We start from the raw sequence: 144,179 nt of genomic DNA on the forward strand, positions 1-144,179 counted from the left end.
CAACATATTTCAGAACAACATTGAAACACTTACGTATCAATCGGGGACACAATCTTGCTTCCTCCGGGAAACCGTTCTTCCAGAAGTCGACTGAGACCAACAATAATAATTAAAACTCCCAAAAACTGAAATGAATCCAGATCAAATACGGAGCTTCCATAAAACCGTCCGACGGTCAGCTGGATGTAAGCGTAATCCTTAAGGGCGACTTTCCCTTACATATCCGTACATATGCGTCCTTATGGAAATCGGTAGTGTGGTCCGCGCGCGACATCTGTGGGGCGACTGTAGCGACACCTGGTGGCTGCTTTTCTGCTGTATGTGGGTATTGGGGTTTTGCCAGGAGGTAACCGGACAAAAGATCGTAAAGCAGAAGATCGTATGGCAGAAGATCGTAGGCAGTTGATCGTATGCAAAATATCGTAATGGATAAAGATCGTACGACATAATGCTCGTATGGACAAAAGATCGTATTCGCTAAAGATCGTCAAGGAAAATGATCGTATGCCAAAAAGTCGTAATGGATAAAGATCGTACGACATAATGATCGTATGGACAAAAGATCGTATTCGCTAAAGATCGTCAAGGAAAATGATCGTATGCCAAAAAGTCGTAATGGATAAAGATCGTACGACATAATGCTCGTATGGACAAAAGATCGTATTCGCTTAAGATCGTCAAGGAAAATGATCGTACGCCAAATGATCGTATGAGAATGATCGATCGTACAGTCAAAATATGGTATTCACATGGTGCAGCCAAACTCCAGCGCATACAAAGCTTATCAATTTCTGTGTTCGCGTAGTAAGTGGCCGTCGTAAGCTCGACCATACATTGATGTTATTTATTTCAGAGCTTAGTTGGCTCAATGACACCTAAAAGCAACGCGTTGTATATGTGCCGAACAAATGAATGTATGTGCTGGCGTTTTCATGTACCTATTTGAAGTGAATACAACTAAACCCATGTTCCCCCACCCCCAACCCCACCCCCACCGCCTGGAAGGCTAAAATGTTGCTTAAGCGGCTGAAGTAAACGGCGTTAAAAAATACTTTTTCCTTCGCACTGTTACATTTTCATATTGAATCGTCATCGCTTTACGAGTCATCAACAGATGTTTATCGCGCTATCACTATCGAGTATCGAAGTCGCAATTCTCCTAGTTACGGAGCGAGCGAAGCGAGCGTATATTAACGGAAATTTCTGAGTATGAGCGGCCGGCCGTGCGGACGCTTTTGCGAGGCTTATATCTCAGCAACCACTTGACCGATTTACACGGGGTAATTTTTGTAGGGTAGCTTCATTCCTTCTACCAAGTATTGGACTATTCCCGATGCATGTGGGTGACCCCTTATGCACGTGCCACACGCAAAACGAAGAGGTGTCAGTTTTGTAATTGTTGCAATATCTCGGTAACTACTTGGCCGATTGCACTGAAAGTTGGCATGTAGGTAGGCACCCACTAGGCACTGCATATCCATGTGCCAGAGTTGGGGTGCTGCTGCACGTGCGCACGTGCAGGGGTCGTTTCCAGATCTCGAGAACGGCTGGACCGATGACGCTCAAATTTGGTACACGGTTAGCGACCAGTTAGTAGGGTGCCGTGCACAAGTCAGTTGGGACCCATTCTGCACGTGCGCACGTGCAGGGTGCCGCTTCCAGATCTCGAGAACGGCTGGGCCGATTGTGCTTAAATTTGGCACATCGCTAGAGACCGGTTAGTAGGGTGCCGTGCACAAGTCAGTTGGAGGTACCCCCTCGAAATTTCGCACGTGCAAGGTCCACCCTCTCGCTCGCTCCGTTAGTCGCCCCAAAAGGCGCTATACTGGTTATAGGATCCTAGTTTCAATCCAATCCTAGTTATAGGAGTCATTGTTATCGAAGGCCGGTTAAAGATGTCAATCGTCCATCATTGGTTCGAAATCGCCCCAGTAATTAACGAGTTACTGAAATGGGAACAAATTTGGCACCTCTTCTTTTTGTATTTTGCACGTGCATTGGGGGTCACTCACATAGATCAAGGGTATCCGACCTTTGGTAGAAGGGATGCAGCTACCCTATAAAAATTACTGCAAGACAATCGCTCAAGCCACTGCTGAGATATGGGCCTCTCAAAATCATTACTTTTGCAAAACTGCTTGAACACCCTTGACTTCTCACGTGGCACGTGCCACGACGGCCACTGAGATGTATCAAAAGCAGTCAATTACGGGGAAGAAGGGATGGGGCTACCCAGCAAAAAAGACCGCAGGCCAATCGGTTCAGCGGTTGCTGAGATATAAGCCTCTCAAAAGCGTTACAGGCCGGGCCGGGCCGGGCCGGGCCGCTCATACTGAGATTTTTCCCGTTATATTCAAAAGACTTCGCTTCGCTCGCTGCGCTCGCTCGCTCGTAACAACACTATTCTATACGATTATTTGCGTTACAAACGTAACGTTACGATCTTTTGTCGAACGATCTTTTACAACATACGATCTTTATCTTACGATCATTTTCCTACGATCTTTTTTGTACGATCCATTGCTTTACGATATTTTGCTTACGATCCTTGGTCGTACGATCTTTTGTGACATACGATATTTATCTTACGATCATTTTCCTACGATCTTTTTCATACGATCAATTGCTTTACGATCTTTTGCTTACGATCTTTTTGTCGTACGATCTTTTACAACATACGATCTTTATCTTACGATCATTTTCGTACGATCTTTTGCATACGATCAATTGCTTTACGATATTTTGCTTACGATCTTTTTACCGTACGATCTTTTACAACATACGATCTTTATCTTACGATCATTTTCGTACGATCTTTTTCCATACGATCTCTTGTCTTACGATCTTTTGTCACGTAATCTTGCCAGGATATGATTCCTACTGCTACACCACTATGCTGACCCAATACTAGAAAGTTATTTTGCCCGTAAATGGCAAGAAAATTAAAGTATTTTTATAAAATTGCTGATAAATGATTACGAGATAATAATGAAGAAGTTTTGATCGATTTTTAAATATTCAACCGTGAAACTATATTCTGGTAGGTTTAGTAGAAATTAGTCCGTGCAACCTTGTATTTAGGGCCTTGGTCCTCGTCTTCGGCGGTAAGGGGCATAGCCCGGTTGGGACGGTTGCCTTTACCTGCAGCCTTTCCTACAGCTCCTTTGGCAGTGATTGTTGCACGAAGCTTCTCGAAGCACGGCGAGTTCAGGTCGTGATCTGGATATCCGATCTCTTTCAGATGCCGTTCGATCGAGTGCCGTATCCCCTTGTACGTTGAAGGCTCAAATGGTCTCCCATCCGGTTCGTTCAGTCATGAAAAACTCGCACAGATACGCATTCATCTGGACGGATGAAAGCGGTCCTAAAGGCAGCGGGTTTCTTTCTTTGACTGTAAAAAATTGCGAAACTTCTTCATGTCTGATGTCGCTGTCTGTTTTCTTTCTTGTATTTTTAGGCACTTGGTCGCTAATAAACTTGTTGGCATCGTCCATCACCTTGTCTACGTACAATGACATTGTCGAATTATCGTCAGCATCACCTTCATATCCGAAGTCGAAACCGAAATCAAAGTTAGGCCAAAGATCCGCACTACTCATAATTCAGGCTCAGTCAGGCAGCAGTCCTCAACGATACTCCTGCGAAGTGCGAGCTATATATATATATGGCCTTGAGCTATATACGGCCTTGTGCGCAACTTGTTGCGCTATTTTTTCACGTTACGGCGCGGGATAAAATAATTACACCACTCGCGAGTATAAATATGCGTTAATCGACTCGGCTTCGCCTCGTCGATTAACTGCATAGTGCATACATATTTATACTCGCTCGGGGTGTTACAGAATATAGAAATCTAAAATATATATAGAATATATATATAAATATATATAGAAATCGCTTGTCACCGTAGCAAAGCTGTCCATTAGCAAAGTTATGTCGAACATGAATACTTGATAAAAACATGCTTTAGTGCTATGAATGATTTTCCGATTTTGTCCGGCTTTGTCCACCGAATTCCAAAATGGACATTGGACAAAATCGGATTCTCAAAGATCGGAGGTCCGATCGGCATCTATATGAGTCCTATAGTCATTGGTTCCCAAACATTGTAGCGTCTTTCCTGGGCAGAGAAGCAGAGGAACGGAGCATGAACCAAGCGAGCTCAGCCTCACCAATGCATTGTCTTCAGCCGCGGGGTCGCCGGCGCTCGTGGCTGGTTCGTATGACGTCACAGTGACCGTGTATGACGTCACGGCGGCGCGCCGGGGCGGCGGAGGCGTCACGCGCCGCCGGCAGCCGACTCAGAATATACGGCGGCCGGCGGCGCCCAGTCGCCCCCTGCGAGTGTCGCGAGTGTGACTCCTCCGCCGCCGCCGCCGCCGCCGCCGCCGCCCACAGCCGCCCACAGCCGCGCCATGAGTCCGTCAGCCGCCGCCGCGCCCGCCCAGAGCCCGCCCCTGGTGCCCGTCACCGCCACCATGCAGGTCAGTCCTCAGTCTCACAGGTCAGCGGTCAGTCCTCACGGGTCAGCGGTCAGTCCTCACAGGTCAGCGGTCAGTCCTCACAGGTCAGTCCTCAGTCTCACAGGTCAGCGGTCAGTCCTCACAGGTCAGCCGTTATGGGGAACGGAGCGCGGGCGGCCGGAGGCTGACATTTCAAACGGGCGACAGAACGCTCTGGAAAGAAGGGGCCGGAACCGAACAGAGAATACTGATAGCTTCATATTGTCATGAGAATGGGTATTTCTGTGAAATTTGTATCATTTTTCAACCGAACTTTCCTAGGCATCTTTCTCACGGACTTGTTTCCTTCAAAGTTGGCGGACATCGATTGAACGTTGGATTTATGAGAGAACAGGCAGTCACGCGGAACGGCTCACGCTCAATGCTGTCTAGTGGAGTAGTGTCCACTGTCTAAGGCTACATTTTCGGCGACGTCCCCTGGGAGCCGACTCGGCTGCAGACGTCCGATGTCGAGCGGAAGTGGAGGGAGGGGCTGCGGACTCCGCCCGGCTGAGCGGACTCCCGAGCGGGACCGGCCGTCTCCCCCGTGCCCCGCCCGCCCGCAATCCCAGCTCACGGCGTCCGTTTGCACAGCGCCGGCCGGGGGCGGCGCCGCCGTCACGTGACCGGCCGGTAGTCAGCTGACGCGCCGTCCGCATCACATGACGGCCGTCACGTGGAGTCGGCCGGCCGCCGCCCCTGCAGTGTGGACGGCACGGGGAGGGTGACGGCCAGAGGCGCCCCCAGGCCGGGCAGGCCGCTCCCGCCCCCCCCCCCTCCCCGGCTTCCAGAACATTCTCATATTTCTCTGATTTTGAACGTGTGGGGGAGGGAGGGGAAGGGCTGGCTTTGTCGGTCTCTAAGGCCATTACAGAGCCCTTTGCTGCACAAAAATGTGAATAATTAGACCGTAGTCTGGTGCATGACGTGGGCCTTTTTGTTGCTTTGAGCTGTCAATGCCTCCTGATAACCATCGGCAGTCAACAACTTTGCTTTAAAACAAGAAAGAATAGCACTGAACATTGCACAATGGATCAGGATGGACATCCCCCCACCGCGCCGGTGGCAGCCGTAATGGCCGTGTCAGACGCTATGCTGCTGTGCTGACAGTGAAACAAGCTGAACTTAATCGTTCAGCCGGCCGGAAAATGACTCAGTCGCTGCCATGGCCGTGCTCCCGGGCCAGCACTGCGGCCGGCCGCGGTGCCGCCTGAGCTGCCGGGGCCCACCCCTGGCAGCCGTCCTCCCGGGCCGGACCAGGTGGAATAGCCGGGCGGTCGGCTGACGGGGCCCGGGATGACGCTGGAGCTGGGTGTCAGCAGCCGCAGCACCCCGTCTGTGACGCGGCGCGGTGTCCCCCTCAGTGACACAGTGCAGGGCGCGGTGTCCCCCTCAGTGACACAGTGCAGGGCGCCGTGTCCCCGTCTGTGACACAGTGCAGGGCGCCGTGTCCCCGTCTGTGACACAGTGCAGGGCGCCGTGTCCCCGTCTGTGACACGGCGCGGTGGGAACATGCCACCGGCCGCTGACTTGGGACGCTCAAGGCCTGCCCGGCCGGCCGGCGCCGGCCTGCCAAAACCCCACGCGTGCCAGCGGCGCCGCGCCGCGCTGGGTGGGTGCCAGCCCCCCCCTGCGCGGGCCTCGCGAGCCTGGTGGCGGCTCTTCCCGGGGCGGTCTGCCGTGCCCAGGGGGGTACGCTCCGGCTGTTAAGCATTATGAAAAATGGTGACAGACGTTTGTGGAGGATTGTCGACGAACTCTTGTTCCGTGAGCAGTACTTACACGCTAGCGGAAAATTCACCAATCAGCGCTCGGCGGTACTCGACGCTGATTGGTCCGACGCTCGTGACGAAATTGCGGGGGACCGCAGTTATTCTCTATGGACCCGAATAGGCTTTTGGATTTCGGAGGGGTTTCTTTAAAATTATATGCTGTTTCGAGCTGTTTTCGAGTTGAAATATATTTCTTATGACTGTTACCTATATAATGGCACCATAAAATCATGATTTTGATAAATATTACCGATGAAATATTGGCCGAAAAGACATGCTGTCATGGTACGGACTGCCCTGCGGCTGATGTGGGGTCCCTAATGCCAGCGTATGGTAATAATGGGGTGACGAAGGGTTATTGGAGACTCTTAGAGCCCCATCAGCATTCAGCATAGGGTCATCAGAGGCCGGGAACGTCCATCAGGGGTCTGAGTAGGCCTGTCATAGGGGCATACATGACACATCATGGCCCATGGGTCAATGTAGATCCATGGGGCCGTTGAAGGGCCAGCATTGTTCAGCGTGGGCTCGCAATTACCTCTGATGGGCATATGCCGTGCCCCGATGGACTAACGCTGGCCCCTGATGAACCATCACCAGCCCCTGATAGGTCTACAAAGCCCACTGCTGGGTCCGTAAATTGGTCACTGATATGCCCAAATGGGCCACTGAGAAACCCGTACAACATCCCCTGACTGCACCTGCTGGACCAGTGCCGTCCTCTCATGGGCCCACCACAGCTCTTGAATGACCTTTTCAAGTCCCTTGAAGTGCCTTTATTGGCCTAAATGGCCCCTGATTGGCTTATGTGGTCCCTATTGGTCCTATATGGCCCCCATGAGCCCTCAACGTCCCTAGACGGCCTTACATTATATGTCACTGGGCCCTGTTGGGTCAGCACCGGCCCCTGATAGGCTTGCACTGGACCCACCGGGCCTATACCGACCCATGAAGGGCCTATGTCGAGCCCTCATGGGCCTCCGATGACCACACGCCGGCATGTGTGGCCCCATCAGCAGTGGTCCGTCTATCCCATGTACTTACGGTCTTTTTGGTCGATGTGACACCGGTAGTATATAGAAATGTTATGATTAAATGTCGTTATTACACAGTCAAAAGTCACAGAAAGAATATCCAAGCTCAAAAATGGCCTCAAACCCAACAAAAACTGGTACAAATCCCCTTCAAAAGCCGTAAGTCTATTAAACGCCATAGGGGAATAGCTGCAGTCCCCCGCAATTTCGTCACGAGCATCGGGCCAATCAGCGTTGAGTATTGCCGAACGCCGATTGGTCGATTTCCGCTAGCCTGTAAATGCTGCTTGCGGATATAGTTTTGAACAAAAGAGGGTCGCGGCTACTAATCATCGCTTGTCACCACTTTTTCGTCGGGAGCGTTCTACCTGGTTTATATAGCCTTGGCCGTGCCCCAGGGTGGCACCCAGACAGCTCTGCCGGTGGCGGCGCCGACTGCCCGTTCTCCCAGCGTCGACCGGCCGCAGGGGACGCTTGCCCTCACCGGCTCGACCTACACTAGAATCTACTAACGAGTGGCCGAGGAGAATTAGAGCGCGTGTGAGGAGGCCGGCACGTTTCCTGATCTCCCCGGGCGCGGTGCCTGGGCGCGCCTCTGGCCGCCGGTCTGCCGTCCCCCACGAGTAGCTCCCCTCCCCTCCCCTCCCCTCCCCGCCTGCCACCGCGTGTCGCGAGGGGCGGCGCTCCGCCGCGCCCCGGCCGGCCGTCTCGATACTGATACTGAGCAGAGGCCTACTGAGGCGGCCGCATAGCAACAGCGGCCGGCCAGGGGCGGGCGGGCGGGGGGGGGGGGGGGGGGTCAGCTGACTGGCGACCGGCAGCCGCCGGAGGCTCCTCTGGGGGCGCCGGAGGTCCACCAGGGGCCCTCCTGGGGACGCCGGAGGCCTACTAGGACACCGGGGGCCCGCTGGGGGCGCCGGGGCCCTGCTGAGTGCTGGGGTCGCCGATCGTGCGCCGTGAGGACGTTGTTCCATATACCTACTCTGGTGACGAAGGCAGACGTCGTCACGGACCTGGCAGGCCGCTGTGGGTCCACCGACATTGGCAGACTCAGGCCCACTTACTGTTGGTTCAGCGGTGTGGCAGACTCAGGCCCACTCACTGTTGGTTCAGCGGTGTGCCGCAGACACGCCCAATGGCCTTACTGTATTAGCTAAATAACCAATTCAGGGTCTGGTCAGTTGGTGACACATGCAGTATGATAACAATTGCTCGAAAGATATAAGAAATGATGACTTGTTCATGAACGCTCATGAACGTTCACGAACTGTTCGTGAACAGAGAATCGTTGGTGAACATGTGACCTTGAATGCCAAAATTCGTAAACTGTCAAATAAACAAAAAAAAAAAAAAACATTGTTCACGAACTGTTCATGAGACATGAACAAATATACAAACACCAAACCCTGCCTGAGACCCCAATAACTCGGTCCGTCCGCTCACCAGTCGACCGTCTGACTGCTGACAGCCCTGTCCAGTGTCCACTTATCCGGCCCCGCCTATCTGAACAGTAAACACTCAACAGTACCGCCGGTGGCCACTACGGCCACTACGCAGCCGGTGGCCACTGCGCGGATATAACGACACCAGCGCGGCGGCCGCCAACACGTAGGTACGGCGTATATACGTGTATCAGAGAGGATTAACCGATTTCTGGGAATGTCAACATTAACCATCATGTGGATTGCTATAACTGAACAATGAACATAGCTAATATTGGAAAACAAACAAATTAATCCTTTTGTTTGTCTATGGGGCTTAAGGGCGCGGACTACAATGGTTAGTTTTCTTCCATAACGCTATGCTTCTTTTATCTAAAAAAAAGATTTAAGTTGCTCACAGATATAGGATGATAAGGTATCCCTGAATGTTAATGGCTACACGAGTAATATCCTCACTTACCACGGACCTTCAAACAATCGGCGCAAGGCACTCGGAAAGCCCCTAATAAACTCTGCCCTGGACCGCCCGCCCCCCCCCCCCCCCCTCCAGTAGCCCTCCGTCCCCCCATCCCCTGGAGCGGTCGCCGGTCCCCTCCCCTCCCTCTGCCCTGGAGCGGTCCCCAAGGGGTCACACGGCTGGAGCGGTGACCGGAGAGTTGTAGGCGGTCCCGCGGAGCCGCCGACCAGGGGGACTCAGGTCACACGTGGTGCTCAATCTCCCCAGCGGCCGGCGGCGGCGCCCCACACGGCGACTCTGGCAGGCCGCCAGCGCGGCGCCCCGCCACCGCGGCCTTAACGACAGCGGTCCACGCTGGTCACCTTGTGCTGACACCTTCTGACAAAGTGGCGAACTAGTAGTTAGGTGTACTGCCGCTGGTGGCGCTTCTGTGCGTTTATTGGCAGGCTTACCGGCTGGCTTGCGTTGAACCGCATTCAATGAATCCTCCAAAAGGCGAGAGGCTGCTTGAATTTAATTTCTGCTACCCAAGCTAGGGTCAATGGAGCTTCTATTTAGAAGTGACCTTAATACTCAGTTACAGCTCTACTGACACTGAGTCACTGAGCCGTGCCATGTTGACTCGGCCAGCCGCCTAGTGCGGGTCGAACTGTCAGTGTTGACTCCGGCCGACTCCGACTCCGACTCCGACTCCGACTCCGACTCCGACTCCACCGTCCAACAGAACTGGACAATGGACATTGGACATGCGACCAAGGGTCACCATTAGCAATCATCAGCAATCACTCATTACCTCTAGGTACATTCCCCACTTATATCGAGGTCGCCAATCACCGTACCGCGAGTTCTGATAACGATGCGCCGGTGATATTTTGGCGCTGGCGCTAGTGATTAAGGTCACAGGATAGCGCTGACAATATTATCCGCATGTCGTGGCTACCCTCATCGCTGGCTATTGCCGGCGCTGGAGGCCACGCTATTTTCCGAACCCATTTGTGTCTGCGATCGACATTCAGTGGGCATCTCGGGATCCTCGTCAAATCACTGCAGCAGTATCGAGTTCCCTGTTTCTAGATGGGTTTAAGAGAACTGCCCAGCTTCAACACAGTGATGTGTAGTGGGTTAGCCAAACTGACCACTGCACAGTGGGCGATCCGGCCGGTGTAGCCTCGCGAAACCTATCGGCATTCATAACATCCATGTTTTTGAAGCTAGATCCACAATATTTAGGAGCAAACTTCTTGAATATCCAATGAGCATATGTTTTAAATAAGGACTATCTCCTTTAGGATTTGTGCTCTGTGGTGAGCTTGCAATTTGCCTAATTGCCGCTCGAATAACGCATGAATACTTTTGAGGGTAGGTCGAAATTTATGACGATATGAGCTGGGTAGGATATTGAAATGGTGTGTCCCTCCGTGGAAAATTGCTTCCAAACCAACTTTTTATTCAAACGATTATGCCCTACCAATTTATACATATCATGAAACAGCGTAAATCTCGCCCGGCAAGGCCCCATTTCATAACGTGACCCAAGCAGCGGGTTTGGTTTTTGGTAAATAACTTCGCAAAAAATGGCCGCAGAACCACGATTTTGACATCGTCGTGTTCGCCTTGCTCAGGCGCGTCGAATGGTATACTTTTTGTTCAGGTGAGGCCACCGTAAGGTGTTGACCTCGAGTCAAGGTCAGGTCAGAGGTCTTCAATCACGAAGTTGGTCGAAGGAGGTCATATCGCATATCATTCGATTCGGCAGGTCTTCCGGAGTCCATTGGTGACCTTGTCGACTCTCTAGCTCAATTTGATCGGGAGTTATTGACGAAAAACTCGTATGACCCTAGTGACGTCATAAATGACGTCATGCAAGGTCAACAATGCAAAAATGCAGCATCAGGTCTTGCAAGGAGTGCATGAAGTAACGATTCCATGTACTTGAGACAATTGAATATCATTCCTGGCGCCAAAATAACAGTTTTCATATTTCCCCATTGACTTATAGGTGAGGTCACGTGACCAACCTGACTTAATGTGACATTTAGGAAAAATCTGAGATATAAAAGTTGTAACACCTCTAAAGGACAATAAGTCCTGCAAGTCTCACTTCCCTGTGAAAGTTACTCTGGCACTGAGAGCGCTGCAAGGTTGCGACATCTGAGGATCGTGCAGAGGTTCATTTATGACGTCATAGGTCAGTGACCTGACCTGACTTGAAAGTGCGGTTGGTGTCACAAGATTCGGCGTGCATCAAAGGTCAGGTATGCCAAGTTGCAGTTCTCTATTGCCTGGGTGTTTTGAGCTATCGCGAAAACACCCTTTGTGGCATTTACCACTTGTGTTCAAGTGCACCAAGCCACGGCCAACCCTTAGAAGAAAAAGGTGTCTGGATGCCAGGGCTGCAAGTGGCTGCAAATTTTCACTGGCTCCCCTAATAGATAGTGTCTTAGTGCATGCGATACAGCATTATTTTCAGTTCATCCTCTTAAAACTTTTTTTGCTGGGCTTGGTTAATTCAGTGAACGTAATGTTCAGTGGAAGAAAAAAAAATAAAAAAGTTAACCTAATTATAAGACATTTTGAACTGATTTTGTGTACTGGCTTTCTATGGCAGAATCGTCTAAACATCTAAATTTCACTTTCCATGCAAAATGGATGCTCAACACCTAGCAATTTCATCGTTCCGCAAAATATTCAAAGAGCGTAAAAATCGGCTGTGATTATCCCCCTTATGAAGTGTTACGGAACGCTGTCTTTAACGATACTTTTGTCGACGAAAAAATGTCTCCTGAGCCATGCAAATGCACTAATCGTAATCTTTGATGAATTTTCTGTCGACTAGTATGCGTTGTTTTCCAATTTTCGGAAAAAAGTGTCTTTGAGGTTTCGCGAGGCTAGACCGGCCCGATCGCCTACCGTGCACTGGCCACATCCGCGCCGTCTCCAAATGGTCTCCGATTTATTTCGCATATATCACGAAAAATGTTCCGAGCAAAAAAAAGATGTTCATATAGCACGGGACACGGGGCACTTATCCCACGGAGCACTCGTATTTGAATGCCCCATTGAACTGTCAGCTCAATTAGGTACGGCCAGAACTGTGATGTCAGTTCGACACTGTGCCGTCATCAGCTCGGCCCAGCGACTTTGTGACGCTTCAGTGTTCACATGTGGTTCTGATCCTCATATCCCGATGGTGATCGTGCCTTATACCGCTGCGAGGGTCACTCGGCTCTTACCGGGCTGCTGATCTGACGTTCGCTATAACCGCAGGCTGTTTGAAGAATAGGCAAACACTATTCGGTAGAATTGCGTTTTTCTATTAAAAAAATAACTAGCGCAGTTTGCATAGGGAAATGAAAGACTTTCAGACCCAGAAACTCCACCTCATGCATTAGGTAACGGTCTTTATAGTGATATGTTAACTGAGAGGTCGTCCATGGGTGCACGCCGCCCTGTTCCAGCAAGTGTCAGGAGGAATATTGATTGATATGTATTATATTTTTATTGCTGTGAAAATAGATAAATGAATAAATAAATAAATAGGTACTCGAAATGTCAGCGCGCGCTATTGGGAATACGGTCAAGTTTATTCGCTGGCGAATTATGGGCGACGAAGATAAGCATCCCCGCAACGCTCGAAATTAGTAAACAATTACCGCTAACCTCGCATGGAAAGAAAACTACAGTCGGATTAAAAAGAAAAACCTGTATTATCCAAGGCCCTAAAACATAGTCTTATCGTTTTTATTTAGGCGCTTTAGTGAAAAGCGCACGTGAAGTCTCGATTCCTTAACCCGCGCCCCAATGGGGTCTGCGTATAACACGCCCTACTGGGGGGGGGGGGGAGCTCTCCATAGCCCCCCTCCTAACTCCGAAACTACTGGGCCGATCGTCAAAATTCAAACGGCGTCTGATAGCCCCGGAAAAACTGTCGAACGAAACCTAATTTCATTGACCTCGAGGTCACCGATGACGTCACAGGTCAGGTCAAAGTAAAAATTATTAGCGTTTCGGCTTGTTCACATTTTGGGCTCTGGCCGCCGTCTTACAAGTCAGATCAGGCTTGTTTTTGGTTTACACACTCGTGAATAGATGCTCTAGATACCTTGAGGGTACCAAGCTTGTACTTTGATTTTCAGGTCAGGGTCAGGTCATCACAGTTCACGGAAATATTATATCATGCGTCGGTAACATGACACATGTTTTATGGTCCATTTAGGCCATAGATTTCGAATTTGATGTCATCTGTGTCATTCGAGGCCATTTTGAGTCGAATTTAGCTTAGGTCAGGCCACTTTCAGGTCAAAAAAGGTCAAATTTTGAAGTTCAAATTTTTCAACAAAAAAGGTATCTAATGGATGCAGTTTGAGCTCAGGAACACGATGGTGCCATTTATATTGGTGTACAATGTCAAATACGTACTGAAAAATTGATTTGAAAAATTAATAATTATGAATTTTTTGCATTAATGCGTATAACTTATCCATTTTTGAAGATATTTAGCTAAAACTTGCTAGAGTTAGTCATAAGCATACGTTCTGTCACACATTTTCCGTTTTTTTTTTTCGAAAAGTAAAAAAAATTGAAAAAATATAGAATATAAATTTTGAATATTATTATATACAATTTTCGAAATTTTCAAAAATTTTAAAATCCCAGATAGCAATTTGATAGCGCAGTCAATTCTAAGTCCTTTCATGCAAAGAAATTGGATCTAGCTTAAAAACTGAGCTTTTGGGAGCGATTGCCGTGCTTCAATGTTTTGCGTCGAAATCGGCCGAACATGACGTCACTCTGACGTCATTTTCGGCCGACCTATGGTAGCTACGAAGTTCAAATTTTAACACAAGGTGTCATATTGATGCAGCCAAAGGTACTGAAAGTTTGGCGTCGATACGTCAAGTGGTTTGGAAGTTTTTGCAGAAAAACGGGAGGGGGCTATGAATAGCCCCCCCCCCCAGTGGGGCGCGGGTTAAGGGTGCGTTTCACGCGACCTTTACACCACCTGGCGAGGATCTTGCCGACATAGAGATGCGTTTCTAGACCAGTAGATGGCCCTAGCGCTGAACGCCGGTTTGTTGTCATAGGACAAGTATCACATTTCCCCTGTCCATCCATCTGTTAGCGCAGAGGGGTTGGACTGCCGGGCCGCCCCTCTCCATCCGCGCCCCGCGAGTTCGGGGAGGATTGGCACGGGTCCGCCGCGCCGGTCAAGCCGGGCGGAAAGGACCAGATGTCATGCTCTCAGTCGAACCACATTGGGCCGAACCCGCGCCCGGACACACGGATAGGGAAAGACCGAAATAATGAAAAGGCTTACAGAATGAGGTACAGAAAAGCAGCTTCAGTCACATTCATAGCGTTTGCTTCATTAATCCTCGCTTGGGGAAGTGGGGCGTTTTTTATTATCAAAATTGCAATTTTTGCCCGGAAAAGCGCCGCGAAACTTGGCATAGCTTATCATACATCAATTTCTAATCGCGTGTGAAATTGTGGAACCCAGGTCTCAGAAGTTTAGGTCACCCAGTTCAGGTATATCCTAGATGCTCGAAACTCGGTTTATTGCATGAGCTATCAGCATGAGCTATACTGTATAGTGCCGGACTGTGTCGCATCAGAAGGCACAGAAGAATATGCATTATAAAACACTTTTTTGCAATTTTGTCACCGCTTCAGAGCCACAGTAGATGCCCGAGTCCTTTGAAAGTTGCAGTGCACGATGTAATAAGGCCATTGGTAGCTACCTACAACTTGTATGTCTCGGAATCTTATAAGTTCATCCGGACCTAAATCCACCAAGAAATCGTTTGGGTCGGAGCTTTCGAATTGTATCACAAAACTTCGTCAGCGTGTCGTAATCGGGTTCGGGGGTATCGGTCGCAAAATTGAGGACGTTTTGCGACCGACTGGATTCCTCGTGATGAGGTACATCGAAATAGGTACTATTTTTATGCAAAAGTATCAAGTTCGAAATTTGACCTTTTTACCAGACCTTGACCTAACCTCCACCAGAAAGTAACCTAAACCGTCCCTCATGGCCGTCTAACCAAAACCATTGAGTTGGAAATGAAAAATTGGCCGCAAAACATGCATCACACGGCCCTAGTAAAGTTGGGTTCATGTGTTGACCATTGGTGACCTGACCTCTAGGTTACCTGACCTGGTATCAGTGACGTCTTTTAGCAACATCCGTACTAGGCAACCAACGCTTTATCGATGATTTTCGATAAAATGCCTTTTAATCAATGTTATAACGCATTGTCCAAATTGCTTAAAAAATTACTACTAAAATGTTCGTAGGCCCGTGAACGGTGAAAATTTTAACTTTGACCCGACCTGTGACGTCATCAGTGATCCTGAGGTCAATGAAATTAATTTTCTCAAGGCAACAGGGCTATCGAACGCCGTTTGAGATTTGCGAATCCGTCCAATAGTTTCGGAGATACGGGGGGGGGGGGGGAAATAGCCCCACCAGTGTGCGTCTTAAGGTTTTGTGATCCGAGGTCAATCTTTGACCTTGACCTTTCAAAGTCAACACATATATGCTACGAGGCGAAATTACGAGAGGACTACGATGCTGCTAATTGCTATTATGCAGTTTTTGCCTAGCTTTATTACTTCAAAAGTGATACGTGAAAAACTATCTCTAGAGACGCTATTTTGACTGAAATTCAATCAATTACACATCATTTAGTTGCTAATTCGTTGAGAAACACGGTCATGAAGGTTTCATGTCGCTATCTTTCATAGATTCGCCAATATTGGCTAAGTAATTTGGATAATTGCAGCTTTCCCCGAAATTTGACCTTTGACCTGCCATAACTGGGTCAAATATTAAATTAGGGTTAAAAAAATATACCACCAATCGCGAGTAAGTACTCGTTGAGAGCAATCGACTGCTCTTTGTTGCGAAGCGAGCTACGAATGACGCTTAGTTTCGAAACGCCGGGGGAGGTGTATGAAAAATACCCTGCCAGGGCGAGGGTTTTGACATAACAGTCGAACTGATATTTGGTCTCACGTCACTCAGGGTCTATGTGTCCATGGAATTTGTAGGCATTGCTGGTTGTTTTCATTATTTATGTTCAGTACGGACTGCCCAGGTCAGGTCAAATACGGGCTAGTGACTGCCCAGGTCAGGTCAAATACCTATTGTCAAAAGGTAGGTACCTGTTCGCTGTTCGTAATACCACTCACACAAACTTGTGACATCTTTCAAAATTGTTAGTTTCTCACAAGCTCTTCCCGGCGTACTCCCGATCAAGAGTGAGGGGCGCGCGATAGGAGACGCCTGGCTGGGCGCCGCTCATGGATAGATCGTGGGATGAGTCTCCGACCCGTCTGGTCACAACGAAACTTAGCAGGGAGGGTTCAGAGCACCTCGACGGCGGCCGAACGCCAGCGGAGCGCCGTAACTAATGGGTGTGACACTGTGTCAACAAACGCCGCTGAGTGACGGGCGGAGGGGACCGTCGAAACGCGCGGGCCATACAGCCAGAGACATCTCTCGGCGATTTTATGAACTAGCTGTGCAATGACTTTCAAATGAATAGAACTGCATAGCGATGCATGCAATGATGATCCACTCTACAGGATTGTGTAGAGAATCGATGTCTTTATGATTCCTAGCAGCCACATTTTTGAAATTGTTGTCATGGCTTTCATGCAATGCACTGCAAGATGAAAATTGTATCATGCAAAACATAGTACAAAATTTGAAAAAAGGCTTGCTAGGAAATGTTTTCCTTAACTTCGTCAGTCCATAACTGCAAACATCACAGTCGTACGACAATCCGTTATTGAGTTCTATTCGTTTGAAATTTTGATTTTGCAATATGTTTGTCTAAATTGCTCAGTATATGTGGATTGCAGAACAACGGTAACCACTCTGTGATGACGAGGTTAACGTCCTTCATAACATATCCAAAAACGAAGGCAATCGAAGCAACGATGCTCTAGATATTTGCGAAAAACGTTTCTCATAGCGTTACGCGTGAAACGCACCCTTAAACGCTGACCCCTGACCAGCCGCAAATATCATCTACTCTTGACTGTACTTTTTAACTTTCTGTTCTCCCCTATTGCTCGTCTCGTGCCGTATTCATTTGTGCTCTTAAAACGATCGGGCTGTCTTAAAGAATCCTTATATATGCCTAGCTCATAAAAAACTGTTAAGGAATGGCTCAGCAACAGAGAGAGAAAAGAATCCAGGGCCCAATCTTATCAAATGCCGTGATTGCGTATTCACAGCATTTTGAACTTTGGTAGCATTCATAACTATTCCACGTTCATTTATTCATTCGTTCGGGCAACATTCATAGTCGTTCAAGCCATTTATCTCATTTGACGAGATAAGAAAATAAAAATAAACCGTTGATATTTATATTGCCGGTAAGTAGTAACACAGGTTAGTGCTGCCATATCCTGTTCACGGCACTGGTAAGATTCCCTAGATTCATATCGATCCCTGGGCCCAATCTTACCGATGCCGTAAGATTGCGCCAATGCCCAATCTTACCAATGCCCAATCTTACCAATTACCGGCAATAATATCAACAATAATATCAATTTTATTTACGCCCAGCTAATCTTGTCAAGTAAGTTAAATGACGTGATTATGAATGCTGCCTGAACGAATTAATAAGTGAATGTGGAATAGTTGTGAATGTTACCAAATGCCGTGAATGCGCATTCACGGCATTTGGTAAGATTGGGCCCTGGATCGATATGAAATTTGTTGAAGCCTTTGGGTTGATATTTTTTTTTACCCTCCTGTGTCGCACAATGCAGCCTTTTTCTATCTGCCAATGCTCGTCTCTGAAACAGATAGAGCTCCTCCCATTCGCCCCAAAATAGACACACGACCATACGGACCGGCGGCGATGACGTCAAACGTGTGACGACGTCATTGCGCGGCCGCCAGTGGTGTGACGTCACCCGCCTTCATCGATCGGCGGAAAGTTGGCGCCACCGTGCTGTAGGTCCCTCGCGCCGAAACGGAGCAGCCGGTCAGGGGTAAAGGGGGACTGTGCACTGTGTGTGCACTGGGTGCGGTCACTGGTCAACACGATATGACAGGGGGACCGCGGCAGTCAGCGGCGTTATACATCCTGTGACCGCGGCGGTCAGCGGCGGTATACGTCCTGGGACCGCGGCGGTACGTCCTGGTCCTGGACCGCGGTCAGTGGCCGGTCAGTGGCAGTCGATCGCATCCTTTGACCGCGGCGGGTCAGGTCCATTATGTTGTGCCCGTGACGCCGGGCGCTGGGAGGTCCGAAAGCGCGCTGGGCCTGGCACTGATGTTGACAGTAGGGGAGAGTGGGGCAAAGCGGCCACCCTAACGCTTCTCACGATGCCAGCGCTTGATTTTTAAACTTGGAAAGATTCTTTCTATACCAATGTGATCCCTATTAAGTTGCCTTTTACTTCAACTGCGTTTTATTTCCAAAGGCGTTTACATATGAAAGATATTGACAAAACTTAAAACCTATGCATATTGGCCACTTTGCCCCATACCCTGGGGCAAAGCGGCCACCGGCGTCTTCTCAAGTCCCGATATGAGAAACAAAATAGTTGCCTCGTGTACGACTAGGGTATTTGATGGTGACAAGGTTAAGCGAGGATGGATGTTTACTTTATTATCTCGTATCAAGCCGTAATCGCCACGCCATATGTGGAAGGCTTTTGGTGTCAATACATACATCATACATACATACATCTTCCACCTGTAGGTAAACAAAGAAAGGATTTTCATGGAAATAAACATTTAATTGCATTATTTGGTAACTCATGCAACTGAAAAGTGGCCAAGATGAATGCATGACGACACATTTGAATATAAATAATGTTTTTTATCCAGATGGAAGCAACTTATGGCCAATTGGGGGGTGGCCACTTTGCCCCGCGCATACCGTCCGACACAAAAATATTCCAGCTTAGCTATTAGTGCGGTAAAAAAACATTAAAATTGGTAGAATACATAACCATGCAATGCATGGACAAGAACGCTTATAAGAATTCCAAACGGTTATGGAATAACATAGCATTTTAAAAATTGTAAATATAGTTAGTAACCTGGCAAGAAATGCTTTTCCGTGTTTCACAGAACAATGGTGATGGGCCTGAAACCCCGGTCTGGCTCATTCGAACGACCGTGGAGAGAACATTTAAGAGAGTTTAGCGTAGTGAGGAAAATCATCATGATGATTATGAGCATATTTAATTGACCGAATCCTCAATGCCAGCTATGCCGATAGGATGCCAGCTATTAACGATAACAGCACCTCCTGGCAGCTACTTCCAAAGTAGGTTAGCATTTTTCAAGAGCTCACCACGTTAAAAAGTGATTGTGTAGATCGTTTTCATAGATGCTGTATGCGCCCTAACTTTGTCCAGGGTATGAGTAGTCATAGTATGATAATACGCTCATGTATGCTCATTTACGTATATAATGTTCATTTATGTATAATATGTGTTGCAAATATCCGCCGCGAAAGGTGCTGCAGGATTTTCTCTCGCGACGGACGCATAATTTATTAATTGTAAATCGACGCGACGGAAAAAGGGGGATTTTTGGGGGGAAGCGAAAAACCAGCTACGTACTAGTTTATGTGTGGTTATCTTGCTGCTATGAGTCTTCGATGTGAAAGCAATAAATGCTAACCTGTTTTTTGTAACAATTGGTGTCAGAAGTGGGATAAAAAAAAAATAGCGTAAGTCTGGGAGCTTAAGTTTAAAAACCACCGATAGACAAAAGTAGGTCAGTAGCGTAAAGTAGCGTAGTAGCTGATCATTCCCAGTAACTGACTTAACTAAGTGACTAAGAAACGATGTCTACAAGTGCAGAAAATGTCAGCTCTAGAACCCGATCGAAGAGTCGACGTCGAACCAACAAGTTCAATGATGCCCAAAACTCGGGAAATGCAGTGGTGGTCAATGTTCAGATGGCGGAACAACCGAGTAACGGCGAAGAGGAGACGTCATTAGACGACCTGGATCACTGGAGTGACGCTAGTGGTGAGATTGAAGCAGCTGCCATCGAAGGAAACGGAGAAGGAGACCTCATGAACGACTTGTCTGGAGAAACACCGGACGGGACACCGTCTGCGGCGGAGAGTCAGCAGACGCAGGACATGCTGCATACCATAGTCGGATTTATCGCACCGCTCGGCGAGAAAATGGATTTGGTTCGGCAGGAGGTATCGGACATGAAAACAGCCATTAGGAGGGAGTTCCAAAAGGAGATAGAGAAGATGCAGGATCAAATCAAGACTGTGAACGAAAGAATGGATGAATTCGATCGGCTTTTACATGACCAACCAGCGCAGACTCGTAGAACTGGCGACTCAACAGCTCTCTCCGTTGGAGCGCCACCGTTCGTACCAATGGAAACACCTGCACCGGTATCGGCTCATGAGCAAGTGAGGTACCCGCAGAAAGTACCCAGGTACGACGGTACTGCCGTCTGGGAAGCATATCTGGCCCAGTTTAACATCTTGGCACAGGGGAACAACTGGTCTAACGAGGAAAAGGCCTTCTTCTTGAGCACCAGTCTGGATGGGAAAGCGTTAACGGTGCTGGCGAACATGGCAGAACCGGATAGAGTGAGCTTCACTAAGCTTGTGGCTGCTCTGGAGGACCGTTTCGGTGCCCGCCATCAGCAGCAGCAGAGTAGAATGCTCCTCAGCACGAAGAAGAGGGACGCTGAGCCACTACAAGAGTTTGTGGAGAGTCTGAAGCGTCGTGTTATGTTGGCCTACCCATACGCCAGCAGCGAGATACAAGACGCCCTGGCACTGCACCACCTCACCACAGCAGTAGATGCACCAGTGCGAGCGGAAATCCTCAGGCAGAAGCCTAAAACGTTGCAGGAGGCGCTGGAGATCGTGGCAACTGAGGAGGCCATCAGAAGTTGCTGCGGCGGCGCCAACAGGACAGCTGCAAACGTACCAGTCCGCGCCATTCGAGAAGACACAACAGTTCTCCCAGAACCAGATACAACAGGAGCTTCCGAGCCAGGCGTTAGCCAGCTTGCAGGTGTAGTAAGTGAAGTAAAGGGAGTCCTGCAACTACTAAGGCAGCATCTTCCTCAAAACGACAGCCGATGTGGTGCTAAGCCATACAGATTCAGCGGATCCTGTTGGTACTGCCAGAAGCAGGGACACATGAAGCGAGACTGCCGTAAATGGCAGTCGGACACGCAAAAGGGAGCACGCCCCGGCCAGTCGGAGCAGGAACACGCGGAAAACTAGTGCAAGCCGAGTTCGGTGGGCGGAGCTCGGCTTCCATTAACGACAAAGCCTTTACTCTGCATTCTGTCAATGGTAGCGAAGATGGATTATTCGTTGACGGAAGAATCGATGGGATACCCGTGCACCTGCTTATTGACAGTGGCGCAGCGGTGTCTGTGATAAGTCCTGAAATTTGTTCAAAGATCACCAGAGCCACAGGTAAAAGCGTGAACCCCACGGAGTGGCAAGTGAGGTCCGCATCTGGTGATAAGCTGACCGTGCAGGGTCAGTTGCAAGTGAAACTGGCGGCTGCGCAGGATGAATGGCCACTCACAGCGCTTGTCGTGAACGTCAAGGAAGACGGAATCCTAGGAATGGATTTTTTGGGCGAGGCCACGATTGACTGTAAGAGGAGGACATTGAGACTGGAAGATAAAACGGTGCCACTCATCGGGAAAACAGCTGCTGACTCCCATAAAATCTGCTACAAACTTTATCTTGATGAAGGGCTGGAGCTACCTAAACACAGTGAGACGTTCGTGACTGCAAAAATCAATTGTGGTGTGAAAATGTCGGGACCAGTGCTGGTAGAACAAAGCACTTCCAAAGAGAAATTCATCATTGAAGACGCTGTGGCAGATCTAACCAGCGATGGAAAAACGACCATAAAACTGCTCAACTTGCAGGACCTGCCGCTGAAGTTGAAGAGGGGAGCACACGTGGGACAGTGTGAAAAGGTCGCTGATCCCGTGGTTGCAATAAACCTGCTGAAGACGACCAAGAACGGACAGAAGAGACTTCAAAATCACTTGAAAGAACTGATGGACAGAAGTACCGAATTCCTAGTGGAGAGCGAGACAGAGAAGGTGCACAAAGTGCTGCTGAAGTTCCAGCACATCTTCTCGGCCGGACCAAGCGATCTGGGCAGGACTCAGATTGTAAACCACAAAATCGACACCGGCGACGCACGTCCTGTGCGTATCCCTCTTCGGAGAATTCCATTGGCAAAGCAGACAGACGCAGCCCAATGCGTGGAAGAAATGCAAAAGCAGCGAATCATCGTGCCGTCAAACAGTCCGTGGTCAGCCCCCATAATCTTAGTCAAGAAAAAAGATAACACCACCCGTTTCTGCGTAGACTACAGAGGGCTAAATGAGGTGACCAAGAAGGATTCGTTTCCACTTCCAAGGATCGACACTGTGCTGGACTCGTTGGCTGGCTCCTCCTGGTTCAGCACTCTGGACTTGAAGAGTGGCTACTGGCAGGTCAGCATGGATCCCAAAGACCAGGAGAAGACGGCATTTTCGGCGCTCGATCAACTCTGGGAGTTCTCTGTGATGCCGTTTGGACTTTGCAATAGTCCGGCTACCTTCTCCAGACTGATGGAGCAGGTGCTGCGAGGGGTGCCCCCAACCGCCTGTCTCAAGTACCTGGACGACCTCATCGTTCACGGAAGCACATTTGAAGAGATGGTGAAGAATCTGGAGCAGGTGTTCAGGAAGTTGGAGAGTGCTGGGCTGAAGCTGAACCCTAAAAAGTGTAACTTGTTCCAGCGACAAGTCAGCTATCTCGGTCACACTGTGAGCGCGAAGGGCGTATCCACGGATCCAGCTAAGATCGAGGTGGTCACCCAATGGCCTCAGCCTCAGAACAAAAAAGTACGAAGCTTTTTAGGGCTGTGCTCTTACTACCGAAGATTCGTGCCAGCATTCGCAGATATTGCGCGCCCCCTGCACGAGCTGACAGAGGAGCGCTGTGCCTTCGTCTGGTCGCTGGAATGTCAACCAGTGCTGCCAGATTTGGAGGATTTCCGCAAATCTGGAGGATTTTGAACTCTATTTGCGGAAAAATTTCGCGTTTGGAGGATTTTTGATTCTGGAGGAAAATCTGGAGGATTTGTCGCCCGATTAACCCGCGCCCTGCTGGGGGGGGGGTGTTTGAACACCCCCCTTGTGGTTTTTCGCGAATATCTCAAAAACGGCGGCGCGGAGCGCCGCCGTTTTTAGTACACCTTATCATACATCAATTCTACACATGTTGTGAAAATTTCAGACCAAGGTCATTCAAGGTCAGGTCACCAGGTCACTTGAAGTGACCTCACCTCATAAAAAGTTTCAATGTCTGTCATAGCTACACCGAGTGACCGATCGCTTTGAAACTTTCAGCGATTGCTAAGAGCAATAGCATGTACAAAATGTATATCTCAGAATTTTGATATCGATGACCTAAGGTCAGGTCAATTTTACGACCTCCCCATTATAAGTCAATGGGAGAAAATTGAAATGCGCCTCTTTTGGACAAAAGACATTATAAACACTCCCAAACACCGAATTACAAGTGGTTTAGACACACTGAACATGAAACTGGTGTCCGTGACCCTTGTTTATGCCCTGAGGTCATCTTAGGTCACAAATGATGTCTAACAGTTTTTCGCAAATAACTTTTGATAGAGGCATGCTAGAGCGATGAAAACGCTCTAGATGTGTTCAGCTCGACGATACGGATCGACTGATATGCAACATGACCCTTTCCGGTCAGGTCATGACCTTGACCTGAGGTCAAATTTTCAAGTTGACCTTTCAAGGTCAAGTTATAGTTCATTCGATGCGTCTTGACAAGAGGAACACAATGCCGGTAAAAGTAAGCTCGTACAAGGCTTAGGTCAAAAGTTATTGCAGAAAAACTGTTTCCGAAAAAAATCGGCTATTTTTGCAGTTTTTGCCCCCTGCAGGCAAAACCGTTGACGTTAGGTCAAATCTGAGAGAATTACTCAGAAAGGGCTTTAATAGGGCTATCGAATGCGCTTTTCCGCGGCGCTGTAGCTCTATTGGTTCTCGAGTTATGCGTTGGCTTCTTGGAAATTTTCGACATTCGACCTGGAAATCGGCGAAATTTTGCCTTCAATGACCTCTGGTGACCTGACCTTTGACCTGACCAAAAAATTGACCGAAGTGATTCCGTCATTATTTTTGACGCTCTTTCGAACGCCGCGTTTTGCGTATCGCTACGTGGCCCAGGAGCCGAGTTACAAGGGGGGGGGGTGTTCAAACACCCCCCCCCCCCAGCAGGGCGTGGAAATCCAGGACCCCCAGCCGGGCGCGGGTTAATATATTCAATTTCATGGAAAAATATAACGCATTCAAGACTCAAAAGACATTTTCCTGCCCAGCTCCACCCTACCCGTTAGGATATATCACCGCCCTTTATCACCGTGAGACTGGAATGTCTCAGTCTGTATAGCTATATCCACGAATATCATGGTGACTATTTGTTCCTCCTATTTCGTGTACGATTGTACCATATGTTTTTGAGGGTACCGAACTACTGGCGGATCAAAGGGGGACATTTGGCGCAAATTCCCCCCCCCCTCCTGCAGCGTCCAAAATCGAAGAAAATTTTCGTTTTTTTCAAGGATAAAACGAAAACTAAACAACTTTTATTATAAAAAGTATCTTTTAAACGAAAGGAATCGAAATCCGATGAGTTTTTAGAATTTGGAGAAACCTTTTCGGAGATATGCCCTCCCGCAGCGTCCAAGACCGCCTTTCTGGATCCGCCAATGGGATTTGGAGGAATCTGGAGGATTTTTGTAACTGATCTGGAGGATTACAGCCTTCTCCATCTGGCAGCACTGATGTCAACAGGCCTTTGATGAGCTGAAGACCCGGCTCACCACTGCACCCATCCTGGCCCTACCGAACAATGAAGAGGATTTCATACTGGATACAGATGCCAGCGATGTCGGCGTCGGTGCAGTCCTGTCCCAGGTGACAGGCGGACAGGAGAGAGTCGTGGCTTACTACAGCCAGGCGCTCAGCAAGGCTGAGAAGAACTACTGCGTCACAAGACGAGAACTACTGGCAGTGGTAAAGGCCATAGGCCATTTTCACCATTATCTCTATGGACGGAAGTTCCTCGTGAGAGTAGACCATTCGGCGCTTCAATGGCTCATGAAATTTAAGAGCCCTGAAGGACAGATAGCCAGATGGATACAGATACTTCAGGAATACGACTTCCAGATCATCCACCGAGCAGGCCAGAAACACGGGAACGCCGATGCGATGTCGAGAAGGCCGTGTTCCGAAGACTGTAAACACTGCACTCGAGCCGAGAAGAGCCAGCCGTCGGATTCCGGCGTGGCTAAAAAGGAGCACCAACTAAGAAGAACGACACTGCGTCCAGACGGAAGCCAATCGACTCGCTCCCTGCATGAATTGAAAACACAACAGGAACGGGATCCAGCACTAAAAGTAATCATCGCCATAATGAAAGCAAGATCGGAACGTCCCGACTGGAAAGAGTTGGCGCCACAAAGTCTAGAAGTTAAAGGCTATTGGAGGCTGTTGAACTCTTTAAAAATGGAAGATGGTGTGCTATACTACAGGTGGGAGTCAGCAACCGGCAGCGACCCTGTCCTGCTCCGAGTTCTTCCCGAGGCGATGAGACGCGACGCGTGGGAACAGCTGCACGTGGACCATGGAGGCGGCCATATGGGGACACAGAAGACGATGGGCAAGCTCAGAGCGCGGTTCTTTTGGGTTGGACAGCGCCTGGATGTGAAAAAGTGGTGCGAGTCCTGTCACATCTGTCAGGCCAAGAAAGGTCCCTCCGTGAAGAGAAGAGCGCCAATGAAACAGTACAATGTTGGCTATCCAGGTGAAAGGGTAGCGATAGATGTATTGGGTCCTCTACCAGAATCTAGTGCAGGCAATCGATATCTACTAGTACTGATGGACTATTTCACCAAGTGGCCAGAGGCTTATGCTCTGCCCAATCAGGAGGCAACTACTGTGGCAACTGCGATGCTGCAAGGCTTTGTATCACGTTTTGGAATTCCCCATGAGCTGCATTCCGACCAGGGACGTAATTTTGAATCTGCCGTGTTCAAAGGAATGTGTGACATGCTCGGGGTCACAAAAACCAGAACAACTGCACTTCACCCCCAGTCAGATGGGATGGTGGAACGATACAACAGAACCATAGGGAATCAGCTGGCAATGTACACCGAGGAAAATCCATCTGAGTGGGACCAGCACGTGCCATTGCTGTTGCTGGCGTACCGGTCCGCCATGCACGAAGCAACTGGGGAAACACCGGCCAAACTGATGCTGGGGAGAGAGCTGACCCTCCCAATCGACTTCTTTTATGGACTGCCTCAAAGTCAAGGAAAAAAGCAGTCTGTTCCAGAGTACCTACGAACGCTGGAACAAACAATTCAGAAGGTGCACGAATTTGCCCGGCGTAACATTGAGAATCTGAGCAACAGGGCGAAGGCGCGGTATGACCTGCGAGCGTCAAACCAGCAGTATGACCCCGGGGATCTTGTCTGGCTGTACAACCCCCAGCGCAAGAAAGGGATCAGTCCGAAGCTCACCTGTCCATGGAAAGGACCGTACGTGATTACCACCCGCATTAACGATGTTGTGTATCGGGTGCAAGAGGGAGGCGGTGGTAAGCAGCTTGTTGTACATATGGACCGGTTAAAGCCATACCACGCGCCACGTTAGAGCTTTCTCCGGGACGGTTAGAAAGCTAAGAAGGGGGCAATGTTGCAAATATCCGCCGCGAAAGGTGCTGCAGGATTTTCTCTCGCGACGGACGCATAATTTATTAATTGTAAATCGACGCGACGGAAAAAGGGGGATTTTTGGGGGAAGCGAAAAACCAGCTACGTACTAGTTTATGTGTGGTTATCTTGCTGCTATGAGTCTTCGATGTGAAAGCAATAAATGCTAACCTGTTTTTTGTAACAATATGCTCATTTAATTGTTTCGCACAGTGTAAATGTTATATGTGCCCTAACTTTGTCCAGGGTAAGAGTGTAACTTGCTGCCCATTTAATTGATCCGCAAGTATTGTTTCATCTTAAATTCGTGTATGCTTAGGCACACACGCACTTTAATCTTGTGTATAGTTTTTTCCCTGTACATATTATGTTTGACTGCTGCGACCATAAATCTTTTCCCTGAGGACATATCTACTGTTGTGCATGTGTACTGAACAAAAAGTATTTTGATATCTACAATTGTGGCGCCTGCTGGTATCGGTTGACAAAGATCTGTGATCGAACATACCCGAATTTTTGCTATTTGTCATTTTATTCAGATTACATTGAGGATTCGGTCAATTAAATATGCTCATAATCATCATGACCGTGGAGAGAAGTATAACGGGTGTCCGCTTTGCCCCACTCTCCCCTATGTAGGGTTGGGAGTTGGGACTGAGGTGGACTGGAGGGACTGAGCGGTGGACTGCTCGGCTGGCAGATACCTCTCCGTTGCCGCCCACGCCCACCTGTTTAGGAGTTCGTAGGAGTTATATTTGCGTTCCTCCCGCCAGTTCGGCGCATTCAGCTGTCTGGATATGGAGACTTCAGTGCTGCGCGAGTTTGGGTGGGCTGGGCTTGCAGCTCTCTCTCTCTCTCTCTCTCTCTCTCTCTCTCTCTCTCTCTCTCTCTCTCTCTCTCTCTCTCTCTCTCTCTCTCTCTCTCTCTCTTTCTCTTTCTCTTTCTCTTTCTCTTTCTCTTTCTCTTTCTCTTTCTCTTTCTCTTTCTCTTTCTCTTTCTCTTTCTCTTTCTCTTTCTCTTTCTCTTTCTCTTTCTCTTTCTCTTTCTCTTTCTCTTTCTCTTTCTCTTTCTCTTTCTCTTTCTCTTTCTCTTTCTCTTTCTCTTTCTCTTTCTCTTTCTCTTTCTCTTTCTCTTTCTCTTTCTCTTTCTCTTTCTCTTTCTCTCTCTCTCTCTCTCTCTCTCTTCTCTCTCTCTCTCTCTCTCTCTCTCTCTCTCTCTCTCTCTCTCTCTCTCTCTCTCTCTCTCTCTCTCTCTCTCTCTCTCTCTCTCTCTCTCTCTCTCTCTCTCTCCCTCCCCCCCCCCGATCGGCAGTATCGAGCTGTTTACACCACCCGCCGAGCTATGACGTCACACCCGGTTTCGGTCCGTGTGACGTCACATCGATGTCTCGATCCGTGGGGCCCATGTGACGTCACTGTACTTCGGAGCCGGTTGGCGAGCTGAGAAATTACGACAGCCAACTAGCTAATTGTAGTACAGGTCTCGCGGGTTTTAACGGTAGGTTTTGCACCTAGAAAATTTAGTGTAGGGGAGAGTGGGGTAAGATGCCCAGGGTGGGAAAGACGCCCCACCCCCTCTAGCGGCGAAACAAAGAATCGAACCTGGAAATTAATGTTCTTAGCGTAAAGCGGAAGCCTGCCTTGTTAACTGCACAAAAATTTGCGAAGCTCAGTTGGGCAACGGCTGGCTGGTGATTGCATGTTTTTTATTTGCTGCTTTCAAAAAATATTTTGGTGTCAAAACATTATAAATATCAAAGAAGGTAGATAATTTTTGCGTCCCTTGCTATAGTCGTGATACATTAACATGCGTGTACTGTGTCCCAAACAGTTTGTTTCAAGGTGTAGTTTTATGGCTAACAAATTGTACTGATTTAATGTTACTTCGGTACCTTGGGGTAAGATGCCCCCTGTCCTGATGGGGAAAGACGCCCCCTAAATTCGTAGGCTGTCCTTCAAGCATCCCGTCAAATCATTTATTACATACTTGTGATTAGAGACAAAAGCCGATCTGGGACTATTGAGAGTCCAGTACGGTCGGGTGCTCCCATGCCGGTCTCTCGGCCCATACAGCGACTTTTTGGGCGGCATCTGACTCTGAGAGCCCTCACGACAGCCTCTGTGGGCCCCATTATTGGCTCCAGGGCCCCTCACGACATCCTTTGAGGGCTCCCACGTTGGCTCCACGGGCCGCGCTGGCATCTGAGGTCCCCACGATGGGCTCGAGGGCCCTCAAGCATCATGAAGACCTATAAGGGCCACACAGTGGTCTCCGAACGCCACCACGGAGGCTTGTTTGGCCGCGGTGGACTATGATGGCCCTAACGATGACCTCTGAAGCCCCTTACGACTACTTTTGAGGGCCTTACGATGACGTTTGGTGTCTACTGCAGGCTCGAAGGGACTGCTGATTCGTTCAGGCGATTCACGTGCCCATTTATGTCACTTATAGTGCAGGGGGGCATCTTACCCAACGCCAGGGGCGTCTTTCCCACCCTGTGGGGTAAGATGCCCCCTTTCACTTCTTCAGGGAAATGCTTAATAGCAAAAAAAGTTATCATATTTCAGGCACGAAAGTGTGATATTTTTGGAGAAAAATGATGTCGGCTTCCGTTGAAACTCCAAGTTTTTGCTTTCCGATCGTCATTTTCGAATAAAATCTGACATAGTAAAACCCTGGGCATCTTTCCCCACTCTCCCCTACTTCAGGTGATATCTTCGTCGTCTTAAGCTTTTAAGTGTTGAAGATGCGATCGACTTGTTGGTTCACAAGCCGGCCATGATCGGATTCATCGTAGATCGATTAGTTTCTGAGTTATAACCGGAAATGTAAAAGTGCAAAACCTACCGCTTAATCTCGCGAGAGCCGTACAACAGCGACTTTACGACAGCTAACTGTACAACGACTATACAACAGCTATAATAACTGTGCAACAGCGACTATACGACAGCTAACTGTACGACGACTATACGACAGCTAACTGTGCAACAGCGACTATACGACAGCTAACTGTACGACAGCAACTATACTACAGCTGTCAGGCTGCTGTCAGGGCTGACAGAGGACTGCTATCGCGGCTGACAGGGGATTGCTGTCGCGGCTGATAGGGGACTGCTGCTGACTGACTGGCTGCTGTCTCGGCTGACCGACAGGTCACAGGCCGCTGTCAGTGAGGTTCAGCTGTCTCGGCCGGCTCGCCCGCCGCCGGGAGCGGGTGACCGCCGGGCATAGGCGTCGCCAGAGATTTTCGGGTGGGGGGGGGGGGGCAAAATGAACTTTTGTGTTGAATCTTGCCTTTCCTCAGTCGATACTCACTCGTTTTACATTCATTCGACGCGCAATGGTGCGAGGAATCCGATTGTGACAAAGTTTTCCTTCTAGCAATGACATGTATTTTTTTTTTACAGAAAAAATCGAAATTTTGAAATTTCTGGACAAAAACGACCGGTATAATTACAGTGCCTGCGATTGCCGACGCACTGCAGAGGGCCCCTGTGCAGACTCTCGTCGCTCATTATCATCGCCCAGAAGAAAGGTGAAAAACGCTCCATTTAATCGGATCACCCTGCTAAAACCTCCATTCACGCATGCATGCAGAGGTTTTACGTGAAATGCATAGGGCTTTCCCAGCCACCGATTGTAGCTAAGTTGGGCATTCGGCGGAGACTGAGAGTGAATGTTGGAAGTGTGCATTGGAAGTAATTCGTCTTTTCTCCAGTGTTTTGTCCACTCGAGTGTGAACAAAAAGTTTCTCGTTTTTCGTGTGAAGGGAAGCGCTGCAAACGCGAACAAAAAAAATGTTTAACGGAACCAAAGGTTACGAACCCGAGGCGAGCCCAAGGTGGGGCCCTCAGAAGCCAGTGTTGGCGGCGGGCGCTAAGAGGCTAGGCTCAATGTGAGCCTGGAGCCCTCGGATAACAGTGTGAACCGTCGGGGTCTGTGTCGAATCTCTAAGGACCCCGCGTAGGGACATAAGAAACATGTGTTGCGGCCCTCAGAGGGACACGTCAGTTGTGACCCCTCAGATGCCGGCTTGGGGTTAGCAAAGTCTGTCGCCTCAAAAGTTCGGCTGAACTATCAGAGGCCAGTTAAAGTTCTCATAAATTTTCGAAGGCATCCTCAAGGATTCGTGTGGCCCTTCAGAGGTCTACGTATGTATAAGGTCCTCAAAGATGGGCTCTCAGAGAACATGGACACCAGTGGGATTCTCTGAGGCCGGTTTGGGCCTTCTGAAAGCTTCTTAGAGCTCAGTGGAGCTCCTTAGGAGCCTGCATGAAAAGCGAGCTCATGAGCCCTGCGGCACTTGAACGGTACTTGAGCCTGTCGCAGACATTTGACGGAAAGTTGAGAAAGGCCCCGAAGATTTCGTGTCACGCTTTGAACGAAAATTACCTATAAGGTTTGTTTTCAATAGTTAAAACACTGTTCTTTAGAATTGTGTTTTTCTATTGAAAAACAAATCTGAGTTCCCTGACAATTTGGCAAAAGCTGCCTGAGCTCAGTACAACTTGATGCTCGAGAAAACGGCTGCTCCAAAAATTCTGATTTTTTTTTTTCAGGATTTAATTCGGTGCACTACCCATGGGTATGTCGCCAAGTGGCCGGAAAAGTCCAGAACCACGTGCCACGTGCCGTTGAATGTGTATGTGTCAGCACTCCAAAACTTATGAAAATCAAATATAAAATGTAATTAACAACCAACTAGAAACATGGAATGAATCACAGCATTGACAATTCCGAGTTTGGAGTCGGAGTCTTGAAGGTATTGGCGACTGCAACTCTGACTCTGGTTTGAATTGCAATTTGCACGCTCCAACCAAATATGACCTCACAGACATTCTCAGAAAGGTACTCCCATTTTTCCCCGACTCCAAAATCTCATCGGATCTGTATCTATCTCAGGGAGTGCCCGGTCCGAGGTTGGGGGGGGGGGACAAGCTGTCCCGCTTGGCCCCCCCCCCCCGTGGCGACGCTAATGCCGCCGGGAGCGGGTGACTGCCGGCCCAGCTGAGGGACCGCCGCCGGCCGGCATAGGGCCGGCCGGTGACGCGCCCGGCGCGGCGCCTCTGCAGGCTCTGTTTCACGGCGCCAGCCGGGGACGCTTTTCACCAGGCACCGGACCAGCGCGGCGCGGCGGCACCTCTGGGCCAGCCCAGTACTGAGCCAGCGCTCTGATACAGTACTCGGAGCCAGATAATGAGCCAGTAATGAGCCAGTTCTCTGAGCCGTGCTGAGCCAGTGCTGAGCCAGTACTGAGCCAGCGCTCTGAGCCAGCCCAGTACTGAGTCATTGCTGAGCCAGCGCTCTGATACAGTACTCGGAGCCAGATAATGAGCCAGTAATGAGCCAGTTCTCTGAGCCGTGCTGAGCCAGCACTCTGAGCCAGTTTTTGAGCCAGTAACGGCCCGCCCCAGTGACCCCAGGCCAGTGCTGAGCCAGTGCTGATGACTGGTCTGCTGCATTGACTGAGGACCGGGCATTGACTGACACTGAGGACCGGGTATTGACTGAGGACTGGGTGTTGACTGAGGACTGGGTATTGACCGAGGACCGGGTATTGACTGAGGACCGGACATTGACTGAGGACTGGGTGTTGACTGAGGACCGGGTATTGACTGAGGACTGGGTATCGACTGAGGACCGGACCCGTGCCGCGGCTCCGAGTCTCTGACGGCCGAATTGATGAGGCCTGCTATCTGGCCGGGCCAGCCGCGCTGCAGTGGGATGGGGACGGGGAGGGGGGAGGGCGCCGCGCCGCCGCCGGGCGATGCACGTAACACGCCCCGGGGCCAAACGGGCCACCGAGGGGCACCGAGGGGCGGCCCAACAGCGCCAGGAGTTCCCGCTAACCTATCCAGCGCGGCAGGCGTGCCGACAGAGCCAAGACAGAGCTGTACATATGTATAACAGGAGTGAAACTATGGTGCAGGGAAGAGCGGGGCACTTTCTGCATGGGGCACATTCGTTTTCAGGCTTCAGCAGTTTATGGGAACACGAGTGACTGCACGAGCTCAAGGTCAATTATGAAAATATGAATTTCTATCATTATCGCCCCTTGTTCACTGTATGAAAGCAGCACTGTATCTGCGTCATGCTTGATAAAAATGCGAAGTTGTATTATTCGTACGCTTTCCAAACTTTTCACAGCATCCATTTTCGTGATCCTGACTCGGAAATGTGGTTCAGCTTTTCAAAATTGGCGACGGAGAAGCTGTTCACGGAAAAGATGTAAACTTGTTTTTTTGTGTCATTTTTTTTTTAACAAGAAATTTTGAAATATATTACAAATAACGTTGTGAGGCAGGTTCGTGTGCGTACTGTCTAGGGGCACATTTGTGTATAATTTTTTTCGTTCTTGCGATGTGACTTTATCTGTAGTAAGTTTCACTTATGACGCTCTCCTGAATGAGTCGTTGCTGCTTGCGACGTCGTGACAAGTAATTCACGCGACCTTGGCGAGGTCACGGAGGCGGGAGGCGGGCCGATGGCCGGCAGTTGGCACTTTCTTGTTAGCCAGCTCATTCTGTCTATATTTGTTGTGCAATGCATTCTTGTCGAAAGAAATCGAAATGCCCCCCCCCCCCCCCCGCCAATCTCTTTCGGTAAATTTCTGCTAATGCCCGGTAAGTTCTCGAAATTCGCAGGGTGCACGGAAGTGCCCCACCCCTTGCACGAAAGCGCTTCATACCTGGGGCAGTTTCGTGCAGACGTTCAGAGTTATCAAAAGTCTTTTTCTAATAAAAGCCATAATTTTAGAGCTTTTAAAAAGACAAAATATCTGCAATAGTTCCTTTCCATACTACAATCAACAATTTTACCATTTCACCAACCCAAGAGCAGACATATGGATTTATCTTTTTTTTTTGCACGAATGTGCCCCACTCTCCCTTATGTCAGCTTAAAGGTTGATGATCAATTATGCTGCGAAATGCATTTCGGACTAGACAATGCATAAACTCCTGCCTACAGGACAATATTCCAGCACTTCCAGCAAACGTTGCTCATTATGCCTGTAAATTTCGTACTTGTAGACTGTAGTTACGCTATACGGGAGTGCTCGACTTCCATTTTGTCGGCCATACAGTAAGTTCATTCACAAATACCTAATCCCCAGCCCCGAGTAGACATTTCATTTATCTGCTCAACTTCATCTGAAGTGAGTGACGATACGCGCGGCAGTATGGGCTCATTCGATTGTTTTCTGCGTAGTTTTCCCAGCATTAGCTTACCCGCACTGGGGCTTGTAAGAGCCTGGCAGCCACGCGGTATGAGTCTCCCGTTTTGGACGGGCGTCGCACGGGCGACACATTCGGCTTGTTACCGGTGACACCGAGCTCGGACCTTACCCCAGTCCGCTCTGAACTTTGCCCCAGTCCCGCTCTGAACTTTGCCCCAGTCCCGCTCTGAACTTTGCCCCAGTTCCGCTCTGAACTTTGTCTCAGTGCCGCTCTGAGTTTTACCCCAGTGCCGCTCAGAACCAAGGGCGGTCCCAAGGACCTTACCCCGTGCCGCCCTGAGCCTTAGCCCAGTCTGGCTGGCCGAGATTACTTTACTAAATGGCTGCCGGCGGGGACCTTATCCCGTTGCCGCCCTGAGTCTGAGCTTTGCTCCAGTTCCGCTCTGAGCCCTAACCCAGTCCGGCTCCGGACCTCACCCTAGTGCCGCTCCGGACAGGGGGGGGGGGGGACCTCACCCCAGCTCCGGACCGCGGGGGGACACGGACCTCACCCCAGTGCCGCTCCGGACCGCGGGGGGGGGGACCTCACCCCAGTGCCGCTCCGGACCGCGGGGGCGGCGCGCCGAGTGGCAGCCGCCGACGGTGGCCGGTCTATTCGTGGCGCGCCGCGACGTATTCGGCGCGCCGCTGGACGGCGGGACATGACGGCGTCACCGGGTGTCCGACCCCCCCCCCCCCCCGCCGCCGACTCCGGACCCGGGGCGCCGTGGAGCCCTGGACTGGGTCTCAGACCTGGCCGGTGACAGAGGCGGCCCTATTCCCGGCTCAGAGCACGGCCGTCCGCTCCTAGCAATATCGCAGTGACGAGCGGCTCCCGGCCGCCGGCCGTATGGCAGAGGTCTCCCCCCCCCCGGTCCGCCCACGTACCCTGTGGCCGGAACCTGCGCGAACCGCCCCCCCCCTCTCCTGTGCATCGATCGCGATGACGTCACGAATCAGCGCCGGCTGCCGGCGGCGGTGTACGCGTGACATTCTGGAACGATCGGGTGCGTCTATCAGCGGAGGGGGCGGGGGCGGGGGCGGGGGCGGCCGCGCGCGCGCCGACCTTGCCGCCGCCGGCGCTCCGCTCTGCTCAGTGTGTGACGTCACTCAGCTTAGGGTGTGACGTCACTCAGCGGCAGCGGGCGGCGCGGCGGCGGCGGCGGCGGAGCGGCAGGCGGCGGCAGTTGGTCGGGCGCTGCTGCTGAGGGAGGGTGTTCGGTACTGAAGCAGCGCGCGCGGTCAGTCTAGTTCAGACGGTGCAACACAACTGCTTCTCTCTGTCTGTCTGTAATTTGAGCGCACAAGCCGAGTCTCCGTTCCGGCGCTCACAGCGGTACCTATCGACTTGGTCTGCGCCTGAACTGGTGAGTGGCGGCGACGAGCAGTAACTGCTCCAGCTGTTAGCTACTGATGTAATAGAGTTACTGATGGCGGACTTCATCGGCCAGTTTTCATTTCATCTTTCCCCCAGTCTTCCATCAAAGAGTGGATCCATTGCCGTCTTCGCCGTGTCGATGTTGTTCTTCAGCGGCGCCGCACACAGGGTGCTGCTCCATAACACAATATTGAACGCCATATTTTGATCGAAGCCGAAAAAAATGCTACTGGCTGCATATATCTTACCGTCGTAAAACATTCCAAAGTTTTCAAAATAATGGTCCATTAAAGAGTCCACCTTTAAACTGAGGCATAAATTATTTTTGTCTTTGAAAACCCCTTTGTATAGGCGGCTGGGGCGTCCTAACACAGAAGTAGCTTCAGTTGCACGCTGCACAGGAAATGATTGGTGCGTTGTGTCATCCTTTTTCTCAGGCCCAGTGTGGCTTTACGGATATATTTCGCCGCATCCGGTACCCTGCATTAGTTTTGTAGGTCGTCTTCATATGGCTATTTGCTGACGTAAAATGTAAGTACATTATGTACTATGTAGTTCTGTCATACCTATGTATATTGTATATAGTTAGGTAATTATAAAGTTTTGTTGACCTAGGTGTCTGCCTGCAGTCTCCGAACTTTTTCGGCACCCGAGTCATGTTCCAGAGCAGGTTACCGAATACCGTTTCACCGATTCAGTTAACTGCGTCACGTTTTCCTGAGCTGGACGCTGGCGGCTGGCCTTGAATTGGCTAGCGCCGCATGCTCCATGAGCGTTTCAGGGCTGTGCGTGGCGGGGGAGGGGGTGGGGTCCGGCGGCGTCAGGTGGGGAGGAGTGCGGGGGGGGGGGGGGCTGACCAGCGTGGCGGCCCTGGCCCGCTGCCAACACCGACTCACGCCACGCCACGCCGGGCTGAGCTCAGTGTTCACCCAGCGCAGAACTTCAGTAACCCTTCGAGCATTCTTGACGCTTCTACGCTATATTTATTTTGCCGAGAGCGTGATCTTTTTTTTGTAAATTTTTGGTTTAACACATAATGACTCCCCTAAAGGAGATATCTTTCCTCAATGTACCAAACTACGCCTGTGGCCCGTCGCGCCAGGTCCACAGGGCTGGAGCCGCGCGTGGTGGCCGCAGCCGCCACCTCCGTCCCGTCGGCGCCGGGCCACCGGTATTTCGGTGTGACGGAGGCGCCGCGCCGTCGTGTCGGCGCCGACGGCAGCCCGCGGGGGCGGCCGTCGGACGGGGTGACCGGCCGCCCCCGCCCCCGCCCCCGGCCGGCCGCCCCCGCGAGCCGCGGCCGGAGCCGTCTCCTGTCTGACCCCGGGGAGGGAGGGGGAGGGAGAGGGGGAGCCGCCGGGCGGGCAGCTGAGGAGCGGTGGGCGCCAGGCTCAAAGTAGGACACCGGCGGGCCCTGAACCACTCGAACCAGAGGCTCCGGCACGCTGCGGGGCGCTCTTGGAACGCGGCCGGTGCGACACCGGCCCGGCTGGGCGGCAGCGGCCCGGCCCGGCCCGGACCGGACCGGACCGGACCGGACCGGACCGCAGCTCCCGGATCTCGCGGATCTGTCCGATGCCGCCTGGCGGGCCTCCTTTCTGCCCGATTGCGCAACCCATCTTAGCGCTGCCCGTCTGCCGAGTGCCGCGGAGGTACGGACGGGGAGGGGGAGGTGCCCCGCCGCGGCGCCCGCTCAAAACAACTCGGCTCCCGGATGCGGCTGCCGACTGCAGGGCGCGCGCAGCTCACGCGCCGGGACGCTCACCAGCTGTGGGCGCTGCTTCAAAGGGGGGGGGGGCGCCGGCCGGCCGGTGCGCCGATTCAGGCGGTGGTCCCCGGCGGGCGGCCCGAGCCGAGCACCGTCCCCGGCGGCGGCCCGATTCCCAGCCAGCTAACCGCGGCGGGGTAACCCGGTGCAGAGGAGAGGGGTGGCGGGCCGCCGACAGCGCCCAGCGCCGGCCGTGGGACGCTGCGCGGGGAGCTAACTGCTGTGCTGTCCCTATGGGAGGCCGCCGGCTACCGGGCCGATACCGGGCTCTTACCGGGCCGATACCGGGCTGTTACCGGGCCGATAACGGGCCGATACCCGACTTTTACCAGGCTGTAACCGGGCCAATTTCGGGCCGTTACCCGACTGTTACCAGGCTGTTACCGGGCCGGCTACCGGGCCAATTTCGGGCTGTTACCGGGCTGTTACCGGGCCAATACCGGGCTGTTACCAGGCTGTTACCGGGCCGGCTATCGGGCTGTTACTGGTCTGTTACCGGATTGCTATGGGACCAATATCGGGCTGTTGCCTGTCTGTTACCGGCCAATTACCGGGCCATTATAAGACTGTTTCTCGATTGTTACCGGGCTGTTACCGGGTAGAATGTGTGCCTCACGTGGTATCCGGGGGCGCCCCGGGTGTGTCAGCGGGCGCCGGCCGGGCAGACCCGGGATCAGCTGTCCCGGGAGAGTCTGTCAGCGGGCGCCGGCCGGGCAGACCCGGGATCAGCTGTCCCGGCCGAGTTACGGCAGTCTCGCCACATGTGGTTTCCCTCTCAGTATGATCCGAGTGCCGTGCCTTTATCCCGCACCTGAGCATAATCGCAGTCAGACCGGAGTCCAATCGGAGCTGCACACTGGCCCAGCGGCCGTGGAATGCCGTCAGTCCGATTTTCCTTCCCCACTCCACGGGGACGCCGGGCCGGCCGGCCGGCATGCCTCTCATGAGAGGCACTAACGGTCCCCGCAGACCTGTCGGGCGGGGGAGCTCACTCTGAAAGAGAAAGCAGCTGTGGTGCTCGGTGGAGCGTCCCGCCATCCGCTGGCGGCACTGGGCCAGCCGGCGGGGCGCCGCGGCTCCCACGGCGGCTCCCCGGCGCCCGGCCGACCATCGAAACACAGGCCCTCGATCGGGCGGGGAACTATTCATTCAGTTTGACGCCTTTAGGGCGAGCCGGAGGCTATTGGCTGACGCCATCGTGGCGTATATTGTTCGGCTGCTTTCGAAGATAATGTCAAGACTTGATCTGTGAGAATACACCCGCATATACGGGTTACCGTCGATGGACTGTTCTCGCTCCGTTCTCGGACGGTTCTCCGTACATGCTCGGGCCAATATACCCTGGCTCGGTCCGCTCCGTTCTGGCTCCGTTCTCGCTCCGTTCTCGATCTGTTCTCGATCTGTTCTCGATCTGTTTTCGGTCTGTTTTCGGTCTGTTTTCGGTCTGTTCTAGTTCCTTTCTCGGTCGGTTTTCGATCTGTTCTTGCTCTGTTCTAGTTCCTTTCTCGGTCTGTTCTCGCTCCATTCTCGCTCCGTTCTCGCTCCGTTCTAGTTCTGCTCTCGGTCGGCTCTCGGTCGGTGCGCGGGCACGCCGAGCTGTTATGCGTCCGCCGCTGTATGTACGGCGATGTTTTTTCTGGCGTCCGGCCCAGTGTCGCCGCCGCCGCGGCCGCCGCGTGGCCACGTGCCGGTGCGTTTCACTTTTGGCGTGGTGTCCGGCGCCGGCGGCGGTGCCGGCCAGACAGCCATTCATGGCGGCGCGCGCGGCGTGCGGCCGGGCCCGTCTGCCGGGCCGGCGAAAGCTGCGGCCGCCGCCGGCCGCCGGTCGCCGGTGAAAATAGCCGCGCACATTGCGATGCACGCTGCACGATGGATTAACATAATATATCCGGGCGGCGGGCGAGGCGTTTGCGAAAATCCGTCGTTGCGCCGGCGAGTCTCGGTAAGATGGGCTGGTCGTACATAGCTGAGGGAGCTCAGCCTGCCGCTGTTGATGGTAACCGGCGGAATTTCTGGCGCTCCGGCCGTCTCCGGGCCGTCTCTGGACTGTCTCTGGACTGTCTCCGGGCCGTCTCTGGGCGGTGGCCGCCGGCCGCGGTCTCCAGGGAGACCTGTCGGCCCGCCACACTGCTCCTCTGACCGCCGAGCCGCGGTCCGAGCAGTGAGAGTGGCCGGTCCGGGACCACCTCCGGACCGGAGAGTCCGGACCGCCAGACCAGAGAGTCCGGGTCCGCCACACCGCAGAGTCCGGGTCCACCAGACCGGAGAGACCCAGATGGACTCTGGCGCGTCCAGGTGGCATATGGGAAGAAAACATCGTCATGCTCCAACAATGGAAAGATCGGAGCCAGTGAAGAGCGGCCCAGTTTAAGCCCAGTTATGAGTGTGGACGGGGGCGGATCACCATTGTCTCCGGCCGTGGGACATAGTGTTTGGCCGACTGTTCCCTGTTACCAGGCAGCGCCGAGCCGCAAACGGGCCCACCGAGACATTCGGGTCCCGCCGAGGTCTCGCGGACGAGCCCACTGGGACAGACGGCCCCGGTAGGAGGCGGGCCAGTCATTGGTGTCCTAAAGGCTGCGGTGGGCTGTCTTTTCCCGTTGACGGCTGTGCGCGCTCGGCTGTGTCCGTGTTCAGCGCTCGGCTGTGTCCGTGTTCAGCGCTCGGCTGTGCCCGGTTGTTCGAGTGCCGCGGCCGGTGTTCGGTCGGCCGGCGGCCCGTCCCGCTCGGCCACTGTCAGTGGCCGCAGGTGTTTAACCGGGCGGCGGACGGATGGACGCCCGGCGGCGACCACTTTCTTCTGCGGTCTCCGCGATGGTCCGACACCTGCGACGGCCGATGAACGGGCGCCGGGGACTGCTTCCAGCATCTGCAGGTGTTACCAGCCGGAGAGCGTGAGCGCGCACTGGTCAGTCGCTTGCGCAGCCGCGCCGGTCCTCGGTCGCTCCCTGTACGGCAGAGTACACCGAGACAGCTCCCCTGTACGCCGTTGAGTGGCGGATTTCGGGGTGTCGGCTCTCCTGTCCGCCGGTGGCAGCGGCGACAGTCGTGACGGATGTGACGGATGTCAGCGGTCCATTGGCAGCGTGACAGCTGCAGTCGGTGACAGTGGCGGATGTCGGCATGTCAGGTGTGACGGATGTCGGGCCGTCCACGGACCGAGTGTGGCAATGTGACAGCTGCTCGGTAGGCGCGGGGAAAGCTGGACTGGCGGGCGCCCCGAGCTCCGCGGCAGAGAAACAGCCGGGACTGAGCAGTCCAACAGCCGGGACTGACCAGTCCAGCGGCCGGGACTGTCTTCTGGTCCAGCTCACCAGGTCACCGGTCACGTGCTCCCCGCCGCTCACCAGGTCAACGGTCACGTGCTCCCCGCCGCTCACCAGGTCAACGGTCACGCGCTCTTAGCCTCTCAGCAGGTCACTGGTCACGCGCTCTTAGCCTCTCGGGTGACGATGTAAAGTGCCGTCTTTTTATTCTGTTCAGCGTTATCTACAGCCCTGACAAGTGCAGCACTGTAGGTATGTGCGTCGTGTCACGCACGTGCGGCGCTCACTCTCCGCGTGCTTCCTGCACTGCTTGGTGAAGATAGTCGGGTCGGAATCTCTCCGCGCTGCTGCGTCCTGATTGAAATCGAGAGCCAAAACCAGCTGCTAGGGCCTGTTCTACACTGGGTCAGAGATAGCTGTTGAAGTTATTATCGGCCGGAAGGGAAGCATATCGGTCGGTACCAACATCTGGGCCGCTCAATATAGAGCCATTGTTCTCAATTAGTGCGGCAACACGAGGCGAGGTGTGCAAATGATCTGCACGCCTTACAGCGGCATGCAGCCTTACAACGAAGATCGTATCGGCCGGTAACGCGTTGGCTCTTTCCGTTGAGAAAGCTGTCGTTGCAGCGCTAACCGTCTTCTGCTGCCAATAATAGCCGAGCTCGGGGCGCAGTACCGCCGGCGCAGTCTCGGCCCGCGGGTCAGCGCTGCGGCCGGAGACCAGCGGTCCCGACCGGAGAGACCAGCGGTCCCGGCCGGTCCCGGTCCGATCCGGCCCGGCGCTGTCCCGGCCCGGCCCGGCGCTGTCGGCTCTGAGGATTGTGGAGTGTGGAGGGCTGCTGCTGGGCTGCTGCTGGGCTGCTGCTGGGCTGCTGCTGGACTGCTGCTGGACTGCTGCAGGGCTGCTGCTGCTGGGCTGCTGCTGGCGCGCCGCTGGGCTGCTGCTGGCGCGCCGTCCACCGCTCGCCGCTCGCAGCTCACCGCTCGCCGCCGGGGCCGACTGACCCACATGGCAGAGCCGACCCGGGGCGGGCAGCACGCACACGGCCCGGGCCGCCGCGTGATCTGGTCACCGGGCGACTCCGGCTCCGGCTCCGGCTCCGGGCTCTGCCAACTGCGCAGTGTCATAACCGGAGCGTCGGCACTCGGCAGTCGATAGTCGCGGAAACCTGACCGTCCAGACGTCTGTGCCCCACAGACCTGCAGGTGCTGCCTACCAGGCAGGTGCTCGCTGCAATAATCACATTGCGAATTTTACGTTGCACATTATTCTTCACAATTGTGTTGGGCTTTTAGTATCTATGTTAGGCGCCTTGTTTGCCACTTACAAAACTTTATAGTTTAGGGTTCAGAATGCATATCACCCTCAGCTATTTTATCCTGTAAAACTGCCCTCATCTGATGCCAGGTCCCTCTGACCGGTCTTGAGGCGTCCCAGCAGCGGCCTTTTTCTGGGTCCTTTCGGTGGTTTTTCTTTCACATCATCAAGCGAGACCGTTTGCTTTGACTAATTAGGGCTAAACCAGACGTGGAATAAAAAAAAATCACGGCCACCACGGTTTCCACAGAGCTCCCGTAGCAGACGCACTGCGCTCGGAGGCGAGTCAGTCGCAGTCAGAGCTCCGCACCATGTATCTCTGAGATCGATTCGTGTGTCCGGCGCGGCGCGGCGCCCCAGTCTCCGCGCGGAGAGAGAGAGCGAGATGGCGTCTCTCGGCGGCGGATGTCGTCACCACCGCGCCAGTTTCGCCGCGCCGCTCCGAGAGCTGCTTGAAGCCAGCTCGGCGCGCCGATGGCGGCGCGGCGGCGGCGCTCGTGGAGCGGTTGCGTCACGCCGGCTGTGCGCCGATTACGGCGCCCTGCCGGCGGCCCCGGAGGCTGGCCAGGTGAAACAGCACGATCTGCGCCGCGCGCCGCGCCGGCCGCGGTCAAATGGTCAATCGGCCGCCGCGGGGCGGGCGGGCGAGGGCGGCAGCGGCGAGCGCTGAATGGAAACTTACTCGGCACCAGTCTGGAGCGGCTGGGTTCCGGCCTGGGGCACAACGCGGATCTTTTTACTTATCAGAAGAACTTGATGCATGCGGTAACTGATAAGAATGAACGCCAATCCATATGTTTGAAAAGGTTTTATGATGCCGCCGTGACCGCTGTGTACCACTGTTAGACGTTGTTTTAGCTGGACAGGCGTTTCCCTGCGGCTGTGTGCCTGCCGTCGCCCGTCGGTCACGCTGCTGCCGGTAGGTACAGGTGTGCGCTGGTTGTCTGATGTTCAGTCCTGCACGGGGACTTCTTCCGCCCTCTGTGGAGTGTGAACTGTGAGCCAGGCCGCGCCGAGTCCGGCAGCCACACGTCTTATCGTAAAAGGGACAAGTACAAAAAAGGAACGCTGAGTTTAAATAAATTTCGCCATATTTTCACCGAACATTACCATGTCATTTAAATATGTTGAAAGTCAATACCTATCATCAACACGTTGTATATTTTAGTCTAGACAACTTGATCACGGCTTTGAAGTTCAGGCACGTTTTTTTCGGGCTACTTGCAGGTTATTTGCACAATGTCGGATGCCACCTAATTCCAGCGCCACGGACGAGGATGAACTCTGGCGCCTTACCTCAATTGGAGCATTTCCACTTGCCCATCTGTCTTTGTTTCATCCTTCCACCTACCGGTTTTGCACGGACTTCGATGTTATTCACAATGCACATTGCGCAATACGTAGGCTCATATTTATGGCCATTATTTGCGGCTCATGAGCAGACTGGTTTTTAATCCAGAATGAATGGACGGGCGGTGGCTGGCCTTGGGCATCACTAACCTTGGATAATATTGGGCCCGTTTCGTCTGCAACCAGCGAGCCCATCACTGGCGTGCAGAACCCGATGACCTTGTCATAATCAGCGCCGTGACTGCCATAAATCATAGACGGCGAGTCGGCGACCGACCGCTCACCGAACGTTTGAAGCAGCGCGGACTCGGCGCGCATTCTGTGCGTTTTGTTTTTCAAAGAATGTCTGCCGTGAAACTGTCCCTTGGGGTTTCCCAGCATGCGGTGGACTCGGCTGCCGCCACTGGCCGCTTGGGCCGACTCAGGGGCCGCCGGACAGTGGACAAGCCTTCTCAGTGACTGCTACACAGGGCCTCGCAGTGGCTGCTACACACTACACAGACTGTCCCAGTGGCTGCCACACTGACCCTCTCAGTGGCCGCTGGACAGTGGACAGGCCCCATCAGTGGCCGACTCAGTGGCTGCCACACAGACCCTCGCAGTGCAGGTGACCGGCCGCCGGCCGCCGGCGGGCCCTGACCTCCCTGCCCTGCCATCGACCGGCCGCCTGCCTGTTTGTCGGGTCTCTACGACTACGGCCGGAGCCGGCCGGCCGGCCGAGGTCAGCGCCGGTCGGCCGGCCGTGCTCCTCGGTCCGCAGCTCTGCTCTCTGTAGGTGTGCGGCTTTGCAGCTGTCTGCGTGCTGTACCGCGGACAGCTGCTCTACAACGCTGCGTTCGTGGCGGTAGCGGCTCTGCACACTGCACACGTTTGCAGTGAGGATCGAAGCGGGCAGTGACGAATGTCGGTTATGTAACTGCCAACGGCGGGCGCCCCCGGGGCAGGCTGACCCCGGGCGGGCGCCCACGGGTATATGCGGCCGACCGCGGCCCGGGCGCTGGTATAGACAGTAGAAACGCGCAGTCGGCTCGACTCCGGACGGACGGTCCGTTCTGGGGGGAGGGGGGGCATGGAAACCCGGTGCGCTGCCGCGGGGGGGGGGAGGAGCACGAAAATGGAGCCCGTTTGCTGCGACTGGTGGTCAAGGCTGCTCAAACTGACGCGTAGAGATTTGCGGAGTGGCTGTGTTTTGCTGACCCGGTGTTGGTGACATGGGACTGTTAGGTGGGACAGAGTCGCCCCAATCAACAGCCGGTTGTCCCAGTGTGTCCCCAATTCAGCGCACTCACTGACACTTATCACCGTTTAGAAATGAGAAAGCTGGCCGGTCTCCCTGAACTCTGCTTCGCCATGCTTAGTCATCGAAATCTCAAATCACCCTTCCAAGAGGAGACTACCATTCCGTTTGTAGGTTATCACCTGGCTTCTCTGCTGAGTAGTTACGTAGTTACAGCTAGGTAGTTACGGTACCTCATCATTTGCACGGCAGTAGAACAGGCGGCGCCTGCGGGCGGTCAGTGATGGTCCGTGGTGACTGGACTGCCCGGGTCCGCAGTCAGCGCCGCTCGGAGGGACGCCCTACCCTCGGCGTTGTCTGTGCGCAGCATGCCGCGCTGGCGCCGTGCTGAGTGCAGGCTCTTGCCATCCTCCCTCCGGTGTGAAGTGACCTCTGCTGCCCAGTCATTATTGTTAGCGGGCCTTCACCGGGGAAGCAGTTGGGGGTTGGGGTTGGCTGAAGAAGTGAAGAGAACCCCTTGCTCTTCTCCTCGATCATCTACGTATTCGGTGAATTTAATACAAAGTCGAACGATCCAATGCTCCGTCCGTGTGTTTTGTCTCGCCCGCACTAGTCCCCGTGTGTTGTGTCTCGCCCAAATTGGTCCCCGTGTGTTGCGTCCCGCCTGACCCCGTCTCTGTATGTTGCGTCTCGCCTGACTCGGTCTCTGTATGTTGCGTCTCACCTGACTCGGTCTGTGTGTGTGTTGCAGAGCGGCACGCTGCTGGTCCCCGTGTGTTTCGTCTCGCCTGACTCGGTCTGTGTGTGTGTTGCAGAGCGGCACGCTGCTGGTGACCCGGGAGCAGGCCACGCTGCTGGAGAAGATGGAGCGCCTGCTGAACAGCCCCGGCCAGGAGGACCAGCACCTGGCCACGCTCACCTTCGACCAGGTGCGCCGGCTGGACGGCGTGCTCAACGACGTGGTGCCCATCCACGGGCGCGGCAACTTCCCCACCCTGGAGGTGAAGCTCAAGGACCTGGTGGAGGTGGTGCGCGCCCGGCTGGAGGCGGACGGCGTGCACGTCAGCAGCGTGCGCGTCAACGGCGGCGCCGCCAGCCACATCCTCAACACGGACGACAGCCAGGTGTACAACGACCTGGACCTCATCTTCCTGGTGGACCTGCAGACGCCCAAGGACTACGACCGCGTGAAGACGGCCGTGCTGCAGTCGCTGCTCGACTTTCTGCCCGAGGGAGTCAGCAAGACCAGGATGAGCTCGTGCAGCATGAAGGAGGGCTACGTGCACAAGATGGTGAAGGTGAACGACACGGACCGGTGGTCGCTCATCTCGCTGTCCAACAACGGCGGCCGCAACGTGGAGCTCAAGTTCGTCGACTCGATGAAGCGCAAGTTCGAGTTCTCTGTGGACTCGTTCCAGATCCTGCTGGACTCGATCCTGCTGTTTTACCGGTGCGCCGAGCAGAAGCTGATCACGGAGAACTTTTACCCGACCGTGGTGGGTGTCAGCGTGTACGGCGACTTCCAGGAGGCGCTCTACCACCTGCAGAAGAAGCTGATCGCCACCCGGCGGCCCGAGGAGATCCGCGGCGGCGGCCTCCTCAAGTACTGCAACCTGCTCGTCAAAGACTACAAGCCCGCCCAGCCCGAAGGCATCAAAACCCTGGAGCGCTACATGTGCTCGAGGTTCTTCATCGACTTCCCGGACGTGATGCAGCAGCGGAACAAGCTGGAGACCTACCTGTCGAACCACTTTGTGGGCACGGACGAGCCTCTCAAGTACGCCTACCTGATGGTGTTGCACAAGGTGGTGGGCGACTCGACCGTGTGCCTCATGAGCCACGAGCGGCGCCAGACGCTCGGGCTGATCGAGGAGATCGCCTTCGCCGTGTACGTGCAGCAGCAGCAGCGCATGCTGCAGAAACACTACGACGCCCAGCTGGCCGGCGGCGGCGCCGTCATCCTGGCGCCCTTCTACCCGGCCCAGTCGTATCCGTGCACGTGCAGCTGGCTCAACTGCGCCTAACGGCCGCCGCGCGCCGGTCGGCAGCGCGCCGGCCGGTGATATTGGCCGCTGCCGGGGCGGCACGTCCCCTCCCCTGGCCTCCCCTGGCCTCCCCTGTCCCGTCCCCGGGGCGCCCCACTCATCTCGCCCGCCCCTCCCGTCCCCCGCCCCTCTCAGTCCCCTCCCTGTCCTGCCAGCACCCCCGGCGGCTGACCTCTGACCTGCCCGCCGCCACCGCGCCGCGTCTGCATCAACGTCTCGTCGGAGCCCACCAAAACCTCGACCTCCGCCTCGGGAAATCTGCGCCCCGTCTACGGCCACATCTCCAGCGCCGGGACCAGCGCGACGGCCGGCCGCTCCGCCAGGTAAGCGTTGCTGTCAGGGAGGGCTGACTGTGACGTGTCGCGCTGTCCCGTGCCGGTCTGACCATGTTGACCTGCTGCGCGCTGTGTGACTGCCGGCCGCGGTGCCCCCGGCGGACGGACGGACGGGCGGCGGCGGCGTTCCACATTGCACTGGGTGAGAGCCTCGCTCTGCCTGGCGGCTGGCGCCGCCCCGCTGCCGGCTCCGACTCTAATTGGGCCCGGTGACAAACGGTGGCCGCCGGGCTCTCCAGGAAGGCAGGGGCCGCGACCGGGGCAGTGCCGAGACGGAGATCAGCGGCCCGGAGGGGCTACCACCTAACGGCCGGCGCAGTGGGCGCTGCATAATGCAGATAGAAATTACTGTCGCTGGTATAACGGTATTGTAATTGCAAGACGGAAGCTGGCCAGAACGATTTGGGGATGATGCTAGGGAGCGATAAAGTAGTCATGTGAGATGAGGTCGGTCATGTGACACACATTCCGTCGGCCATTAATTGCACCTCCTCAGTAGGTCCCCAACGCTCGTTTGCTGCTACTAATAGTAGCGAAATGTTTTCTACATTGTACTGGATTTACGAGATTCCGTTCATCGAAGGATCATTATCCCTCCTGCCTGACCTCTCGATAGGCAACATGTGTCTCTACAAATCGAGTCACCGAGGAGCGTTCTTCCCGGCGGGACTGGGGACCCGGCGTGGCGCTCTCTCTCTCTCTCTCTCTCTCTCTCTCTCTCTCTCTCTCTCTCTCTCTCTCTCTCTCTCTCTCTCTCTCTCTCTCTCTCTCTCTCTCTCTCTCTCTCTCTCTCTCTCTCTCTCTCTCTCTCTCTCTCTCTCTCTCTCTCTCTCTCTCCCTCCCTCCCGAGTCCTTAGCGGTGGCTCAGCGCACCGCTGGCAGCCTCCCAGAACAACTTTTACCGGCCAGCCGAAGCCAGCTCGCCAACCCGCTATTTTCTCGTCACTCGGCGGCTCAAGGCCCCGGGTGACACCTCGGCTGGCCGGCCAGTCGGCCCCGGCCCGGCCCCGGCCCCGGCCCCGGCCCCGGCCCGCACCTGGCCCAGGGCGCGCATGCGCGTGAAAATCGGGGTCAGCAGAGCGTCCGTCCGATCCAGATGAGGCGGCGGCCGCTGCTCTCGGGCCGGAGCGGCGGCCGCTGCTCTCGGGCCAGAGCGGTGCACCGCCCGCCAGCACGGGCCAGCCCGGACCGACCGGCGCGCCGCCGGTGGTCCTTCGATGGCCGCCGCGGATGTGATCGTGTCTCACTGTGATTTTTACTTCCTCATTTTTGTGTTCGATGATAAGTTGATGCGACAAAAATAAGGTGGATCATGCTGCTGAAGGTAATGGCGAGATTCGGAACGAGGCCTGCATGCCCGGTGCATTTCAAACATGACCAAAAGTGAGACCAGTGTCGTCTGAAAAACTGAATTCCCCGCCGGCCCTGGCGCTCGGCGGTTCTTGGGGACCGGCCGCTGTGCCTCTCCGCCCAGTCAGCTGCAGCTGACTGGGCGGAGAGGCGCGGTGACGTCCAGCGGTGTGCGGCCTTGGGTCCCGGCGCCGCGATACGTCCGCGCTGGCCGGCGGCTCCGGAAGGCGGCACTGGGTCAGACGAGCCGTGCACTGGGCCGTGCACTGGGCCAGGAGCCGTGCATTGTGCGGCAAGGTCGCCACGACACAAAAAGGGGCCGGGAGGACCGCTGCTGCTAGGTGTGGGCAGAGCCGGGAGGACCGCTGCTGCTAGGTGTTGGCGGCAGCGATCAGCGGTCGTCAGGACGGCCTGCTCCAGCCCGTCTGAGTGAGCTGTCCACTGGGTCTGTTCGGGCGGGACTGGAGCACTCCGCCCTCCGCCACGCAGCTGACTGAGTGCGTAGCCGTCACGGAGCCGTCACGGAGCCGTCACGGAGCCGAGTGCGGAGCCGCCACGGAGCCGTCACCCGGCGACGGCCCCTGGCGGCTCAGATCAGCTGAGCGACTGGGCGCTACTGATTTCCCTGCGTATCGGCAGCTGACGCCATGTGCCGGGTGTCGTCTCTGCGGGAGCATCTGCTCGGCTCGGCTCGGCTCGTCAGCCCGCCTCAGTCAGCCCTGTTCAGCGCTGGTCACGTGGTGTCTAGGGCCGGTAAAAAGCCCGGTGAAACCCAGACCACGTGACCGCCGGCCGGCGCTCACTTTCCCGCGGCGGAACGTCTGGCGGGCGACCAAAGCACGACCGAGACGCGCCGTCTTCGCCACCGGTCCCCGCCGCCTGCCCTGCCGTCTGGCGGGCCCCGCTGTCTGCCCTGCCGTCTGCCGGTGCCCGCCGTCTGCCCTGCCGTCTGCCCTGCTGTCTGGCGGGCCCCGCCGCCTGCCCTGCCGTCTGCCGGTCCCCGCCGCCTGCCCTGCTGTCTGTCTGTGCCCGCCGCCTGCCCTGCCGTCTGCCGGTGCCCGCCGTCTGCCCTGCCGTCTGCCCTGCTGTCTGGCGGGCCCCGCCGCCTGCCCTGCCGTCTGCCGGTGCCCGCCGTCTGCCCTGCTGTCTGGCGGGCCCCAGCTGTCTGCCCTGCTGTCTGTCTGTGCCCGCCGCCTGTCCTGCTGTCTGGCGGGCCCCAGCTGTCGGCCCTGTGCTCCGCTGGCAGACGTCTGTATTTCCGCTACAGAACTCTTCCTTACCGAGACATCTCTGAGCTCGGGCTCGGAGCTGCGGGCCGGCAGCCCAGCCCACCATCTGCCACAGTTCAACCACTGGCGGACCGCCCAGCAACACAGCACGTGTGCGCCCGGTGGCGGGCGGCCGGCCGGCCGGGTCAGCTGGTCGGACCGACTCCGGGGCGCCGCGCCCCCCCCGTCTGGCTGAGGGGGGGGGGCGCCGTCTGGTCTGGCCCGTCGCCGGCTCCGCCGGCCGCCCGCCGTAGTCAGGCCGGCGGTGGAGGGGACCCCAGCCCCAGCACATGGCGGGACAGCGAGCTCCAGACTGTGGACAGGCCGGCCGCAGACCGCGCCCAGCCGGCGGCACGGTGCCAGAGCCGTCCAACTGCGATAGTTTCCCAGTTTGGCAAACTGTCGTGTGTGTGTGTTGGTGTCTCGCCCTCTGCTGTTTCGTTCTGTTGTGTCCGGCCCCCCTGACGCGGTGGTGCGCGGACGGCTCCGGGCTGACCGCTGTGCCAGCCCCTGACCGGGACTGCACCGAGAGGGGCGGCCATGGGACACTGACCGGGACTGCAGTGAGAGGGCCAGGCGCTGACCTGACCCGGACTGCAGTGGAGGCCGACCCGTTACCTCCTCATCACCACTCATCACCAAGATCTCGCCTCTGAGCTATGGCCGCTCTCTCCCGACAGTGCAACTGCACAATCGTCGGCCGGTCATTAGGCCGTGATTAGTGTAATGGCGGCCCGGCGGCGACCGGTCAGTAGGTGCGGCGCGGCCGGCCTGGCCTGACCTGGCACTGGGGACTGGGCCGGCCTGGGACTGGGGACTGGGCCTGACCTGGGACTGGGGACTGGGCCTGACCTGGCACTGGGGACTGGGCCGGCCTGACCTGGCACTGGGGACTGGGGCGGCCTGGGACTGCGGCGCGGCCTGACCTGGGACCGGGGACTGGGGCGGCATGGGCCGACCTGGGACTGGGCCGGCCTGGCCTGACCTGGGACTGCGGCGCGGCCGGCCCTCGGTAGAGCTGGGGACTGGGGCGCCCCCCCCCCCCGGTTATCCCGGAGCCCCCGTTTGTCCCCGGCAGCGGTCGGTCCGGTGTCCATTGTTCCCGCTGAGAGGCGGAGTGAGGCGTTATTTCGTTAGTTCCAGCCCACCGACGCGACGGGGCCGCTGGAACCCGCCGCTCTGCTTCCAGTGACCGCCCTCGGCAGATCTCCGGGAGCCGAGTCCCGCCGGGCCCGGGGGCTGTGTCTGGGAGCCCGACTACAGTAGGAGCGGGGTGCGGTGGAACTAGGAGCCCGGCGCTAGGTGGGCGCTGCCGAATTGCCGGATTTAGACGTGCATTGGCTATCACTAGTTACTAATTTGCGGGTCAGTAGACTAATTCGCGGGTGGAACAGCTACGATTCCTAGGATGCCTAGAAGTGACGGTGACGACGAATAGCGAATCGGAGGCGGATGGGTGTTGCCTGGACCACTGACTGATCGTTGACCGGATCAATATGTCGACTATTCCGCCGTCGGCCCGGTAGTCACCCATCCCGTCCGTTAGAGGTCTGCACCGGCCGGCTGCAGCCGCGGCTGGCTGCAGCCCCACGGCTGTGGGCCGGGGCGGCTGCAAATATCTCCAAGAACACGGCTACGGCTGTGGCCACGGCTGTGAGATTTCAAGCTCAATCTAAGTACTCAAATATAAAATTTTAAATCCTTAATCTTACATTCTGATAAGCAGTCTAGCCTGTAAAAATCATGCAAAGGATGCCCAGCAACATTGAAAGTGGTGAAGCCTTTGAGAACCTGTAATGGTTTTACCATTTGCTGTAGGGGAGTTTGCACTCTGGTACAGAATACTAATAATAGGTACCAATTGTTCCTTCATCATCAAGAGCTTGACAGTTTCAGAAAATGCAACATGTTGCATTGTCACATCCCTCTCAAATCAATCTCACCTGGTCATGAGGAGAGCACCTTACAGCTATTGAAGACGAGCGTTCAATAATTCTTTCAGGTAATAGAAAAAGAAATCATGCCTAGGTAAAGGCAGGTAAAGGCTTAATAAAATATAAACTAAAATACCTCTTAGATGAATTTCTGGATTTTCGGCAAGTCCAATTACATAATATAAAACTGGCGCTTTATGTTCTAACTGGTGTGTGAGTGACCGCTAACAGAAAATGCCGATCAACGAAGCCAATGGAATTAGATTATAAGTGAGCATGAACCTTACTTACGGTTAATTCACATGATGGTGAAAACCCTGAACACGTAATTCACATGACGGTGAAAACCCTGAACACAATATTTCTTACGCGAGCTGTTGACTTTACTAACAAAATGACGTCTTTTTCTAAAAATATAAAAATTTGATACTTGATCTTTGTTTTTAGAGGAAGTCTTTAATTGCATAGCGTTATTATTTAAAAAATCATAATTTTTATGGCTGTTTATAGTGAAACAAAACAATTTATTGCCACTTTCCTACTATTGACGTCATTAAAAACTCAAGTAAAATTTTTGATTGAAACAGGCAATTGTGGCTCGCACGTCATTGGGGATTTGAGCGAAGATCATTATTTGGAAAAATCAAAATGGATGAATGTTTTTCTTTCTTGGATGCTCACTAGTGTTTTGATGCCTTGCATATCAAATTAGTTTGAGACTTGCTCAGAAGGCTGCTTCAAGCCTGGCATATCACACCCCAGAAAATATGCAAGGTAAGAAAGAAGCAAGAGTTTTGACTAGACAATCACTGTTTGACAGTCCATCAACTTCAGTTTCATTTTTCATACCTAACATTGATAATGAAAAGCATCAGGGTCTGTTGTTCTGTCCCACAACCATGCTTCAGGACTTGGCATTAGATGTCTACACTGCTAGTGCTTCTATTCTGGTTTGTTGTTTATGTTTTCTGTTGATGTAGGTACCTACCTACCCATCTTTCTTAACAACTTGCAAGGGCTTGTGTAGGCATGCATTGCGCATCAGGCTTCAGGCCTTCGGCCTAAAGCCAGATACACAACCACTTAACCTATGATGCTTCATGAGCTTGAGAATCTATAGCCCATTGCAATGTGCCTTTGGCTATATGTTTCAACTAAAAACAACTTATTATATACTATTTGGTTGCATTTCATTGAAAGTATCCACGGCCGGCTGACGGCTGGCTGCCCACAGTTTGCCACGGCTGTGGGCGGCTGTGGCTGTGGAGCCACGGCTGCGGGGCGGCTAGGCTGTGGAAAATTGCAGCCGTGCAGAACTCTACCGTCCGTCCCCACTCCCAGTGGGCAGTACTGGGAGACGGCTGTCCACTGTCCCATAGGCGGTCTGTTCACTCTCCGGCAGTGGCGGCGGCCAGTGAGCGGAAAACCCCACCGGCGCGCGGGGGCCAACCTTTCTGAAAGCGTTTCAATTACGGAGCGAGCTTCAGAGAAGGCCAAATCGTCGCATCGCTGCTGGGAACTTTGGTTTCACCTTGCTCTTCCGGTCCCGGCGCTGGGCGGCTAATCCGACGAATGGATCGGATCGCGGCGGTCCTCTGCAGATGACTAGCTGATTAATATGCTGGAACATCAAAGCAGGTGTCGCCGGGCGTCAGGGCCGTGATTTCGACCTGGATATGTCCGCATCAATACCGCGCAGTGAGCGGGGATCCGGAGCGGGTTTCCGGTGAAAAACGCCGATTGTACCCGCTCTACCATAAAGTTCTGGTAAAAAGCATGTAGGTCCGGTGAACTACCTGCTCTCTGTTGGGCGTACTTCCGCTCCAAACGCTGCGGGCGGGCTCTTCCTGGCCGCTGAACGCCCGGCTCTGCCGTCCGGCGTCGCTCGGCCGAGCAGCTGCCCGGACTTCGGCAAACACTGCCGGCCGGCTTTTACCGCCGCGGGAACTGGGAGAGCTGTTTGACCCGCCGCGGCCCAGCCCGGCCCGGTCTGCGGGGCTGGGCCTCTGTCCGCTGGCACCGGCGACGGCACTTTGACGCCGTCATGCTGACATCCAGTTCAGTTGTGCATCAGTGACTGGCTGTATTTCCTGTGCCGTGGTGAGCAGAGCGCTCCCCAGATGATGAGGTGGAGGAGAACGGTTGTTAGGCGGGAGGAGCTGACCAGCGGGCGGCAGCCGGTGCGCAGACCGCCTGGGCTCTGCCGGGCGGGGCTCGCTGGGTTCGGCCCGGCTGGGACCGCGCTGGGTTCGACCCGCGTTGGGACCGCTGGGCTGGATCAGACAGTGCCAGGGAGGTGCTGCAGTCCCAGCGGACCTCGCACTAGGAACCCCGCCCGCCCCGACAGCCGACCGGCCGCTCGAGACGCACCTCACCTGGACACTTCAGGGCTCGCGTCTTTGTTTATTGTCCGAGACGGGCAAGAAGGCACCTTTGGAGACAAGTGTCTTGTTTTTGTTCGGAAACTGATTGTGTTATTCGCCGTTTTCAAGTTCCTTGCACGCGGTGGCAGCCTGAACCGAAACATAACAGCAAGACGGCGCAACAGTTCCCAGAAAAGACGAAAAGACTACTGATTCTGGTCGGGCCGGACGGGGAGGCTCGCCGCCGGTTTTTGGAGACAAACACTACGGCGATTGTAGCGAGCGATTAGACCTGGCACGCCGGACTTGGGTAATCACTGTTCGTCGTCAAGGTCATCGCTGAACTCTTCTCGGCCTGTTTCCAGCTACGATCGGTATCATTGTCTGTACTCCAGCCTGGAAAAACGACACAGACAGGTTTCCGTCGGTAAAGATAGAGGTAGCTCGCTTCTGTTTGTGCTTCCAGACCACGTGTTAATTAGAGCCTAAAGATATGCGATTAACTGTGGTGTGCAAATGAGATGACTCAGCTTCTTCACTGGTTCTAAGTAGTAAAGTTGATATAAATGCGTATAGCATTTATCTAACAGGTTAAGTGTAGGTCAGAATAGATGCAACTCTCCCGTCTGTGGGCTCTCTTTCGCCTAAGGTAGGTCCACCAAGGGTCACTTCAGTCCCTGGCGATAGGTACAGTCCACAGCAGAAGTAATGTGGGGTTTCAGTCACGGGTATGTTCTGCTTCTGAAGCTTAGGAACGATTAGCCAGACTACAATTAAACTTTGAATGTAGCTTATATGTATCGTCACCCTTGCAGCTGCAACTTTAGCTATTGACATCTTCTTTTCGATCACTCCGCATTAAACAATCGCCAGTCAAAGCCAACCGTTGAGATTGGTAAAACCCTACATTACTTTAGCGGTGGGCTGTACCTGATGACGGCCACAGACAGCCGCCGGGCGTGGGGAAAAGCTCCCCGTCTGTGGCTGGTCCCTCCCGGCCTCCCATCTGTCTGCTATCGGCCGAGAGAGCTGGGGAGACCACTGCTGCCGCGGCCCACGGCGTCGCCCTCTCGGTACACCGGCCGCCGGACGGAACTGTGTATAATATTGAGGTTAATGTCGGAGTCGCTGCATAGTGCATATGTCACCTTGCCGGCGCGCGGGTGACTTTCACTCTTGTCCTCTGTCCGCCTCGCTCTCCGACGTCGCTCAGTGTCCTCCGTCCGTCTCGCTCTCCGACGTCGCTCAGCTGCCGCCCATCGGTCCGGTGGTCCGAGCGCAGCTCTGAGCTGGTGCTCGTACCTCTACCATGCACAGATTTACCCAGGGGCAGAGCAGGGTACTGAGTGGCCCTCTCTACCCCCGGACCGGACGGCGGAGGGCACCTGGCGTGGTGCCAGCGAGGAACCGGCAGCGGCTGGCGCCCGGCCAGCGCAGTGAGGTCGCCCGGCCGGCTACGACCGGACGTGCCGCCCCGTCTGCGCCACGTGCACGGCACGGCTGCACGACGCACGTGTACGGCCGTCGTGTGACCCTCCATCCCCTCCAGCCGTAGCTGGCGCCCTCCATGGCGGCGAGCACGCGTATTCTTGGCACGGCGGCGGCTTTTTCCCGTCGCCCGCGCAGCCGGTTTCCCCCCGGACTGTCCCCGCAGGGGTGGGGAGGGAGGGGAGCGTTTCACCAACGGATCACGGCTGCCGCGGCCCCAGCCGGAAGCATCTGCCTTGTGCTCCTCGTGTTCTTATGAACGCTGGCGCCTTTTGTACAACACAGAGCATTTGTCGCTGGCATGAGATCCAGGCTACGGTTGAGCCCTCTGAATTATATGGGCGCCACTGCTCCGTCCGTGAACCACACCCCTCCCCTCCATCCCCCCCCCCGTCCGCTGACGCGCACCTCTCGTGGCGACCTTGGCCAGCGGGGGGGGGGGGGTTGGGCTTCAAGGTTGTCCCGGCAGGACACGCCCAGTGCCACCCCCACCTGTCTGAGGGCTCTCTGGCTGCGCAGCGCGCCAGCCCCCAGTCGGTCGCAGCCGATTTGCGCGGGCAGTCCGCCGCGGCGTCACCGGCCGGGTCCGCTCCTTTTCTGGCCGCCGCGCAGGCCGGCTGTGTGGCCGTCGAGCACCGCGGCGTTTCTCTCCGTCTGTCCGGAAAGAAAGCTGAGCGGCGTCACGGCCGGCCGGCCAGTTCCGGCTGGCGCCCGGGGGTGGACGAAACTGATCCCCCGCCGCCCGCGGGCCCAGGACGGACCGTCGCCCGGTGGTGGACGAAACTGACCTCTTCGCCCCCGGCTGTCTGGCCGGACTGGGCCGCGGAGACGGTATGAACTTAGTCCGGGTCAGGTCCGGACTCCGGGTGTCTCCGCCGGTCGTGGGACGGTTATCTATCTAAGGCTGTGCCTCTGGTCCGGTGCCCCGCTCCGGCTCGGCCGCAGTGCCGCCGGCCGTTCGGGGTCGCTCGGCCGGCTGGCTGTCGGTGGCGGCCTATTGGAGTCAGTCGGTCGGCGGCCGGCCGCTAAATATGGCCCGCCGGCCGCCGACACCGACGACGACGTGTCCCACCGGAACTGCACGGGGGCGGCGTCCCATATGGCAGCATATGGCAGCCAGCTTCCCACGGCGCCCGCCGCTGCCGGCACTGTCCCCTCCTCCTCTGCAGTCGACTGGCCGGGGTGGGCGTAACGGCTCGGAGGAGCCGGAGTCCGAGCTATTCTGGAGAACTCTCCATTCGCCATCGACCCGACGCGACCGTTGTGGTAATGCGAGCTTTCAGCCGCTGTGTTGGTCGCTGGTCGCTGGTCGGGCCTGTGGCCGCTGTGCTGGGCCCGGTTCGAGTCCGTAGCTGCTGTGGGGCTGGCCCGGTACGGGTCTCTGGGCCTGGCTGGCCCGGCTCCATGGACCGCGTCGTGGCCGTGGTCGCCCAGACTGACCTTCGCTGCAGCCGGCACGGCAACTTTCTCCCTCGGCCGAGCACGCGGTGACCGCCGGAGGCTGACCAGCCCCCCCCCCCGCCGCGCGCCCGACGTGGGTCCGATCCTCACTAGATACGGACGCTTTACGACGTAAGCCACTCGTTCTTCCAGCGCTGAGTGGTATTTTTTTCGGCGCTGACTCGTATTTCTTGTTGGGTATATGGTGTCATGAGCCAGGTGGAACTGGACAGTGTAGTCCGAGGGATGGCGCGCTGCAGGGACGGGTTCGGCTGGTCGGGTCACCGCTCTCCACTGTCCGCGGTGGTGTGCTGTTCGTAATGCCTGAGTCCGAATTACGCCGCTGACCATGCTGCAATCGTCGTACGCCGTGTCGTCACTCGGCTGCAGTTGTCACTGGCCGCGGCCGGGGCGCACTGAGCCCACCGGGGCTGACCGAGTGGCGCGGCCGCTGACCCCGCCGAGGTCATGACCCCGCCGGTGACCCAGCCGGGGTCAGGAGGCCGACCGGTGACCCAGCCGGGGTCAGGAGGCCGACCGGGGACCCAGCCATGACCCCGCCGGTGACCAGAGGTCAGATGGCCGGCCGGCGGTGGCCCCACTCCGCCCCTGTCTCCCCTACCGTCCGGACTGCGGTGCAGCTCTCAGCAGCGGTGGCGGGGACTGCCGGAGACTGGAGCTGACGCAACTGGTCCGGCGCGGCGGCGGAGTGACGGCCGCCGCCCGCGGGAAGCCGCTGCCCCGAGCCGTGTCCGACGCTGGGGGGACTGGAGGATTGTCCAGAGCAGTGCCACCCGGCCAGGAGTGGCTCCCCGTCGCCCCCCCCCCCCCGCCGTAGGGGACCGTGCCCGCTGTCTAACTCAGCTGGAATAGGGGACCGTAAAGTCGGCGGTACGTGTGCCAGTAAATGAAGTGGTCGGCGGTCAGTGGTCCCAGTGCGGTCCATTCAGTGACCCAGGCGGAGTGGACTGGCCGTGTAGGTCAGTTTGTGTCCCGCTCCCGAGCTGAGGTAGCCGGCGGTAATACAGTCGTCTGACCCGGGCCGGGACAAGCGGGCGTCGCGGATGGGCGCCACGGCGCTCCGGGAGGACCCCTGCCGGGAGCGCCGGCCGCGCACCGCGCAACCCTCTGTTATTGAGCTCGCCGGCTGTGAGGGATGCCTGGCACCATCAGTGGTTGTTAGGGATGCCTGACGCCATCAGTGGCTGTGAGGGATGCCTGGCACCATCAGTGGTTGTTAGGGATGCCTGACGCCATCAGTGGCTGTGAGGGATGCCTGGCGCCATCAGTGGCTGTGAAGGATGCCTGACGTCATCAGTGGTAGTGAGGGATGCCTGGCGCCATCAGTGGCTGTGAGCGATGCCTGACGACAGTGGCTGTGAGGGATGCAGACGACAGTGGCTGTGAGGGATGCAGACGACAGGTGGCATCGCCCCCGTACGGGCTGGACGCACTGACTGCCGCTGAGAGCGCGCCTGGATGCCCCGCGCAGAGGGGCTTCTGTGCGGAGGCGGCTGGTTTCTCTGCGGAGGTGACTGTTGACTACGGGGAGGCGGCTGTTGACTATAGTTGACTGTATCGGTGATGCGATCTGCGCGGAGATGCCGGCCGGTGTCTGTGCGAAGATACCTGTGAGCTACTGGAGGTATCTGTGAGGCGCCGGCCGGTATCTGTGGGGGCGTGACTGGTATCTGCGCGGAGGCGGCTGCTGGGTATGAGGAGGTATCTGATATCTGTGGGAGGCGCCGGCGCGTCTGGTGCTGCAGCTTCTCTCCCGGACCGCAGCCGGCAGTCTGGCGCTGAGGACCCTGCACCCCGCGGCAGACACAGACCAGACACTCCAACGGCGGCCGGCCCTGGACCGGGGCCGGGGGACGGGTGGACACTCCACCAGCTGTCACCAGCCACAGGGCAGCGCTCACCAGCCACAGGGCAGTTCTCACCAGCCACCAGGGAAGCGCTCACCGGCTGCCAGGGCAGCGCGGACAGTTCAGCCGTCACTCTCTGGTTCTGTCTGAGTGCCATGGGAGGCCAAAATGGACGGCTTTTCATAGGAAACCTTACACCTAATACTATGAACCATATATCTATTTGGCGCTCTTGCATCTTCTGTATTGTAAATCTACTGTTGCAGATAATTGGCTGGGACGTCAGCAATCATCAGCAGAGTAATTTTCGCGGAGAAAGTCACGAAGAGTGGAGATCATAACCTAATGTAGGATTATGATGCATATTCGGACACATTGCTCAAGCTGATACCGGTGTGCCGCTGACTCGGAGCGCTGACTGTCCGGCCTCGGCGACCGGTGGCGTTACTTTCGCTGGCCGTTGCGGTCAGCATCCAGTCACGATCAGTACCGACGGAGGTGCCGAGTCGTGCCGTGCAGCACGGGGAACGCGACCGCGACGTGAGCCCCCATGGTGAAGGCGAAGGCCGCCAGCCAAGGTTGGCAGCGGGGAAGGAGTCCCTCATTTTCATTGGGGAAGAGTCCAAGGTGGTGGGACAGGGATCCGTCCGCCGAGTAGTGGCCAGTGGGCTGGACTCTGGGCTGGTGCGCTATCTAAGGGATAGGTCCTCCTGTCTGGCGTTGTTTCGTTGTGGCCGCTGGTGTAGAGGCTGCCGATGTTCGGTCGTCGCCTGAGGAGACCGTCTGTGAGAGGACATGCCACGGTGCTCCGCAGTGTAGTCCTTTCCGGCCCAGCGACTCGCATGAAACACCGGTAGTATGATTGCAGCCGACCTATCCTCCACCGCCTTCATACGGTGGTGACCTCTCGACGCTTCATGTCCATGAACCAACTGGCGCCTTCACAGAGATGCTTCACTTTCGTCTTCCGCCATGCTTTACCACCTGTTCCAGTAATGTTTCATTGATGTTATGTTCATTGGTGCGCCCTTGGTGTTGTGATTTGCCTGTTCTTTGCCGATCCCTAACTCTGTCGTAGAGCGATGCTGACAGTTTTCTCCTCCTGTTTCAGACGAAGGCGTACGACGGAGACCACCGACTGCGCTCCGTACGGTCGTGTCGTGTCGCAGCCTGGCGCTCCGTCCGGCCGCTGGGATGCGGCGGATGCCGTGGGACTGCGGTCGGTCGCGGACGGCTCTCGGAGACGTGGGTTCAGACCGGGCGCGGTGGCTGCTGCCGAGTCTCGGTCGCCGCACGGTGGCGGCGCGGCGGGACTCCGGAACAGCGACCAGCTGGCGGGGCGCCCAACATGTGGACAATCATCATAACCTTTGTAACTATATCTGTGTAGCTCTGCAGAGTGATGCGGAAATGCTCCAGCGAACCAATGTCATTTTACCGGGGGCCCACCTGTTAACTCTGAGGAAATTTGGGGATTGCCTATGGATCTTCGAACGGCGGCGGATGCGGGATTGGCCCGAGCACTTCCTGACCCATGGTGTTGAAGTTACCGTCTCTCCAAGTGTAGCCAGTATCGTCAGTTATGACTTTTGATGGACCGGCTGGCACGGGAGGCGTGGCAGTCGACCTCTTTCCTCTCTACCTTTGTTCTGTTGTCTTTATGCAATTCTTAGCTTCTCATTCAATATTCGTTTTCTTTGCTCATGTCGTTTTAGTAGCCGCGACCACCCAGCCCTGATCCTGTCGCTAAGCTGCCTGGCCTATCGGCAGTGCTGTCTTCCATACTCCTTCCTGGACGTCTTGACCGGAACCTGGCCTGCCGTGCAGCGGTCCGGCCCCGTCGGGCAGTGTCCCGTGTCCGCCTGTCCGCGCGTCTGCGCTTCTGTCCGCGCGGCGCGTGTCCGGAGGTGCGGTGGCGGCGCGCCCTATCCGGAGGGCATCCCCTTGCAATTGCAGGTCTTTCACGCGCCGGCGCTGAGTGTGACTGGTCAGCGCCGAGCTGCGGGCCGGGCGCCGCGGCTGCTGCGTGGCTCCGCGCGGCCCGCCGGGGCCGGAGTCGGCGCCAACAGGGCGCCTGGCCAGCCCGACAATCGTCCGGCCGGCCGCCGAGGCAGACCGGCTGTCGGCGCCCTGGCCAGTGCCGCTGTTACCGGCAGTGACCGGCAGTCCGCCGCGCTCTGACCGGGGCCGGAATTTCGGTGTCATGTTTTGTTGATGGCCGCCCCTGGTGGGCTCAAGGCATTCCTGTTCATTTAGTGTGACGCGGGCCGCGGTCGGCGCTGCTGTCTTCGGACAGATAAAGGGGCGTCCGTTGTCCTTCCCAGCGGCCGCTGAGCATTCCTCAAAGAAGGTACCCCAGGGTGAAATTGACATAATGTAGTCGTGCATCGTCCCATGCATCTCAGCTCTTGCTGCAGAAGAAACATGCCCAGGTCAATGGTCTTTGACAGGGGCTGGGTTTGCAGTCACTGCGTCAGCTGGTGTTCTGTACAGCGGGAGCTGGGATGGCGCCGTGCGTAATGCGTTGTAGCGGTTGTGTCGCCTGTGGCTGGGTGATAAGTCTGTGCGGGGGCGGGGGGCGGGCTGTGTCCGCGGGCCGGGAGGGCGCCGCGGGCTGTGTCCGCGGGCTGCAGGAGGGCGCCGCGGGCTGTGTCCGCGGGTGCAGGAGGGCGCCGCGGGCTGTGTCCGCGGGTGCAGGAGGGCGCGCGGTGTGACGGGTCAGTGGCGGACAGCGCGGGTCGGGGCGGCCCGGCGGGCCCCTCGCCGGCCGCCGCCGTCCCTCTCTCTCGTGTTGGATGATCTCTGCGGCCAGTGGTTGCGGCAGACGGAGTGGCGTGGGACGGCCCAGCTGTGTGGGACAGTCAGGACGGCCGCCGACCGGCGCTCGGCCGACGGCCCAGTGATGTGGGCGACGGGGAGCCGGGGACTGCGGCCGGCGGCCGGCGGTCGGCCCATCCTCCCGCGCTCCGGCGCCGCGCCCCCTACGTCGCCGGAGCCAACTTACCGAGTGTGGGGCGCCGCCGCCCCACACTGGCAAAATGAAGTATTTTGCCTTAGTATGGCCGTCGGGTCATTCGCCGATATATGTACAAAGGCTAGCGCTCGCCTCTCAGGATAGACAAGAAAATAAATTAAAAATGACGGTGTGACCATGTGCAGCGGCGCGGCGGTGGCGCGGGCGAGCGCCGCCCGCGCGCGGCTGCGCCTGTCCAGTGTGTGGTTGTGCGCGCGGGTGTATGCGTGTGTGTGCCGTTTGAGAAGCCGTATAGTTTTCCTGACTTGTCAAATATTCTTTGTGAAAGAAAAACAATAAAAATGACAACGTTTTGACGTGTGTCAGTTGGGCTTATGTGGACGGTGCAATAGTAGGTATGTGGGTACTGGGCAGGCTGATCGCCAAAACCAAGTGGAGGTCTAGCTCGGGTATGTTGTCCGTCTGTTACCTCTGTGGCAGTGAGCTCGGGGACACCGCTCACCTGGAGGACCATTGTGTTATCTAGTTATTTGCGATAACTCCGCCTGTCAGAATTAGCACCGGTGGACAGGAAGCGGTGCGGGCCCGTCAGTGGATCCGTGGTAGCCACCCGAAGTGAGCCCTGTTCAGCGTGCAGCAGCTCTGCCGGGTATGTCTCCGCTGCCGTCCCGCGCTCCGCTGGGTTCTGCCGTGTATCCGGCGGAGACCGCCCTGCGCAGCCGGCCTCTGCGGCCTCTGCGGCCAAATTTACGCCGCACATCAGCTGCACTGGCGGACCGATATAGCCGCCCGGCCTATTCCCGGATTATCAGTGGCGGCGCCCACGCACGTCTCCCTGCCGCCGCTGACGTCACTGGCTCGCCGCCGCCAGTGACGTCACTGGCCCGGTCGATGCACGCCGCCTGTTGTGCGCGCCGCGGCCTAACTGGCGCCGGAAACGGCAACCGGCCTGGCCCGCTTACGTAACAACGAGCCGGGTGTTTTTCCCCGGCAGCCGGGGCGGGATCGTACGGCTTTTATCAGGCCAGGACCAACGCATTTGGTCTGAAGATCTGCTCAGGACAGGCGCGGCTGACCAGGAGATGCAGACGGCGGGCGCTGGTGCGCGCGGAGGCCCGCAGGAGCGGAGGCCCACAGGGGGTCGTCCCCAGGAGCGACGGCGTGGCGCCGTACCGGCGCTCCGCCGGCCCGCGGCAGAAGCTGGAGCGAACATTTACAAAACTACCTGCTAAAAACACAAAAACGAACACTAAAAATATCCACACATTCGCACTAGACCGCCAGCCGGCCGGCATGCTTCTGAGGATTAGGTTATTCCACTGGCTCTACCTGATTCAAAGTTGAAAAGGCTTCATTCACATCTCAGCACAATTTCGGTGTTTTGTGCACTGCGCCTGAGGCGGTCGAAGTCCTGCCATCGTCTTTTCAAAACATTAGCAAACGTTAGAAAAATGTTAGGGAGGAATGGTGTAAATTGGCCGGTATTCTAGGAAACGTTAACCCTCGCCGCCCGAAGCAGGTGCAGCCCCCATAGGTTTTTTTCGCGATAGCTCCGAACACGCTGGCGATAGAGAGCTGAAACTTGGCATACGTGACCTTTGATCCAGGGCGGATCTTTTGACACCAACTGCATTTTCGGGTGAGGTCAGGTCATTGACCTATGACGTCATAAGTGAACCTCTGCACGGTCTTCAGATGTGCAACTTCGCAACGCCCTCACGCCAGAGGAGCTTTCACAGGGAAACGAAACTTGCAGGATCTAGTATCCATTACCAGTCTCACAACTTGTGTACCTCGGATTTTTCCTAAAGGTCATATGAGGTCAGGTCATTTTTCGTGACCTCACCATTATAAGTCAACGGGGAAAATGAAAACTGCTATTCTGGCACCGGGAACGATCTCCAACTATCTCAAGCACACAGAATCGTGATTTCATGCACTCCTTGCAAGGTGCGATGCGTCACTTTTGCAATGTCGACCTTGCGTGACGTCATTTATGACGTCATTAGGGTCATATTAGTTTACCATCAATAACTCCCGATCAAATTGAGCCAGCGAGTCTGGAAAGCCACCAATAGACTCAAGAAGACCAGCCGAATCGAATGATATGCGACATGACCTCCGGCTCCTTCGACTAACTTCGTGACCTGGGGGCGCTGACCTGACCGTGACCCGAGGTCAACACCCTAAGCTGACCTCACCCAAACAAAAAGTGTATCATTCGACGCGCCTGAGCGAGGCGAACACGATTCTGCCAATATCGCGGCTCTGCGGCCGTTTTTGCGAAATTATTCACCAAAAACGGAACTGCACATTGGGGCACTTGACCTGAACTCAGAGGACACCGGTTGACCTAGGACCTTAAAATCGGGTATCAATCTCTGTGTCTCGCAACGGCGCACAAGCTCGTTTTTTTTTTCCGCGGCGCGCTAGCTCCACCAAAGGCGAAACGGCGGGGGTGGTCTTACCCCCCCCCCCCCCCTCGGCCGGCGCGTATGTAGAAAACCAATATGTCCATTGTCCGGCGAGAGTTAAAGGTAAAGTTAGATAGAGCCGAGAGCGGGGTAGTAACGGACGGTGGGTAATGGGCCGGCCACACATCTTTTCTTTTATAGCGAGTGCTTTGAAGTTTGACTACCGCTCATCAGCTGTTGTTGTTAACAATTAGGCGCTAAGGCGCCAAAAAGGCACGAGGAAAGATATTCGCTTTACTAGCTCTATCATTTTGGTCTTAATACCCGAAGGTTTCAACATGTGCAAGAAGGATATTACCCAAGCTCATAATGGTTAACAAAAGTATTATTTCCATTAAATTGACATTATAGTTCGACGCGTTTCGTATATTCCCTATACATTAAGAAAGCTATAAGAGCACTAGAGTCCATAAACCGTAAGCTTATAAACGGAAAAGCTGCGTTATCATTTAATGAGCATTGCCATAAGAATAATCTGCTTCCAGCTTACACTAATATATATGTATATATATATATATATATATATATATATATATATATATATATATATATATATATATATATATATATATATATATATGCAAGTTTTGTTAAACACAACAGCATAATGGGCACTTATCTTCTTCTTATTAAGACTTTCGAGGCGGCGAATGCACTGTCGAGGTTCGGGTTCGTGAGAATGTAAAATATTACCAAAAGATGTCATAAATACAAAATATCATAGCTATATTGTTGTTCGACGTTTCGATCTATCAGAGATCATTTTCAAGAAAATTACAGTCACACAGTTTTAGAAGTCATACTTTGAGATAAATGGGTTCAATTACATTTTTGGAACAAATATTACGGATATGATACTAAAACTATTCAGTCGATGAGTCACAGCATTCAAAACAAAATAACACACTTTTGTTTTCGTACATGAGCTATAACCCTAAACACATTCGTTCATCCTCCGCGAAGGAAGGTCACATCAAAAACACCATAGCGAGATACGTACGCGCATATGACAGATAACTCAGTCAACCCGCCGCGAGTACTTTGTCGTACAGTGATAGAGATGTGTTCTGCTTTGTCTGAATGTTGATGATTGGCTTTTTGTCGCGAATGTACACTGTTTCAAGTGTGACGAGCCGTCTACGATCCTGACAGTGTGCTAGGATGGATGTGTTGGTCACGAGATCGTCACGTGTGAGTGCGGTGTTGTGATGCTCTGTGTAGTGTTTCTTGGGGGCTCCGTCCTGCAGGTGCATTGTGAGACGTCTGCTCAGAGACGTTGTGGTGTGACCAATGTAGTATACTTCGCGGGTCGCGCAGTCCCCGGCTGTACATTTAAATTGGTATACTACATTGGTCTGCTTGAGTGTTGCCGTGCTGCGTGTGGGATTGTTTTGCATCACCAGTGAGGATGTCTTGGGGCTAGTGTAGTAGACCTGAACTACCAGTCGCTGTTCCCCATCTGTAGGTTGGCAGTTACGGCGAACAATACCGCGGATCACCTGCTCATCCGTCTTCCATGTTGGAGACATCGTGCTGCGGTAGTACACTTTTAGCTCGTCTTTCTTTGTCTTTGGCTCCTTGTTTGTCACATGGTTCTCAAGCATGTTTTTTACAGCGTCGTCAAACATGGAATTGCTGTACCCATTATCTACTAGGATCTTACGAACCCTCTCAAGTTCAGTGTGAAGTAGATCCCAAGTCGAGCAGTGTTTCATGGCCCGTCTAATGTACGCCCTTATGACACCTGATTTGTACGAGTCAGTGACGTCACCCTCCCCATTCATGCACCTGCCGAGGTCAGTTGGCTTCCGATACACATCTGTGACGAATTCACCACTGCTGCAATCAATCATGACGTCCAAAAATGGCAGCTTCTGTCCTACGCTATGGTCAACTGTGAAATTTAAAACTGATTCCTGGCCTAGTTTCATGCGCAGCAGGTCTACCTTTTCAGCATTTTCGACGTCAACAAAAATGTCTTCTACATAACGATAGTACATGAACGGTTTGACATCATCACAGAGCAGCACTTTCCTTTCGACATAGGACATGTAGGCTTGGGCAAACAGAACGCCTAGTGGGGATCCCATTGCGACCCCGTCCACCTGTACATAGAGTTTGCCTTCAGGGCACCTGAACGGCGCCTCCGGCGCCGTTCAGGTGCCCGGCCGGCGTGACAAACAAGGAGCCAAAGACAAAGAAAGACGAGCTAAAAGTGTACTACCGCAGCACGATGTCTCCAACATGGAAGACGGATGAGCAGGTGATCCGCGGTATTGTTCGCCGTAACTGCCAACCTACAGATGGGGAACAGCGACTGGTAGTTCAGGTCTACTACACTAGCCCCAAGACATCCTCACTGGTGATGCAAAACAATCCCACACGCAGCACGGCAACACTCAAGCAGACCAATGTAGTATACCAATTTAAATGTACAGCCGGGGACTGCGCGACCCGCGAAGTATACTACATTGGTCACACCACAACGTCTCTGAGCAGACGTCTCACAATGCACCTGCAGGACGGAGCCCCCAAGAAACACTACACAGAGCATCACAACACCGCACTCACACGTGACGATCTCGTGACCAACACATCCATCCTAGCACACTGTCAGGATCGTAGACGGCTCGTCACACTTGAAACAGTGTACATTCGCGACAAAAAGCCAATCATCAACATTCAGACAAAGCAGAACACATCTCTATCACTGTACGACAAAGTACTCGCGGCGGGTTGACTGAGTTATCTGTCATATGCGCGTACGTATCTCGCTATGGTGTTTTTGATGTGACCTTCCTTCGCGGAGGATGAACGAATGTGTTTAGGGTTATAGCTCATGTACGAAAACAAAAGTGTGTTATTTTGTTTTGAATGCTGTGACTCATCGACTGAATAGTTTTAGTATCATATCCGTAATATTTGTTCCAAAAATGTAATTGAACCCATTTATCTCAAAGTATGACTTCTAAAACTGTGTGACTGTAATTTTCTTGAAAATGATCTCTGATAGATCGAAACGTCGAACAACAATATAGCTATGATATTTTGTATTTATGACATCTTTTGGTAATATTTTACATTCTCACGAACCCGAACCTCGACAGTGCATTCGCCGCCTCGAAAGTCTTAATAAGAAGAAGATAAGTGCCCATTATGCTGTTGTGTTTAACAAAACTTGCATAAAAGAGAACCTGCTTCCGAACTATTCGAATATATATATATATGGAGATATATATGTGTTGATATATATATATATATATATATATATATATATATATATATATATATATTATATATATATATATATATATATATATATATATATATATATATATATATATATATATATATATATTATATATATATATATATATATATATATATATATATATATATATATATATATATATATATATATATATATATATATATAACGTATCACTTTAGGCCATTTAAATAACATTTAACTCAGACGTTTCACCTTTATTGTCAAGGTTTCATCAGTGTGATATGGCCAACGCTTTCGCCGCAAAAGCCACAAATGCAAGACAAAAATAACAATCATATCGGACCGCACGTGATTATAATAGGCACTAGTTGCCTCTAATTAAATCTCAAAACAAAGACATGCGTGACATCACAGACACCATAGCGCCGAATCATAAAGAGGGTGAGAGGATCTCATACTCCATTCATTTATACATTCATGGATTCATTCACTCTCACCCTCTTTCCGCCCTTTAGGTCGAACGCACGTTTAGTCCCCCGTCTCTGTCGGTACCTAGCAGCCCCATCCAGCGGTTCTCCCTCGACCTCCTGTAATCCACATTCCTCCTCCACACTCGTTCGAGTCCGACCACTTGCAGGTGGTCCAAGGAGTGGCCTGTCGCTCTAAAATGCCTACTCACAGGTAGGTCGATCGCCGGGTTCTCCACACGGATAGACGAGAGGTGGTTCTGCACGCGTGTGTAGATGCTATCCCCGGTCTCACCGACATACACAACCCTTTTGCACGCGTCACACCAGATCCCATAGACGACATTTTGTGACCTGCATCCTATTGTCCTATCATAAAAGCACTCTTTGGGGTTGCCCTTTACTCTACCATTGCCAGAATACATCCGTTTACACATGACACAATCTTTCCCACAGCTTTCCTGTGGGAATATATATATATATATATATATATATATATATATATATATATATATATATATATATATATATATATATATATATATATATATATATATATATATATATATATATATATATATAACAAGGAAAGTTATTATATGTAGAATATCCAATTTCTGTCCTCATTTCTGTTAACACAGTGATCAAGGTATTTTCATACCGAAAGCTTTGTGTGCTTAAATATACATTTGACGTGTTATTGTTATCATTAAAGTTATTATGCTAGGAGAATGATGAATGTGTCATACAAAAGAGACATGCTCAAGGCTATAAATTGCTGAAAGATTTCTATGGTACGCCAGTTCTTTTGTCCGGCACGAATTATGACCATGCCACGTGCAAACATCTCGTGCCCCCCCCCCCCCAGGTGGGTGACGGCACGTGATCGCCTGAGGCGGTGGGGGTAAACATATTTTCGTCATTTAATCCTCAATGCAATCGCTGCGACTTTTTACAAGACCTTGTTTCTGTTGTTTCTTGCTTTCAACGACTGGTCCCCGAGTGATGACTATCCTCACGCAAGATAGAATGAATGGAGCTAGCAATTAAGCCCAAAAAACATCGAACATGTTACAAAACACTTCTTTTGAAGGTGATGAATTGAATGCTTTTGGAGCCTCACGGAACATGTTTCAGATATGACGCGTCATACAAACCGACGCATAAAGACTGTGTTCAAAAATGTGAGTGGCAGCTCCGCAAGCACTGTCAGCAGCTCCGCATAAAAAGCGTAGGTACTGCCCGGTCGCCATAGCAACAAGTACGCGTCACAAATTTCGAACACTATCCGAGTGCGCCAAGTTCGACTACATCGAGGACGATGGGTGATGGTTGCCAGATGATTAAATTAATGAAACGCGAATAAATTCAACTTTTGAGATTGCGAGTAAAAACGTGTTTGTTAATTTCAAATATCATTGAATTAGTTTTTTGTTGATAAATTAACTACAAGCGCCTCTGTGCAAAGTGTTTCAAGAATAAATCAAGGCTTATGAAAATCGTGAGTAGGGCTGGGAAAAGCAGGGAAGAGGATCACGTGACTAGTGTCCCAACCTTTTCTGTAAGAATCTTTCCCCTCCCCCCCAAGAATTATTCTTACAAGCCCATGAGGATAGGGATTTTTCATGAAATGTTTTCTGGAAAAGCCTTTTTTCCAGAATGTAAGATTAATATCGATCAAACCAATGGCAGCATTGAAACTTTTGCTAGTCTGTCAGCTGATTCATAACGCCGCATGACACCGGATGAAGAGATCAAGTTTGCAAACTTATAAAATAATATTTTGTGGGCATGAGATGTTTGCATGTGGCACGTTGCCCGACAATAAGAACCGACGCATCATTGCTATCTGTTTAGCTGCTCGGCTTTGCCAACGTCAAGTGTATGCGTCTGCAGCGGTGCCGGTGGAGCAGGCTGTTTGGTGAATCCGGGCTGATCACACACCAGGCACACATGGTTTGATGTGGTCAGTTGCACACCCGGCCGCGGCCGCGGTACGGCGATGTGTTTGGAGTCTTGGACCGGCGAAGGGTCGGCCTTTGTACCGGCTGGATGGGCTCGGCCGCGCTCACGGCGGCTGACCTCAGTGACCTCAGTGACATCAGTGACCACAGTGACCAGTGAACTGACCACAGTGGCCACGGACCAGTGAACTGACCAGTGGCCAGGGAATACTGCCCAGTCGGCGGCAAGCGCGCGGCGACAGCGGCCAACCAGCCGCCAGTCCTGGTCCAACCATCCACAGACCAGCCGCCAGTCCACCAACCATCCACGGACCGGCCGCCAGTCCCCTGGTCCAACCATCCACAGACCAGCCGCCAGTCCACCAACCATCCACGGACCAGCCGCCAGTCCCCTGGTCCAACCATCCACAGACCAGCCGCCAGTCCACCAACCATCCACGGACCGGCCGCCAGTCCCCCAACCATCCACAGACCAGCCGCCAGTCCTCTGGTCCAACCATCCACAGACCAGCCGCCAGTTCACCAACCATCCACGGACCGGCCGCCAGTCCACCAACCATCCACGGACCAGCCGCCGGTCCCCTGGTCCAACCATCCACGGACCGGCCGCCAGTCCCCTGGTCCAACCATCCACAAACCAGCCGCCAGTCCACCTACCATACCATCCACGGACCAGCCGCCAGTCCCCTGGTCCAGCCATCCACGGACCAGCCGCCAGTCCACCAACCATCCACGGACCAGCCGCCAGTCCTCTGGTCCAACCATCCACAGACCAGCCGCCAGTCCCCTGGTCCACGGAATGAGGCTCACCATGGTGTGTCGTTTCGGGAACTAGCGAATGAAGTTTAGTACCGCCGTTCACCGGTGGATGGCGCTAGCTGGTAGTTTCGGCGAAAACTCCGTCTGAGATGTTTGAAGGCTTCCCTTAATCCCTTGTTCAAACATGGACCCCGTCAGCCCCGGCAGAGGTATTTGTCCAGTGTACACCGCACCTGAGGACGGGTCAGCTGAGGGAGGGGAGTCACTATTGTGGCCTGAGGAATGCCGCGCCGGTCGGGGGACGGGGTCGGGAGGAGGGGGAGGGAGGCAGCGCCGTTCTTGCGGTGACGGGCTGGCTTGTCGCCTCAGCCTGGCATACGCTCAGTCGGCGAGGCGCTGCGCATGACCCGGGAGCAGCTGAGAGTCCATATAAACAATTGGCTCGTTTGTAAGCACGAACACTTGGAATGTTGCTGGTGCAGAATTTTAGCATAGGGACGATGTTTTTTGTGCCAAATTTTGTGTAGGTAGGTACATGTAGGGAATTTATAGAAATTTATTGTGACAAAGTTTCCCAAAAAATCGGTCCAATTTTTTAAGATATCGAGGTTTTAGTGACGTCATGATTTGAGCTTTCGAAAAAAACGACACATGTTTAAAAAAATCATGGGTAGGCACAGACATACAGACATGCCGTAAACGTCATTGGACTGCCTATACCTACCATGAACAATCAAATTGCCATCTTCGATTTTTGATTACCTATCGTTCTACGGTTTCCAAAATCTTGAATGGAATCTTGGCAATTTATTGTGACTACTTCACGACCATGATGAATGCATTTCATAACCCGCACCCCGCTGGGGGTCCTGGAATTACACGCCCTGCTGGTGGGCGGGGTGTTTGAACACCCCCCTTTTAGCTCGGCTCCCGGGCCATGTAGCGATACGGGGAAAGCGACGTTCGAAAAAGCGTAAGGAATAATGGCGAACTTTATACTTAGGTCACTTTTTCGGTCAGGTCAAAGGTCAGGTCACCAGAGGTGTTTTGGACCCATGCTACTGAAAACCCAATTTCATGTGTTTGATCTGACCTTGACCCGACCTGTGACCTTGAAATTCAACTTTCAGGTGCTCATCGTATAAGTGTCTCGTCGCGTTCTCTTGTTTGCCTTCTCGTCCGTTTTGCTGCGTCTATTGGTTCTTGAGTCGGGTAGCTCTATTGGTTCCCGAGTTGTGCGCCGCTTTTTGAAGAAAAAAAAAATGTTGAAATAATCGGCCCAGCCGTTCTCGAGATCTGCAAGCGCCCCCTGTACGTGCGCACGTGCACTGCACGTCGTGCAGTAGCACCTTAACCGCAACACATGGGAATGCATAGCCTGGTGGCTGCCTACCTGTATGCCAAGTTTCAGCGAAATCGCCCCAGTAATTACCGAGTTATTGAAATGGGAACAAATTTGGCACCTCTTCTTTTTGTATTTTACACGTGCAGTGGGGGTCACTCACATAGATCAAGAGTCTCCGACCTTTGGTAGAAGGGATGCAGCTACCCTACAAAAATTACCGCAAGACAATCGCTCAAGCGGCTGCTGAGATACGAACCTTTCAAAATCACTACTTTTGCAAAACAGCTTGAACACCCTTGACTTCTCACGTGGCACGTGCCACGACGGTCACTGAGATGCATCAAAAGTAGTCAATTACGGGGTAGAAGGGATGGAGCTACCCAGCAAAAAAGACCGCAGGCCAATCGGTCTAGCGGTTGCTGAGATATAAGCCTCTCAAAAGCGTTACAGGCCGGGCCGGGCCGGGCCGGGCCGCTCATACTGATATTTTTCCGTTATATTGCAAAGACTCGCTTCGCTCGCTGCGCTCGCTCGCTCGTAACTACTAAGTAAATGTTCAAACGGATGCCAGGAACATGTTAAACTCGAAAAAGTGAATCAAGGTCCTCAGAGATCAATGACCCTGACCTGACCTTTACGTGACCTTGGCACCCACCGTAATGCATGCCGCATGGGACGAACATCATTTGACATGTTTGGACGTTTACAACACAAAAAAGACTGGAAACGCGCGGATAATGTGATCTGACATACGCTGAATCGCGATTTCGGTCAAACATGGTCTCGAGAAAAAGGCCAGGGGTCAAAGGTCATTTGGGTCAAGTTCATGAAATAAATAGAGTATGTGTAAAATTGATCAACTCTGGGGTACTGAAAGTTTCGTCGCGATCGTCCGCTTTTTGAGCGAGATTATTCGCGAAAAACCGAGGGGGCGGGACGCGGGTCCATCCAACTACCCCTACACATGCGAGGGTTAAAATACTAAAATAAAGTCATGATATGAACATATTTGCTGTTAAAGAGATTTTTGTAGATTTAGTCCATGTAACAGTGTTCGCCACGGGCCGCAAAATCCCAGTCCAGCCCGACCCAGGCCCATGGGTTGACAGCCCGGCCCAGCGCGAACCCATGCATAGTAAAATTGTTGAAGCCCAGCCCGGTCTAGCCCGTCCAGCCCGGACCAGCCCGTCAACAATGAATGGATCATGGACACCAAACAGGTATTAGGTACATATGTCACCCATAGGCGCAAAGAAACAATCTTTTGGGAGCAGCATGCACAATGCACATTGCACATATATGCTTTCATTCGTTTTTTTTTTAGTCTTGCACAGTAATAAGCTAGTTTTTGTTTTTAGCTCAGTCGCGAACCTCTGAGTCCACTTTACAGTCCTTGTCCCAGCCCATCCACACTCACCACAGCCCATCGATTACTTATATTTGAGGGCCCAGCCCAGTCCGTGACCCAGCCCAGCCCATGACCCATTGGCTGGCCCGGCCCATGGCGAACACTGCCATATAAGTCCACTCGCCAGAAAGCCCGTCGTGAAAACGGCTATTTTTCGGCAGACTGGCTTCCGCTTCGGGTATAACTTTGAGCCATTCAGTTAGCGATGTCGATTCGGCTCCGGAGTCGGAGTTAGTAAGATTTTGGTGACTCTGGGTTCAACTCCTATTCTACTGTCCTGGCTCAGACCCATTCTAATCTTGCTCCACCCCATCATTCAGATCGCAAATTCGCCAAATTCTAAGATCGATGGAGATCCTATATCGATAAAAACGCGCATCGATCTAATGCGAAAAGGCTCCAGACCGGTCACATGCATGGAAGAGATTATACCATGGAGCAACCTATGTTTTTTGCGGCGTTTCAAGCTAACAGGCCGGTTACCTTAGTGTTCGTGCAAGCATCGTGCAAGTAGGGGAGAGTGGGGAAAGATGCTGAGGGTTTTGCTATGTCATATATTATTCGAAAATGACGATGGGAAAGCAATAACTTGGAGTTTCAACGGAAGCAGACATCATTTTTCTCCAAAAATATCATACTTTCGTGCCTGAAATATGATAACTTTTTTGCTATTAAGCATTTTCCTGAAGAAGTGAAGGGGGCATCTTACCCCACAGGGTGGGAAAGACGCCCCCTGACGTTGGGAAAGATGCCCCTGCACTATAAGTGACATAAATGGGCACGCAAATCGCCTGAACGAATCAGTAGTCCCTTCGAGCCTGCAGTAGACACCAAATATCATCATAAGGGCCCTCAAAAGTAGTCGTAAGGGGCTTCAGAGTTCATCGTTAGGGCCATCATAGTCCAGCGCGGCCAAACAAGCCTCCGTGGTGGCGTTCGGAGACCACTGTGGGGCTCTTATAGGTCTTCATGATGCTTGAGGGCCCTCGAGCCCATCGTGGGGACCTTAGATGCCAGCGCGGCCCGTGGAGCCAACGTGGGAGCCCTCAAAGGATGTCGTGAGAGGCCCTGGAGCCAATAATGAGGCCCACAGAGGCCGTCGTGAGGGCTCTCAGAGTCAGATGCCGCCCAAAAAGTCGCTGTGTGGGCCGAGAGACCGGCATGGGGAGCACCCGACCGTACTGGACTCTCAATAGTCCCAGATCGGCTTTTGTCTCTCATCACAAGTATGATAATAAATGATTTGACGGGCTGCTTGAAGGACAGCCTACGGATTTAGGGGGGGGGGGGGCGTCTTTCCCCATCAGGACAGGGGGCATCTTACCCCAAGGTACCGAAGTAACATTAAATCAGTACAATTTGTTAGCCATTAAACTAGTACGGCTCTCCAGCAAAAGAGTCGTTGGTTGGCCGATGTGTTTTTCGTAATATAACTTTAAATGACAGGGCCACTTCAGTAAAACGACACAATGGAAAAGAGAAGAGGGCTCGTGCGGATACTTTGGTAACGGTTTTCGAACACCATTAGACGTATTCATCAACGCAGACCGATTTTTGTGAAGTTGGTAACCAGCAACTAAATACCTGGAGAGCCGTACACCCTGCAGAAACAAACTGTTTGGGACACAGTACACGCATGTTAATGTATCACGACTATGGCAAGGAACGCAAAATTATCTACCTTTTTTGATATTTACAATGTTTTGACACCAAAATATTTTTTGAAAGCAGCAAATAAAAAACATGCAATCCCCAGCCAGCCGTTGCCCAACTGAGCTTCGCAAATTTTTGTGCAGTTAACAAGGCAGGCTTCCGCTTTACGCTAAGAACATTAAAGGGACCCTCCCACCTTCAAAAAAGTTTATGAATTGGCATGAAAGTGATGCCGCTCGGTTCAGAAAGAGCGAAAACGAATATCTACCAAATTTCACCGAAAAATATTCACCGGTTTTCAAGATATTAGACTTTTACTTTTGTTTACTTTTTTGGGATCTCCACTGTTTCTAGCGACTTTATTTCAGAAGTGCGGCGTTTGCGGCAGATGTTGCGCGCAAACAGCATATACCACCGCGTGCTACAAAACGATTTAGTCAAACATTTAAAAATCGTTAGATATCTGCGCTGACGTCACACATTCAGAGGGGTATTCCTAAGCATTAGCCCCTCTGAATCAAAATGCTGCAATTTTGAAATTCAATATTTCCGATTTAAGGCATTTCTCGATGTTGTGAGTGCCGAAACCGGTAATTGTGAGCCAGGGACCCCATTTTGGCTATCTCAACTCAAATCTAATGTTAAGGTGGGAGGGTCCCTTTAATTTCCAGGTCCGATTCTTTGTTTCGCCGCTAGAGGGGGTGGGGCGTCTTTCCCACCCTGGGCATCTTACCCCACTCTCCCCTATCTCTAGGGGACGAGAATTATTGACGACACGTGCGAAACGTCAGAAATTAGTGAAAAGCCTGTGTGAATACCACCGTCACTTATTTTCCTTCTCAGTAGCAGTAACCTTGGCAGTAACAGCGGGAGGTCTGGGAGAGGGTCAAAGCGTCCAACCCTTCCGGCGCCCGTGCCTTCGCTATCGCTTTCAGGAACACGCGCGCGGCCGCTATTGTGCGCCCGTCAAACCCAGCCCGCCCTTTGACAGCGGGCGGGTCATCAGCGGTCCGCCCGCGTCCCTTCCTGTGACGTCACTACGGTCCTGGAACGCAAGCGAAGCGTAGCCCAGCGGTGCATTGTTGTCATTGTTGTGGGTACATCTATATTACTATTTGAGGAGGGTGCGTCTGTCCGTTACCGAGGTCCCGACTTGGTCGTGCTTTGCGTGGACTACAGGCCAGACCGTTGCACCTAGCCCGGTGAAATTTGCACAACTTATAGATCAAGGATGCGCGACGTGCCTTTGAGGGGTCTGACCTCGATCGGGTCGATAGGGAGCGCGTGGCGCGTGCCCAAAAAGTGCAAATTCGCGTCATAGACTTTACATGTATAAATCGGCTTGCAAAATCAGTCGAAAATGGCCAAATTTGCCCGACACGGGTCCGATCCCCGTGCAATATCTCGGTAACCGTGGGCCCGATCGGCACGGGGAAAACAGCATCGTGTAGATAATTGAACGGGCTATCGAATGGTGTGCGATACAGAGGATAGCACGCGCCACGTGCACCGGGGAGGGCACTTTTGTTGAAAAATTGCGGTTTTTGGCGGATTTTGGAATTTATATTATTTTCAGGTGACCGTCAGACGGAGCGATTTGAAACAACGCCTATTGGCAAGAGAAATGTACCGCCTCTCATGGAAAAATTGTGAAAAGCTGATTGATCCAAATCAAGGTGGTACAAATCACGGGAGAAAATGGTGTTTGTCAATTTTGTGCCACTTTATTTATCACACGGGTTTTGCTCCATGATCTGATACCTCTGGCAATTAAAAATTGGCACCGTTGGAAAGAGCATTCAATTCTGTCCAATATTCACTCTTCATTTTTGCATGACGGGCAACAGTATTCTTAAAAAAATGTAAATGTTCCAAACCATTACATCGCCATTTTTAGCGAAATTCATCGATGGCCCTCAAAAGACTTCACGCCAGTTTTCGAATCATTCTTAAGAAGAACGCATGATAATATGACACGGGCACCTCGATGCGATGGATCTTTTTTGTTGCGCTACACAATGTTTGGCCGTCAAAAAGCAATCGAACGAAATGGACACCAACCAAATCGACACAGACCAACCCAATACCCACGGGTTAAAAATAACCCTTCTTCGCGTTGCGGAGCACGCGGGTAACCCTAGTACATACTACATAGGCATTAAAAACAATCCGCTCGGCTAGCATCATGTCTCTCTCGTCCAATAGTATAGAATGGTGTGTAATTTGACCTCCAAAGATGAACATTTTTTAACCCTCGCCCGCACATGCCATTTTCCCATCCTAGAACGCACATGGGGGGGGGGGGGGTGGTTGCCACCCCCCCCGCGCCATTTCGTTCCTGTTGGAGATAGAGCTTAGCAGTAAAGACCAAAAAGATTCTTTGGGAAGAGACGAATCCAATGATACCCAGTTTTACCTTCTCAGGTCAGTCATTGACCTTCCAGGTCAGGTCAAACTAAAAAATGTTGCTGTTTTGGGTCTCCGTTGGATATCAAGTGCGCTGCTTATCAAATACCGATGACGATGCTGTTTTCTGGTGCCAAGCCAGCTAGAACCTCTTTGTCACACTATCCGACCAGAATTTTGCTGCTGAGGTCATTTCAGGTCAAGTTAGGTCAAGGTCAATTATATGTGTTTGTATGTCTGTGTGTGTCTGTGTGTATACTGATGTGTGCACCAATTGTTTTTGGGTCCATATCACATGAAATCATGATCTGAGAAGCTTTTACCAAAAATGCAGTCAAAAAAATTCACAAAAAGTAAATTCAGCTTGCCTAAAACGCAATTATCTTAGATGACCTAGGTTGACCTTGACCCTGACCTTGACCCCTGTACATCGTCGAACAACATGTTCCATGATAGGTGGGAGGTAAAACTTCGTTGGAGGTGAGCTATGGCTAGTTTGAGCATAATTATGAATATTATGATGGTAGAAAATGACCTTATGCTCATGATACAATGAAATGATATTAAAATAAGTCCAAAAATATTATGATATATTTCGACTTGCGTCGTCTTCAGAATGTACATTTTCAGAATTGTCGACGAGCAAATTCAAATCCTTTCAAAATAGCGTGCAGCATTTTTGTGAGATCTCTGGCTAACAAATTACAGTCAGGTCATACCTATAATAAATTTTAACAGCGTACAATACAATGAATACAATATCACTGAATAATAATTGGATAAATATTGTCAATGCGACACAATACCTAAAAGTAACACAGGCATATGTTGTTTGTGCAGCACGCCAAACTCGCGAAAATGCAAAACCTATGCAGAGTGATTGACATGATAAGATGCATTCATACACTTATAATTACACATGTTTCAGGTGCGTACAACTAATACATACACACAGCAGAGTAAACATGACACCAGTGTAGAGCTCGCTGAGGTGGTGCACGAGTGGGGGGGGGGGGACGCTGTCAACTGCGTCTACCCTACATCAAATAAGTACAAATGGCGATGAAAGACGCACCTAACAAGTACAAGTTCTTCAGGTGAGACAAATAAAAAGAATGGATAAGCCAAAATAGAGACATGCTGACAAAAAAGAGGACGGAAGGCCAAGCATAGAACATCGCCTATGTGGGAGTGTAGGGAGGGGGATGGAGAAGGGGCCAGGATGAGGTTTGTGTGTTTAGGCATGGTTTTTGGTTTCTTATTTCAACAGATTCTGCTATTTTGAGATCAGCCACATCTTTACATACTCTCTCTATGCTAATTTTGAATGAGGATGACGATATACTACATGATGGGTGGTTGAGGTTGACATGGTCTCCGAGAGGAGTGTTTTTGGTCTTGTTTTTAGCATCCCGTAGATGCTCATTAAATCTTTCGCGGACTCTCCTTTTTGATTCACCTATGTACACAGCGGGTTTCTCATCACACAGGTTACATGTGATTTTATATACAACATTTTTGGTATGACAGCGGCTACGAAGGCCTGCTTCACAGGTGTGACATCTCTTTGATCCAGCAGGGCACGGAGGACTTTCGAGACCTGACCGTATCATATGCTTGGACACCGTTTTCCCGCTGACCCATGCGACCTGTGCCTTCAGACCAGACGAGCGCACCGCACCGTTCACTCGGCGCGCTAGTGTTTCGTCAATGTACGGGAGCGATATGTAGGTCGTGTCATTTTTGTTGCGTCCAGTGGTGTTGTGTTTGTGACCTTTCTGTGTGTGGTGCATGATCTTGTGCTTAGTTCTCTGTATGAGTTTGTTGGGGTATCCGTTGTGTCTGAAAAGTGTCTCTACGACCTTCATTCCTCGCTCTTTTGCCTGTCTGTCTGAACCTAGCCGTTTAGCCCGCAAGAGTTGTGAGTGGAGTACTGATCGTTTGCATTGCACTGATTGGGTGTGCTGATGTGTAGTAGGGTTGTTCAAAAAAACCGATTTTTGGAAAAGTATATGGGCTCATGGCTCATGTGGTGCAGTATTCTTTTCTGAGTCCAATGATACCCTTTTTTCCGAAAAGTATTACTGCTAGGCGCTGCTCAAACGGCTTAAAGAGGACCATGTTACGCCCGCCGACCGGCCGGTGTCAATAAGGGCGAGAACTCGACGCCGCGCGCCGGCGGCAGCGCCTTATCGGCACCGCGCGCAACGGCATCTGCCGGGCGGCCGGCTGGGCAGTGGGAAGTTACAAGCGCGTGGTCTTCTTGCACACGATCGGGGTGAGCTATCCCATGTTTTCGGGGCGGAAAGTTTCAGTGCAGCATCGGTGCGTCTGCCACGGTGGTCTGTGTCGATGGTACAGAAAATAACTCAAACAGAGCTCAGAAAAGACTGAATGATTCCGGATAGTTGCCTCGAAACAATCCATTTCAAGAATACAGCTGCCTTCTTAACGTACTGTATCACTTTTTAATTCGTCAAAAAGCAAGCTCTGAGCAATAACAGACTTCTTTGCATTGCTGTTGACAATTTAAGTTGCTTTTGGACGGTGGCTTGCAGCTCCAATATGCTGCCGCGTAACTCTATTCCAACGACGAAACGGCAACTTAGCGAGAATCGAAAATTTAACGAAGTAGGTACAACAGGAGCTGGCAAGGCTCCTGCATTGGTCTATCCGTCATGAGTGACACACCGGGGTAATGTGTCACGTCAGGGCAGAGCTCTGTTCTATGCCGGGTCTGGATTCGGGTCTTGATCGGCATCGGTGGGCACGGCCGCCCTGGCCGGACTGCCGGCGTCGCTTATGCTCGAAGGATTGGATAAACGGCGCTTTATAGGTACTCCGGCTAATGTCTCTACTCATGTCTCACTTCGTCACACTGTCAGGGTGGCCACCCTGTCATTCCCGGACATGCTATGTTTTATTTCGGCCTGCTAATCTAAGTTAAACCTGGCGTCGATTCTGTTGCTCCAGCATTTGACATCAACGTATCTGCATAATGACATTGATGACGCCCATGCTCGTCAAACCCACCCCCAAACTTGGACCGATGACTTCCGGGTCTCCATATTCTGTTCTTGTGCATTGCCAGCTCTTGCTGTACGTAAATCGTGAATTTTCGATTCTCGCACAGTTGCGCGTTTCGCCGTTAGATTTAAGATGCGTGGCAGCATATTGGGGGTGCGAGCCACCGTCCAAAAGTAACGTGAATTGTCAACAGCAATGCAAAGAAGTCTGCTATTGCTCAGAGTTTGCTTTTTAAAGAATTAACAAGTGATACGGTACGTTAAGAAGGCAAATGTATTCTTGAAATGGATTGTTTGGAGGCAACTAACCGGAATCATTCAGTCTTTTCTGAGCTCTGTTTGAGTTATTTTCTGTACCATCGACACAGACCACCGTGGCAGACGCACCGATGCTGCACTGAAACTGTCCGCCCCGAAAACATGGGATAGCGTACCCCGATCGCGTGATAAAGACCACGCACTTATAACTTCCCACCACCCGGCCGGCCGCCCGGCAGATGTCGTGGCGCGCGGTGCCGATAAGGCGCTGCCGCCCGTGTGCGGCGTCGAATTCTCGCCCTTATTGACACCGGCCGGTCGGCGGGCGTAACATGGTCCTCTTTAAGCCGTTTGAGGAGCCCCTAACAGTTAATACTTTTCAGAAAAATGGGCATCATTGGACTCAGAAAAGAATAACGCACCACATGAGCCATGAGCCCGTATACTTTTCCAAAATTCGGTTTTTTTGAACAACCCTAATGTGTAGTGAATGATGATAGGTGCAGCCATAGGTTTGATGTACAACTCTGTGCTGTAGGTGCCGTCTTCTTGTACTGTGATGATGGTGTCTAGGTAGGGTATGCTTCTATTTGGTGTCCTGTCAGTTCTTTCGATAGTGAATTTTAGCGCTGGGTGGAAGTCGTTCATAAACTGGAAATACTCGTCAAGCCTGTCTGCCCCATGGGTCCAAATGCCTAGCACATCATCGATATAACGCATGTAGGTCACTGGCTGGTACTGAGAATTTTGAGAAGTCAGGATCAGGGATTCTACAGCATTCATGAACACTATGGCTAGTGGGGGAGCAATCCTAGAGCCCATCGCTACTCCTACTGTCTGTTTGAAGAACTTTTGACCGAACCGAACATAGTTATTGTTAAGACAGTGCTGTAGGAGCGTTTCGATATCTTCAACAGAGAGTCCAAAAGTGTCAATTTTGTCCAGATGCTTTTTGATGAGGTCCAGGGTGGCTGTGACAGCTTCGCTAGTGGGGATGTTGCCGTAAAGGTTCGTCACGTCTACAGAAAATACTATGGCACCCGCTGGGAGTCCGTGGGGAAACTGTGTCCTAAGTCGGTGTAAATAATCGTCTGTGTTAGTCAGGTGCGCTGGCACAAATGCAAGGAGCTGCGTTATGATCCGTTCCAAAAGCCATGCAAGTTTGTCGAGGGGGTCACCACATGCCGAGACAATAGGGCGAAGGGGAGCGTCTGTTTTGTGGGTTTTGGGGAGGCCATACAGTTCAGCCGTACGTGACCCCGCGGGTAGAACACTTTTCACAATTTTTTCGGGCACTTTGTCTGCCAGCGTGGTTTTAATCAATCTTTTTGTCTCTGCCTCAAGTTTTGGGGTGGGATTTGTAGTGACTGCTTCATAATCGTTCGTAATTTTTTCTGCTTTCTGTATGTAATCGCTCTTGGAGAGAATTACAAGCCCCTTGCATTTGTCTGAGCGCTTGACTATAATGTCAGGGTCATTGCCAAGCTCTTTCATTAGTTTTACATCGTTAGGTGTATGGTTGGGTTCCGTTGTCGATCTGTGGTTTTTGTAAATGGTCATGACTTTGTGTTTTAGAGTTTTCAGCGTTCGTTCTGTCAGAGCATGGGCGGTGGGTGCAGCGCGTGTATCTGTGTCACTGAATCTAGGTGTCAGCCTGACGCTACGGTGCGCCCCCTGGTCTGGATCGGTGTCAGGATCAGGGTCATGTGTCACGGGCTGGCTCGTGCTGGATGGTATTATCGAGCTTTGAGGGTCGGAGCAGCCTGACGGAGATTGGTTCTCTTGTGTCTTTTTGTCAATGTGCTCCTTCCACCGTAAGGCGAAGGAGGTAAAAGGAGGTAAGGAGGTAAAACTGGCAAAAAAGGCCGAAATAAGGGTGTCAAAAGCTCACAAGGCCCATGGCAAACGCAAAATGTTGAGAATTGGCCATTTTGGTCATGACATGACCTGAAAAACAAGGTCATATCTCCGAAACCAAAAATCACAGAAACTTGACATTTTCAGTGGACATCAAGAAAGGATAGACGAGCAGCTATACGAAAAATCAGCCTTCTAGCTCTAAAAATGTTGAGTGCAGAGCAGAAAGACTGCCTGGGGGGGGGGGGTGGCAACCACCCCCCCATGTGCGGGCGAGGGTTAAGGTCGAGCTCATGACCTGACCGGTAAAACTCATGTGGCATCCCAATCGATTGCCTATTGTAAAACTGAACGCATTGCAGCTGTTTTTACTGCCTTTCCACGTCTCATTCACATGTCAATTGTCCAAAAGTGCTTTTTCGACTGCTTAACCCTCGCCGGACGCCGCCACAGGGGGGGGGGGGGGTAGGTATGCAACTATCCACTAAGGTTTTTCGCGAATAACTCGCGTAAAAAGCGGCCGATCGCGACGAAACTTTCAGTCCCTCGCATTGATCAATTTTACACCTACCCTGAAAATTTCATGACCTTGACCCAAATGACCTGTGACCTATTTTCCGAGACCATGTTTGGCCGGAATCGCGATTCGGCGTATGCCGGCTCGCATTAGCCGCGCGTTTGCAAGCTTTTGTGGTTTCGAACGTTCAAACATGTGATTTGATGTTGCTCCCCAGTGTGACCAAATTGGTTTAGCGTTAGGGGGAGGATGTATAAAAAAGTCGTATGAGGATGTCACTATTTAAAAAAAAAAAATCGTCTTCAGCCTCATTTTAGGTGCAGTTTTTACAAGTGATGTCGAAAAACTATACCAGACGTCAAGCTCTGGTGGAAAGAAGAAAAAAACTCCAAATATTGTCATTAAAGATGTAAAAAAACAACATTGCAAGCGCGACAGCACGAGTATGACGGTGCGAATCGTACATTGGAACATTTTAAATCTGTATTCCTACACTAGGTATGCTTTCACAACATAAACGTCGTGATGATGTAATTTTAAAATTTCTGAGGATGTCATTATACTTTTCATTGGGGGTGACTTTCCCCGCAACATCACCAATTTGTCCACACTGTTGCTCCCATGCATTTGGGTGGATGTCAAGGTCACCTGAAGGTCAGGTCAGGCCATTGACCTTTGGTGACCTCGGTCCACCTTTTCGAGTTTTACATGTTTCTAGGTCAGTTTTTGGAGCTGAATTCGAATTTAGCAACCATTTGAACATTTACGAAGTAGTGTTGGTGCCTCCGTAACATGTTACAAAGCTGTCAGAGGCGGTTGACACGTATTACGAATACCCGTCACGAGCCCTTCTGGTTGACCTGACCTGACCTGACCCGACCTGGTCTAAATGCTCAATGACATCATCTGTGATCAAAACTAACACGATATTCGTGATCAGCACCCCGGGAAAACCCCATAGCAGCCACACTTAACGACTTTCTAATAGGTCCCGATTTTCCCGACTTCTGGGTCATTGACCTGACTTAGAAGGTCAATCGATGACCTAGGACCTTGACCCTAGCCGGCCGAGGGGGGGGGGCGGGTGCCGCCCCCCATAGGTTTTTTTCGCGATAGCTCCGAACACGCTGGCGATAGAGAGCTGAAACTTTGCATACCTGACCTTTGATTCAAGCCGGATCTTTTGACACCAACCGCATTTTTGGGTCAGGTCAGGTCACTGACATATGACGTCATAAGTGAACCTCTGCACGGTCTTCAGATGTCGCAACTTCGCAACGCCCTCACTGCCAGAGGAGATGTCACAGGGAAATGAAACTTGCAGGATCTAGTATCCATTATGAGTCTCACAACTTGTATATCTCGGATTTTTCCTAAAGGTCATATGAGGTCAGGCCATTTTCGTGACCTCACCATTTATAAGTCAATGGGGAAAAATAAAGACTGCTATTCTGGCGACGGCAACGATCTACAACTATCTCAAGCACACAGAATCGTGATTTAATGCACTCCTTGCAAGGTTAGATGCGTACTTTTGCAATGTTGACCTTGCGTGACGTCATTTATGTCGTCATCAAGGTCATATTATTTTTTCGTCAATAACTCTTGATCAAATTGAGCTAGCGAGTCGGGAAAGCCACCAATGGACTCAGAAAGACCTGCCGAATCGAATGATATGCGACATGACCTCTTTCGACCAACTTCGTGACCTGGGGGTGCTGACCTGACCTTGACCTGAGGTGAACACCCTAAGCTGACCTGACCCGAACAAAAGTACATATATCATTCGACGCGCCTGAGCGAGGCGAACACGATGCTGCCAAAATCGCGGCTCTGCGGCCGTTTTTTGCGAAGTTATTCACCAAAAACTGAACCGTGCCTTGGGGCACTTGACCTGACCTCAGAGGTCACCGGTTGACCTAGGACCTTACAATCGGGTACCAATCTCTGCGTCTCGTAACGGCGCACACGCTCGTTTTTCCGCGACGCGCTAGCTCCACCAGGGGCGAAACGGCGAGGGGGGTCGTACTCGTCCCCCCCCCTCGGCCGGCGCATATCGACACCTTTTTTAAACCCCACATTTGTTCTCCCGTGAAGTTCAGACAAGTTGTTTAGAAACCTTCAAAAAAGGTACAGTCACTCGATTTTTCTTAAGTTTGTCTGTCTTGGCAAATCAAGCAATGCCAGAGCAAGCTTACGAACACACAAATTTGATCAGGATCGGACGATTGGACACTTCTAAAAGAGATCTTTCGTGCTTCCTGGAAATTCACCGGAGAACAGATGTGGGGTTTAAAAAAAGGTGTCGATATGTAGAAAACCAATAGGGCCGGCGAGGGTTAAAATTGGGTATCATCGGCTTCCTCTCGTGACGGGCAACACGCTCATTTTTTCCGCGAAGCTCTAGCTCTCAGAGGAGTGGAAGATAGAAATATCCCTGCACTGTAGACCCATTGGCTAAAACCTCTACTAGAAAGGTTTAGGTCTTTCAAAAGTGCTACTTCAACAAAACAGCTTTCGCGTGACACGTGCCAGTTGCCACGACGATCACCTATGTATGTTATATGTAGATGTATTAAGAGCAATTAATTACGGGGTAGAAGAAATAGGCTTCCCAACAAAAAGGGCGGCAGGTCGATCAGCCCAACCACTGCAACGGTTACTGAGGCATGAAATATATGCCTCTCAAAAGCGTTACAGGCTGGGCCGGGCCGTTATATGTAAATGCTGATATCTTTCCGTTATCTTAACCCTCGCCGGCACAGGGGGTGGGGGTTGATGCACCCTCCCCCAAGGTTTGTCGCGAATAACTCGCGTAAAAAGCGGCCGATCGCGACGAAACTTTCGATACCCTCGTATTGATTAATATTACACCTACCCTGAAAATTTCATAACCCTGACCCAAATGACCTTTGACCTGTGACCTCTTTTCCGAGACCATGTTTGACCGGAATCGCGATTCGTCGTATGTCGGCTCGCTTTAGCCGCGCGTTTGCAAGCTTTTCGTGGTTTCAAACGTTCCAACATGTGATTTGATGTTCCTCCCATGCATTAGGGTGGTTGTCAAGGTCACCTGAAGGTCAGGTCAGGTCAGGTCATTGACCTTTGGTGACATCGGTTCACTTTTTGGAGTTTTACATGTTTCTAGGCTAGTTTTTGGAGCTGATTTCGAATTTAGCAACCATTTGTACATTTACGAAGTAGTTTTGTTGCCTTCGTAACATGACAGCTCTGACAGCTTCGTAACATGTTACGAAGCTGTCAGAGGCGGTTGACACGCATTACGAATGCCCGTCACGACCCCTACCGGTTGACCTGACCTGACCTGACCTGACCCGACCTGGTTTAAATGCTTAGAAACAAAATCTCTGATCAAAACTAACACGATATTCGTGATCAGCATCCCGGAAAACCCCATAGCAGCCACATTTTACGACTTTCTAACAGGTCCCGATTTTCCCGATTTTCGGGTCATTGACCTGACCTGGAAGGTCTCCTGATGACCTAGGACCTTGAAATTGGATATCACCGGCTTCCTCTCGTGACGGGCAACACGCTCGTTTTTCCGCGAAGCTGTAGCTCGATCAGGGGCAAACGCGAGGGGGGAGTCGTACCTCCCCCCCCCCCCTTGTGCCGTCGATGGACGCAAAATGGCCTGTGCCGGCGAGGGTTAAAAAGATTTAGCTTCGCTTGCGCGGTCCGTTCGTTCGTATATTTCTCCTTCGTTTTAACCCTCGCCCGTATTCGTGTTTGCCAGCGTCTAGCGTATATGGGGGGGGGGGGGGGGGGGGTCCGTTGGACTCTCCTTGCCGTTTGGCCTCTGATGGAGCTAGAGCTTCGCAGAAAAAAACGAGCGCGTTGCCCACAACGAAAGTAAGCCGATGATACCCAATTTTATGGTCTTATTTATGTCACTGGTTGACCTTCCAGGTCAGGTCAATGACCCAAAAATCGGGAAAATCGGGACTTGCTGGAAGTTCGTAAAGTGAGGTTGAAAAAGGGATTTTGTGGGGTGCTGAACACGTAGTTCATGTTAGCTCTGATCACATATCTTTAATGTCTTAATGTATTTAGGCCAGGTCGGGTCAGGTCAGGTCAGGTCAACCATTAGGTGACCTGCCGGCCATCCATAGCAGGTGTTGACCACTATTGACAGCTTCGTAGCATACGAGGGCACCAAAACTATTTCATAAATCTCCAAATGGGAATTCGAAATCAGCCCCAGAAACTATAATAGAAACATGTAAAACTCGAAATAGTGAAGCAAGGTCATCAAAGGTCAATGACTTTGACCTGACCTTCACGGGACCTTGAAACCCACACCAAAAAAGATTGGAAAATGCGCGGATAATGTGAGCCTCAGCCGACATACGCCAATTCGCGATTCCGGTCAAACATGGTCTCGAGAATCAGACCACAGGTCAAAGGTCATTGGGGTCAGGGTCATTAAATTTTAACCCGCGCCCCGTAGGGCTACCGGCGGACCCTACCACCCGTAGGGGGGGGGGCCGTTTCGGCCCCCCCCATAAGATCTCGGAAAGTTACCGGCTGATTTTCAAAATTCAAACGGCGTTCGATAGCCCCACCCGGGAACTACCTTGTGACCAAATTTCATTGACCTAGGTCAAACCGATGACGTCACAGGTTAGGTCAAAGGTCAGATTTTCACCGTTCACAGGCAATTCAAGAAATGTGCTGTGAAAGCGAGTAAATTGGTAATTTATTGAAAACCATCGATGGTACATTGTTCGTCAAACACATACTTTGCTATCTGAGGTCACTGATACCAGGTCAGGTCACAGCGAGGTCAGGTCACCGGGGGTCACAATATGAATGTGTCGTGTGATACATGTTTTTGGTCCATTTTACATGACAAATGCGATTATGTGGGTTAGGCAGCCTTTGGGGCCAGCCTAGGTCACGTTTTGGTGAAGGTCAGGTCAAGGTCAGGTCAAATTAGGTCAAATTTCAAAGTTGATATTTTTGCATAAAATGGGTATCGATTCGATGCAGCTCGTCACGGGGAGTCTAATGGTGGTCTTCGTTTTGCTCTACGAGTTCTAGAATTGCCAAAAATTGAGTTTGAAAATTTGACGTCATCATTTTTGAACAGTTTTTTCGCTATAACTTGGCCAAAAAACGAGGTATCGATCTGAAATTTGGTATGTAGATAGAAGACGGTAGGCACTATCACATATATTCCGGTTTTTTTCGAAACTCAAAAAACTTTTTGGATTTTTTGGCGAATATATCCAAAAAAATGCTTTTTTGATTTTTGGGGGTCAAAACTCAAAAATTTCAAAAATTTGAGATAACAGTTTTGTAGCCCTGTCAATTCTACACCTTTTATGTCTTGATCATTTTTCTGTATCTTCAAAGCTGTAGTCCTGACAGGTCTTCTCGCGAAGGTCTTTTTTCGGTCGAAAATGACAGAACATGACGTCACTCTGACGTCATTTGTGGCCAACCTATCATAGCCTCTGGTAAAATTTTTGGTCACAATGTGTAAAATTGATGCTCGGAGGGGTCCTGAAAGTTTGGTGGCGATATCTCCAGCCGTTAAGTAGATATCGACCGAAAAGGACAGAGGGGGCCGTTTCGCCCCCCCCCCCCTACGGGGCGCGGGGAGTAAGTGTAAAATTGATTAACTCGAGGGTACTGAAAGTTTCGTTGCGATCGGCCGCTTTTTGCGCGAATTATTCGCGAAAAACCGGGAGGGGGTCCGTTCGACCCCGCTATATGTAAGTGCGAACTGCGAGTGTTAAGTCACTAAAAATCTGTCTTTAAAGTAAAAACAGTTTATTCCTCGAGCTGAGAGGCCAGAGTTGTACAGTTGGAGTAGGTACTTCAACATATCATGTAGGTATTTGCTTACATCCATGCATACATTCTCGAATTAAACATCAATAATACCTACCCACTAAAGGCATATTGCTCTTTGGAACGTCGCTTTCGGTATGGGGATATCATGGGTCTGAGCCAGCTGACACGGGTGATACCCCCTCAGTGGGGTTCTGGCATGGCCTGCGTTGGATCACCCACCACCACAATGGGCGGTTCCTTAAAACCCTTAAAACCAGCGTAATTGACCGGTGTGAGGCGGCGACGTGAGGCACGCGAGTGCGGGACCGTCCCCATGCCGTGGCGGTCCGGGTTAGGGGAGCACCCCCCTCCCCGCGCGGCGGGCGGTCGCCCATTCATCCGCGACCCCAACCCCATGACTGAGGGGTTGACAGAGGGCAAACATCACGTATTTAAACTGGGCAAACAGACGGTGTTCTACGCTAGGGACATCTCGCGGCTGTGATTCACGATACTGCTTCGCCAAACTGCCTTTAGATGGTGGGTCAGTCAGTGTCCGTCTGCTGCTGTGCGCCGAGAATTAGCCTTATAAATTACCATGAATTACACCTTCTAGTGTGACGATACAATCACATTATCATATAGGTCGCGTTTAGATGCAAATGAAGAAACGACTGCGTTGAAAAAATATGTCATTTCATCGAACGCTGAAATGCTCGAAGTGCTCGCTAAAAAATGTACTCGCTAACTGAGCCCTAAAGGTCGGCTGCCGTGTTGCATTGCATTTAAGTCAAAAACGCGGGCTGGGTGTAAGTTGTCGAGAAACAATTTTTGGCATGAAGTGTTCTCTAAAGTATTATCTACATAGATCCAGGGAACATATTTGCTATCTATGATGGCTTAGGAGATATTGAATCTTAAGTCCTCCGGTGTACCCTGTTTTGCGGCGGCCCACGTGTTAAAAGCTGCTGAACATTTTTACTTTGACCAAAAAACGCGGGCACAGTTTTGTCTGTACGAAAATGACTCTTGTCCTATCGCATTCCACGTGAGCTGAAAATTCAGAAACCAGGGAACATATTTGCTACGACCAGTACTTCTCACGATTCAGACCGAAACGTGAAAAAAATAGCCCCAAAACCCTATGGCGGGCGCCTCTCCGCGGCGCCCGGCCGCGGGTCGCTAGTTCCCGAAACGACACACCATGCAGGGGCGCCATTCAAAACAACCCCGAGATAAAACACTACACGGTGCACTGCACAAACACTCGTCCAACTATTTAATAAATTGTGTGGGAAGCCTGCTGTTTTGATTCAAATGTTGCCCTTGAAAGTCCTAATGGCCCCTCAGCCTTGGCGAATTGCTGATGGCACATAATCTGCTGTGAATAGGTAGATAAAATCACAAATGTTTAGTTTGACCAAAAATTCAATCCTCAGGTTCTTAACCCTATTAGTGGCAGGCTCCTGGCTACCCCATATTAGTGGCAGGGGGGGGGGGGGGGCTGTTTACGACCCCCCCTTGATATCTCGAGATCTAACCGGCCGATTTTCAAAATTCAAACGGCATTCGATTTGGCTCAACGAGATCTACATTTCTAAAAAAAAATTAAAAATGTCAATAGGGGGGTAGAGGGGGGTAAAAACGGGCAAATTGCAGATACATTTTAGACTGTTTATCACGGCCAGGTTTCTGAACCAATCTTAACGCAACTTTTGCCGATCGGTAGAGAATGAACCAGGAATTCACATGGATCCTAAAAATGTGCATTTTCAAAAATCATAGGCGGATACAGATCATTGAGATTGGGGGTACACAAAAAGTATAGTAAATAAGGTTTTTGTTGGTACTGTTTCTAAAAAGGGTGGCAATGGTCTTGTTATGTTACAATTTTCTTATGAGAGAACGACTAAAATTGTATTGGTCATGCATAGGCGGTGTCAGGGCACCTATGTTGGGAGGTAAAAAATAACCCCCCTTTTTGGACGCCTGGATCCGCCTATTATAGCAAAAACGTGTCAAAAGAGGATGCACAATAACTTTGTATATGTTATCACATGATACCTTTCATTCACTGTTCGTAAAACTGGTGCAGCATCGTGATCTTCGCCCAAATAACTCGCTTCACGAATAGGACCCCCCAATTCCCAGTGCTCTGGAGCCGCCCCTGGTAAAGTTATGAACTTGAAATTTTCAGGCAATGTGCCTAATTTAGTTTTAGGAAAAGTCAGAAAATTTCAGCATCGTAGCTTCAGCGGTTTCGGAGATATTCCCGAAAAACTTGAGGGGTGGATAAAAACAACCCCCTGCCACTAATAGGGTTAAACCGTTCGTGTTTGGGTCATGTCTCGGGCCGCCAGTGCAGTGAGCTGGTGGTGGACCGCGCGGCTACCCGGACAGGGGTCGGGGCTGCATAGCCGCCGCCCTATGACTATGCCGCTGTGACGTCCACCGCTCCAGACAAGGTCGGCAGGCGGCCTTCCCAGGCCGAGCGACACGCGCCGCCGCCGCCGCCGCCGCCGCCGCCGTACCGTACCACCGCCTTCACATGGCGCAGCTGGGGCGTAGCGGGCGCGCCGTGCCGTCCAACCTGGCTGGGAGACGATCACTGCCCACTGGTAGTAGAGGTTACGTAGAGTTAACAGACCAAGGGAACAGATGGCCGCTGCTAGATGCATTTCATCTGTTTAATGTTGAAATTCATAACATATATTGTCATTGGGGCTATTTTTGCACCAAGCTTGCAAATGCCTACCTATCATGCACGCTGCAAATCTCGTTTACCGCAATGTGCTGGTTCAGTGCAGGCTGTCTATCGAGCTCAGACCTTGCGGCTATGATACGGCGGTGCGGGCGTTCCAGTCGTGACGCAGACAATGGTCACCCCTGTGACCAATCTATAGGGGTTGATGTCGTCACGGCCGCCCTGGCCGGCCCGCGGCCGCTGACGCTGCGCGGGGCGGAGCCCCATGGTGCCGCAATACAGACAGTGTCACCATGCAGCGCCGCGGCTGGCCATCTCAGATGTGCACACATCAGCAGGGTTGTGCTCGACTCAAAAAAATTTACCGACTCGACTCATCATTCAACCTCAGAAAGCCCTGACTCAACTCTGACTCAAACAAGGAGCTGATTTTTTCCCTTGACTCGACTCATGACTCAAGCGGCTCAATGAAAATATGAGTCGACTCAAACTTGACTCAAATTTTTTGTTGAGTCAAGTGAGTTGACTCAAAATTGACTCTGATAAAAAAAGCTCTTGAGCGGGGGGAGGGGGGTGAAAAAGTCCGGCAACAGGGTCAGGGAAGCGGGGGTGGGGAATGAAAAGCTTGTTTCTGGAAAGTTGAGTCAGCTGACTCATGTTCCTAAATGTTTGACTCAACTCAATGTCAAAAGTTATTTTACTGACTCAACTCTGACTCAACTCAACGCCTTAATATTTTTGTCCGACTCAACTCTGACTCAACTCGAGTCTCGACAGCTCAAAAATTTATCCGATTCGACTCAAATCTGACTCATTTGAGTCAGAGTTGAGTCAAATTTTTGACTCGACTCATGAGTCAAGCACAACCCTGCACACATGTCCCTTTAAGAGGAAATTGTTGCAGATGCACATACAAAAACAAAGAAATCGGATGCTCAATTAACTTAACGAATATTTTTTGGCATTTAATGGGACCAAACAAAAGGACCAAACTAGCAAACATATATGTTTGCCCAACCGGGTCGCAAACTCCACTAAAGATACACAATCTTTTTTAAAGTAACCAATTTGTTACGGCGCCTGTGCGGGGCGCTCGGCGCCGGGGCGAACTGGCGGGGAGTGATGTGCGCGCGCGCCGGGTGCCGGTGCTCGAGCTGCGGCTGGCGCTCGGTGCCGGGAGGACTGGTGCTGTGAAGCGGGTAGCGGAACAGTGTTTCCCGCTGAGCGGACTCAGACACATCTGCTCGCTCGGGGGCCGACGTCCTGCGGAGCTCCGCCGCGCTGCTCGCTGTGTTTCTTCTCCTGGTGGCGGCGCTCTCACCACCACGGACATAGTGCGTCAGTGACCGGAGCGCCTCTGGTGGCGAGCACCTGAACCCGAGTGTCAGTCACCGGACTGCAGGTGACGCTGTTGGGACGCAGTGGGTGTGGTCGGGTTCTCGAATGGTCAGATCAGCTGTTCGGAGCCGCCATTCGTTTTGAGGAGGCGCCATTCGTTTGAGGAGGCGCCGATTTTGTGTTGATGCATATTCTGCCTGTCGCTGCCAAACAGTCTGTAAGAATTCTATCAAGCGCGATGAATTTGCTTTTATTTGTATTTCCAACGTACCTACCTATCGTCTGATTTTGTGGTGAATTTCACTGAATAAGGAGCGGCGAATGATTTATTTCTCAGTCTCAGCCGGTGCCTTTATTTACTCTTGGTTTTGTGTTTCTTTCAGAAACCATGCTATTTCGTCGGGTGGAATAAACCCTTGTCTTTGGTCGAGCATGCGTGTGACTCAAGGCAGAAACACAATTTTTGCTTCTACTTTACACAGGGACCATGATAAACAGTAAACACTTCGACGTTGCAGGTTGCTACTTTAACGCCAGAGGATACTAGGCGTCTTACCCGAGGGGGCATTTTATTCTTGCCCCACTCTCCCCTACCTCACTGCTCAAATTACCCCATTTCCCCTATAAGGTGCAGTGTGCACATCTGAGATGGCCAGCCGCGGCGCTGCATGGTGACACTGTCTGTATTGCGGCACCATGGGGCTCCGCCCCGCGCAGCGTCAGCGGCCGCGGGCCGGCCAGAGCGGCCGTGACGACATCAGCCCCTATAGATTGGTCACAGCAGTGACTATTGTCTGCGTCACGACTAGAACGCCCGCGCCGCCGTATCATAGCCGCAAGGTCTGAGCTCGATAGACAGCCTGCACTGAACCAGCACATTGCGCTATACCAGCTCTATCTTAAAGCGAATAAGCGAATTTAAGTTTGCAGCGTGCATGATAGGTAGGCATTTGCAAGCTTGGTGCAGTTTAATTTGGGATATTTTGCTACGCACATGGAGGCGATGCGCCGTCCGCAGGGGGCGTGGGGTGGCCACCCCGAACTTCTAGTGGCCTCCGAGCTCGTCGGACGGATTACGTGACAAAAGATCGTAAGACAAAAGATCGTATGGAAAAAGATCGTACGAAAATGATCGTAAGATAAAGATCGTATGTTGTAAAAGATCGTACGGTAAAAAGATCGTAAGCAAAAGATCGTAAAGCAATTGATCGTATGCAAAAGATCGTACGAAAATGATCGTAAGGTAAAGATCGTATGTTGTAAAAGAGCGTACGACAAAAAGATCGTAAGCAAAAGATCGTAAAGCAATTGATCGTATGAAAAAGATCGTAGGAAAATGATCGTAAGATAAAGATCGTATGTTGTAAAAGATCGTACGACAAAAAGATCGTAAGCAAAAGATCGTAAAGCAATTGATCGTATGAAAAAGATCGTAGGAAAATGATCGTTAGATAAATTTCGTATGTCGCAAAAGATCGTACGACCAAGGATCGTAAGCAAAAGATCGTAAAGCAATGGATCGTACAAAAAAGCTCGTAGGAAAATGATCGTAAGATAAAGATCGTATGTTATAAAAGATCGTTCGACAAAAGATCGTAACGTTACGTTCGTAAAGTAAATAATCGTATAGAATAGTGTTGTTACGAGCGAGCGAGCGCAGCGACCGAAGCGAAGAAGTCTTTTCAATATAACGGCTGGAAGTATGAGCAGAGAACTAGAAGCTGCCAGAGCGAACAGAGTGGCATGATATGGTCTGCGGGCCGCGGGCATTGAGCTTTCGTTAGGATGCAGGCAGGCTATCGGGGAAACTGGCCGCCGGCCGGGTGTTTGTCGTTTATTCAAACGGCTTGTATTTTGCATTTTGTCGAAAGAAATGATCGCATACAAGTTGTTTGTGGTTATTACCAATAATGGACAATTGACATCTTTAACCGACCTTCGATAACAATGACTCCTATAACTAGGATTGTATTGAAACTAGGATCCTATATCTAGGAGGATTGCGACTTCGATAGTGCTAACGCGATAAACATCTGTTGATGACTCGTAAAGCAATGACGATTCTATATGAAAATGTAACAGTGCGAAGGAAAAAGTATTTTAACGCCGTTTACTTCAGCCGCTTAACCATCGCCGGCACAGGCCATTTTGCGTCCTTCGACGGCACAAGGGTTGGTAAGACCCCCCCCTCGCGTTTGGCCCCTGATCGAGCTAGAGCTTCGCGGAAAAAACGAGCGCGTTGCCCATCACGTGACGAAGCCGATGATACCCAATTTTAAGGTCCTAGGTCATCGGGTGACCTTCCAGGTCAGGTCAATGACCCGAAAACCGGGAACATCGGGACCTGTTAGAAAGTTGTAAATTGTGGCTGCTATGTGGTTTTCCAGGGTGCTGATCACGAATATCGTGTTAGTTTTGATCAGAGATGATGTCTTTAAGCATTTAGACCAGGTCGGGTCAGGTCAGGTCAGGTCAACCGGTAGGGGTTGTGACGGGTATTCGTAATACGTGTCAACCGCCTCTGACAGCTTCGTAACATGATACGAAGACACCAAAACTACTTCGTAAATGTTCAAATGGTTGCCAAATTCGAATTCAGCTCAAAAAACTAGCCTAGAAACATGTAAAACTCGAAAAAGTGAACCGAGGTCACCCGAGGTCACCAAAGGTCAATGACCTGACCTGACCTTCAGGTGACCTTGACACCCACCCTAATGTATGGGAGGGACATCAAATCACATGTTTATTGTTTGAACGTTTGAAACCACAAAAAAGCTTGCAAACGCGCGGCTAATGTTAGCCGACATACGCCGAATCGCGATTCCGGCCAAACATGGTCTCGGAAAAGAGGTCACAGGTCAAAGGTCATTGGGGTCAGGGTCATGAAATTTTCAGGGTAGATGTAAAACTGATCAATGCGAGGGTACTGAGAGTTTCGTCGCGATTGGCCGCTTTTTACGCGAGTTATTCGCGAAAAACCTTAGGGGGGGGGGGTGTTGCATCAACCCCCCTGTGCCGGCGAGGGTTAAGCAACATTTTAACCTTCCAGGCGGTGGGGGGGGGGGGGGGTGGGGGGAGGAGGAACATGGGTTTAGTTGTATTCACTTCAAATAGGTACATGAAAACGGCAGCACATACATTCATTTATTCGGCACATATACAACGCGTTGCTTTTAGGTGTCATTGAGCCATCTAAGCTCTGAAATAACATCAATGTATGGTCGAGCTTACGACGGCCACTTACTAAGCGAACACAGAAATTGATAAGCTTTGTATGCGCTGGAGTTGGGCTGCACCATGTGTCGAATACCATATTTTGACTGTACGATCTTTATCTCATACGATCATTTGGCGTACGATCATTTTCCTTGACGATCTTTAGCGAATACGATCTTTTGTCCATACGAGCATTATGTCGTACGATCTTTATCCATTACGACTTTTTGGCATACGATCATTTTCCTTGACGATCTTTTGTCCATACGATCATTATGTCGTACGATCTTTATCCATTACGACTTTTTGGCATACGATCATTTTCCTTGACGATCTTTAGCGAATACGATCTTTTGTCCATACGAGCATTATGTCATACGATCTTTATCCATTACGATATTTTGCATACGATCAACTGCCTACGATCTTCTGCCATACGATCTTCTGCTTTACGATCTTTTGTCCGGTTACCCGTCGGACGAGAGCTGGTAGTGTGGCGAGAGCAGAGAGTCTTTGCCCGTGTTGGGACCCCGGCCCAGAGGGATGAGAACACACCGCCGCCCATACACATGAAGTATACTCTCGAAGTAGATAACGGCCACTATGAGCTCCACACTCGGGCACCTAATGACAGCTGCCGTAGGGAACAGGTACCCCAGGTGGCGGCACCGGAAAGTCGCCCCGCTGTACAGTATGTCTAAAAAGTATGTCCCCTGGTTTGGCTCTCCCACAGGAGGCGAATCGGTAACTTGGCTGAATCCCAGTTGCGGCACCCGGCCGCCAGGGTCGCTGCCGCGCGAGCGGCCTTGACCGCTCGCATGTCATTGGCAGTTCGGTCCCTCCCCATCTATACCGAGGTGGGGAGGGGAGAAGAGGGGAAGCGAGGGGAGGGAGCGGCTTTCGCTCGGCACTTGGCGATACCTGGCTGACCCTGCGCTCCCTCGCTGACCTTTGTCCTGCCCTCAGGCGAAGACCGACTTCCTGGCCTGTAGCGGCCCAGCGGAAAACCGAGCTCGCGGGGCGCGACTCCATTGGCCCAATCTTATAAATGGAATGCTGTCGTATTCACGGCATTAGATAATATTAATGGTGATACCAGCAGTGGATGTGGTAAAATACAGTCCAAAATAAACGAAAGCACACGATTCGTGCATAATGCGCCCTCCCATTCAAATAAGCCCGCCCACTTCGATAGATGGTGTAGTTTCTTAGGGCGTAGAAGATGCAAAACACTACCGATTTTTTTTTTTAGCTCGGCCACTGGGACCGACAATATACAATTGACTGAAATGCATGAAAACCATTTTGCATTTAGGTAATAGCCGTTTTCTGCACCCAAACTTTAGCCAGTGACACCCTGTCCATTCTAAAGCGTTTATAAGATTGGTCCCAGCACCCGATTTTATATGAGGAAGTCGTTTAAAAAGCATCTTATTTCTAACGAACTTATTATTATGGCCACTTTTACAGTCAGGACGTCTATAGAGCTTTGACTTTCACATTTCTTCCTCTTTCAGGTTTTCTGAATACCGAGGGAACGTTGGGGGTTGGAAGTGAGGAAACAACCCCCTTCGCCGATTCGCCCCTAATTGAGCTAGAGCCTCACGAAAGAAACGATCATGTGCGTCGTTACGAAATGCAGCGATTGGTCTCCGATTTAAGGACCAGGGTCAGCCGATGACTTCGGGAGGTCAGGTCAAGTGGCCCAAGGCACAGGTTCGGTTTTTGGTAAATAACTTCGCTAAAAATGATCGCAGATCCGCGATTTTAGCAGCATCGTGTTTGTCTAGCTCAGGCGTGTCGAATGGTATACTTTTTCTTCGGGTGAGATCAACTTAACCCTCGCCCGTATAGAGGGGGGGGGGGTCGAACGGACCCCCTTCCTCGTTTTTTCGCGAATAACTCGCGTAAAAAGCGGCCGATCGCGACGAAACTTTCAGTACCCTCGCGTTAATCAATTTTACACCCACCCTGAAATTGTCATGACCCTGACCTTAATGACCTTTGACCTGCGACCTACTTTTCGAGACCATGTTTGGCCGGAATCGCGATTCGGCGTATGTCGGCTCGCATTAGCGGCGCGTTTGCAGTCTTTTCGTGGTTTTAAGCGTTCAAACATGGGATATGATCTTGCTTCCATGCATTAGGGTGGGTGTCAAGGTCACCGGAAAGTCAGGTCAGGTCATTGACCTTTGATGACCTCGGTTCACTTTTTCGAGTTTTACATGTTTCTAGGCCAGTTTTAGGAGCTGAATTCGAATTTAGCAGCCATATGAACATTTACGAAGTAGTTTTGGTGCCCTCGTAACATGTTGCAAAGCTGTCAGAGGCGGTTGCCACCTACCTACTACGAATACCCTTACTGGTTGACCTGACCTGACCTGACCCGACCAGGCCTAAATGCATGAAGACATCATCTGTGATCAAAACTAACATGATATTCGTGATCAGCACCCCGAAAACCCCATAGCAGCCACGCTTTACGACTTTCTAACAGGTCCCGATTTCCCCGACTTTTGGGTCATTGACCTGACCTGGAAAGTCAACCGATGACCTAGGACCTTAAAATTGGGTATCATCGACTTCCTCTCGTCACGGCCAACACGCTCGTTTTTCCGCGAAGCTCTAGCTCGATCAGGGGCGAAACGGCAAGGGGGTCCAACGGACCCTTATACGTTTGAGGCTGGAAAAACACCAATACGTGCGAGAAGTAAGGTGTTAACCTCGGGTCAAGGTCAGGTCACAGCCCGTCAGGTCACGAAGCTGGTCAAAGGAGGTCATATTGCATATCAATCGATTCGGCAGGTCTTTTCATGTCCATTAGTGGCTTAACCCGCGACCGCCTGGGGGGGGGGGTCGGATCCGACCCCCCCTCCGTTTTTCTTGAATAACTCAAGAACCGCTTTCGGTATCAACTTGAAACTTGGCATACCTTCTCCCCCATCAATTTGACGTCTTCTGTGCAATTTTTGAGAAAAAAAATTCCTAAATTTTTTGAGATATGTCGATTTTAGTGATGTAACTACTCGTAACTACATGGCGTTTTTAGTCAAAAAGTGGGAAATGTTTAAAAAATCGCCAAAAATCAGGGTTTAAAGCAAATTGCAAATTAAGGACATGAATAGACGCAGCTCAACAAGTTCTTTTGAATGGCTATCTCGGATTTTCCATAAAATGCGTTTTTTACCCCTAAAAATTCAAAAAACTACATTTTTTGGAAAACAGCTAATAAAATCCAAAATTTTGAGAATTTCCAAAAAACCGGAATATATGTTATAGAGCTCTATTAGAACATTAGATGTCCCAAATTTCAACTTTCTAGCTTGATTTTTGACCCCCAAATGGTAAAAAATAGCTCCAACATGCATAGGGCATGGTGACGTCATAAGCATTTTCGTGAATTAGAGGCACTTCTGAACGTCGTATGTGAAAACAAATGGCACCACTAGATTCCTGGGACAAAGCTGGTCTAGAAAAATGCATTTTTATGTCAAAAATAAAAAGTTGAAAAATTGACCTTTTTTCTCAGCCCTCGTTTAGTTATGTATGGTATAAACGATTTTTTTATGATTAAAATGCACACTTATCACCAACACAGTGACTTGGGGTAACATATAACCATTACCATCGGATTCGGCGTGAAAAATAAGCCATAAAACATGCGTCGCACGCCCATGTAGCAGAAAGTGAAAACCGTGACCTTTCGTGACCTGACCTGACCTTGACCCGTACTTAGTATGACCCCTATACGCACATGGTACCTTCACTAGGCCTTTGAGGTCATTTTTGGTGAGTTTTGAGCAGCAGCTATCGATTCCGCTGTCCGTAAGCCTAATCATGCAAAACCCCAGAATTTGACCTTTGACCTGACCTTGACCCGAAAGTTGACCTCAATCTTAAAATCTTAAGAGTGCTTTGGGAAGGTCTCGTAGAGACCTTTCGAACGCCGCCTCGCGGGGCTCGATGCGACCATTGGTTCTCGAGATAACAGGGGGGGGGGGTCGGATCCGACCCCCCCCCCCAGGCTGTCGTGGGTACGGAAATAGCCCAGGCGGTGCCGGGTTAATCGACTCGGTAGCTTTAGTTGATCGGGAGTTATTGACGAAAAACTGATAGCCTTAGTTACGTGATAAATGACGACGTCACGCAAGATCAACAAAGCAAAATTGAAGCATCAGACCTTGCAAGGAGCGCATGAAATCACGATTCCGTGTGCTTGAGAATTTGAGATAGTTGTATATCATTTCCGGACCAAACTAGCAATTTCCATATTCCCCTGACTTTTAATGGTGAGAGACTGACCTGATCTCAGGCGACCCTTCAGAAAATCCTAGATATACATTTAGGTATACAAGTTGTGAGACCTCTCGATCATACTATAAGATCCTGTAAGTTTCATCTCCCTATGAAAGCTCTGCTCTGAGGGTGTTGCGAAGTTGGAACATTTTAGCACAGTCCTAAAATGTTCATTTTAGGACAGTTTAGGACAGTTTCACACAGTTCATTTTAGGACTGCTCATTTATGACGTCATAGATCAGTGACCTGACTTGACTTAAAAATGCGGTTGGCGTAAAAAAATCCGACTTATCAAATCCCGACTAAAAAAATCGACTTATAATCCGGTTAATCAAATCCCGACCATGTTTTTACCTGGCCATTAATGTTCTAGCCTTACAGGTGATTGTTTGAACGCGGAAGATGCTGAATCTTGGTTAACCCCATACTTATCGTATGATAAAGAACGTCAGTGTTAGAAAGTTAATTAACAATTTTATTTAGGATAGTTTAATTCAAGTGGGTATAATCCGACTTGACAATTTACTAGGAGGGTTTTGCAGCGCTATTAGTTCGGCATTTAATTATAAATCATTGCTAATTTCGATCCGGATATCGTTATTCAATGCTGGCCTTTGCGTCCTCAGAAAAGTTGTTTATAGTCATGAAGGCTTGCATTGACCCATACTTTCTATTTTTCAGCACCATTATTCGCCGTAGTTGACCAGATGTTTTTCTTCAGCTCTCCCCTGAATCCTTTGGCTTAGACCTGGCGTATCACCCGTGCATCGCAAGACGCACCTACCACACACAAGTTCATGATCCCCACGAACCCACATCAGCGTCCGTTCGCTTGGTGTGTGACCCCTTGACCTTTGGCCGCGACAACTGCCAGCTTGCTGGAGCACCCCTCCCTACACGCGCTGCCCCGCCCGCTCCCCTCCCTCCCCCCCCCCCCCGGGGTCGTGTCACGAAGGTTCGGGCTTACGCTACTACCGGCCGCTGCGCAGCTGTCACCTAGCGCTTGGGAATGTGTGGTCTGGTGCGGATTCAGCCAACTACCGGCTCGCGACACCAGCGCCACGTAGTGGCGACGGTACATTCTTTTTAGACACACTGTACATAGATTGATTGATTGATTGATTTTTGAGTTTTGGGCATTTCGGCCATACTCCGCTGTACATAGAGCGTAGCCAGAAGTCGGTGAAGTCGGTGAAGTCCATCTGTCCCGCGCCGTGCAGGGCGTAAGACAAGAGGTAAAAAGACAATGCGAGGGGCAAGGGCGCGTCAAATGCCCACATCGAGGCGTATGAGGCGGTTCTGGCTACTGGCTAGTGTAGGCGTGCTTAGCCAGCTGACCGTCGGATGGTTTCATGGTGGCTCTGTATCAATTCTGGATTTAATTAAGTTTTTGGGAGTTTTGATCATTATTGTTGGTCTCTTTCGGTTTGTGGAAGAACGGTTTCCTTGAGGAGTCTAGATTTCGTCCCCTGGAGCATCGTAAGTGTTTGAAATATTGTCTTGAAATATGTCTGAATTTTCGGGACTGTTTGTTTTTTGATGCCAACCGGTTGAAGTCGTGATCAAGAATAACCCTTCGAAATTTCGATTCGTTCTTACTGAACGTGACGTTGTGACCTCGGCGCCTGATATCTGCGGACTAAGCTTTTACTTGGTTGCGCCTCCAATGGCCTTGATAATAAATGAGCTGCTTTGCTATATGATCTGCAAGATTGATTGTGTTCCAATTGATGTCATCGTCAAGTTAGTTAGTGAGAATTTTACTGATGATGAAGTCGATGCAGTGAAGAGCCTTCTTTCTGACTATGTTGACGAGTCTAACTGTTAGAGCTGGGAATCGGCGTGGACAGAACAAAAAGAAGATGAATTTGGATGGAATCGCGAAGATGCTAATCGAGTGCGATAGATCTCAGCTGCCGAGGTTCGTCGCTCTCGATCTGGCCAAACTGCCTCCCATTACAGTTGACTGCATTGATGTGAGTGCGCTGATGCGCAAACAACAGATCATGGACATTGAACTTAGTACCATGGAAGATATGATGCAGGACATTCTTAAGGTAACTGCGGATACCTCTGAAAGGGTGGAAAAAGCCATTGCCGGCAAGTCTACGCCCGACACCGAGATTGCGTGTGATGCTTCTCGGCCTGAGAACAAGAGGTCGTACGCTGGCGTTGTGCAGGCTGCTGCGCCAAGCAGTCGTGATGGCGAGGAGTGGTCGGTAGCCAACCGTGCGAAGAGAGGCAAGGCTCCTGCTCCCAGGCCCTCTCCCGCGCCGCCTGGGGTTGCGACTACGAGTGCCACTGCGGGCGCCACTAAGGGCAAGGCGTCCCAGCCGTCTTCCATCGTGATCGGTTCTAAGAAATGTGCAGGTGGGCCGATCAGGGCGGTTCCCACCATCAAGCGTCACTCTATGTTTATGTCGCGGCTCCCGCCTGGTACCGGCGAGGATGCTGTCCGCTCGTACGTCCGTGAGCAGACTGGGGCTGAGTCAGTGACGGTGACAAAGCTTCAGACGCGATTTGACAGCTACGAGTCCTACCGTCTCGACATCTTCAACCCATCAGCTGATCTGGACCTGCTGGATCCCCAGCTTTGGGCTGAGGGGCTGATAGTGAGACGTTTCTTCCAGAAACGTGGTTCTCCCCCGGGGGCGGTGGGTTCTAACGGCACAGTGTGAAGTGTTGTGATATGTAGTGCAATATGCTTTATATTTTCTTGCGCCTTTTTTCTTTTCTCTTATACCTAATGTTCAAATTAGCACTTACAACTGCCAATCGTCAAAGCGCAACACTGGTGGCATTCATAAGTTGTGTGAACAGTCTGACATAGTTTTCTCGCAAGAACATTGGCTTTTTCCGGATGACCTTCCAACTCTAAATAATATTCACAATGATTTTATTTCGTTTGCTATTTCATCTATGAACCCTTCGTTAGAGCTAGTTGCGGGTAGGCCGTATGGCGGTGTTGCTGTGTTGTGGCGTAAGGCCTTAGCGCCTTATTTCACGCCCATCTCTTATGACGATGATCGTATCGTAGGCCTAGAGTTTAACCGAGGTGGGATCAAGATGCTCTTCTTGGGGGTATACTTGCCATACTGTTAACACCAAAATTTCGATAGTTTCGTTTACCGTTTAGCTAAGTTGAAAACGATAATTGACGAGTTTGAATCGCCGTATGCATGCATTCTTGGCGATTTCAATGCTGACATCGTAAAGGCCACTGAATTTGGCAAAGAGCTAGAATCTTTTTGTAACGAGTCTAACCTTTTCGTGGTCGATGCAATGCAACTCTCAGCCGACTCAAAAACTCACCTTAATGATGGACATGGCACGGAATCGTGGCTCGACCATATCGTCTGCACTGAAGGTTTTTTAGAGCTTGTGAACAATATTGTGATTGATCATTCCATTCTTAGCTCGGATCATTTCCCTGTTATGATGAAAATCAGGTCCCAAGAGGGTGTGAGTGATCTCAATATCTCTGAGCAGTTAAAGGAGCCGAGGTGGGCTGTGGAATGGGATTCACTGACTGTGGAGGATTTGTCAGCCTTTGAAACTGTTGTCAAAGAGAATTTGGACAATATTCGCGTTCCTGGTGAATTGCTTCATTGCAGTGGCTGCTCTTCAGCTGACCATCGTGATGCTATTGCAATGTATTATGATCAGGTGATTGCCTGCTTGGGAGAGGCTTCGAACAGGACGATAGGTAAGGCCCAAGGCTGTAATTCAAGGAAGGTTGTTCCTGGCTGGAATGATTTCGTTAAGGATAAACATGCTATTTTTAAGGATGTGTATGCACTATGGGCGCTGATAGGCAAGCCTAGGGGTGTTTTAGAGTCATATTTTTCCCAGGTTTATGTTTGTAGATATAAAACTTTATCGGAATTCACTGGGATTGTATTGCGTATGCAAGTCCAAATATTTCGGCCAATATTGTTTGGCCTTGGTCACTGGACAACTAGAATAACCCTATAAGTATAGCTCACATTGCAGCGATACCCAAAATTCTAAATTAAATTCACAGACAAAAAAATCAAATCCCCGCGCGCTATCAACCATGTAGGAGATTCCAAGTTAAGAATATCTAGATACACTCACTATTTCCTATCAAAGTATGCTGTAAATTTAACTATAAAATACATACAAACACACAGACAAGAAGTTATACACAGAACACATTCGGTGTCATTAGTTTTAATTCAGTCCACTCATACTACAGTGATGAGAGGAACGAAAATCATCTTGCGTTTTTTAGAGGCAAAAGTGAGTGTATCTAGATATTCTTAACTTGGAATCTCCTACATGGTTGATAGCGCGCGGGGATTTGATTTTTTTGTCTGTGAATTTAATTTAGAATTTTGGGTATCGCTGCAATGTGAGCTATACTTATAGGGTTATTCTAGTTGTCCAGTGACCAAGGCCAAACAATATTGGCCGAAATATTTGGACTTGCATACGCAATACAATCCCAGTGAATTCCGATAAAGTTTTATATCTACAAGCCTAGGGGTGGTTATATTTTTGATCAGATGCGTTTAGCTCGTTCACGATTTAAACTATCACTCCGCTATTGTTTGCGAAATGAGAAGGAGCTTCGTGCCAAATCACTGGCCGACAAGCTCCTAAAGAGCCCTCAAAGTATGGCTGATTTTTGGAAAGAGGTCAGGAAATTAAATTGTTCTCCTCCTCTCGCTCCTTCCGTCAATGGTGAGTCAGGTGAGGTTAATATTGCGAATATGTGGAAAGACCACTTCTCGGAAATTTTAAACACAGTTCAAAATAGCGAGAGAAAAGAGACTGTCATGAACAGGCTTTCGAATGTTCAACATGCTTTCGCGTCGTTTTCAGTAGATGAAGTCGGAAAATCTATTGGTGAGCTATCATCAGGACGTTCTAGTGGCAAGGACGGCTTATGTTCTGAACATTTTAAGTTTGCAGGCCTTCCTTGTGTGATTCATTTGTCTCTGTGTTTCACTATGTTTGTTCGTCACAGCTTTTTACCCCCTTCTCTTACGAATGTTTTGTTAACACCGATTGTAAAGGACAAAAATGGAAAGTTGAATGAGAAGGATAATTATAGGCCGATAGCTGTGGCAAGCGTTTGTTCCAAGATCTTGGAAAGAGTAATTCTAAACCGCTGTTCTGTGCAACTCGGCACTGGTCATCACCAGTTTGGCTTTAAAGCAGATCACTCGACTGATTTGGCGATCTATGCCTTAAAAGAAATCACTGATTATTATTTGCGCAACAGTAGCCCGGTGTTCATTTGTTTTCTTGACGCGCGGAAAGCGTTTGATCGTGTAAACCACTGGACTCTGTTCGAAAAATTACTTGACAGGGGTATTGACCCCCACTTGGTGAGACTAATCTCTTCTTGGTATAGGTCTCAAGAGTTTCAGGTTCGTTGGGGTAAGTGCGTGTCCGAGAGCTTTCATGTGTCTAACGGTGTCAGGCAGGGGGGCTGTTCCAGATATTATTCCTTTCTTCAGTCTATTCAATATTCAAAATCACAATATATCACTTCCTCTATTCCATTTTTCATGTCACTCCCAAGTCCCCCCTCGAACCCAGATTTTATCCAAAAAACAATCACAATATTTGCGGGAGACATTGCACTGCTCGGCACCTCCATGTTGAGGTCATTTTATAATTGCTAGCAGAACACCGCAAATACACAACATACTCCCCGGGGTGGAAGTCAAGACAATAGTAACACATAATAGTACACAATGACGAGAGCATAGGAGCACGAGCACCCATGCCCCTTCCTGGTGGATTGACTTTCACCATTTGCGCTCACTCAGACCTCTGGAGACGTCTGGCTGGCTGATGCGGCCTCCAAGAGATACAGCTTCTGTATGGGCCGCCTTACGATACCACGCCCAGTGCGCACCGAGGCAGCACGGGATCGTCCATCCCGTCCAGGATGCACGGCACAGATCACGCCAGTTGTCCAGGTCAGGCGATTGGGAGAGGTCTCGCCTTCGATCAGCACGAGATCGCCTGATGTGGGTGCTAGTGTTAGGGCCAAGTAAAGCTGCATATACCACGACACTGTGTATTGTGCTTCCAGCGACCGACGACCAAGCACGGACACGGCGACCCGCCGACTGACCCAGTCCGGTCAAGGTCGCGCCCTTATATAACCACGGCACAGAGCGCATGCGCGGTGACCGCGCGGCGGTCAGGCGGCTCGCCGGCCGGACGGCCGGGCCGCCGACCCATCCTGTTCTACGGCCCCACACGGCCGGTCCGCGGTCACAATATCCCAACACTCCTCCCCCCATAAAAGAAACGTTTCCACTTGGTCAAGTAACAAAGAAACGCGACACACTACGCGACCGGAACGCGACCGGAAATACAAACTGATTCAGACACTGGTGATGCACATAGAGAGCATCCGAGGCCTAGGATTGAAAACGATCTGGGGGGAGCGACACTCTGCCAGACCTGGTCACATACGCGCCCCGCACAGATGTACCCCCATTCCCCACCTGATCTCGGGCCCGCCGGCAGAGGTAGTACAACGCCAGCGGATCCGGTCCAGTCTCCTCGGACCCCGTCTGCTTCCTGGGACGCGTTTCTGTGGCTGTGTCCGATGTGTCGTCCCTCCGGGTGCTTCCAGACGTTTCCTGTTTGTGGGACTCCCGTTCTACAGCTGGCTTTAGCTGGTTGAAGTGCAGAGCCTTTTCCTTGCCCTTGTCGTCACGGACGAGGTACGTTACTCCTCTCTCTCCTCCGAGGCGGCCGATGATGGTGCCCGGGCCTTTGTAGTAAAGTCCCAGTTTCGGCTTCCCGCCGACCGAGACCCTATTATCCCGAATCCATACCCGGTCACCAGCCTCGAACCCTTTTCCGCTCGCGCGCTGGTTGAATCGGGTCGCAGCCTCCGTAGCACTGGCCCGGGTTTTCCTGATAGTCGTCTGATAAGCCTCTGAAATGGCCTTCAGACGCTCTTCAAGGTAGCACCGGATATTTACCGCCCGATCCGGAGGGTTGATGACCGCATCGAGTGGCGTTTTCGGGTGGAATCCGTGCAGCAGAAAGAACGGGGAATATCCGGTGACGCTGTGCACAGAGGTGTTGTAGGCCATGCAGTACGCCTTGATGTCAGCGTCCCAGTTCGTTCCTTGAGGGTCAACGTATTTGGCGACCATGTCCTTGAGTGTTCTCGTAAAACGCTCTACCATACCATCACTCTCAGGGTGATAGGGCGTTGTACGCGTTTTCTGGATGCCCAGTCGCTTGCACATGCACTGGAACAATGCAGACTCAAATTGGCCTCCTTGGTCCGAGTGAATCTTGTCTGGCACCCCCATGTCGTAAACCCAATCCAACAGCACCGTGGTTACGGTTTCGGCATCCTGCCGTCTGACTGGGTACACTCGGACGTATTTAGAAAAATAGTCCATGATGACTACTGCATATCGGTTGCCATTCTCCGACACCGGCATCTCAGTGATGTCAATCGCAATTCTGCGGAATGGTTGACTCGTGACCTCCGTCACCAGAGGAGCCCGTTTCTTCGGTGCAGGGCGATGGCGCCGTTGGCAAAGGTCACACGTGCTGCAGTACCGACGGATGTCCGCGAACATGCCGGGCCAGAGGAAGCGCTGTCGCACTCTTTCCGTTGTTCGACTCCGTCCCAAGTGTGCGGACGTCGGATGGTCATGGGCGAGCGTCATGATTCTTGATCGCATCGAATCGGGGACCAGGGCCCGGAAGCCCCACTTCGTCCTCATGCCGAGAACGCCCTCCCGCACTTCGAGCTGCGTCCAGCTCCCACGCAGTAGCTCCCACTCGGCGAGAGGGTGATCGGGCGGTGGTTCCCGACTGCCCAGACAGGCGTTCCGCATGACACTGAGGACCTCGTCCTCTTGTTGCGCCGTCTGCAACTCCGATTGTCCTGGTGCTTCAGTGATTAGGCGTCCCGCCTGGTCACCCTTCGCACTAGGTGGCGTAGTAGGCAGTGCGCAGACTTGGTCAAGTTCTGCTGCGCCTCGAGTCTTCCCCACACATTCCTCCTCTCCACCAGAAGCAGGTTCTTGGGCTCTTGTAGCTGCGGTATGCACGGGTGCTTGACCGGCTTCGGCGGGACAAGACTTGCTGCGCTTGCCCGTCCAGATATTGCCGTTGGCTGGTCGCTGCCGGGACATCGCATCGGCATTGCCGTGATCACGGCCCGGCCGGACAACCACCCGGAACTGGTAGGAGCTCAGTTCGATGGCCCACCGGCCACGTCTTCCCGTCCCGTCACGTTCCACATTGATGGACTCCGGTACACCCGTGAGTGGTTTGTGATCGGTCACGACTTCGAATTCTGCTCCAACTGTGTACTGGTTGAATCGCCGGATGGCGTGAACGATGGCCCAGAGTTCTTTATCATATGTTGGCCATCTGCGCTGTTGCTTTGTCAGCACCTTACTGTCGTAGGCGATGACTCTCTCCGTGTCACCCACCCGCTCCGCGAGCACTGAACCGACTGCAGAGTCGGATGCATCCGTGTACAAGACGAATGTACCACGGAACGTAGGGAGGGCTAACACTGGAGGTGCAGTCAGCGCCTGCTTCAGACTCTCAAAAGCTGCTTCAGCTTCCGGCGTCCACGTCAGGTGGTCACCCACCACCTTGGCTTCCCTCAGCGGCTTCGTGAGATCCATGTATTGTGGGACAAAACGGCTGTAATATCCGCACAATCCGAGGAAGCTCTTCATGCCATCTTCCGTCTTCGGTGGAGCCCAGTCGAGTATCTTCTGGATGTTATGTGGGTCCGGTAGGAGTCCCTCCTTTGCGACCCGGTGACCGAGGAACGTAACTTCGCGCTTTGCGAAGCGGCACTTTTCCGGTTTGAGCTTCAGCTTCGCCGACCTCACTCGCTTGAAGACATCACGGAGCGTTGCGATGTGCTCGTCCTCGGATCTGCTTGATATGATGATGTCATCAAGGTAGACTAAACAGCGTTTCGAGTCCAGACCTGCAAGCACCAGTTCCATGAGTCGCTGGAATGTGGCTCCAGCATTTTTGAGACCCATGGCCATCACCCTGAAATGATGGAGTCCTTTGCCCGTGGAGAACGCCGTCTTTTCTCGGTCCTCTGTGGCCAGCGGGACCTGCCAGTAACCGGTCGCCATGTCGAGCGTCGTGTACCACGTCGCCCCCGCTAGGGTATCCAACGCCTCGTCGACCCTCGGCAGAGGATGCGCACATCCGCGAGTTCGGCTGTTGATCGCGCGGAGATCGACGCAAAAGCGGAAACTTCCATCTTTCTTTCTGGCCAGGACGACTGGGGAGCACCAAGGACTTGTACTCTCTTCAATTATTCCATCTTTCATCATCTGCGTCTTCTGCATCTCGATTTGCTCGCGGAGTTTAACTGGTACCCGCCGTGGTCTCTGCTTCACGGGAGCCTCCTCCCCTGTGTCGATGTGGTGTTCGAGCAAATCTGTCTTGCCGATATCACCCGCATACTGACTGAAGATGTCTGCATATTCGCTGAGAATGGTTCTGAGCTTCTCCTTTCCTTCCGCCGAGAAGTCAGATCCGTCCACATCAAGTACTTCTGTCACCGTCGTATTCTGACGCCTTTCTGTTCTGCAGCTCACATCATCAACGTCATCATCATCACTGTCCTCAACGCCTCCGTCTGCAGCCAGGCACAACTTGTACTCGCAGTCCTTCTCGTTTGTAGCATCATAAAATGTCCCTAGGTCACTGCCTCTGAGAACACGGACTTCTTCAGACCCAACATTTGTCAAAATGATCGAGACGCACCCGTCGTCGTCTGCAACGACCAGAGCCCTTGGAGTCAGGAGTCCCTCCCGCTCCGCTACGGTTGATGGCTCGAATATCCCGGCTGCACCCATTTCATCACTCTGCACGCCGTCCACTCTCTCCAGCTTACCGGCTACCACGCTCTCTGACCGTGCTGGAATGACGACGTTCGACAGTAATCGCACTCGCGCACGTCTTGGTCGAACCTGCTCCCGGCTCGGCAGGGGAACGCTCATGGTTCCAATCTTGAATGAGCCAGCGTCGTCGTCGATGACCGTGCGATGCATGCACGTGAAGTCGCGACCTAGTATCACGTCGTACACGAGGTCGTCTGCCACGGTCACTACCGGGCATCGGAAGCTGATTCCATCAATGCACAATGAGAGGTTTTCCAACTCACCAACTACCTGGAGGGAGGTACCTCCCGCTCCGATAGCATTGCGCGCGCTCGGGCTGAGCCGGATTGCTCTGAGTGCTGGGTTCCCCTCATAAAATCCTCTTCGCATCATGGTGAAGTCGGCACCAGTGTCCACCAGCGCCCATGTCGGAGCGCCGTGAATGACGACCCGAACGGCCGACGCCGTGAGTGGGGACGCTTTCGAGAGGACTGGGACCTGTCCCACGGCTCCAGTCCGGTTCAGTTTTCCTGATGCGCACCGGCGCCCCGCCGGGGATCAGCAGCTCTTGTCTCGGAGTGGCCTCCGCCAGTGCTGCCACCCTGGAAGCATTGGCACCCCGCCATCCAGTGACCCTGCTGCCCGCAACATAAGCAGAGCGGCAGCGCGCGCCCATCCCTTGTCGACGGCAATGAAATGGGGCAGTGTCGCTTGAGGTGACCCAATTCTCCACAGCCGAAGCATCTGACGCTAGGTGAACCACGGCTACGCTCGGGGCAGTCTCGCTGAAAATGACCCGGCTGCTCGCAGCGGTAGCACCGGGGAAGTCGGCGAGACTTTCTCACATCAGTTGTCGTCTTCGGCGCCATTGTGATGGCCGATATAGACTCGTGTAGCCCGCGAATGTGATCTTCGATGGCTGTGAGCCGGTTGTTGTCCGTCACGGTCTTTTCTGCTTGACCCACGGTTGCTTCACCCCCGACCGGGCGGACCGCCCCGATGACGTCGATCTCATGATTTCGCACTGCCTTGATCGTCTTCCTAGTCTCCTCGAATTCTTTACTAACGCGTACCGCGTCAGTCAGTGTGGATACGTTTTGGCTGATTAACCTCTCTTGCAATTGCGTGTCACGGAGGCCACAGATGAATCGACCGCACTGGAATCCCTCCATAGCGCTGTGATCGCTGGGCAGAGCCGGCTGGGCTAGCCCACTCAGCTCTCTGATCCTGGCTGAGAAGTCTTCAACAGACTCCGAAGGTGACTGGCAAACTCGGTTGAGTTCGGCATGAGCCTGCAACGTGCTTATTTGCCGACCGAACCGACTTTTCAGCGCTTCAACCACCCTGCCGTAGTCCTTCCGTGACTCTTCGGTGAGTGACGCGAATGTGTCCAGTGCGACTCCGTCCAAAAGACCCACCATAGCCGCCAGCCGGTCCCCGGCTTTCATGCTCGCCGTCTGAGCTTCGAATCGGCGGAACCATTTCTGCCACACTTCCCCCGACTCTCCACTAAATTTCGAGTCTCTTGAAAGGAAAATGGTAGATAAATCCATAGCTTGTTACACTGAACTCTACTGGAGAGAACCTCTCATCACCCAAAGTCTCTACTCACCGGCTCCGTCCACTTTTTCCACCGTGAGCTTGCGCAGGCCGTCACAGAACTCTCACAGCAATCTCTTTTCTTAAAAACTCATATGCAGCCCATTTACGTTATTGGTCCTACCGACCGCGCCAAAATATGTTAGGGCCAAGTAAAGCTGCATATACCACGACACTGTGTATTGTGCTTCCAGCGACCGACGACCAAGCACGGACACGGCGACCCGCCGACTGACCCAGTCCGGTCAAGGTCGCGCCCTTATATAACCACGGCACAGAGCGCATGCGCGGTGACCGCGCGGCGGTCAGGCGGCTCGCCGGCCGGACGGCCGGGCCGCCGACCCATCCTGTTCTACGGCCCCACACGGCCGGTCCGCGGTCACAATATCCCAACACTAGCTCCACTTCAGGTCGGTGCTGATCTCTGAGGTGCCTCAGATATTCACGCTGCCAGCGATTCCACAGGGATTCCATGACTCGGCTCTGGTAACGGCGGCGGCGTGTCAGGCGCTGGGCTTCGCTCTCCCGGACGGGACTCGGACCAGATTCCAGAGAGCAGTGAAGGAAGTCTGACGGTCTCAGCGGTCGCAGGTCATCCGGGTCATCACTGACTTGAGTGAGAGGACGTTCATTGATGGCCCCCTCCACGGAACAGAACACTGTCTCTAGCTCCTCCCATGAGAGAAGTGCTGCATCAAGTGTGCGGCGCAGCGCGTGCTTCGTAAGTTTCACCATCGACTCCCAGAAGCCGCCCCACCATGGAGCCCGCTCCACGATGAAGCTCCAAGAAACTCCCTCCGTGGCCAGGACGGCAGAGGCGGCCTTGAAGTAGGTGGCGTTGTCGCTGATAATGCTGGTCGGACTGAGTCTGCGAGCGGCAAAACGACGGTAGGCGCGGAGGAAGTCTTCCGTCCGCAGGGAACCCACCAGCTCCAGATGCAGGGCGCGCGTGACGGCACAGGTGAAAACCGCTATGTAGACCTTCTCGGGCTCGGATCCAAACGGCCGCTTCACATATAGCGGCCCAGCGTAGTCGATGCCAGTGCAGCTGAAGGGTCGAGCGGCTGTCACCCGGCTCCGAGGCAGAGGAGCCGGTCTCATGGCGAACGGTTGGGCTCGGAACAAGTGGCATTTGCGGCACTGGTTCAGGGAGGCGCGCACGGTTTGCCGCCCCCGGGTGATCCAATAGCGATCTCTGATGGCATCCACAACTTGCTGAACTCCAGCGTGACAGAGTTCTTCGTGGATCTTCATAGCCAGGAGATAAACCAGCCGGTGACCAGGCGGGAGAATCACCGGTCGTATCTCCTCTTCTGAGAGACTGGAATACTGAAGTCGTCCATCCTTTCTCAGTATGCCCTCTTCTAGCACGGGGTTGAGAGCCTTCAAGCTCGACTGACGCGGCAGGTCAAGACCCGCTTGGAGGGCATCCAGGTCTTGGCCGTACTCGGTTCGTTGGGCGTCCATGACCCACAGACGCTCAGCGGTGCTGATTTCACTTGTCGACAAAGGACCGCTGAGGCTTGTCGCCAAGCTGCGGCCTCGAGCCCGTCTTAGCACCCAGGCGGTGATCCTTATCAGCTTCCTCCAGCTGCTGTAGCGGTTGATGTCCATCACTTGTCCGATCCCAGTGGATCTGGCGCGAGTTCCTACCGTTGTGAACGCCATCTTCTTTGCTTCCACTGTACATTCGGCTGGCTCGTTGCTTGTCGGAGTCTGCGGAGGCCAGACTGAATTGTCGCCTTCCAGCCACTCTGGGCCATGCAGCCAGAGGCTGCTCCTCAGCTGCGCCGCCGGTACTCCTTTGGATGGCAGATCAGCAGGATTCTGATTGCCCGGGACATGCTTCCACAAGGTCGGCGGGCAGAGGCTCTGGATCTCGTTGATTCTGTTTCGCACGTATACTCCCCACCGCTGGGAATTGCTTCTAATCCAGTGAAGCGCTACCATCGAGTCAGTCCAGCAGCCGCTGATTTCGGTGGTGATGTCTAGTTGACTTTGCACGTAGGTGACTAACCGGGCACCGATCACGGCCGCTGTCAGCTCGAGACGAGGCACTGACATGGCTTGGCGTGGGGCGAGACGGGCCTTAGCCATCACCAGAGTGGGCGCGCGTGAGTTGTCTTCCGGTTTGACGTACACAGCTGCTGCCATGGCCTCCATACTGGCGTCGCAGAACATGTGTAGCTGATAGCCGCAGTCCCCGCCGGTCGCGTAGGGACGTGGGATGCTGAAACCGTCGATCTGCTCCAGCTCCAGAAGCCACTTTCTCCAGTCCTTGCGCACGTCACTGGCTACCGTCTGATCCCAGGAATGGCCAGCGATCCATAATCTCTTCAGCAGAAGCTTCGCTCGAACCAGAAAGGGAACAAGAAGGCCAAGCGGGTCGTAAAAGCGCGCTGAGACGCTTAGAATGTTCCGCTTCGTTTCCGGTGCTTCTCGACCGAGCTGCGTCAGAAAGGCAGTTTTGAACACCAGCTGATCGTCCCCTGGGATCCAGCAGATGCCCAGCACTTTACGCTCAGCTGTTGCCTCCTCGCCAAGAGGCTTGTGTGCCTCCTTGTCCGTCTCGAAGCTGTAGGTCCAGTGTCTCATATTCATCTTGGCATCATTGAAGATCTCTTGGGTCCGCTGTGACAGCTCTTCAGCCTCTTCCTGTGTATTCACGCTGGTGATTAAATCATCACAGTATAGGTCGCGCCGCAGGCGAGCGACCAGCTGTCCGTCTGCCTCCTCATACTGCTGCAGATGTTGACGTACGCTTGCCTGAAGCAGGAATGGCGAAGCGGTCACTCCGAACACCACACGCGTCATGCGGTAGGTGGTGGGGCGGAGATCGGAGGCATCCTTCCTCCACAGGAACCTCGTGACATCCCGGTCATCAGGATGTAGAGCCAGCTGAAGGAATGCCTTCTCAATATCAGCGGTGACTCCGATCCTTCTCGTTCGAAATCGGAGCAGCACTCCGGTAAGGTCAGCAATCATGTTTGGACCAGAGAGGACGTGATCGTTCAGCGAGTTGGGATGGCCAGCGGCAGCGTCAAAGACAATCCTGATCTTGTCTCCCTTGAAGACTGCATGGTGCGGGAGTAGATGCACCTTCCCAGTGGGGATCTGGGGTGCCTCTTCAGCGTGACCTTGATCGATGTAGTCTTGGATTGCATTGTCATATTGCCTCAGTTTTCCAGTCTTCCTCAGGCTCCGCTCGCACGCCTCCAGGCGAGAGAGCGCCATGGCTTCGTTTGAGGGGAGGTCCCCGGTGTCATGTTTCCATGGCCAACGGTTCTGATAGCGCCCGTCAGGAAGGCGAGTGCAGGTTTCATTGAACTGCTGCAGGGCAGCGGCTTCCTGCGTTTTCTTCACGCTGCCATCTCCTACACCATCACTGCTGATCCCGATGCCTTCCAGCGTCCACAAGTCATCCAGCGTCGCCTTCACCGACTCCGTCTCCGTGTGCACGAAGTTGGCCATCATCTCTTGTGGGGCTGGAGTGGCGCAGCCTGACCGCCCGCATACGATCCAGCCAAACCGCGAGCTGATCGTCATTGGCCCGGACTGACCGACGCGCATGTCACCGTCAAAAACGTCCTGCAGGACGTCCTGGCCGAGGAGAATCTCAATTTCACCACCACTGGCCAGCGCAGCACCTGGTTCCTCCGCCAGCTTCAGACCTCTCAGGTGTTCATGAAGCTGTATTTCTTCTATGCCGATGACAGGCGGAGGGCCACATATATTGGGAATCTTGTAGGCCTCGACACGTAGCAGTGACCCATCCTGTGTGGTCAGTCCCACTTCCACCTTCTCACTCAGCTGATGCGACGCCTTTCCTCCTCCGAATGTGCTCACCTGGAGCGGTTGTCTTGTCTGAATCCGACAGCCCAGCATGTGTGCTGTGTCAGATCTGATGAAGGTGGCGTTGCTGCCTGAGTCACACATGACTCGCACGCGGCACGTGCTCTTCAGTCCAGATGCCTCCACTTTGGCCGTCTGCATGAGCACGACACGGTCAGGTTCGGTGGCTGTGCGACTGGCCGCCGTCACCGTGGCTGATTGAGCGGGTGACGTGCCGCTGCTCGACTGGCTGCCCCTCGCTGCTGCTGGCACAGACGACCGGTCGCATAGCAGGGGATTGTGCTTGCCATTACAGATCGAGCAGCGCGCCAGGCCCTGGCGGTAGTCAACTGCTCGGTGAGAGGCCGGCTTCAGGCACCAGAAGCACCCCGCTCGGCGCATCAAGCGCTCTCGTCGCTCAGCCGGCGTGAGGTCCCGCGTCTTCCTACACTCTTCCGATGGATGAGGGTACCCACAAAAGACGCAACCATCTTGGACCGCCGTCGGTAGCGCAGTTGCTGAACCGTAAGCCTGTGGAGAGGGCGAGGAGGATGAATCACCACTGGCGTTGGCGCGTCTGGGCCAGTTGTAAAGCGAGCGGCCGTGAGCTTCTAAGAATTTTGAAGCCTGCTCACCCAAATCTTTCAGGTCATAGTCAACGCGCTCGCGTAGATGCGTCTGCAGCTGTTTCGGACATGCTTTCATAAACTGTTCATACACAACTAGGTCTTCTAAATCCTCGCCAGCCAAGCTCACCCAACGGCGCAGGTAGCCCGTCAGCCGCTCCAGATATTGAGGTGGGCTCTCATCCGGCTCGGGTCCGCTCTCTCGGAGCTTACGGCGGTAGCCCTCCGCCGTCAAACCGTAGCGCTGTAGCAGGGCTTCCTTTACTTGCTGGTAGTCATTTGCATCACGCTCGCTTAGCCGAGAATACACGTTGAGAGCCCTCCCGGTCAGAAGAGCACTCAAGTTAGTGGCCCATTCCTCTCTGGCCCACCCGCACCGAGCTGCTGTCCTCTCGAACCGCGCCAGGTAGGCGTCCAAATCGTCCTTGCCATCCACGAACGCAGGTAACTTGGGCTTCTTGGCCGACGCCGCCTGTTGTTCTGTTGAACTCGCTCTCTCCGCTCGGATGCGCTCCAGCTCTAGCTCATGCTGTCTCTCCTTTTCTCTCTCTTCTCTGGCCGTAACTTCAAATTGTCTCTCTTTTTCTCTCTCTTCTCTGGCTGCGATTCTCTCCGCTCTTTCGTCCGCCTTCTCCTTCTGTTCAGTGGCATACGCCAAGGCTTCTGATCCACTCAATCCACACCTTTCTGCCAATTGTATATACTCCTCCATCGTGTCCTGTCACGGTCACCAAATGTTCCAGATATTATTCCTTTCTTCAGTCTATTCAATATTCAAAATCACAATATATCACTTCCTGTATTCCATTTTTCATGTCACTCCCAAGTCCCCCCTCGAACCCAGATTTTATCCAAAAAACAATCACAATATTTGCGGGAGACATTGCACTGCTCGGCACCTCCATGTTGAGGTCATTTTATAATTGCTAGCAGAACACCGCAAATACACAACAGGGGCATTCTGTCACCCTTCCTATTCAATGTGTACACGGACGATCTTTCTACGGCTCTCAATCGCAGTGGTTATGGATGCCACTTTCAGGGCAGCATGAATCATTTGTATTATGCAGACGATATGGTTGTGCTTTCTCCGTCTCCATTTGGCCTACAGAAGTTGCTGAATATATGCGAGAGTTATGCTACGAAACACGATATTCTGTTTAATTCCAAGAAGTCTGTTTGCATGGCAATGCTACCTTACCTAAGAAATTTCGCGACATGGCTCTACCCACGGTTTTGCTCTGTGGCCAGACTCTTAGCTTTGTTAATGATTATAAGTATCTTGGGTATTCGATATCTTCTGACTTCGCCAGAGCTGATGATTCTGAAATTCGACAGCAGTACAGGTTGTTATGTTGTAGAGCTAATTCCCTTATTCGTAAATTTGCTTTGTGCACGCATGATGTGAAGAAATATTTGTACAGCATTTATTGTTCTAATGTTTGCAACATGCACCTGTGGCATTCCTATCACATGTCCGATTTGAGGAAGTTTAAGGTTTGTTTCAATAATGCGGCTAGGATGTTTTTTGGTTACGACCGGTATTGCAGTGCCTCCGGAATGTTTGCTCAGCAATGTGTAGATGGCTATGACGCGACTCGCCGCAAATCAGTGTGGAATTTCTTGTCACGAATACGCATATCAACTAATCGCATCATTTCTACACTGTACCATAGTGATCTGGCATGTATGTCACCTATCAGGAGGATGTGGTCGAGAACGCTGTATGGCTGGTGATAAATACTGTATGTATGTACTGTATGTACTGTACCTGTTTTAACTTCCTGTGAAGTGAAGTTCCCCTTCATTCCCCATTTGTGGACCAGGAGTCTGTAAATAAAGTATCTCTCTCTCTCTCTCTCTCTCTCTCTCTCTCTCTCTCTCTCTCTCTCTCTCTCTCTCTCTCTCTCTCTCTCTCTCTCTCTTTCTCTTAGCAGAGACCCTGTCCCTGAGATCCCGCCGTCCTCCACCCAGAAAGCTGAAGTGGAGGAAGCCGAGGTTCAAGAGAGCTCCGTAGTTCAGGATAGCCGCCCGTTAGCAGAGACTGGGGAAACAGAAAGACACTCAGTTGCTCCCAAGAGGGTCCGACGGCGGACGGGGTAGGGGTAGGGGCGGACGCAGCGGTTCCTTGCGACCCCCAGTTAGTGTGGGCACAGGTGTCGCGCCCACACAACATTCACCATCGAAAGTCACTAGCACAGTGCCAGCTGTCATGGAAGTTCCCACTGCGGAGCCGATTGCCCTCCCAACTGCAAGCTCGGAAAGGGTCGTTCGGGGCAGCTGGGGAAGGGGGCGTGGTAGGAGGCGTCCTCAGCCGAGTGGTAGACTGCACGCGTAGGCACATCGCCTCCGTCATCTCCACCTGCGAAGGTTGGACGTATCGGAACGGGAGGGGACCGATCATTCTCGTGGGCCGTGTCCCCTGTTAGTGTAGGTGTAGGGTTAACTGTTCAGAGCCCTCCACACCAGAGCATAGAATCTGAAAACGACCACTTGTCAGCGTCAGGCGGTGAGGCCACGTCCCAGCTCAACTCTCGACCTCCATCCCCGAGAGCCGTGACCGATGGAGCACAGACTGTAGATGATAACGTAGGATCCCGTTACGGCTCCAGGCACACCCGTTACTCAAAGAGGGTTTCTTCCGTCACTCGTTCCATGCTAGAAGAGCTAGAGGAGCGCTGCGATCACAACGTTGTCGTAGTTGCTGTTCAGACCGACCTGCAAGCAGTCACGTCTGATCTGGGTGCGCCTGTGCCATATTTGGCCAGTGCAAAGGTTTTGATTACTTACCTAACGGGTGAGATGGGTGAGCGAAAGAAGACAACACCGAACAATCTTTTGCGACGCGGTTTTTGCGGCCCGTCAAACGGCATGAAAAACACGTTCAGATACTATTCTTGGCTGAGATTCAAAACTTTTGTTAAAAAGTATGGACTATCGGTGACAGACGTGCTCGTTAGCGAGCACCTCTTTATGAAAATTTTAGCCGAGGTTAATCGATTTTACGTCAGGCATCCCAACTGTGTTGAGGGGGAGGGCCTCGAGGCACACCGGGGACCACAATGCCGGGAGGATGTGGACAATTTGTTGAAATTACATTATTATAGGCTCGGCTGGTACCCGTATTACAGACAAACTACCGGGTGATCATTAATGAGTAACACAAAAACGAACTTAGTTCACGGATAAGCGGGTGCATCTATTGATGCAAATTGCACATAAAACGATTCAGTACATCTGGACATTTAATATTCTGAGCACAAAGCTGCTGTCTTCTGCATAGGTGCATCACATGAGGTGCTCGAATAGACCGCCCTTTTGTGCCACGCACAGCTCCGCACGCCTCCGCGTGTGGCGGACAGTTTTCCGGAGCCTTTCTGGACTCATACTTCTGACAGTGTCCTCCACAACCTCCTTTAACTGCTCGATCGTCCCTGGCCTAGCTTTGTAGACCTTGCTGGAGATGCTAGACAAGATGCTGAAATCGAGGCAAGAGAGGTCAGGGCTATATGGAGGACAAGGGTGCTCACTGTTGCGGGCTGCGGCTGATTATCCGGTCTCCGAACTTCGCGTGGAGGAAGTCCATCACCGGCTTTGTGACATGCGGAGGTGCTCCATCCTGTTGGAACCAGTACTGACGCGCCGTTGCACGGTGTCTGATAGCTGGCCATACTACGGCCTGCAGCATCTGGAGGTAGGAGTCGCCGTTAACGGTCCCTGAAAACCAATGCAAGAGGCACTCTCCGTCCACAACACCCAACCAGGCCATGACCTTCTGTCCGTGGTGGTCCTTACCTTGAGCGATCAGGCACCTTTCTGGGACAGGAAGAGTAAAACTCCTTCCTAAAAGCCCTCCGGATGCTCAGAACTGACTAAAGACCCTCATATTTCAGAACGATCCATTTTGCCTGAATCTGCGAAAACGGACCTGTTGATCTGAAGTGCCGAATTGGACTCCGCGGCAAATTGCTCATGGGGAACGACTATTATCACCAAAGTGTGGAATGTCATTTCAGGGCAAAATGTCCAAGCACTGACCTTAAAGTAACGTACGTGCGGACTAAAAAAATAAATTTATGTGCGCACGTGCGTTGTTTGTTTTTGTATCATTCATTAGTGATCACCCGGTACATTCAGCGTTACCGCTGCTAGGGAAATTTCCCTTTTCTTTGGAAATCAGCGAAGATCTAGGGATCTATGGATTTCACACGAAATCTAGGGAAATGCCACAAACCCCCAAAAAGTTTTTTTTTCAACAATAAAAATAAATATTGTCATAAAATATTCTTCAGTATGTCATATCAAATAAATATGAGAACAATTTTCACAAAATTCAGGTTTGATGCTTTCGTTTTAACCCGCGCCCTGCTGGGGGGGTGTTTGAACACCCCCCCTTGTGGTTTTTCGCGAATATCTCAAAAACGGCGGCGCGGAGCGCCGCCGTTTTTGGTACACCTTATCATACATCAATTCTACACATCTTGTGAAAATTTCAGACCAAGGTCATTCAATGTCAGGTCACCAGGTCACTTGAAGTGACCTCACCTCATAAAAACTTTCAATGTCTGTCATAGCTACACCGAGTGACCGATCGCTTTGAAACTTTCAGCGATTGCTAAGAGCAATAGCATGTACAAAATGTATATCTCAGAATTTTGATATCGATGACCTAAGGTCAGGTCAATTTTGCGACCTCCCCATTATAAGTCAATGGGAGAAAATTGAAATGCGCCTCTTTTGGATGAAAGACATTATACACACTCCCAAACACCGAATTACAAGTGGTTTAGACACACTGAACTTGAAAATGGTGTCCGTGACCCTTGTTTATGCCCTGAGGTCATCTTAGGTCACGAATGGTATCTAACAGTTTTTCGCAAATAACTTTTGATAGAGGCATGCTAGAGCGATGAAAACGCCTTAGATGTGTTCAGCTCGACGATACGGATCGACTGATATGCAACATGACCCTTTCCGGTCAGGTCATGACCTTGACCTGAGGTCAAATTTTCAAGTTGACCTTTCAAGGTCAAGTTATAGTTCATTCGATGCGTCTTGACGAGAGGAACACGATGCCGGTAAAAGTAAGCTCGTACAAGGCTTGGGTCAAAAGTTATTGCAGAAAAACTGTTTTCGAAAATATCGGCTATTTTTGCAGTTTTTGCCCCCTGCAGGCAAAACCGTTGACCTTAGGTCAAATCTGAGAGAATTACTCAGAAAGGGCGTTAATAGGGCTATCGAATGCGCTTTTCCGCGGCGCTGTAGCTCTATTGGTTCCCGAGTTATGCGTTGGCTTCTTGGAAATTTTCGACATTCGACCTGGAAATCGGCGAAATTTTGCCTTCAATGACCTCTGGTGACCTGACCTTTGACCTGACCAAAAAATTGACCGAAGTGATTTCGTCATTATTTTTTACGCTCTTTCGAACGCCGCCTTCCGCGTATCGCTACGTGGCCCAGGAGACGAGTTACAAGGGGGGGTGTTCAAACACCCCCCCCCCAGCAGGGCGTGGAAATCCAGGACCCCCAGCAGGGCGCGGGTTAAAGATATTAAATAAAGGCAATTGCATATGTACCTATGTATTTATATATAACTCTTGATATCATTTCAAAACAAACTGCTTCTGCTTCTCTCCTAATAGGTATACGGCCTTGATCGGACTGGGGCGTCCGCGTAAGCGTAACTTGGAAGTTGGATACCCTTGTCTCAGGGTATATTGATTGAGTGGACCCTTGCCTTGCCCTTGTGCCTTGCAGTAGTTGGTGCGTATGTTGTGCATTTAGGGGAAGTTGGGGGAACGCCGAAGACTTTTTTTCTGACGCCCGTAGCACGCAAGGTAGACAACATAAGCTATTCTTGTTGGCGTCATTCGAGAGGCCAGTCTTTTGCCTTTCAAACATACCAGGCGCATTTGATGAATTCGCATACCCTTAAGCGCACAAACTAAAAATATCAAAGAAGTGACTTTTTCGGCGTTGCCCCGGACTGCGGGGAAAGCCGAAAATGGGAGAAATGATCTACGGGGAATGCCGACAATGATGATTTGCCAGTTTATCTCAAACTTTATCCAGAATTGATCAAAGCTGACACGCGTTTTAAGAGCTTGAGGACGCGGTGCACACTGGAAGTTATAATTGTGTGATATAATAAGAAAATGCCAGGTAAGTGATTCCTTATAGGTAACAGGCCGTTGTGTCGGTTGAAAGTGTAATTTGTGTGACTAAAAATACGCGTTGCTATTCTACAGCAGTGAAGTCCACGTAGCGTGCTTTTAACACGTGCGTAATCGCATGCGTTTTCGGCATTACCCCAGCCAGCCATACTTTCATTTGCAGGCCCATAACTTTTCAACGTGCTGTATGAATTTCAAATAGGCAGCACACTTATGCAAAGACATGCTAAAGATTACTTGACCGAATTGGCCAGACAAACGGTAGCATAATGAGTAAGAAATGCAGCTTCAAAGGCGCATGTAGTACAAGGGAAACGTACCTTGAAAACGCTCTTGGCGCCCTCACAGTCGAAGTATTCCCAATGACGACTCGTAACAAACATGCGATAATTGTAGTCACTTAAGCTTCAGAGCATCACTGATAGAGGTGTCAATTTCAGAAATTTCTTGTCCGATGTCCGTCCAATGTCCAAAATCCTAGCTCACTTTTGTCCGAAAAATGTCCAAGGCATGGATTTTTCCGAAAACTGTCCGAAAGCTGGATATGGAAAGAGAGGGTGGGGGAATTGATCTATATTAGGTATATGTTTGTATGTATCACATGATAACTAAATAACAGATCCGCCATCTGGTTTTGAGTGCAAAATATTGCAAACTTAAAATGTTGAAGCAATATCATATGCAGTAGGGAATGGGCATTAGGGCAATAGGCCTAATCTGATATACAACACAAGAACAGCGTATTGAGACAAGCCTATTCTGCTTCAAAATGTGCTACAGCCTACAACTGAAGCTGAGTAAGCAGGAATAATGCAAAACATTGCATATCCCTCCAACTCACAACTATTTTGAACTTGCGTTCTCAAATATTGACTTCATGCCACATCCCTTACACTAAGCCACTTGATGATGAATCAATACAGCAATAATGCAAGCAGCTAGTCACTTACAATAATGATGCATATCTTCATCTTATACCGCACTGGTTGAGATGTAAAGTAGAACACTTCTTGCAAAAGCAAAATAGTTCATGTGAGAAGAAACATGTGAGATAGGTACATCTGGAAGAAACGTGCTCTTCACTGAGCCACACATCTCTGAATATCGAAAAGAATAAGCGATCACAAAAAATAATAATACCTGCTATGATTTAACACAAATTCACTGAAATTCACAAGCAAAAAGAAGTTGTATAAATCCTTGGTAGAATGAAAAACACATTTCATGCTACCATTCTCGGTTAGCATGGAACATGGTATCCGGCTTTGAGTCGATGTGAAAGTAAATCAATAATATGACGTCATAATCATAGAATTTGTCCTATTGAAGTGCACTTACCATTAGTTGTTTGATTTAAATTCAATATGTATTTTGAACTATCATAATTTTTCAAAAATAATGCAATTGTAAAGCAAAATATCTCTATTAATTGTTTTAGACGTCATTTTTTGTCTCCTCCGATTCTCATCGGGAGGCCATCTTTCCTTAGGTGACGTTTATGACGCTTTCGCCGCATTTCATATGTTCGTTAACGGGCTAGCGCCGGACAGCGGCGAGACGGTCCTCCGAATAGCCGCGCCGCCGCCCGGGGCGGCCCCGCCGGCGGCGCGGCCCTCTCGGACGGGACGGGAGGGGACGGGAGACGCTTCCCCAGTGCGTGGGCGCTCGGCGCGCGCGGCGGAGGTACGCTCCCGCGCGCCGAGAGGAGCATCCGTCGGGTTCGATTTTTTGTAGTGTCTGCCTCCGTGGGATAAAGCACGCCGCTACGTTCCTGCGATCTACATCGGCACCGGTGACGTACCCTCTGGCCATGTATATGGCGGCACCCTGCAGTGTCATAAGTGTTTGTCTCCGTCTCTCTGGCCTCTGTAGCCGCCTCGCCCATGGGGTACACTGCCGGAGGCCGAGACGTGACGTGCTCCTAAGCAGTGCAGGTCAATTATTCCCGGTAAATACCTCTCAGATGGGCGTCGTGCGTGGCGAGAGCTCGCCGTCTCCATGGGCGTGTGTCTCGCGCTTGACGTCGCGCAGAAGTGTCTACCAGCGAGAGGAGATTGGAGAGCGAAGTGCCGCGTTAAGCAGTTCCCTTCTGTGCCCTCTGAGCGCTGATTGCTCCACACGCTGACAGCCCGTACTTATTCGAGTAGCCGCTGACTGGCCCCTCTGAGCGCTGATCGCTCCACGCACTGACCGGCCCCTCTGAGCACTGATCGCTCCCTGCACTGACCGGCCCCTCTGAGCGCTGTTCGCTCCACGCACTGACCGGCCCCTCTGAGCGCTGATCGCTCCACGCACTGACCGGCCCCTCTGAGCGCTAATCGCTCCACGCATTGACCGACCCCTCTGAGCGCTGATCGCTCCACGCACTGACCGGCCCCTGAGTGCTGATCGCTCCACGCACTGACCGGCCCCTCTGAGCGCTGATCGCTCCACACGCTGACAGCCCGTACTTTTTCGAGTAGCCGCTGACCGGCCCCTCTGAGCGCTGATCGCTCCACGTACTGACCGGCCCCTCTGAGCGCTGATCGCTCCACGCACTGACCAGCCCCTCTGAGCGCTGATCGCTCCACGCACTGACCGACCCCTCTGAGCACTGATCGCTCCACGCACTGACCGGCCCCTGAGCGCTGATCGCTCCACGCACTAACTGGCCCCTCTGAGCGCTGGTCGCTCCATGCACTGACCGGCCCCTCTGAGCGCTGATCGCTCCACACGCTGACAGCCCGTACTTATTCGAGTAGCCGCTGACCGGCCCCTCTGAGCGCTGATCGCTCCATGACGCACTGGCCGGCCCCTCTGAGCGCTGATCGCTCCAAGCACTGACCGCCGCCTCTCTGAGCGCTGATCGCTCCACGTGCTGACAGCCCGTACTTCTTCAGACCTGGCCGCTGATCAGCCCCTCTGAGCGTTGACCGCCCCACGAACTGACACCCTGTACTTATTCTGGTGGCTGCTGACCGGGCCCTCTCAGCGCTGCCGGCTCGTACGCCCGACGCGCGCGCAAGCATGAATCGCTGACTGGCCCTATATAGCGCGACTGGCAGCCCGTCTGCACGAATGGAACTCTGACCCGTCCCATAGCATTGTCGGCTCACATACACTGGTAAACAGCGGTACGCACGAATGGATCGAACGCACGCTGACCACCGCATGCGACCACGTACGGCCCGTACGCATCAGGTGACCGCGCGTACGCTAACCACGTGGCCCGGCCCAGCAGTCCTGACGTCACACCGCCCGCAAAAACGGGGTCGAACGGCGGTGGGCGAACGTGTGGTGCGGTTGACACCTGACCGTCCATTGTTTACTTTTCCCGCCCGACTGGTGTTTGACCGTGGGTTGTTTTCGCGCTCTCCAAACCGGTCACCCTAGCGTTATCGTACCCATAATACCGCTGGTGACGTTCCCGGCGAGGCCGCCATGTCGCCAACGCCCCCCCCCCCCGATACTGGCGTCTCAGTGGACCTAAGCGCCTTCATCCTTCTCACAGGACTGCAAACAACGCCCCTAACTGACGGTCTGTTATCCTGGCCTATGCAGGACTCCGACCGCTCACCCCAACGGACAACACCGCAGCGCGGAGCGCGATCGTTGGCCCCTGGGCAGACGTGACGGGCCCGCTACCCCCTACAGCAATGCCCGCCCACCAGACGACCACCGGAGCTGACGCGCCGGCGGGCCCCCAGCCGGCCCCGGTACATACCAGCAACAACACGGGCCCACGGAGCCGGAGACCCACCGGCTTGCCCTGTGCCGACCGGCGACGGCCGGCGCCGCGGCCCCGCCCTCATGGGGAGGCGGGGGCACACATCCCCGCCTACCCGGCGCCCGGAGGCGCGCCCAACTGGCCGGCGGCCGGAGGCGCGTCCAACTGGCCGGCGCCCGGGGGCGCGCCCAACTGGCCGGTGCCCGTGAATGAACAGTTCGCCGGCGTCGGCCCCACACCCACAGCCCAGGCCTACAACCGCCCGGCTCCCGCGACCCAGCCGAGCGGCGCAGCCAGCACCGGGCACGGGCTGCCCCCACAAATGATCCAGCCCTATGACGAGTACCGACGCTCAGCCGGCGAGACTAGAGAGAGCGCAGCCGCGGCAGAACTAAAGGCACGCGAGCGAGGGGTGGCGGCGGACCGCGCACAAGACCACCAGCAGCTACCGGTAGTGTCCTACGCGCAGCCGCCGGTACCCGCTAGTGGTGTCAATTTCAGAAAACGTATGTCCAAAGTCCGTCCAATGTCCAATGCTTACGTCGATTGTCCGTCCAAAAATGTCCAAGCCAGCCATTTGTCCAAAGATGTCCGACACCCACGCAATAGTTCACCCTCAACACTGTTATTTAATTTGCTTTTCATGTACCGTTACAAGCTCAAAGTGTTAATCATATCGAAAGCTGAGCTTTCTAATAGCCAATCATTGTTAAACACGACTACTTTTCTTAAAAATGTTGAGGTGTAGCAAGCGATTGTCCAAAGTTGTCCCAAGCCTGCTGCCATTGTCCAACCGAATTCCGAATTGGACATTGGACAAGATCGGAATTCCGAAGATTCAAGTTCCGATTGACACCACTAGTACCCGCCCTCCGGCTAGCCGGGGTCAGCACCAAGGCCGCCCAGGACCTCCGCCACCGAGGCCGCTACGTCGCGGTCGACGACTCGGGGGATGAAGTAGGGGGCCCGCTGACGACCACCGCCCACTATTTGGCCCGTGTAGCCGAACTGCTGGCTCACAGAGCCTACCATTTCCCGGCGGCGGGGCTCCAGCTGACAAGTTACATGGCGTGGCTGCTGCGTACTTACGCCAACCGGCCCTTCGCCGAAACTGGGGCCGCCGACGCCAAAGCACGAGAGGCCATGGCGGCAAATCCGAGTATTCTGCACACAGCTCTCGACTGGGACGTGCTGTGCCGGCCTGGCATAACACCAATTAGCCACAGTGTGGAGACCAGGAAGCCGCAGCGGGTAATCATCTGCCAGACTTCCTGGCCGGTCGCTACTTTCATGCCAATTCATTAACTTTTTTGAAGGTGGGAGGGTCCCTTTAACATCGCGTCTTACGAGTGCAGGACCGCTCGTGAACTGAACATCACAGCCGCTCGGTATGGCCCATACAAAACCATCGCAATTTGACGTGGCTCTGCCGGCACGGGGCCGCCGACCGGTGCTCGCGCTGACGTCACATCGCGTCACCAACTTCACTGGCAAGCCCACTCATGCCTTAGTTCTGACGTCACACCACCGCCAATTGACCCGCTCCAACGCACACCCCCGCCGTCGGGAGCACGCTGACGTTCCATCGTGGCTGCCGACCCAGGTGTAAATGCATCCCGCTGGCAGGTAATTGCGTTAAAGACCCACTCCGCGTGTGTCCATTGTAAGACGACACCCACCCGCGCTCTCCGGCTCCGACAGCGGACGGCGCAGTTCCCCTCCCCTCCCCCATTGCCGACCTCACGTTATCGGGACCAACAGCAAACACGCGCACCCCCACCCGCGCACCACCAGCTGATAGTGCTCATGGCACGGGGAGACGAGCCCGGCTCTGGCAGCCGCCGAAAGGGGCCCTGACATGATGTCGGTTCAGGTTGACCCGGGATCTGACGTAACCACACCGCTGACCGGTGCTCGCGCTGATGTCACATTGCGTCTGGCGAGCGCAGGGACGGCTCGTGATTTGATATCATACCACAGCCACGCGGTATGACCCTGATATGGCGCCGACGCCAACTGATTCGGACTCTGACATTACAATACCGCCGACCGGTGCTCCCACTGACGTTACATTGCGTCTAACGACCACAGAATGATCTGTAACCCGATTCATAGCACAGACGCTCGGTATGGCCCCTGATTGGTATGACGACCGTATGGCTTGGTATGACGAGCCAGCGCAGGTTAAAATCGGATGCTGACGCCACACCACCGCCAATCTACCGTTTGACCGCACACCGAGCTCAGCTGGCTCGGCTCGGGCACCGGACGGCGTAGTCTCCCTCCCCATTACTGCCCCCATATTGTCGGGGCCAACAGCAAACACGCGCTCTCCGGCCCAGCCGCAGTCTGCCGGAGGAGACAGCACAGTGCTGACCGCCCGAGACGCCACCCTCCCCACCAGTGGACCGTTGTTTGTGCTGCGGGGCGCCGGCCCTCACCCGGCTGTGTTTGAATAGCACACTGCGGGCAACTATCGGCTCAGGGTCGACAACCACAGCCTCCGCGACGAGCTAGCCACGTCCGCGTGCTCAGCCGGTGTCGCTGACCAAGTCATCCGGCGCCTGGGGCGATGGTCCAGTGATGCGTATGAGCGGGCTAGCATGTGTGAAGCAGCGCCCCGCGGTCAGCTGGTTTGCTGACCGCGTTTGCTGGGTTTGCTGCTCAAGGTCGGACGGGGCGGCCCATTACAATCGTCGACCGCTGGCCCGGCCCAGGCGCGTCCACGACCAGCCAGTATGAGCCGCGACGCCCTTACCTCCCCTGTGCGCGCCCCCGCCCTCCACTGGGCGCTGACAAACTCCAACCAAGTGACAGAGGTGAGTCGACGCCCATTCTCCTAGTGTGTGATCAGTGCTGTTTGCCAACCAACCCTGCCTCCTGCCTGGCGTCTCGTGGCCGCGGCCTGTCCTGCCTGAGCAGGCCACTTTACGCCGCGTCCCTCCTGGAGCACCGATCACTATAATAACATTCTGTCCTGTCGGGTGTGATTGGCGTAAGGAATGGAGGAATGGACATAACGTGAGAGGGACGGCCGGCCGATCATCAGCCAATGTAACGTTCGAGCAGAGTCTGTGCGGCGCTATAGTTAACGGAAGATAACGTTGTTATATGTTCGTTAACGGGCTAGCGCCGGACAGCGGCGAGACGGTCCTCCGAATAGCCGCGCCGCCGCCCGGGGCGGCCCCGCCGGCGGCGCGGCCCTCTCGGACGGGACGGGAGGGGACGGGAGACGCTTCCCCAGTGCGTGGGCGCTCGGCGCGCGCGGCGGAGGTACGCTCCCGCGCGCCGAGAGGAGCATCCGTCGGGTTCGATTTTTTTCTTTCTTTTTCAGCTCGTCGACCGTCCCTCTCACATCGCGTAAGGAATGGAGGAATGGACATAACGTGAGAGGGACGGCCGGCCGATCATCAGCCAATGTAACGTTCGAGCAGAGTCTGTGCGGCGCTATAGTTAACGGAAGATAACGTTGTTATCACCTTTTGATAATCATTTTATTGATAGGCTATCGGCATACTTTAATATTTTATGTAGCATTGTATTCGATATTTCGGCACGGATATTTTGGGGGGAAGGGGTAGAAGGGGATGGCTTTTATGATAGGAGGTTCTAGGTAAGACTCTTGTGCTACTTGGCACACCTTGATACCTATTTGCCATTTTCTTCAGTCTCTTTTCTGTTAACTTTCCAGTGAGGCAAAACTATTTTTGGATTCCCTACTTTACTGCTTTGGTGTCTGGTGCTTCCCACAGGTCAATTGTATATCATATTCAATATTCATAACTGTGTTATCTAATGATGGGCTTGCTGACAACAATGTCACATATTGGCTATTGCTACTTGTAAACACATTTTCAAGAGTTAAAAGTTGGCACAGTACATGTGGGTATGTATTATTGCTTCCAAATTAAGCTTGATCCTCACTTCGCTCCAGTGCTGTAGTAAATACCCTACCGAAGCCCGAGTTTTACCGAGATAAGCGGCTCGGCGAGCCGTGCACGGTAGGCCAGAGGTTTAACATCCGGGACCTTGTGACATCTGGGAGTTTCAAACGCGCGGGTAGGGGTGCGGACTGCGGACGTGACCTGTGGTCGGTCAGCGATCGGCGATTTTGGCCTCGGGCGCCTCTGGCATCAGAGGCATTACCCGGGGCTCGGGCGCAGCGCCCGGCGAGAGACGGGCCGCGCGACCGCAACCGTGGTGCAGCTGGACGCGCGATCGGAACGGAATTCAGCCAGGACACGCATCGTAGGTCAAAGGTCAAGGGCACATGTGGCCGGCGGGCGAGACCAGCGGTCGAAACAGAAGTCGCTGTGAGGCGAGGGCAGTGATCCGACCCCGGCCCGGGCCTGGACGGTGTCTGATAATGTTTTTTTTTTTTTTGCTCTGCTGCGGGGTGCTTTGACTGCGCTAGTTTTAATATTGCGTTTAATAATCATAACCACAGTTTTATTTAAAACAATAATGCCAATATAATCGTAACATATATTATGAATATTTATCAGATAATTATTTACCCGCGCCAGGCAGGTGCTCGGCGTCAACCACGTCGCACCCCCCATCCCCACCCCCACACTAACTCGGCTCCTGGGCCACGTGTGCGACACGTGGTAAGCAGCATTCGAAAGAGCTCGAAAATCTAAAAAAAAACTATTGTCTGCATGCTTCGTGCAATTAAAAAAAAAGTCGGGGAAGGCACTCTCCTCGGCCAGCGACGGCTCAGACATAAATTGATTCCTCGCTTCAAAAAAAAAAAAATGTGAAAAGTCTAATCGTGTCCGTGTAGCACTCAAGTAACCAAGCGTGCCCAATATTTTCTAGCCCGCAACAAGCCCAGCCAGCGCTCCCCACCCGGTCATCTGCCTGACCACTGCACTGCGGCGCTCTCATCGTCCCTGATTTGATAGAATGTGACCCAGCTATGCGTCACGCTCACGTGCCCGCCATTATCACAGGTCACACCCGTGTCCCCGCCCCAGGCGCGGACTGACGCAAGTGATAGTGACAAGGTCGACGCACTGCTTCAGTCCGACACGCACCTCACCGGGACAGCTACCCTGGCGATACGGGAGGGGCTCGGGAGGGTATTCAATGCAGTACTAGAGCCAGACGCGAATCAAGCTTAATTTGGAAGCAATAGTACCCAGGCCCATGTCACTCCACTTTTGATGACATCATAAGGGGGTCTCAGGACAATTAATGGCGCGGTGCGCCACAATCGCTCCCAAGCTACTGGCCAACAACTGCCATTTTTGAAAATATTATTTTGAAATAAAGTTCCAAGTAATGAAAATATTGTAATAAAGTTGTAACTTAAATCTATAGCATATCTAAAAACTTACTTAAAAAATGAATTATCCATAGTAAAAATATAAGCTCGATGCGTTTTTACGTTGCTTTCCTGCTGCTGTAGAGGGTTTTTAAATCGTCTTTATCTTCCAAACCGGCCATTTCTTAGCATATTGCTGCTCTTTTTTGTCGCTGGAAAATTAGTTGGGCTTTCCATTGACATCAACGGCTGAGCGGTATGTGTAGAGTGCCATCAATAATCTTCAAATGAAGTTAGTCATTTTTACGTTGCAAAGGAATGGAGTACCCCTTGCGAGCATCAGGGGTGACGTCACTCAGGATCTGTCTCTGATTGGTCGGCGGGGGAGTGACTGTACCTTCTATAGATGGCCTTGATAGTACCTACCTTATTTGACTCAGGGTTACCCGCTAAATGCAATCATGTTTATGTTCATCTTGCACTATGATTATGAATGATGTATGAAGCACCTATTCCCTGCCAATTTTGATGACATGTTTTGCAATTTGGATATTGATAATGGAAATAAGTTTGGTCTTAAACTTATTTAAGAAATTTGTAACTTTCAACTAGTTTTCCGAATATGTCCGATGTGTTTGTCACTTGTCCGTCCGATTTCCGAATCGGAATTCGGAAATTTTCGGAATTCCAAAATTTTCGGTTCCGATTGACACCTCTAATCACTGACAGGTGGCATCCATGTCTCACGGTTTTCGAAATATCTCGAATTTCGGCTTTGCCCCAACTCCGGCATTGCCCCAACTTCCCCTACTATTATAATTATTCGTTTATTTGTGAGAGGTATACCTAGTATGTGGATTAGTTTGATACAACTCTGGTGATGAGTGATGATTGATAACAATACAACAAATAGCCAAATAGGTGATGGAGTAAAATTAAGTTGAATTATTGCGTGTTTTTTTTTCTGTGGAAGAAATCTGTGAATTTATTTTCTTCAACTTGAACTTCCTTTACAATCTGTGATTGCCTATCAGTATTGCCTCTTTAAGGCATTTATTTCATTGTGTGTTCAAGCGAGCTTTAAGTCATAGCTGAAAAGTACTCAATTAATTTGAGCATTAGGCTGCATGGCTGTGGTCGAGCTTGTCAAATACGTAAATGTCTCGCTAGGAAATTGTTTGATTTATCGATTCCTTGAGTTTCACTGCGCCTCAACCTTAGAAAGATTCAAGGTTGTCTTCTTTGGCGTTACTAATCCATGTTTTAAACCTCAATATGGTTTCATATGGAATGTCATGCTGTAAAATCAAAACTATGAAATGTTGCCAGCAGTTGAATTGACTTTGGAATCAGAAACAGGCATACATGGATTGTTGCTGTTTTTTGCAAATTGCTTTCTTCTTCGCTGTCATTTCATAATTTGTATTTAGGTACCTATTCAATCTTGATATAGGAACCACTGAACTCTAATATATACTGGAAGGAGCATTGGTGACTTGTTTTTGTCTATCGATTTCCACCATGTTGTGTATACCAGAAATATAAATTGCATGTACGGTAGCAGAGGTGCAGTTAAGTGAGAGGTACGCTACTCAAAAGTGCTGCTGCGTCATGCTTGCAGTTTGATTGCAGTGATCAACTTTTCAAGACTTTGGTATACACAACATGGCGGAAATCGTTAGACATTTGTGAAAAGCGATAATGTGAACACATATATATTGCACAAACCGGTTTCGATATCACTTCATCAGTGTGCAAATATATAAATAAAACACTCAAAATACAAAACGGAGACGAAATAGGTACAGCACGTACAGCAGAGCAAATTAATTTCAAATACATTCATATGACCTCATGTGATTGAGATCCCAAGACGCTTCCGCACCAAAAGAACGGCTAAACTTTTTCCCAATCGTATGTCACCAGCTTTGGAATTTACACACAAACAAGATTCAATGAGGGACGATTCAATCGTTTTTCTATCGGACCTACTTAACCTATCTCGTATGATCTCAGTGCGATCCCAATCAGGTAGACTACCACACTTTTCGGCATGTTTCACCATTGCATTGTTAATATTGTGGTTCCTAAAATCTCTCTTGTGCTCCATTAACCTGTTCTTAAGCCCTCTCGACGTTTCACCGAAATAAGGTTGTGTACACCCCTTGCACGGTATTTTATACACTAAACTTGTTTCACTACGGTCACACTTTTTCTTTTTTGCTACAACCTGACCAATCTTCTCCCCAGCCTTTTCCACAATCTGAATATCGGAGCACTTCAACATCTTTGATAATGCTTCACAATTCTGTGACCTGGGTACAACAACTATGGCGTTCTTTGTCTTTCCGTTTGTTTCGTTTCCCGTCCTATTCTTGATCCTTTTTGCCTTATTATAGCATTCAATTATAAATGCCCTGGGGTACCTCAAACCTCTAAAAACGTCAGTGATATGATCACATTCTTCCATCAGATTTTCGGGACTACATATTCTCATCGCTCTGAGGAAGAATCCAATCACTACCCCCGATTTCGTTCTCCTGCTATGAGCTGAAAAGAAATGAATATAGTCCTCTTTGTTTGTGATTTTCCTATACACTTTGTATCTGATGCCGCTGTGCGTCCTCTCAATATGGACATCTAAGAAAGGTAAAGTATTGTTAGTTTCTTCTTCTAATGTAAACTGGATCCTCCTTTCCACAGCGTTCAGCTCAGCTAACTTTTCACTAAGATCAAGATTGTCTGGCACAACTAACAGGATGTCATCAACATACCTATACCAAACAACATCACCTCCCATGACGTTAAAATAATGGTCGGTCTCCATCATCTCCATGTATAGACATGCCGCCACTGGGCTTAATGGGGACCCCATGGCCAGACCGTGTATCTGTTGAAATTCTTCCCCGTTGAAAGAGAAAACCTGAAAGTCTAAACACAGTTGCACAAGCTGAATAAAGTGACTCTTAGTGACGGGGAAGTTTTCATCTGGGATGTTTTGAATAGCCTTCTTAATAGCAATGATCGCTTTTTCTACAGGGACACTGGTGAATAGCGCCTTAACGTCAAAACTAGCAAATTTCTTGCCACTCAAGTCTAGCTCACTTAGACGACTTAGCAAATCACCGGAATTCTTTAAATGAGAATCACTAACCGTTCCAAGTAACTGAGTTAGCGGTCTAGCTAGGACCTTTGCCAGGCGATGCGGAGCGCTTCCGATACCCGATGTAATCGGTCGCATTGGGATTCCGGGCTTGTGTACTTTAAGTAGGTCCGATAGAAAAACGATTGAATCGTCCCTCATTGAATCTTGTTTGTGTGTAAATTCCAAAGCTGGTGACATACGATTGGGAAAAAGTTTAGCCGTTCTTTTGGTGCGGAAGCGTCTTGGGATCTCAATCACATGAGGTCATATGAATGTATTTGAAATTAATTTGCTCTGCTGTACGTGCTGTACCTATTTCGTCTCCGTTTTGTATTTTGAGTGTTTTATTTATATATTTGCACACTGATGAAGTGATATCGAAACCGGTTTGTGCAATATATATGTGTTCACATTATCGCTTTTCACAAACGTCAAACTGTCATACCACAATATGTCTAACAGTGATAATGTGAACATATCTCAGGAATTCTTAGTCCGAAAGAAGCTAGCCAGCCTTTGTAATCGCTTAATTTTTCTAAAACAGTGCTTAGCAGAGCAAGTCTTACCTAAATCAGCGCCGCCGCATCTGAGAAGCAAGAACTCACCGTTCACGAGATCAGCCCGTGCTTATTTGGAAGAAGCATGTTCCAACCTTCGAGATGAGATAATACTTAAACGTGAAGAATACCAAGGCGGTAATATATCTAGAAAACACGCCGAAGAACTTAAAGAGTTTAACGTCAACCAAAAAGAGAGGCTAAATCGAAAGCTGAACAAGCTATGTCTTGAAAGTGATTGGGCCGGAGCAGGACGAAGCGAAATCATAACAAATCTATCATCCCGAACTCTAACGAACGACGAGAAGCAGGCCCTGTCTCTGGGACTAAAATTTGATACAGGTACGGACAATCGATCACTGTCTGAGCATCTCATTAAAAACCAGAACTTCAAGGACTCTGAGATACAGAAGGGGTTCATCCAGGGGATCGTCACTAGCTGTAAAGCTTTAGCGGATCATGAGCCCAGTGCTATCCCTAGAAGATTCAAGCAGGCATTAGTCAAGTTGTCCAAAGATGATAACATTGTGGTCACTTCTGCGGATAAAGGAGGTGGAGTCATTGTTATGGACAAGTCAGATTACGATGCTAAAATGCAAGACCTGCTCAGCGATCCGGAAACGTATAAGAAAATAGTGACTGGAACGATCAGATGTCAAAGTGTCGAGTTCAACAAAAAGGCCCGCAAGATACTCCGAAGCTCGGCAAAGGGAAAACAGCTACAACATCTTCTCGAGGAAGCACCAGTGGCCCCGAGGATGAGAGGACTGCCTAAAGTACACAAGCCCGGAATCCCAATGCGACCGATTACATCGGGTATCGGAAGCGCTCCGCATCGCCTGGCAAAGGTCCTAGCTAGACCGCTAACTCAGTTACTTGGAACGGTTAGTGATTCTCATTTAAAGAATTCCGGTGATTTGCTAAGTCGTCTAAGTGAGCTAGACTTGAGTGGCAAGAAATTTGCTAGTTTTGACGTTAAGGCGCTATTCACCAGTGTCCCTGTAGAAAAAGCGATCATTGCTATTAAGAAGGCTATTCAAAACATCCCAGATGAAAACTTCCCCGTCACTAAGAGTCACTTTATTCAGCTTGTGCAACTGTGTTTAGACTTTCAGGTTTTCTCTTTCAACGGGGAAGAATTTCAACAGATACACGGTCTGGCCATGGGGTCCCCATTAAGCCCAGTGGCGGCATGTCTATACATGGAGATGATGGAGACCGACCATTATTTTAACGTCATGGGAGGTGATGTTGTTTGGTATAGGTATGTTGATGACATCCTGTTAGTTGTGCCAGACAATCTTGATCTTAGTGAAAAGTTAGCTGAGCTGAACGCTGTGGAAAGGAGGATCCAGTTTACATTAGAAGAAGAAACTAACAATACTTTACCTTTCTTAGATGTCCATATTGAGAGGACGCACAGCGGCATCAGATACAAAGTGTATAGGAAAATCACAAACAAAGAGGACTATATTCATTTCTTTTCAGCTCATAGCAGGAGAACGAAATCGGGGGTAGTGATTGGATTCTTCCTCAGAGCGCACAGTGGGGATTTTTCCAATCTAGCGCCTATTAATTCAAAAAATATTTTTTGGATTTTTGTTTATTTTTTGTGTCAGTAGGGCTAAGAAATGTCTGAATTTTTCATATATGGCATTGTTTATCTGTATGTCCACAGCAAAACTAGGAAAAATACGCCCAAAGTTCACACTCATGCGTGATTACTCAATGGGCTCAGCAAGGCCCGAAAGTATAGCTCAATTTCATTGTCCTGTCCTGTTGGTTTTAATCTTGCGAGGTCTTAAAGTTGCATATCGTCTGAAAGGCACCTTTATTAGGAATGGAATGGCAAACAGAAAGTATGCCACAACCTTACTAAGGTCACAAAAATGCCCTTTACAAAAACCCTTACAGACACCATATTGAAGGAATGGTATTCTAAATAAATGTAGGAAATCAACAATGTTCTCCACACTTTTCCACTCCGAAATATATCCTATCGAATTCGCCACTTTCTTCTGCACAAGACAACGCCTAGTTTGGCTGCCGAAACTTGCCTGAACACGGAATATTCACATTAGAGTATCTTAACACCCCACTCGAGGAGCGCTAGGGCAAACAGCACGATATAGGTATGTTCCGGACATAGGCGAATAATTTTACTTCGTGATTTATATGATGCATATTTTCTGAGACACATTCGTTAGGAATAGGATGACAAGCGTAAATTATACATACCGTAACCTTATTGACCATCGCACTTGTGGGGAGGAGGAGGGGGAAGGGGTCGGATAAAACCCCATGGTTTTCCGCAAATTACTCGCGCAAAAAGCGGCCGATCGCGCCGAAACTTTCGGTACCCTCGAGATCATCAATTTTACATCTAACCTAAAAATTTCATGACTCTGACCCAACTGACCTTTGACCTGTGGCATATTTCTCGAGACCATGCTTGGCCGGAATCGCGATTCGGCGTATGCCAGCTCACATTATCCGCGGTTTCCAGTCTTTTTGTGGTTTTAAACGTTCAAATATGTGAAATGATGTTGGTGCCATGCATAATGGTGGGTGTCAAGGTCACGTGAAGGTCAAGTCAAGGTCATTGACCTTTTGATGACCTTGGTTCACTTTTTCGAGTTTTACTTGTTTCCAGGGTAGTTTTTGGTGCTGATTTCGATTTTAGCAGCCATTTGAATATTTACGAAGTAGTTCTAGTGCCTTCGTTCCATGTTACGAAGCTATCAGTAGTAGGTGACACTTCTATGGATAGCCGGCAGGACGCCTACTAATTGATCTAACCTGACCTGACCCGACCTGGCCTAAATGCATAAAGACATCGTCTGTGATCAAAACTAACATGAAATTCGTGATCAGCACCCCAAAATACCCCGTAACACCCTAACTTTGCGAAGTTTCAAGAGGTCTCGATTTCCCAACTTTAGTTGGGTCATTAAACTGACTTGGAAAGTCAGCTTATGACCTTGGACTTTAAAATTGGATATATTCGGCCTAATTTCGTCATAGGCAGCACGCTTGACTTTTCCGCGAAGCTCTAGCTTGATCAGGGGCCAAACGGCTGAGCGGGGGGTCCAATTGACCCCCCTATACTATGTTGATTATGCACATTTACAGGTAAAATTCTCACCAGGACACACCAGCCAACATCTGTGCACAATCTGGCTACAATTCTACCTATGGTTTGCCCTCTACGAATAAATACGTGCTAGATCGGAAAAATCCCCACTGTGGAGCGATGAGAATATGTAGTCCCGAAAATCTGATGGAAGAATGTGACCATATCACTGACGTTTTTAGAGGTTTGAGGTACCCCAGGGCATTTATAATTGAATGCTATAATAAGGCAAAAAGGATCAAGAATAGGACGGGAAACGAAACAAACGGAAAGACAAAGAACGCCATAGTTGTTGTACCCAGGTCACAGAATTGTGAAGCATTATCAAAGATGTTGAAGTGCTCCGATATTCAGATTGTGGAAAAGGCTGGGGAGAAGATTGGTCAGGTTGTAGCAAAAAAGAAAAAGTGTGACCGTAGTGAAACAAGTTTAGTGTATAAAATACCGTGCAAGGGGTGTACACAACCTTATTTCGGTGAAACGTCGAGAGGGCTTAAGAACAGGTTAATGGAGCACAAGAGAGATTTTAGGAACCACAATATTAACAATGCAATGGTGAAACATGCCGAAAAGTGTGGTAGTCTACCTGATTGGGATCGCACTGAGATCATACGAGATAGGTTAAGTAGGTCCGATAGAAAAACGATTGAATCGTCCCTCATTGAATCTTGTTTGTGTGTAAATTCCAAAGCTGGTGACATACGATTGGGAAAAAGTTTAGCCGTTCTTTTGGTGCGGAAGCGTCTTGGGATCTCAATCACATGAGGTCATATGAATGTATTTGAAATTAATTTGCTCTGCTGTACGTGCTGTACCTATTTCGTCTCCGTTTTGTATTTTGAGTGTTTTATTTATATATTTGCACACTGATGAAGTGATATCGAAACCAGTTTGTGCAATATATATGTGTTCACATTATCGCTTTTCACAAACGTCAAACTGTCATACCACGTTAGACATTCTGGCCCATATACGGCCAAGGCGAGTGCCTCCCCCTGATAGGAACAGGTTAAATTAAAATGATCTTTTGATCAATGCTTTGCAAAACTGCATTAAAAATGTAAAATAATTTTGCAATTTTAAAGGCCTTGTCTGGCGTATACCGTAAGATTGTGTGAAATTCTACTTTCTGGCTTGTCTGCCTGGTGTCAGTATATCGTAATAACGAATCTTACCACATAAAACGTAAGGGGGCAGCTTTATGACCATCCCCCTCCCCTCCCAGCGGTTCGTGGGTTAAAACGGCGGTATCCTGCATATCTAAGGTTTAATTTAGAATTTGTTTGTTTGTTTATTCAGTATATTGCCAACGGGATAAGGCCTCCCACTAATAGGCAAAGTCATCAGTATAAAACAATAAATACAAGTCGTAAACAGGATATTACACCACACGCATGATCACACTTTTCATCACCACGGACCTACTGTCATGAAAAAGGTCAACATGGGGACATCGGGCTATAAAATCATTGGCAAGTCGGGGCAGTCGGCAAAACATCCCGTTCTTGACCGAATTTACCCTGGCGACAGGTTCGAAGAAGCTGGCCCGGTAGCGAGTAGTTCTAGATGGCACACGAATGGAAAAACAACTTAAAAGGTACATGGAGTCACATCTACTTCTAATAATACTATATAGCAGAGTAATGTCATGCTGTAGCCTGCGAGATGTGAGTGATGGCAGCTTAAACAGCGCTAGCAGTCCGTCATATGAGAGGTCAGACGACATCCTCCTGTTCGCAGTGCGGTGAACAAGCCATAACAGGAACTTATGTTGTACACGCTCTATCCTGTCCAGATGTGTTTTTGCCGCGCCTGACCAGATCTGGGATCCAAATTCTAAGACAGAACGGACGTTAGCAGAGTATGCGGCCATGACGGCCCCTTCGTTCAACTGCCCATTCTTTCCATGACAAAACTGAAACGATCGCATGAGCACACCCAAAGCACGGCGAGCCTTAGAAACGATGAAATCGACGTGTGCGTTGAAGGTCAGTTTGCTGTCTAAAAGCACACCAAGGTCGCGCATTGTGTCTACTTTTTCTAAAACTGTTCCATCGACGGTGTAAACATATCGCACAGGGTTTCGTTTAAGCGTGACCGACATGGTTTTGCACTTTGATGCATTAAGAGACAGTTTCCATGTTTTGGCCCAATCTGAGATACGGTTCAGGTCATCCTGGAGAAGGATGCAGTCGTTGTGCGACCGCACATGTCTAAACAGCTTTAAGTCGTCAGCATACATGAGTGAATGGGATTCGATGACAGATGGTAAGTCATTAACGTATAAGCTAAAAAGTAGCGGGGATAAAATGCCGCCTTCAGGGGTGCCAGAGATAACAGATTTCCATTCTGACGTTTTCCCATTCAGAACTACACGCTGTGTGCGGTCGGAGAGGTACGAGACGAGCCAGGCTAAGGCATGTCCGCTAATTTGGAAAGAATTTTGAAGTTTGTGTACCAGAAGCCTGTGGTTAACGCTTTGAAATGCTGCCGAAAAATCAGTGTATATCACGTCCGTCTGGCACCCCTCCGACATGGACAGCCACGCGTGATGCAGATAGACCGCGAGATTTGTGGTACACGAGCGCCCAGATAGAAATACATGCTGAGCATCAGACAGGGTGGGTCGCACATGGCTCATCAATACATCACACGCTACTTTCTCCAGAACACGACCAAAAAGAGGCAGCAATGAGATGGACCTGTAGTTCTTGGGATCTGCACGATTGCCACTCAAAAATCGGGACGACGTTGGCCTGTTTCCATTTGGAAGGAACAACACCCTGATCAAATGACAGCTGACATAGAATGTGCAGCGGAATCACGAGCTCTTCAGCACACTCCTTGATAATCCTCGCACTAATATTGTCAGGCCCACATGCTTTACCACTCGAGATACTATGCAGTACTTTCCTTAAGTATCCACAGAGACATTGAAACTCGACAGTCTGCAGATACTGTGACTGACGACATCTGGATAAAAACTACAGCTACAGCAGAATGCCCGGTCACATTCTGCCCAGTCACATCTTCTGCATGTGACGTTGCATATTTAGTTGTGTGATAGTGAAGGCCAAATAAGACGAAATCAGTCCAAAAGATCTGAGCTCGCTTATTTTTAACATACATATTGCAATTGAACGTACTACGGGAGCTATAGGTACACTAATTGGTGCTAACATTAATCATTATTTATAAAAAAATGATAATTCGCGAATATAGAAAACAATTGCAAGTCAGGCACATCCTGTTAATCCAAGTCAATTGCCCTGGTCCTAGCCTAATAGTAATATTTTTTATCTCAGGTCATGGCATCACACTCCCCTTCCTCATCCGGATGTGAGACGCCACCTAAGAAGAAGCCGAAAAGCTACCCACAATCCTTTCGAGCAGAATGGCTGAAGGATCCAGAATTTAAGGACTGGCTCATACAGGACACTGAGGACTGCTCCAAATGCCTCTGCCAACCCTGTCGCTTCTTCTTTAACCCTCGCCCGCACATGGGGGGGGGTTGCCACCCCCCCCCCCCCAGGTAGTCTTTCTGCTCTGCACTCAACATTTTTAGAGCTAGAAGGCTGATTTTTCGTATAGCTGCTCCTCTATCCTTTCTTGATGTCCACTGAAAATAAGTTTCTGTGGTTTTTGGTTTCGGAGATATGACCTTGTTTTTCAGGTCATGTCATGACCCAAATGGCCAATTCTCAACATCTTGCGTTGGCTATGGGCCTTGTGAGCTTTTAACACCTTGATTTCGGCCTTTTATACCAATCCTACCTCCCACCTATCATGAAACATGTTGTTCGACGATGTACAAAGGTCAAGGTCAGGGTCAAGGTCAACCTAGGTCATCTAAGATAATTGCGTTTTAGGCAAGCTGATTTTTTTTTGAAATTTTTTGACTACATTTTTGGTAAAAGCTTCTCAGATCATGATTTCATGTAATATGGACACATAAACAATCGGTGCACACATCAGTATACACACCGACACACACAGACATACAAACACATATTATTGACCTTGACCTAACTTGACCTGAGATGACCTCAGCAGCAAAAACCTGGTCGGGTAGTGTGACAAAGAGGTTCTAGCTGGCTTGGCACCAGAAAACGGCATCGTCATCGGTATATGACAAGCAGCGCGCTTGATATCCAACGGTGACTTAAAACAGCAACATTTTTTAGTTTGACCTGACCTGGAAGGTCAAGGGCTGACCTGAGAAGGTAAAACTGGGTATCGTTGGATTCGTCTCTTCCCAAAGAATCTTTTTGGTCTTTACCGCTAAGCTCTATCTCCAACAGGAACGAAATGGCGCGGGGGGTGGCAATCACCCCCCCCCCCCATGTGCGTTCTAGGATGGGAAAATGGCATGTGCGGGCGAGGGTTTTAAGGACCCCAACAAAACCGCCCTCAAACGACATATGCTAAGCAGGGGACACAAGGCAGCTATATCTTCCTCTGCTGGAATGAAGCTGACTCAATTTTTTGCTCCGAAAGAAGAACCAGTCACTGCAAAAGACACCAAGGTGGACCGCTGCGAGACCATAGTCGCTGCGTTCTTCGCCGAGCACGACCTGCCATTCATTCTGGGGGACCACTTTTGGGATATGATAAGACACGCGGCCCCTGATTCAGAAATTCTTAAGACTTCATCGGCAAAAAGAACAAAGATGTCCTACCTAACAGTCCATGGGCTTGGTGAACACGAGGCCCGTCGTGTGGCAGAACTGTGCAAAAACCGAAAGTACAGCATCATGATTGATGAGTCGACTGATGTTTCCGTCCGTCAGGTCATGGCACTGGTTGTCAGGCTGTACGTGAAAGATGATATGGCCACAAGAGACTTCATGCTAGACCTAGTGGAGCCGTTCGATGGAACCGCTCGAGGACTTTTTGACGCCGTGATGAAGTCACTTGAAGCTGCAGGCATGGACAAGAACAGCATCATTGGCTTTGGTGCAGATAACTGCTGTCTACAATGATGGGAGGAAATGCTGGATTCCAAAAGCTTTTGAAAGATGTCGTGCCGGATGTCTTCGTTATGGGCTGCAGTTGCCATTCATTAGCACTCTGTGCTGGGCACGCGGCAAGATGCCTGCCCGACTGGCTGGAAACGCTCATCAAAGATATCGCAAGCTACCTCTCCCGAAGCCCCAAAAGACAAGAAACGCTCTCGCTGCTTCAAGAGGCTGTCAAAGCGCCATGCCACAGCATTCCGAAGGTGGCCATGACATGCTGGCTGTCGCGAGGCGCTGTCATCCACAGGATCCTCGAGCAGTGGGAGCCTCTGCTGCTCTTCTTCTCCGCCGAAGCCCAGACAAGGGAAGGGAAGGTAGACCGAGCAACGGAGATCGCGAAAAGGATGAAGGAGCCTGGCACCAAGCACATGCTGCTCTTCGTAAGCTTTGTGATCAAGAAGGTCGACCAACTAAATTTGATCTTCCAGTCTGAAGACTTCCAGTAGCATCGTCTGTATCAGGACATGAGTGACGGATACCGCTCACTGCTCGCCATGTACGTGAAGCCCGCGGTGCTGTCATCGGTTCCGCTTCACGAGATCAACCCGACGGAAGCTGATATCGCGATGAGCCTGGACCGCATCAACCTCGGCGGTCGCTGCGAAACCCAGGGTATATTGAGTGAAACCCACCTGATGGTGGAGCCGCTGGGCTCCGGCGAAAAAGTGCTTCGAACGGACGCGCAATCCTTCCTAAAGGACCTGTGCAGTCAGATTCGGAAGCGGTTTGACCTAGACCGCAACAGCATTTTGGCAGAGCTGAAAGTGCTCTCGCCGCGGGTCGCCATGCTACCGGCAGAGGACGAGGAGCGTCCTCGCACACTGGCACCGCTCCTAGCCAGATTCAAACACCTGGTAAAGGATGCTGACAGGGATGATGTCTGTGATGAGTGGCGTGACCTCCCAGCAGCG

General features: G+C 51.6%; 1 protein-coding gene across 2 annotated transcripts; it reads left to right on the forward strand.

Moving 5' to 3' along the window:
• The first annotated feature begins 4,335 nt into the window (after nt 1-4,335).
• LOC122370283 (terminal nucleotidyltransferase 5C-like) lies at nt 4,336-61,953 on the forward strand. 2 transcript variants are annotated; one of them, XM_043345750.1, is made up of 3 exons: nt 4,336-4,484; nt 45,352-46,904; nt 59,739-61,953. In XM_043345750.1, the coding sequence occupies exons 1-2, from the start codon at nt 4,416-4,418 to the stop codon at nt 46,558-46,560; spliced, it is 1,278 nt and encodes a 425-aa protein (XP_043201685.1). In that variant the 5' UTR covers nt 4,336-4,415; the 3' UTR covers nt 46,561-46,904; nt 59,739-61,953. The 2 variants fall into 2 exon arrangements, with proteins under 2 accessions (XP_043201685.1, XP_043201686.1); XM_043345751.1 differs by lacking the exon at nt 4,336-4,484 and adding an exon at nt 35,416-35,583.
• Nucleotides 61,954-144,179: the final 82,226 nt, after the last annotated feature.

The sequence above is a fragment of the Amphibalanus amphitrite genome, unplaced genomic scaffold, assembly GCF_019059575.1.
Source record: "Amphibalanus amphitrite isolate SeventyFive unplaced genomic scaffold, NRLGWU_Aamphi_draft 001118F_arrow, whole genome shotgun sequence".
In the NCBI taxonomy this organism is placed as follows: Eukaryota; Metazoa; Arthropoda; class Thecostraca; order Balanomorpha; family Balanidae; genus Amphibalanus; species Amphibalanus amphitrite.

Coding starts and splice junctions, on each gene's coding strand:
- LOC122370283 (XM_043345750.1), top strand. CDS start 4,416: ATGAGTCCGTCAGCCGCCGCCGCGCCCGCCCAGAGCCCGCCCCTGGTG. Junction 4,485..45,351: donor CCGTCACCGCCACCATGCAG/GTCAGTCCTCAG, acceptor TGTGTGTTGCAG/AGCGGCACGCTGCTGGTGAC.